The sequence below is a fragment of the Cottoperca gobio genome, chromosome 5 (genome assembly GCF_900634415.1).
Source record: "Cottoperca gobio chromosome 5, fCotGob3.1, whole genome shotgun sequence".
Taxonomy (NCBI): domain Eukaryota; kingdom Metazoa; phylum Chordata; class Actinopteri; order Perciformes; family Bovichtidae; genus Cottoperca; species Cottoperca gobio.
Window position 1 is genome coordinate 15095113 of NC_041359.1, and position 130000 is coordinate 15225112.

The 130000-nt window shown below is 39.4% G+C and overlaps 7 protein-coding genes across 9 annotated transcripts in view; 2 read left to right on the forward strand and 5 right to left on the reverse strand.

The window, feature by feature from the left end:
* gnai2b (guanine nucleotide binding protein (G protein), alpha inhibiting activity polypeptide 2b) overlaps positions 1-28384 on the reverse strand; it is a 41114-nt gene extending 12730 nt beyond the window's left edge. The window contains exons 1-3 of the mRNA XM_029430829.1: positions 27672-28384; positions 2402-2444; positions 678-819 (exon numbers count right to left, since the gene is read on the reverse strand). Coding sequence (XP_029286689.1) covers positions 678-819; positions 2402-2444; positions 27672-27789 — 303 coding nt within the window. The 5' untranslated portion in view covers positions 27790-28384. The remainder of the gene's footprint in view (positions 1-677; positions 820-2401; positions 2445-27671) is intronic.
* A 2155-nt stretch (positions 28385-30539) lies between these two features.
* slc38a3b (solute carrier family 38 member 3b) lies at positions 30540-57804 on the reverse strand. 2 transcript variants are annotated; one of them, XM_029431602.1, is made up of 17 exons: positions 57499-57804; positions 47214-47385; positions 46846-46866; positions 46599-46680; positions 46383-46498; positions 43628-43701; positions 43020-43112; positions 41957-42038; positions 38026-38108; positions 36940-36998; positions 36421-36588; positions 36192-36271; positions 35999-36099; positions 34966-35090; positions 34722-34866; positions 33517-33620; positions 30540-33426 (listed from the first exon to the last, which is right to left on the reverse strand). In XM_029431602.1, exons 2-17 carry the CDS (start codon positions 47315-47317, stop codon positions 33322-33324), a joined length of 1542 nt encoding a protein of 513 aa, XP_029287462.1. In that variant the 5' UTR covers positions 47318-47385; positions 57499-57804; the 3' UTR covers positions 30540-33321. The 2 variants fall into 2 exon arrangements, with proteins under 2 accessions (XP_029287462.1, XP_029287463.1); XM_029431603.1 differs by lacking the exon at positions 46846-46866 and having other exon boundaries at positions 57499-57801.
* A 4983-nt stretch (positions 57805-62787) lies between these two features.
* On the reverse strand, positions 62788-72532 carry rbm5 (RNA binding motif protein 5). Its single transcript, XM_029432101.1, has 25 exons — positions 72383-72532; positions 72106-72147; positions 70229-70406; positions 69959-70114; positions 69725-69794; positions 69237-69310; positions 68512-68595; positions 68149-68209; positions 67699-67764; positions 67432-67592; positions 67145-67242; positions 66860-66947; positions 66703-66771; positions 66229-66295; positions 65866-65966; positions 65644-65776; positions 65104-65192; positions 64821-64988; positions 64549-64689; positions 64350-64436; positions 64023-64208; positions 63857-63931; positions 63659-63759; positions 63407-63536; positions 62788-63304 (listed from the first exon to the last, which is right to left on the reverse strand). Exons 2-25 carry the CDS (start codon positions 72120-72122, stop codon positions 63179-63181), a joined length of 2526 nt encoding a protein of 841 aa, XP_029287961.1. The 5' UTR covers positions 72123-72147; positions 72383-72532; the 3' UTR covers positions 62788-63178.
* Positions 72533-73293: 761 nt separating this feature from the next.
* On the reverse strand, positions 73294-74687 carry brk1 (BRICK1 subunit of SCAR/WAVE actin nucleating complex). Its single transcript, XM_029431941.1, has 3 exons — positions 74446-74687; positions 73890-73972; positions 73294-73797 (listed from the first exon to the last, which is right to left on the reverse strand). The coding sequence occupies exons 1-3, from the start codon at positions 74561-74563 to the stop codon at positions 73771-73773; spliced, it is 228 nt and encodes a 75-aa protein (XP_029287801.1). The 5' UTR covers positions 74564-74687; the 3' UTR covers positions 73294-73770.
* Positions 74688-75665: 978 nt separating this feature from the next.
* LOC115008331 (glutathione peroxidase 2) lies at positions 75666-77378 on the reverse strand. Its single transcript, XM_075074123.1, has 2 exons — positions 76840-77378; positions 75666-76449 (listed from the first exon to the last, which is right to left on the reverse strand). Exons 1-2 carry the CDS (start codon positions 77179-77181, stop codon positions 76099-76101), a joined length of 693 nt encoding a protein of 230 aa, XP_074930224.1. The 5' UTR covers positions 77182-77378; the 3' UTR covers positions 75666-76098.
* On the forward strand, positions 77223-114386 carry tex264b (testis expressed 264, ER-phagy receptor b). 2 transcript variants are annotated; one of them, XM_029431878.1, is made up of 5 exons: positions 77223-77401; positions 78118-78243; positions 83492-83713; positions 105921-106086; positions 112699-114386. In XM_029431878.1, exons 1-5 carry the CDS (start codon positions 77399-77401, stop codon positions 112968-112970), a joined length of 789 nt encoding a protein of 262 aa, XP_029287738.1. In that variant the 5' UTR covers positions 77223-77398; the 3' UTR covers positions 112971-114386. The 2 variants fall into 2 exon arrangements, with proteins under 2 accessions (XP_029287738.1, XP_029287737.1); XM_029431877.1 differs by lacking the exon at positions 77223-77401 and having other exon boundaries at positions 77819-78243.
* A 3608-nt stretch (positions 114387-117994) lies between these two features.
* The window catches only part of grm2b (glutamate receptor, metabotropic 2b), a 27980-nt gene continuing 15974 nt past the window's right edge, over positions 117995-130000 (forward strand). The window contains exons 1-2 of the mRNA XM_029432359.1: positions 117995-118499; positions 122423-123050. Of these exons, the coding sequence (XP_029288219.1) occupies positions 122541-123050 (510 nt within the window). The 5' untranslated portion in view covers positions 117995-118499; positions 122423-122540. The remainder of the gene's footprint in view (positions 118500-122422; positions 123051-130000) is intronic.

A 130000-nucleotide genomic window follows, 5' to 3' on the forward strand; every position in this document is an offset into this window, starting at 1 on the left:
GCTGTGAACAGGTGAATGATGGGAATCACATGATCCAAAGTTTGGCTCGGCACAGCTTACCATTATGTTATTGACTGAACAAGAATTTCCGAGAGGAGGCATTATTTGAAAAGCAAACCCAGAGGCATCACAGCCTTGAAATAATCTTTGTTCACTGGGTTGTGCTGGAACACGGATAAGTGAGAGAGTGAAATGTTTGTTCCGGCGATAATGTGCAGTGCACGCAACAGAGTTTTTCTTTCATTATTATTTTGAGACAGAAAGAAAAGTGGGAGAGACACAGTGTGTTATAGAAACAAAAAGGCAAACTCTTGTGATTTAAATTCTGGGCAAGCATAAGTCGGACTGCACGAACTGTAAGATGCCGTTGATAAAACAGACTTTGTTTTGTTGTGGCCTGAGGGAGACCCTGATCTGTCCACGACTAGAAAGAACAACTTAATTCTGCATTCTCACACAATGATTTATTTTAATCAAGCTACTGAGTTTCAATAAATATCTCTGCTATTTGCAAAAAAAGTATGTGATTGGTCTTGTGCATGAAATTAGTCTTTCTTGCTTTTAGTCAACACATGCTTAGGCCATCTGAAAAATAATGCATATTGATGTAAAATATAGTAGATATATACAGAACTATACATAATGTTTTGGGGTGTTTGTGTGCTTGTGTGCCTTACCACTCTGCCAGGGCTGCTGTAGTCTATGCTGAGACTGGCCATAGCTTTAACAATGGCCATAATAGACTGGATGGTGTTACTATAAACCACTGCTCTGTACTGCTTGCACTCGTCTTCTGAGTATCCATCTTCATGGATGATCCTGTCAATGAAAAAATGTGCAACATTTATTAATGTATACATAAAAAGATAGGTTCGCAGCTTTTACATTTCTGTCCTGTGTGATTTAAAACACACTAAAATATTCAGTAAAGCTGGGGGAAAGTGCGGTGTTGGGTTATAATTCTCTGTGGGCTCATCACTACGAACTGCCACATCCACGTACGTGTAGTCATTTGATCCATTGTCAAAAGGAAATCATTGATTATAGCAGCTCGAGCATGGAAATTATTATTATTATTATAAGTGGGCAGCCATTTTTGCCATATTCAAATTAAGGATCATTAGTTAGCATATTTCAGCAACATTCCTCAATATAATAATAATAATTAATAATCATTAAGTCAAACATAAAAGTGGAAACTGTTAGAAATGAAGTAACATATGTAATAACATTTAGGTGTCAAAAGGAGAAAACATTTTGAAGCTAAAAAGCAGCTTTTGTGTCAGCCTACAATTACTACCTCATTTACCAAGGAACATGCACGTACACACCAGCATGCTGTGTAGGATGATGTGGAGCAGTGCGGTTAACTCTGCAGCATCCAGTTGATGCAGTATCCTGAGTTTACCTCTTGCAATGTTATTACTTAGAGTGTGAGAGAACTAAGTGTCGGTGCAACCCATCACGAGATGCAATCATCCAGACTTCATCAGGCCGCAGAGGGAAGTGCGGTGCCGAGAGAGCATACTGAGATGACCCCACATTAATTTAAAAAAGGCGTTAAGAGCTTTAAAGTGTGTTGATGTAAATGATAAATCAACAATAGTAATTTAGTAATCATAGTTGCCCAATTGTTAAGCCGTTTAATGAAAAATGGTTGCGATTTCCTAACATTCTCACTTGTAATGTCAAGTTTATACAGGATACATCCATTTTTAATGTTACATAATGGGCAAGCGTTTCTTTCGTGCAGGCGGATTTATATGAAAGTGTTAATAACCTGGCTTCAAAAAGCGACAGACTGTTCCTGCTCTAAGCTTATAAAAAATGGATTCAATGCCTGGCTAGCCCAGAGGAATGTGAATAATTAAGCCATTTAGGGCCCTGTGTATGTGTGTGTGTATGTGAGTGTGTGTGTGTTCTGATTGGTACACAGGCATTACAATATACTCCTTATTCACAAACTTTTCACACTGTGAGCAGACTAACAATGAGGCGGCTATTCTGTACCCTAGAAACAACATATTGTAACAATGATGTGGTAACTGCAAACTCTCGACCTTCTGAATTTAATATGGTCTGTGCCCGAGTGTCTGAGCCAAAGGCAGAAGATAAGATTAGTGAGGTATTGCAACTTTATCAGTGAGCAGAGGCTCCATTAGTCAGCTTGCCAAACATCAGGATTTAACTTTAACATTTATTCACACCAGAGAAAGCAAAACAGAAAGATTCATTCTTCTTCTCCCTTTAGCTTATTTTGTGATTATTATTGTATACTGTACGGTGTTGTATATTGTAAGCCTGTGGGCGGATTTGGTCAGGTTTGTATAAATGGCTCTCTCGTTTCACAGTGGAAACACACACAAAATAAGGTCAGATGAAGATTGCTTTTGTAACTTACTTCATCTGCTTCACAATGGTGCTCTTCCCAGATTCCCCGGCGCCTGTTGGAAGATTAAAAGATTAGAGTCACAAAGGATCTTGTTGCTTTTGTCTTTGTGAGTGGAATAAATTGGAACTTTTGCTACAGCCGCTTCCGCTTTGAAAACATGAGCGACCGAGAGATGACCAGCAGCCACTAACGTCACATGATGTCCTCTGGGTTGTCTGGTTTATTTATGTTTCCATTTTTGAGGACATGATTTACAGATATGCATGAAAAATTCCTCCATTTCAACGTTTGTTTTTCACTCAGATAGAAGGGTGCGGTGAAGAGGGATGGTTTATTAATAATAATAATAATAATCTTTATTTGTATAGCACCTTTCATACAAGAATTGCAGCCCAAAGTGCTTCACAGCAAAAACATAATTAGTACAAGGACAGAACAAGAGCATTTACAGTACAATAATCACAGTGTTGATATAAATGAGTCTGAAGTACCATTATAAAAATAATTAAAATAGTATGAAAATAGCCAGAATTAAAATAGTTGAACATAGATTGTTCACTATTCAGGCAGACAAAAAAATTAAGAAATTAGCGCATTAGAGCTGAAATAGCAAAGTAAAACGCTTCTGTGCCAGACAGCAGAGAAGTCATCATGCACAAAAACTGTTTATGTTGTATGTTATGTAAACCTTCCCCAATAAACCATTGTTATTTTTGTTGAAATGAATAAGCCTGTAGTCCTCGGCACTTCTCTTGTGCTGTGGGGACCTTGCCACCATGCACTGCCCCTTCACGCCACCTGACACAACGCTGCCAACAAACATTAGCCCAGCCCGGGGCTGATGGAGCAAGTGAGCCCAGCAGTGCTGTCAACACTCATATTCACACACACCCAGCACTTTTCTGAGAGAAAAGGAGGAACACAGGGGAAATGGAGGTGTGTAAAAGGAATGTCTGGGGCTGCGTTCAATGTATTATAAGCCGTCACTCGTGATTTTCTGCTAGACAGGCATGAAGGCAGAGAGGTAGCCGGACTTCCAGGTGATGACCCAACACACACATACAAAACAAGATTTAATTGAATAAAAATAACAGAATAATATATGGTTATTTTTCATTTCTGATGAAGTTTTTAGGTAAAAAATGTTTTACCCTTTCTCTTAGATGTTGCTCCCAATATATACCTGAGTGAATCCTGCGGCAGAAACGTTTTAATCTTACTTAAAGCTAATCAAGATTAAATTATGTAACTAGGCTGCTGCTTCTATTCATTTACCAACCTATCTCTTGGAACACAACTTTTTTTTTTTTTTTTTTTTTTTTTTAAAATCACATGGCTGGTTAAATCTCTTTTTCAGACGGACATCTACCTCCAAGTTTCCTTTTTGGTATAAACAAATATTATAAATACAGCATCAGATTTATAGACGTTTGTTTAAAAATTAAGTAATAAAAAGATAGGTGGTGGAAAGAGGAACATCAGTCTCTCTGTGGACACACGCATGTATGAAGGTCACCTTCCTTTCCCCAAAAATAAAACTCATCCATCCATTAATATTTCAAGCCCAAAGGGAGGTACACACTTGTGAGCAGCAGTAAAAAAGAAAAGTGGACACTCATTATTCATGCTCAGGGTGTAGGAGAAAGTGTTGTTGTGCTTCTGGGAATAACTTTTCAGTTTATGGTATCAGGTCACCTTATAGCAGCAGCCAGAGGGCAGTAAACAGCGCTATATAAACCTGTCATTTTTATTCATCTTAAGGGCGCCAGAAATCAAGATAAAAATGTAACAGTATGAATTATTGATCTTTTCTTTGTCTTATAATGAAAACACACACACACACACACACACACACACACAGGATTTTTGAAGCACATAATGCTATTTGAGAGTTTAGATAAAAACATATCAGCTAATATGTCTTTAACATAAAAACAACAAACATTTTCGATAAGGGTTGTGACTGAGCTAATACTAACATGCTTGTAATGACAATGCCAACTTGCTGATGTTTAGCAGGAATAATACTTACCATGTTGACTTATCTTAGTTTAACATGTTGGCATACTAACATCTGCTTATTAGCACCAAGCAGGTATGTGGTCATAAACCAAACTACTGGATGCATTTAAATGCTGACCTGATGACGTTGCTAGATGAAAAGTTAAAGGGGTCAACAAAGTTGCTAGAATTTATCCTGAGGGAAAAAAACACATATCCATCCATCCATCGTCTACCGCTTATCCGGGGTCGGGTCGCGGGGGCAGCAGCTCCAGTAAGGAACCCCAATCTTCCCTTCTCCGGGCCACATCCTCCAGCTCCGACTGGGGGATCCTGAGGCGTTCCCAGGCCAGTGAGGAGATATAATCTCTCCACCGAGTCCTGGGTCTTCCCCGGGGTCTCCTCCCAGAAGGGAACACCTCCCTAGGGAGGCGCCCAGGTGGCATCCTTACTAGATGCCCGAACCACCTCAACTGGCTCCTTTCAACGTAAAGGAGCAGCGGCTCTACTCCGAGTCTCTCACGGATGGCTGAGCTTCTCACCCTATCTCTAAGGGAGATGCCAGCCACCCGTCTGAGAAAACCCATTTCGGCCGCTTGTACCCGTGATCTCGTTCTTTCGGTCATGACCCAGCCTTCATGACCATAGGTGAGGGTAGGAACGAAGATCGACCGGTAGATTGAGAGCTTTGCCTTCTGGCTCAGCCCTCTTTTCGTCACAACGGTGCGGTAAAGTGACTGTAATACCGCCCCCGCTGCTCCGATTCTCCGGCCAATCTCTCGCTCCATTGTCCCCTCACTCGCGAACAAGACCCCGAGGTACTTGAACTCCTTCACTTGGGGTAATGGCTCATTCCCTACCCGGAGTAGGCAATCAACCGGTTTCCTGCTGAGAGCCATGGCCTCAGATTTGGAGGTGCTGATCCTCATCCCAACCGCTTCACACTCGGCTGCGAACCGATCCAGTGACTGTTGAAGGTCACAGACCGATGATGCCATAAGGACCACATCATCTGCAAAGAGCAGCGATGAGATCCTCAGGTCACCGAACTGCAACCCCTCTCCTCCACGACTACGCCTCAAAAAAAACATATATGCCTGTACTAAATGATATGGCAATCCAATCCAATAGTTGTTGAGATATTTCATTCTGAACTGCAAATGTAAACCTCATGTTGGTACCATGAGCATGTGTGAAAAATGATATGGCAATCCATCAAGCATTTGTTGAGATATTTCAGTCTGGACCAAAGTAGTGGACTGAACACAGCAGCCATCCCTGGAGCCACACATTACTGTGGCTGAAAACTATATTCAACCATTTGTAATGCACAGTACATTCCAGTAGTTGTGGGTGTATACAGACAAGAGATACTACAGGAGACTGTACATAACTAGCTGAGTGATGATGAGGAAATGATGCACCTATTTGTAGCCTTCTGAACACATTAGGGAAATGTGTCTTATATTGCTCTGAGAATGCAATATCTTTAAACTCAGTAAACAGTGTTTCTTATCAAATTATTCATGCTAACAAACAGACAGGATGTTAATTTTCCCAGAAGGGACATCATTAAAATAATATTTCATTATTAATTCAGGTACTGACATTTCTGACAGTCAAAACAACATTTAATAGTCAGGGGACAAAGAGCTGCTCCACATGATTAATCGACTGCCACTGTGCGGGTTATTAATACAATTGTATGTGCCAATAAAACGACCAGATGCATAATTGATTTTCAACAACTGTCTCACATGGAGCTCAAACATTTACAGGACAATATGTCAGTGAACATCTACACAGCAGACGACATCAAACAATATTGCTAAAAACGACAGAATAGTCAAAGTGAACAGATGTATCCACCGTAGATGAAGCCATGTGCTTCCACAGGGTTGGAGCCGCAACGAGAACTGATTAGTATTACAAAGACCCGTCTGTGTGCTGTGCTGGCAGGGGGGACAAGCTCTTTCTTTTTAGTATCGTTGCAGCAGACATAGAATCACTTTCTGGCAACGAGAAGACAATGCCACCCCCTCTTTCTGCTTCTTCAACCCCAACTACTCCTACTTGTTCCTGAGTTGGTTTTTCAGTGAGTGCCAGAACACACGGCATTGATAAAGACATGATTTATAACATGTAGATCACAGGCAGAAAACAGAAGCATCTATCTGAACGCATCCAATACTCTCACATCAATGACAACTTGATGTTGTTACCCACTGCTCATGACACAAAGCCTCCATTCATAGACTGATGAGATATCGCGATCTTGGCGAACACACAAACATCCACACAGAATCTCACAGCAGATAAGATGGATCACCTGTCAACCAGGACACACATGTCAATCTACATCTGAGCTTTAAACAAGAGCAGTGAATTGGGTTGGTGCTTTCCTTTGTTATAGTGCAGAAACAATTAGTTTATTAATTGATTATTTATTTATCAGGCTCTTGGAAACTGTGTTGGACATCTTTTTGTAAATTACGACAACTTATTGGCTAAATGATCAAATGAAAATGAAACATATTTTCACATAAACTTCCAAATGATAAAAGTCCATACTGAAGCATAGAAAATACAAAACATTTTACAACCTATTCCTTGGCAGCAACGATTCTTTCTTAGCTTGACGCCTCGTTCAATTTGGCAGTGTGTGAGTGGGAAGCCAGAGAGGGATCATCTATTCTAATTCTCGCTTTTTGGACAATAAGTTGTGTTGGATCTGTGGAAGTTAGCTTGAACCTTGACAAGTGTTACCCTCTCCTAGTGAGGCTACTTGTCTTCTGGTAAAAAAGAAAAAAAGAAAGTGGCAGCACGACCCCATATCATTTAGAGGAAAATAATAGTTGTCTAGGTCCTTCTGAGACCTGCAGGGAGAGTTGGCAGTGACATGGGCTGCAGTGAGAGGGTTTCTGTTCAAATTGGGAGAAAAAAAAAGGGAGGAAAGAAATTGACAAATACATGGTCAAAGAAATCAGTGAAACCCGTCTTAGATAAGACACATTATAAACTTGCTGAGAATAGCAAGAGGTGTGTACAGTGAGGAGGTACAAATTGCTCTGGTGTCGCTCACAGGTCACAGATTCCCTTTGGAAAAGCTGACACAGTAACACCATAATCCTGTAAGGTGAGGATATACTGAGCGGAGACAAACCAGCACCTCTCCGACACATGCTAAAAAGACCCTAGAAGTAATCAATTACAATTTCAAAAAGACTGAGATGGAGGACACATTTGAGTTTCCCCAAGTTTGAGAAGAAAATCACTTAAATTAAAAGGCAGTTAACGAAGAGGACAGATAGGAGGCATTGACAGAAAAGGTGGACAAGAGTGATACATGAGCACGAAATGGAGGGGGAGGATGACCATGCAGAGAAACTGGCAGCGTGCGAGCGGATTGAGTATAAAGTGCACTGGTTAAAAGAAAAAGTGGTTGGATGAGGACCAACATGAGTGCCTTGTAAATTAATGAATATGCATTAACAGGTTACCAGCCAGTTTGCACATAAATACAGTGTTCAGCAACTACAAGCAAAATGAAAAGTGAGATTGGTGACTGGAGGCCTAATATTTAGAGTGTTGGAATAAGTAACATTGAAGTTCAAGCTGACAAGCATTCAGTGAACAACAGCGGGCAATCACTTGTTTTGTTCTTGCTATTTGCGTCACTTCACTGCCAGCAAATGAGTAGTTTGGTTTACTGAAAACAAATGCCAATATGAGCAAGTCACTGGACTCCCCCATCTCAGTGCAGACTTCTCTTGAAAACCTCAAAAAGTATCTAGTTAATATATTTACTTCCCAAGAACCTTCTCTTTGGAGCACTAAAACCAGAATGAGTGCATCACGTGTATATGCTGTTGATTTACAATGGTAGGTAAGTCATGTCAGGCCTGTTGTGATCCTAAAATGTATCTCTTAGCAAAAATGTAATGCTACGAAATTGAAAGGAAGGTCCCTATAATGATTGTCTATTAGCAATGACTCATGTTAACTTCATGATTAACAAATCATTTGATGAATAATTATAGAGGGCTTTGGTTTTGGTGCAGTTGTAGGGAATGTTTATAGATTCAATTACATTCAAATCCAACCCAACCAGCACACTCAGTGTTAGAAAGCCACATCATTCTGAAGTTAAGCAGGTGTTTACCATGCTCACCATCTTAGATTAGCATATTAGCACTAAGGCGCTGGGTGACCAAAGTTATTACAATTCATCCTGAGGGGTACATAAATGGGTGTACCAAATTTCGTAAAAATTAAAAATGTCAACCTCATGGTAGCGCTAAAGGAAAAGTCATGAGATCACCAAAGTCAGGAGGATGCATCCAATGTTGACCTGCTAGTGGATTTACCAAATGCTTCATCTTCTGGGGAGCATGAATGCTTTCATTGATTTCATGGCAATCAATCAAATAGTTGTTGAGACATTTGAGTCTAAACCAATCTGTTTGGTAAAGATCTGCCAACCAAGTGGAGAAACAACTCAGCTGAGGATTTTTGAAGCGACACACAAACAGGCAATGTCATAAATCAATTCTGCAAACAATATCCCAGCATCCTTAGCCTATAATCACAAAAACTGCATCTTTGTGTCACACAGCCCGCTGCTGTGGCATTTTATTTATTCTGTGGAGACATGTAACACATCCCAGCATATGCCAGCATCATAGGCCATCTATTGTCTAAGTGACTGCAATGGGAGAACGACTCACTGGCCTGGCTGTGCCACGATTCCTCCTTCGCTCTGATTCTGGCCCGGTGCCCCCACCCATTGTCATTGGTGTCACGACTGCTCACATCCAACTAGCTTTTACAGATATTTAAAAGGTTAACCTCCTCTGGGCGTTGATGACACTGAGCAGAATACACAACAATGATGCTGTTGCTATTTAAAGCCCTGTCGCAATGTGTACCGAGGAAGCTGACTGACACAAGCAGATGTGACTAAATACATTTGTAAGCACAAGTTTCTGACCCATAATTAAATTCATCTGGTGCATACAGTGTCGGATGTATAGAGATCTGTTGAAGCAGGAAAACATTATTCCTTCTACTGTATGTGGGATGGCAGGTCAAATATGAATCCAATATTGAGTCTAATTACTTAATGACAAAAGTGAAAAATGTAAAGCTAGGGTAGGCAGTTTATTCTTGGCGTCAGTGGGCAAAAATTCTCAGCATATTGTAATTCAAGCGGTCTGAGAGAAAACTAGACTTCTGCGTCTCCTCTTGGCGGTTTCCAGGATTTAGAAAATGACATTTAGAAAATCTAATCCGTAACGGGAGAATTGGGCCAATTACAGTTCATTTTAGAAAGAGGGTATTTTTAATGGCTGTTCTACAAATGCAAATGTTCGTTAACCAGGATTTACGTTAGCAAAGAAAACAGGACGCTATATAACAATCATGATCAGGATGATGTTTGAATGACTCGTACAGGTTACTGAAGCGCATGCATATGCCTGTGCTTGTCTGGTGGGAGGGGATTAGAGAGGGGGAGAGCGGCAGGATGACGGCTGTATTATGAAATGCTGGTGTTTTTTTTTTTCCTTTTCCAGAAAACTGCTTACCCTGGTATACCACTTTAATTACAATATGCTGTAAGATCAATATGGACTTTTCCCCAATGACGGCAAAATGTCTCACCCAGCTTTAAGAATAAAGATTAGCATTGAAGAAATGTTGAATTTTGTTAGCTATTGAAACCAAACCCAAAATGTAAGTGATTATTGGAAGCTTCCAAGTATGTACATTTATTAGATTGCCAGAAATACACGCACACAAAATGAATGAAGTTTTAAGGGATTGAGTGTGTGTGTGCTCAATGTTGAACTGAATAATGCTCCTGAAATCAACCTTACAAGTCTATAGCTACTCTGTGAGGAAATAATGGTCATTATACATCAGAAAACAAAATTGTTAGATGGAAGACAAACTTAACTTTTCATAGATTATTACCACGGGTGGGGCAAAAAATGCAACATTTTGCCTAAAGGTATATAAAGGCAACATTGTGACCTAAATCTTTAAGGTAACCCGTTTAGTACCTCATTCGCACAGTTGATCAGACTCAGCTTCTGTGTATGTCTGGGGAAGTGGATGCAGGTTATGGTTATTTGTGCGTGTGTGAGACGGGACGTTATTCCAAGACACTCATTTATAAGTGGAACACACCATTACCCTCCGTCAGCAAGCTGTTATTAACAACCTCCTCTTTTTTTCACCCAGCCTGAAATCAAGCCTTTATCTATCCTGCTTTTATTAGCCTGCAGATATCAGCAGTCTGTGAATTATTTCATGCAGCTACTCAAGAGATTTAGGTAGCCAGTTTGAACAAAGACCTAGATTAGCATACTGTATCACTACATGCAGGTTTTAGTGGGTGACTGTGTACCAAATTGCATCAGTAGCACAGGTGTTTCAGGCAGCCAGATCCCGTCAACCCACCAACACACATGCAGAGTGGAAAGCGATAGGGCAATTTTACATGGCTGGATGCAGTACAGTATGTTATCGCCTGGAGTGGGAAAGTAGGTCATCAGCCTCACAGGGAGCTGTGGAGCTTCACTGCTTTGCTCTGCAGAGTAGGGGGCTTACTGCATTCTGACTGTGCAACCAATGTTAACCGTATTTAATCCAGCGTTACATGTGCTCACAAGCAGCATCAATGTGTTTATGTGACCTGGATGCTTATTATATACACCCCAAGCTTCTTGAAGCTACTGCAGTGACCAAAAAACACATCAAGCAGAACAAATGTCAGACACAAAGGAAGTGATGGTAGTTTAACAGATTGTACACAAACAGCTTTGTATATCTGGTGCATAAATCATCAGATGCACTTATGCAGCTACCAACTAAAGCTAAGCAAATGAAAAGACTTGGATTAAAGACTCTTGTCTCGTATGGGGAAAAAGAGCATCAGGGAGAAACAGTGCCAACATTGGATGTTCATTCTGATGTAACATGACATCAATCTATGCAATGCACTCAATCAGTGCTGCCTGAGAAAGAACACTAAGTTTATATGAGGATTATAGCAGACACACACTTTAGTATGGCCTTTAATAACAGAAGTAGGCATGCTTTACTGTTAAACATGTTAGACCTCAGTGCATCCTTCAACACCATCGACCATTAATGCCTGCAGTGGGTAGGTGTCACTGGCACTGCTCTTGACTGCTTCATACCTTTCCAAAACAACCTTCTCAGTCACCATTGGCAACTCATCCTCCTCCTCCTCCTCCCCCTCCTCTTCAGCAAACCACATGCTGTGCAACAAGGCGTCATTCTTTGTCCAATCCATTTCTTTCTACATGCTCGCCCATGGCCGTGTAAAATACAGGCGGAATGCATTATTTAATTGCTACGCCAGTGACGTCCAACTGTTCCAACGCTTACAAGCCAATGATCCAACCACTCTTGACATTTTAAGACTTCATGATGTCAAGTGCTGGGTGTCTCAAAACTTATTATATCTCAGCAGTATAAAGTTTGAAGGAATACTTTGCCATTTCCATCAAGAAGTCCATCTACCAACATTAGATCATTTTTAGATGTTTTTTCAGGACGAGGTTACAAATGTATCAGTGTCATAAATCTTTGGGAACATATTAAAAATAAGTAATTAATTATTAAAAATAAGTAGTTTTTTCTCAGCCAACTATTTCTTATAGTGCTAATTTTCAGCTGAATGGATAAGTGCTACCAGTTCTGCATGAAAAAAGATACATTCATATTCATTTGCATGTCCAGAAACAGGCGTTGTATTGGTCAGTTTTGATTATTACTTTCAAAAACTTTAACAACAGTCAGTTCCCTGTGATGAGCCCCAACCTTCTAATCCTTCAGGTATGACTCTGCACACACTGGAGGAAAAAAACTAAGCTACAAAAACAGCTTGATTTGGAAATAGTTGGAGGGATATCTACTTGGATAGCTTTCTGACACTGATCTGGTCATTATCTAAATCCTTGGATCAGACACACTGGCAGGGAGCAACATGTTGTGCTCACATTACCCCAGGAGTTCTTCAAATCCTCATTTTGTTCTTGTTTTTTCAAGTATTTGACACTTTCTCCTTGTAAGTGAACAATGTGTTTTGCATTTTATTATGATCCTTTCTTTAATATTGTTACAGGTTCCTTTTTGTCCTTTTCTACACACTTCATTAAATGTATTCAACTAGTGCAGGCAGTCACGGGAGGACATAATGCTAAAGATACAATTATTCTTCAAATCTTCTGCACACTTTTTAAAATCAAATGTAATTATTTTTAATTATTTTAAACACCTAGACAAAGAACATGTTTAATCATTTTGCTCTAGACCGTAGAAAAGCAACACATTTAATGGGTCAACAGGATTAATTATCAAAAAAGTGCCTCATAATTAAAAAAGGTATGATTCTTTTTTTTTTATTGATTATACGATGGCTGCCAATCTAAGCAGGGTCATGATTGACAGCTTTGAATCAAGAGGAGGATTTCTGTCTTACATTTATGATTAAGTCCACAAAATGTATGTGGATGAACTTTTCAATAACAGGATTAATATTTTGACAGAGGATCTCCCAGTGGAGCTGAATCCACAATTTGCTGTGTGCTATTTGACGGGTTGTCGGAGGTATCAGGTATCTGGGTCATTTTGAACAAATGTAATATGTACTCAGCCTTGCTAGAGTCCCTATTAATTACACAAATCAAGTGAATTGATCACAGATACTTGACATGCGGAAACCGAAGAAAAACAGTATTCCTGCACAGTTCAATGCTGTAGATTAGTAAGCAGGCAATCGAAAAGAAAGGACAGGTTTACGCAAATATAGTCAATATACCTACTTAGATCATAGACATAGATTTGCTATTCTGTAGACTGCTCGGGGACATGCTAGGGAATAAAGCATGCATGAAAAACACACTTTATAGCAAAGAGTATGAGTTTCCTACCCTCCCCTCTAATCAATGTTTCACATATCTAACCATCACAGCCTGGCAGTCATCCTGCTTACTCTCCCAGTCCTCCCTCCCTACGTTTCTGCATACCATTATGTGAGCTTATAGTCTTTGCACTCACACACAAGTCAGCAAACAGATGAGACATCAGGAGTGCCGGGCAGCTGCTGCAGTGCAAGAGGCTCCCCATAAGACCATTCTGCATTCTGTTGGCACACCAGATTGTCAGGGAGAGTGAGGGCTTTGTTCACCCAAATCAGTCGCACATGGCAAAGACTGCAGTTGTGCTCAGGCAAATGTTGATAGTTGTGGTTGCTTCATAGCTTCATCTTTGAGAGCATGGTCAGTGTTCGTTATGAACTCGCCTTTGTATACATACGTATGTGCTTCTCTGTATTTGTGTAGGGCGGGAAAAATCGGCAATACACATCAGACAGTTCATCTGTTAACTTTTTTATGGAGATAGATTTATCTCAATGTTATTTGTGTGAACAGATCAACACTCTGTGTGTAAATGTGTAATCTGCAAATGTAAAACACTGTCCACAAATGCAAAATAATATTTGTAAACTCCCTAAATCTTTTTTTGCAAATATAAAAACGGACCTGCAAAAACACAAACAAATTCCACAAATAAAACTAATCTATTTCAATACATTAAATTGATTTACAATTAAATTAAAACAATTCGGTCATTTTCGGTAAGCTCGCGTTTGTCTGTTGACGTCATTTACGCATTTCAAAGTAAGAGCATGCAGTCTACATGAGCAGGCTTTTAATAAGCAGCGACAAGGAACGTGCATAAATCAGTTTTTGCATTTGTGGACGGTGTTTTACATTTCCAGATTACACACGGATTGTTGATCTGTTCACACAAAACATATTGAGACGAATCCATCGGCATACATTTTTCATTAAATTCCCATGTGACCATGAGCTGCGTGTTAAAGCAGCTGTTTCATTACTGCTGACCTGATGGCTGATAATATTTCACCGTGAACGCATGTCTAAAACATTGGTATGTGAAGGTCGGACCCGGCAGAGCTACAGTAAAAGGGAAATGAGGGGTGGCCTTGCATGTGGATGTACTGGATGAGTTGCCATAGTTACACCACCATGCTTTGCCAAAATTAAATTACGAACATCAACAGATTTGCACGTTTGCGTGGGCCAGTAGAAAAACTATAATTCTCTTAAAGCACAGACTCATTTGGTAACAGCGTCTTCTGTGCTCCGTTTCAAATCCTCAGTTTCTTATATTTTTAAGGAACTTGAAGTAAAAAGTGAAGTGATGAAAACAGTTAATAGTGTTTGTGTTGCTGTGACCCGAATGTGAAATCCTAGTGCAGTGACTTAATATGCAGTGAAATTACATGAGTGATAAAAATCAATTACAAGAGAATAAAGAAGAAAATAGTCTGCTTCTCTTAATTTAATTCTGTTTTACTTATCCTACTTACTTAGATCAACTTATTTCTTGAAGTTAGCTGCTTTCAACACTCTATATTTGCTTTTTTTTGTTATAATTGAAATACTCATTTAAAAAGACTAATTATTATAAGATGAAATGCCAAACAAGGTCAGAGAGAACAATCTATGTGTGTCTTTGAGTGTGTAAGACTTCTGATGAGTCGTTATTCACTGTCACACAAAGCTCTATCATCTCTTCATGCTGTAACAGTCCGCTAACAAAACTGACAGCCTTGACTCCCAGTGAAATTAAATTAGCTGTAATAGTGCTTTACTACTTTGACTTAACACTTAACCTATCCATTCATCTCAAGAGAAGGGCCTCTTTGCGTGCCTCAGGCGATACTGGTAATCAATAGGCTGTTAAACGGATTCTTGAGTTGATTAGAGGAGAGCACTGGAGGATGCAAGTCACTGATTAGTCTCGAGTCTCACTTAACTCACAGCAAAATAACAAGAGACAATGACAAGCCACTGACACACCACACAATTTAAATGCATGTAGCCAGTATGTGTAATAAACTGCTTTAAGCAACACAAGCTAAGTGCCATGTAGTTTCAATGTATTCAATGGAAGGCAGACCTTTCTAGTGATGATATCTACACCACCCGGTAACTCACACCAAAAATATCTAGATTGATAAATAGCACTAAAGTTAAGGAAAATATGTATTTTTGATAATGGGGTGAACTGCCCCTTTAAGTACCCAGCTGAATCTATAGATAAACACACAGATGATAGATTTTAAAAAAGCAGAATGAATGTGTAAACAATGCTGTTAATATATAAATTATATATATATATATATATATATATATATATATATATATATATATATATATATATATATATATATCATATAAAAATAATATCTATAATATCTATATTTAAAACCTACATTTCTGTCTCTCGCCGAATGTAGTTGATGGTGCTATTTAGCCAATGCTATTTTTCAAGAGATATAATGTATTTTTATGACATTCAAATCTATTGCAGCCCGACTCACTGACAGCACTGGACAGTAACACATTACTGCCAAATTAATGGCCCATTAATTCAGGCTGGATCCAACCAAATTAGCTCTCCCACAAGAACAAACTAGTTAATTAAATATGGTGGCATTTTTTAAATATTCCACTGTGTTCAAACACACACTTACAGACAGGCACCCTGGCCATCTTTCTCAATCCTGCTCTAAACTACAAATGGCAATACTGATGTTTTCAGACACGTGATAGCACAATACCAAAATGCAGAACCTTTTATCCCCATTGGTATATTTTGATCAGATGTAAAATAGGCCATCACTAACAAGCATGAACTCTGATGTCCATGTGATGTCTGTCTCTCACCGTTATTAAAGCAACCTTGACTACCGGTGTGTTGAGAATGTTCTCATTTACTTCACAATGTTTTATGTTTCACTTCTTTTCCAGAGACAAAAAGGTAAAGTTTAAAAAGAAAGCATTCATTTATGTCTCCTGCTAAATTTAAGTCCAATATAAACTTCTCCTTTTGAGAAGCATGCATGGTCTGCATGACAACTCCACCAAGTCTCAAGGGAAATATCGAAATATCTGGCAGCTTTGCTCCTAAATGCTCCGTTATGTTCACCAGCTAGTTGCACATGTTTTGCCGTTTGGTGCTGGACAGGTACAGTGGGTTTACCGGAGATTTTTTTGCTGAAATAAACTGTCTTCAGGCTTTTTAAGACTAGTTTGGACAAGTGTCAGCTGAAACTACAGGTCCCTCATTTAGCTACTGTATATTAATAATTGAGAAAATAGTTCAAACAACCTCTAAAATCTATGAAAAGACTAAATCTGAGATTTACTCATAAGCTAATGATGCCCTGTGGTAGCAAGAAATAATGAGGTCACTATAAGATTTGTATCTTCATAAACATAAAAGAGAGTAACACGTCCACCAGCTAATAAGAGGAATTAAAACTGTAGGCTTATTGTTCTCTCAGCGATAAGACTCAACTTCTGTAACACTCTAACATTGCTTTTATGAAGAGACACCCCAGGTGACAGGCTACATATTTTAACTAATGAAACTGGATGTAAGTGCTACTAAAGTGCTCAAAACTCATTTTGAGAATATAGTTAGAGAATAGAGTATTTCTTCACTGTAAGCCTGTCAGTCAGTTTCTTTGTATTACAAGTCTCTTATGTTTAAATATGCAAATGAGGTATTATCTCGTGCTAACTTTTGGTGAACTTAAGAGAAATCTACAGACAAAAACTAGATAGGTGGAGTAAAATAAACACATGAATGTGTATGTTGGATGTTCTTTTCCACTGGTCTGAAAGAAGACATGTCATGGAAGCAAAATAGCCCAAATTGACCAGTAAATGAAAAACAATGTTTTTCCTGGGGTGTCTCGCCAACTCTGTTGGCTGTTCTTTTCAGAGTATGACAAGAAAAGAATAATACATCCTCATTGTAAGCCGTTTTGACAGAAGCCAACCTTTCCTTGGCAAAATAGCCTCATCCGTTACCTCTCCTGTGTCCACGCTTTGTCCATACAAAACATCTCTCTGGATATCTTAATCCTTTAACTAGCACTAAGTATTGACCCGTTTTACATTCAAATATGATAACTGGAAGCATTTTGGCGGCGGCTGCGTTTACAAAATGAAGAATGAAAAATGTATTAAGGGTATCATTTAGTATGAATATATAACCATGGCAACCAGGCAGAGAGGAATGAAGCCTCGTTTCATCTTCGTGGCTCCAAAATGACTCCATACACCCATGATGACACTTTCAAAAACCTTTCGGAAACACAGATTTTACATAGCAAATAATTTAGACTTTTACAGCATAAATGTAATTACGTTAACAGATTATTTGCAGTTTCTTTAATCTAAGAAAACACTAGCACAGTGCCTCTGCAGGTGCTGTCTGTTTCAGCAGATGACACCAACTAAACGCCCACACAGTCATTTTGCTGGAAATGCAATTCCAGCCTTTACATAAGTCAACATCAGTTGTCACATCCTCCATTGGCTCGTGTCTTATTCTAGTGTTGCCATCCAGGAGAATAATGTACAAGCTATGTCACAGACTCAGTAGCTCTGTAGCCCTATTGATACTTGTATATTACACTTGTTTTGCTTCTATATACCCCTCTATATACCCCACTGTAACTGTATCATTGCATCACTGACCAACATGGAACCTATTTGCCCTGGTAGGGGTTCCCTGTGATCCGGCCAGATCTTTGCTTATAATTGTTTAACCAATAGAGATAGCTGTGCCAGGAATTAACTGGGAGCCAAATCGATGAGCGACCTTGAATGTTAGCATATGGAGCTTCAACTGGATGCACTCTGCACCAGGGCCACTGATCATAAATGCTTTTGAATGTACTGAGCGTACTTTGCTGCCAAGCAGACGGTTCAAACAGCAAATGCTGTCGACTGAGCAGATTTTTCAAACCTTTCAGCAGCTAGTGATGTAGGTGATGTAAGCCAATTGCTCCTCAAAAATGTTAACGGGAAAGAGGAGAGAGGACTGGCACCTTCAACAAGCAGCAGGTGTTCTGTGATGGGGTTGCATCACTCACATTGTTCCTCACCACTGCCACAATATCCGTTTGAATCTATATAAAGATGGACATTGGTCATTGAGACATAACCCTATTGGCTGTTATTGCTCCCTCTACTTTCAGTTGTTGTGATGACACAATTTTGTCATAATGTTTTAGAAAATCCAATCTCGGCAAACTGGTCATACGTCTTTTCATAACCTTTTCCTTCAGCTCGATTGGAAATATCAAGAGGTCAAGGAAAGATGTGAAGGAGAATTTGAAAAGGAAAAGATAACCGCGGTGCTGAGAGAACTTGACTGCACGAACACTAGCAGGCTGCATAATTATGGGACGTGTCATCTCTTTTCCGTTCAGGTTCAGTGTACCCTATGCTAAAGACAGGAAGCATTGTAGCACCTTTCAAATTAGAACATTTGACCAACTTTTATGGCTTTCATGGCTGCTACTTACTTCTGGGTCATTTCACTCAGTAAGGAACCTTCCTGGGTAAGAAAGACTATTCGACTGCACACCTGGCATGTTTCACCGGTAAAAGCACAGGTGTAATTAATCAAATCAATGAAGAATCCCTTCTATGTAGGGCAGGGGTGTCCAAACATTGTTCACTGAGGGCCACATACAGAAAGATATATGAAGGGCTGGACCACTCACTCGAGGTATATTGCCTTAAAGAAATCTATCAAATGTAGGTAAATTATGCTTGATAATTGAATATGCTTAAAGGTGGGGGGGGGGGGCAGCCTCCATCACATCTTTCTATTAATGAGGTTTCATTTAATTTGTAACAATAAGGGTTTACAGCTCATTCTCAAAACCGGAGCCTCAGATTGCTTCTTAGTCAGGAGGTGATCCTCTTCACAGCCCTGTATAAAAGGGGGGGGGGGGGGGTGTAAGCTTGTTACACAAATAAGTTACTGGGCTTGTTAACACATCAACTAACGTTAGTTAGAAATGTTATCAACTTTAATTGACTGAATGTATTGAAAGATGTATCTTATTAACATGAATGCTGTGTAATATATGTTTTAACTCTCCTGTAATGGGAACAACGTTGCACTCAGTGGGAGCAGTGATGCTGCACTTTGGACTGAAGGATGCTGCAGGTCAGGAGTGAGTTTGGTGGTTGAGATACGAAGGACATCACAGAGATGCTGTCGCTCATTTAGGTTCTCAACCTGCTTTTGTTCAGAGTTAACAGATGTTTGCTCACATATGTTGAGCCGAACAGACTCATCATTCTTTGTGCGTGGCGTCTCATCAGAGGAAACTTTTCCAAGCTCCGGTAGAAGTCGGGGAGGGAGAGAAGCTGATGTTGATTCTTCAGGGAGTTATCGTATATAATTATTATATATAAGTTCTAGTTGCAGACTCTCTTAAACTTCTTCTGCATTCATCAGCTCGATTTCTTTCTCAATGATAGAAACATCTTGGAAGTGCTGACTGAATGCTGTCATGAGAGACGTGATCACAGACACATATTTCCCCTTGTTATCAGAAAGGTTGGCCTTTGGAAAAGTACATCTGATATCGGACAGCGTGGGGAAGTGCGCAACATTTAAGTTGCGTAGTTGTGTCAATGAATATAAGGATTGTTGTGGAGAAGTGCATAACAGCTGTGGCTCAGGAGGTAGAGTGGTCGTCTACCAACCAGTCCCAGCGGTCAACATGTCGAAGTGTCCTTGGGAAAGATATTGAACCCCAAATTGCACCCAATGATCGATGGTGTGTGTGTATGGCAGCCTCTGCATGAATGTGTGTATGAATGGGTGAATGCTGACGTGTTTTGTAAAAGCACTTTGAGTGGTCACTGAGACTAGAAAAGCACCTTATAAAAAAGCAGTCCAGTCCAACTAAAACCAAAACTTGAATATGAAAAGACGAGGAGGGAAAGAGATAAAAGAAGCATCCTAAATTATAAATGGGGCTAATAATGGAAATGTGATTGAAACATGAACGATGGGGAAGCATTAGGTTTGCCATCTGCACCATACAGGATGGAGAATGGACTTTGGAACAGACTATTGTTTTGCATATATATTTGTGAGCTGCAATAAATATGCAAGTTAATTAAACATAGCTCTCATCTAAAACTTTCATTATAACTTCAAAGGCTGCAGAAAACTGCTGGATAACAAATATGAGTGTATCACAAAGTCAACAGATACCTTTTCTCCTAATGCTGCAAAAGAAAATGCAGAACATGTTGTAAAAATTGTCTTCAAAATCACATAAAAGGCCTGAGGGGCTTTACTTTAATTCTCTCTCTTCCATACACACAATCCAGCACTGCGAGGACAAACAATGGATACGTTGCAATGAATAGGCAGAAAGCAGACATCTCTGCAGAAACATTTAAAAATGATTAACAGAGAGATTCTCTTTATCAGTATGTGTAAGAGGTGAAATGGACTGTTGCATGCCGGTGTTCTCAAAACAACAAAAGGAAGCTAATTATTGTAGTTAATTTGGCCAAAACCATCTGCAGTTGGAGACTCAACTGTTCTCGACAATAACTTATAACTCCAGGACCTCGTCATTACATGTTTATGTTTTCTTTCAGTATTGAAGCAATCCAGTGACAGGTGTCTGTACAACCATGGGTACATTGTGAACAGGAACTGCTAATAGCTAATTCGCCATACTTTTAATGGTGCCAATTTGCCAAAATCAACAACAAACAAACAAATGAAAAGGAAAAACAAAACGGGGCTTCTGTTGAAACGCACTGACTCCATTGCAACATCCTGTTTCCATTCAAAGCATTATGGGAACTATAGTTTCTAAATTTAGAACAAATGTATCCAAATCAATATATATCAGATATTCCTGGAACAATTAGCACTCTCTATCCATTCACATATTATGTACATTTACTGTGTGGCGAAACCACACGGAGAAAATCTGGAGCTGAACTATAAATCATAACCGTACAGTTTCTGTACTGCCGTTAAGTGTAAACCCTGCTTTAGAATAGAACATTTTTATAGTTAGTTATTGGGGGTGGGGGGGGGGGGGGGTGTCTGACATGCTTGTTTGGGGGTTCATCTGCCATCTAGTGGCTAAACATTTGAAATTTCTAAATGTACACTAAAAGCTGTGTGCGAGTTGTGCATGCGATGCATTAACACTCTTACAGGATGTCATAAACCACTATCCAGCCTCAGGAAATACTCAGAGCTCACTCCCCACTATATCAAGTAAATGCAGATGCATGTACACTCTGCCTTATAAAACACACATCATCCAATTCAAAGACCCAAAATCACACACACAAACACACACACACAAGGCGTGAAAGATGCACCGTGCCTCCTCTCATTAGTCCACTGTGACCCTAGCCAAGCCGCCTCATTAAGAAGAATCATTAAGTCCCCTCTGATATTCAGAGTAGAGGTCATTCTCTTATGCAGCTGCCGGAAATATTTGTATCAGGGGGATATATTGTACGATGTTATTTTGTGACTCTCTGTTGTGTAATCTTTAAAGATGCAAAATCTAAATCAAGGTAAAACAAATAAAATAGAAAATGCATCCTTAGTTAGGCTGCAGGGAGGATCCATGTTTTGCTAGTTCAGCACATAAATACGCATGCATTTATTGAGGACTTAGTGGTATTCAGCAGAGACATGACTAACAGTACTTAAGTATATTCTTTCAGTTTGTGGGTAGTTGTGAAGTTGTCATCTCTGGATGGCCAGTCTCACCCTGAGCCCTTCTCTCGGTCATGAGAAGTGAGTAATGTCTGTGAAGCACTATTATTATTATTATCGTCTGCCTGGGGTGAGAATTACAGAAAAGCTGCAGTGGTGGCTCAGTTGAGGGGGTTCAAAGGAAAGAAGCTGGGAAAAATAAAAGTATATCCTCAATTAACATTTCTGGGTGAAAATGTGCGACAGGGAAACTGCCCCTCAAAGAGACAGCTTTGAGCATAGCCATCGTCTTTGTTTACGTTCTTGTGGAACCGTCCTCCTGCAGTAGTCAGGTAACGTGCTTTCATGTGTTTTCGGGGAGACTGGAGAGACTTCGGAGGGAGGTGCTTAGAATGATTTCAGTTGAATACTTTCAAAATCTAGATGACTCTTGCTGGATTCTCCTAAGAGGCCTACCACATCTTTAATAACACTGCAAATTACGTAGAATTTCTCATTTATTTATTAGACAACCATTCATTTGGAAAACCAGATTTCATTTCATTACACAGAGTTGTTCCCGTTTGATTTTTTAAGTTGAAGAACCTCTGAAGTCATGTGCAAACATAAATAATTATTTTTTAAAAAGGTAACAAGGAAATACCGATGTATAAAAATTGTTCCTCAATATGTGTGTATACGTGTTTACAATGTCAAGTGTTAATGATCCGCACTTCCTGAGATGTTGCATCATAGATTTATGCTACTTGAGTTTTTGTTACTGCTTCCAGGTCTGATAAAGTCTAATCAGTCACTTACACAGACAGCTCTTAAATATGGCGCAACATGGTGAAATCAGTGTTTTGTTACATCACTGAAAGTGGTGAGAGTTTCCTCTGAACCTGTCAAGTTTTTCTTTTTAACTCTGTGCTGAAATGTGGCTTAAAGTTTCATCCCAGCCAGTTAGAGGACACATGAAAGCTCTTTATGTCTAGAAACAGCTCAACTCAATGTTCATAAAGTCGGTTCTCCTGCACATAATGTGTCTCTGACGTCCCTAGACCTAGATGACACTTACCATGAGCCGTTACATAAAAAGACACCTAGGAAATAATCTGGTCGGTTTTGCACTTTGCATCCTCCTGAACATCATCTTTGGCAAAGAACAAACTTTCTCATTCTGCAGGGCTTTTTAGCTCCCCCGAGAACTCATGGTGAAAAAATAAAACGACTTGGCCAAATGCCGTAAAGCCATTAAAGGATTTTGATGCACCACTTTCATGCTTCAGAGGCTACCATCAAGTGACTCATCATCGCTTTGCCAGAACAAGTTGGTATCTTCTCATACAGAAACAAGACAAATACAAAACAATATGTCCTCAGCTCAACCTTAAAGTAAAAAGTCAACAAGCTGCCACCTCCTACACGAGCCAGAGGGTGTTGTCATATTATTTCCATTTAGTGATTTTGTTAGTCTCTGTCCTACAGTAAGGCTCTGACATAATATAATACTGCAGACTTGAAAAAATATAGTGAGTATGTGTTATGTGTGAGAAAATGCTTGTAATTGAGATGCTTTATTCCAGTTCATTAAAGAAAGTGTTCAACATTTTAGGAAATACTCATATTCCCTTTCTTGCCAGGAGTTAGTCAGGAAGATTTGATACCACTCTCATGTAGTGTTAAATATGAAGCTATAAACAGTGACCATTTAGCTTAGCTTAGCACAAAGACTGGTAACAGGAGGAAACTGCAGGTCTGGCTCTGAACAAAGGAAACAAACTCCACCTGCCAAAACCTCACTAATCAACATGTAATATCTTATTTGTTGATTACGTACAAAAAGCGTAAAACTGACAAATTGTCAGGGATCCAGAATCGTTTCCTAGTTTTCTTGGAATTGCATGTCTCCGTGAATATCTATTCCTCTTATCGACTCTTTCCAACAGTTGCACATGCATGCGCAATGGCGTCACGGCATCATACGCCGTATCAGTTTGTTTGGGAGCATACTAATGGCGTAGCGAACAAAAGGCTCAAAAGCGCTAATAAACCTATTTGTAGCTTTTCTTCCACCTAACAATTTTTTAGGAATCGATGAGAATCAATAAAGAATGTGATCGATAAAGGAATCGGCATCGATAAAATTGTTATGGTTATGTGCAGGACTATTTCTTGGCCAGGAGCAGTGACTTCCTTAAGTCTCTGCTGGTTGCCTGCCAACTTCACAGTTACGCCACGACTCCAGGAAGTAACTGCGCCGACCCAAAAAACTGTCCCGCACTGAATTCCTCTGGACACCTTTTAAAATATTTACAGTTAGGTCCATAAATATTTGGACATTGACACAATGTTCATTATTTTGGCTCTGTACACGACCACAATGGACTTGAAATTAAACAAACAATATGTGCTTTAAGTGCAGACTTTCAGCTTTAATTTGAGGGCATTTACATCCAAATCAGACGAATGGTGGAGGAACTACAACACATTGTATACGTGGTATCCCCTTTTTAAAAGGGACCAAAAGTAATTGGACAAAGTAACATGATCATAAATTAAATTGTCACTTTTAATATTTGGTTGCAAATCCTTTGCAGTCAATGACAGCCTGAAGTCTGGAACCCATAGACGTCACCAGATGCTGGGTTTGGTCCCTGGTGATGCTCTGCCAGGCCTCTACTGCAGCTGTCTTCACTTCCTGCTTGTTCTTTGGGCAGTTTCCCTTCAGTGTTGTCTTCATGCAAGTGAAATGCTCAATTGGATTCAGGTCAGGTGACTGACTTGGCCATTGCAGAACATTCCACTTCTTTGCCTTAACAAACTCTTTGGTAGCTTTCGCAGTGTGCTTTGGGTCATTGTCCATCTGCACTGTGAAGCGCCGTCCAATGAGTTCTGAAGCATTTGGCTGAATGTGAGCAGATAATATTGTCCGAAACACTTTCAGAGTTCATCCTGCTGCAGCAGTCACATCATCAATAAATACAAGGGAACCAGTTCCATTGGCAGCCATACATGCCCACGCCATAACACGACCACCACCATGCTTCACTGATGAGGTGGTGTGCTTTGGTTCATGAGCAGTTCCTTGCCTTCTCCATACTCTTCTCTTCCATCATTCTGGTACAAGTTGATCTTTGTCTCATCTGTCCACAGGATGTTGATCCAGAACTTTACAGACTTTTTTAGATGCGTTTTAGCAAACTCTAATCTGGTCTTCCTGTTGTTGAGGCTCACCAATGGTTTACATGGTGTGGTGAACCCTCTGTATTTACTCTGGTGAAGTCTTCTCTTGATTGTTGACTTTGACACAGATACACCGACTGTACCTCCTGGAGAGTGTTCTTGATCTGGCCAACAGTTGTGAAGGGCTTTTTCTTCACCATCATCATTCTTCCGTCATCCAACACAGTCGTTTTCCGTCGTCTTCAAGATCTTTTAGGTGTTGCTGAGCTCACCAGTGCGTTCTTTCTTTTTAAGAATGTACCAAACAGTTGATTTGGCCACACCTAATGTTTTTGTTATTTCTCTGATGGGTTTGTTTTGATGTTTCAGCCTAATGATGGCTTGCTTCACTGATAGTGACAGCTCTTTAGACTTCATATTGAGAGTTGACCTCAACAAATTCCAAATGCAAATACCACACTTGAAATGAACTCTAGACCTTTTATCTGCTCCTTGTAAACGAACTAACGAGGAAACAACACACACCTGGCCATGGAACAGCTGAGCAGCCAATTGTCCAATTACTTTTGGTCCCTTAAAAAGGGGATACCACGTATACAATGTGTTGTAGTTCCTCCACCATTCATCTGATTTGGATGTAAATACCCTCAAATTAAAGCTGGAAGTCTGCACTTAAAGCACATATTGATTTCAAGTCCATTGTGGTCGTGTACGGAGCCAAAATTATGAATATTGTGTCAATGTCCAAATATTTACGGACCTAACTGTACATTGCCTTAAAAAGCATCAGACCATGTGTGTTGCTAGCTCTCTGAAATACATCAATGTGATCAATGATTATTATCGTTTGATTTGTCGGCCAAGATGCTTGATGTTCACCTAAAAAAAAAAGCGTACTCCCCATGCGAGGAAAGATTTAATCATAATCTAAGACCTTGTTCAAGTTGCCAGATGGCATTAATGTTTTACACCTGTTAGATTTAAGATGTTGACCATGAAAACAAGTCAAGGGAGAAACATGCCCAAAGGTACTGTATATTGTGATAAGACTGAGGGAAGCAATTTAGAGTCGTCAATTAATCTAAACTGCATGTCTTCGGACTGCGGGCAGAAACCAGAGGCAACCAACACAAGCACAGGGAAACCTCCTGGTTCTAGTTCTTTAAAAATCTTTTTTTTTATGTTTTAATGTTGGAGATCTGGATGCTGTTACGTTCCTCTGTTCGCTCCCAGGAAAACAACTCCACCGCGTTGACATTATACACAATGTTTCAGAGATCCACATCTCAAAAGTGTGAAGAGGATCAAAAAGAGAGTGGCTGATATGAGACATCAAACATGGTGAAACCATTCAACTGTTTACAGTAGATTGAAAAAAAGACAAGATATTACAGGTGTAATCAACAGATGATCTTAATAAGAGAAGTTTGCATTTAAAGATAAAACATATGGCATAAAAACTAGTTACACAAGGAGGTTTTGGTCTCAGCAAACTTGATTTCCCGTCAGCTCTTTTGAGGATTTTAGGAGAATAAAAAACTCAATATTATTGATGGTAATTTTTACTAAGGCTGATAATCAATGAGCGAGTCTGTGTCCAGCCAAAACACCTCAAGTTTTCTGGAATCTGTGATGTATGAACAGCTCGTCACAGCAAGATGACTGCTCCAACACACACACACACACACACACACACACACACACACACACACACACACACACACACACACACACACACACACACACACACACCTTGGTTTAAAAAATGAGAAAGATAGAGACAAATCAGAAACGAGGTGATGTCAAACACAGACAGTTGAATCAGATAAGAGGGGAAGTGAGAATGTGAGTGGGAGGCTATGTGTTTGTTGTTTGTGTGTGTACATGGTGAAATGTAGAAGAAGGGAGGGGGAGTGCGTTTCTCCAGCTCCAGATTCTATTTAATAAAAGCTTCCTTTTCTAACTGTGGTCAACACAGGTTTCCACAGGTTTTGATATATTGAATTAAGCTTCCTGGGCAAAATGCCAACTCAAAGCCTGGAGAAGCTGTGCAGCATGTTGACATGATGATATCTGACTTATCTCCTAAATATATGGACATCTTGTGTTGACTAATTAATAACACAATTACAGGCTGTGTTTCGGTATGACTAATGGAAGCTATGAGCATTACATTTGACTCTTTTCTATGCTGATGTTTACAAGCACCTGTATTTGGGGAACTGAAGGTGGTTGATGCCATTTTTATTGCACCTACAGTTGAATTATTTTCTTTTATTCATATTTTCATGACAGGTTGAGGTGCTTGGTTAGGCTCCTCATCTTATAACGTGTAACTTAATGTATAATGAGTTTGATTTCCTGAATTGCACTCTAAAACTATGGAGATGCTTTCTTTGCAGTAACAATCATTAATTTAAGTTACTTAATATAACCCGAGAAGCAACTACCAGCGGTGACCTACCTAATAAAAGCAGTTTCACTTCTCTGGCGGCCTTCTCTCCATCCTCTCGGAGGTTTTTGTCAATCATCTTTGACCTCTCCGCGGCAGCCTTATCCTCGGCGCTCACCGTACAACCCATGGCTCCAAACGCAGGGGCGCACCGACCACTTGCGGAAAAAAAGGCTTCAATGTTGATGGTGTCAGCGTGCCAGCCGATGCCAAGAATAACGATGGAGCAGCACCTGCGTCCAGCACTGTCTGCTAGAGAGGAAAACAGCCGATTCCTGAGTTTTTACCCACGCGTAAAAAGTCAGAGACCCTGCTCTCCTGTTCAAATAGGATCTCAAAGATGAAGCAGATGCACCCAAATCATTTGGTGTATTACACCAGGCCGTTTACCACCGCTGGTTCATGTCGAAACGTTCACAGCCCTCTGTCCCGCAACCGTTCACAGGCTGAGATGCCAGGTCTCCGCTGCAGACTGTCTCACTTGTCTTGTCGGCCTGGTGAGCAGCACGTCCCTCGGTCGCGCGACTGCTGCAGTCTTTTTCGGTGCTCAATTGAGCTCCTCAGTTATCCTGAGATAACACTCTGACGATTGGAAATGGTCGACCAGTAGCATCGACGTCACTTGGACAACTTGTCGCGATAGTCCAATTAAAACAGGTGAGTTCTCCCAAAGATGTCAGTAGCATGTGTGGAACCAATTAGAGAGGAAGCCAGTGAGGCGTGATTTCAGGAGTGCGGTGTGCAGACTGCAGTGGGCGATGTGCCAGCTTCATTCCTCTGCATCTCACATGGACGCAGCCTACCAGACAAACACAACGTTATACAACAGTGTGACCTGTGAATGACTGAACTGTGCAGGGGCAGGTTGTTCTTTTGTTAGGATGCAGGACTGTTAAAATGGCTAATAGGCGTTGTATGTTAATGCAATACCACATAATCAGGATGATAGAAGAGTTGTTTGACAGCGCCTCCAAATGGACACAAATAGATATTTTCACTGGGAGCTAACAGTTGCTTGGCCACATGTTCTGTAAAGCCATAAAGACATAATGATAATGAATTATACCTGTAGGCCTCTTTATATAGCTTTCAGACAAGGAATGCAGCTCAAAGTGTTTCACAAAAAAAAATGCAGTTTGTAAGTTTCAAATTAAAGTCATATTCTAGTCTGGAGTTTTCCATTTTGTAAAAGATAATGCTGAGAAGATTTTAGATGTACTGAAATATGTGCTAAATTATTATTTTGTTTAATGTTAATTCATCTCTTCTGTACCATTAAGTGTTGCTCACTCACCGTTGCTGTGTTATTGTTCCTCGGAGACACTTATAAGTACCTTCTGTTACATTTGTTCCTATACAAGTGTTTAAATGTAGAAGGATTTATATCATAGCGCCTGAGGTGTCAGAAATGCACAGGCATGTGTGTCTTGTCTGCTATTTTGACCATAAGCACATCTAAAGGTATTAGTGTTGATGTGTTACAGTAAAATATGGTTCCTCAGGGGGCCGTCCTGGGTCCCCTCCTCTTTTCTCTGTACTCTGTCACTCACTCTCATGTCTTCTCCTACCACAGCTAAGCAGATGACACTGATTCTGTCTTTTTGCAGGTCAGAAACCCAGGTGGAGGGACAAATCTCTGCTTGTCTGGCTGACATCTCTCAGTGGATGTCGGCACACCACTTGAAGCTCAACCTCGACAAGACCGAACTGCTTCTCCTTCCGGAATCTTACTAAATCTGGGTGTGGCACTGAACGACCAACTGTCTTTCAACAGCCAGCTCCTGCATACACACTCTTCACAACATCAGGAGTATACGTCCCCTACTGACCCAGAAGACGACGCAGGTTCTGGTCCAGGCGCTTGTCATCTCACGTCTTGACTACTGCAACTCACACCTGGCTGGTCTAACTTCATGTGCCATCCGACCTCTACAGCTCATCCAGAATGCAGCAGCCCGACTGGTCTTTAACCTGCCCGAGTTCTCCCACACTACACTGCTCCTCCGCTCCCTCCAGTGGCTGCCCAAATCTGCTTCAAGACACGGTTGCTTGCCTACCGTGCTGTGAATAAATCAGGCCCTTCCTACATCCAGGCCATGGTCAAACCATACACCCCAGCTCGCTCACTTCGCTCTGCATCGGCTCGCTACTCCCTCCCTATGAGTGGGACCCAGATAGCCCTCAAATGAAACCCGCCTGTTTACTATCCTGGCTCCAAAATTGTGGAACAAGCTCCCCATTGATATGAGGTCAGCAGAAAGTCTTCACACCTTCAGTTGCAGACAGAGAACCCATCTGTTTCAACTGCACCTTGGCCAAAAATATAAAGCTAAAGATAATATTTTCTCATTGCTGTATGTAGCATTTAAAATGGTTTGGTTTATTTGAAGCTAATGTACTTGCAAGATTCTTGCTGTTCTGAGTTTGTGTCAGTTTGTACTTGCACTTATTGTAAGTCGCTTTGGACAAAAGCGTCAGCTAAATGAAAATGTAATGTAAAAACTTGCAGCATGTTGACATAACAAGGTAATAAGTGAGGGATCATGACGACCTAAAGTTCGGGATAAGTGTTTTTTTGTAAACACAGCTTAGCTTTGAAAGATATGATAAGAACAATGACCAGGTATAAATAAAATCTTCTTTTAAAGCATGTACAAAAATAAGTGCGTGTTTGGGGATGAAGATATATTCCTATAATGATTAAATGTCTAATAAAAGAATAAAAATATGTTAAATGGTGTGCAAATATATAGCAACACACATACAAACTAAATGATTGAAGTAATGCAGATTGCTTGCTTAAACACAAAACCAGAAATATGTGCTGCTTAAATAAGATTTTTTTTCAGTTAAGGGGAAATGATGACAACAGAAACAATGTAAAAACATCTACAATTATTTTATTGCCAAACTAAAACTGTCCCTGCTATTTACACTTTACAAGCTACTGTAAATATGCATCACAATATAAAAGGTTTACATTTATATACATTATTTATATAAAGCCACGTCTTATTCAACAAAATTCATATACCTTATAATTATTTTATAGTCGTGTCGTTTCCATAGATCTATGTCTTGAACAACAGCGATAATAAAATATCACAGATTTTTTTAGGTACATGAAAAATGCATATTTGATATACTGCGTGTGGTATTAAAACTGTGGTACCTGTTTAAAAGTTAAAGGCATTTCAAAGCAGTAGGTAGTCAGTTGTTATTTTGGCATGAACACTTAAAGTGAAGAAAACTCTGTTCACTAAACATGACCTAACTAAACCTTCATTTACCCCACAACAACCACTGCAAATACTCGTGGAAAAGCAAGGGACGGAGGTTGATACGTGCATATTTCCTCGGCTGTTGTTAATAATTTATCTGCAAAAATAAAAATGGCTAAACAAATAGTCATTAATATATAAATAAAAAGGAGAGAAGTGATTATTCACGGAGGAATTTCTCTGAAGCCTTAGAGTTATGATACAATATAAGATCATCTTTGGGTATGAGCAGCAAAAATTTGTTAAAACATTTTGTGAGTTATTTTTCCAGGTTTAAACCTTCATGTGTAGTTTGTAATGAAATGCTCCTGTAATCTGTAAAATTGATATGCAGATTGTTGTGCTTTTGTGAGATTCAAAGTTCACCTGAAGAATTACTGAAAGTATTCATCCACATCCCTAAATTAAGCTCACAATTAAAGTGTCAACACTGACAGAACATCACAACAGTAATGTTTGAAACATTGTTCTATGTAGCATCTTTTAAAAAGGGCTTCATAATACTAATATAACATAGCACAGGATGGGACTTCAATGCACTTGAATTTAAGATGCTAAATGTACAGTATTACAATAACATCTATGCATTACAGTGTCAGAAAGAAAATGTCTGTGTTCACTAAAACCAACTACAGGACGGACTGGACATAACAACATGCACAACATTAACCTCAAGTCTAAATAGTCAACAAGGGTGAAAGCAGATCAAAATACTACAAACCAGTACAGCAAAGACGTTACGACAGAATCACAAAAGCATAACACATCTTTAAATTAATACAAATTAACTTGTTAAACTCTGCCAGACCCACCAGTGGGTTCATCTTTACAAATCCATGTTGCTTGGCCAGGCATTGTTCGAACCAAACCAAATTCAGGTGGGTTCACCCAAATGATATATATAAAAAAAAAAAAGAATGTTTGACCCTCAGTGACATTGTTCTCAGACTACATTGAAATGACAACAATGCTGATTCTGATATGTAGTCTACATTTCTTTGGTGTCCACATTCATGTTCTTATCTTAAAACCTGCATGGTTAAATTCTGCATGGCTGGATATTTCACTAGAGGTAATTAACTTCCTGATATTAAGTGTTATTTAGTGAGCTTTAGATGTGCTGGTAGGCTTTTAGCCTTAGGACAGAGCCAGGCTAGCTGTCCCCCCCCCCGCCCCTCTCTTCTCATCTAACTCTCTGCAAGAACGTGAATGAGTGAAGGGAATTTCCCCAAACTATTCCTTTCATTCAAGTTTGGATTTTCACTGGATGTGGGCATCATAAAACAGTTTGAACGTGCAGATACAGAATCTGTGATACTATCATTCAGAGAAATTTAAAGGGCGTAAGGAGAATTTAAGCGATTAATTAACTGTTGAGATCAAACTTGAGCTGTACTTGGTTTATATTTAAGGTCACAGTTTGGCATTTGAACTAAAAGTTCTATATAGGGAGGTATGAAATTCTTTGTATTTTATCAAACATTAAAAATATCTTCGGTCGTAACTCCTTTCATCATTTATATACTGTCAGCTAAAACAGAAAAACTGATATCATACATGATATATTTGGATTATTGTATTTATCATATACAGTAGTTAAATATAGTTCATTTGAAATTAAAAACAAAGATATAGTAGCTAAATAAATATACACTCCTGTGTTTGCTGTGTGTTTGTGTGCCGTTCCAAAGGCTTAAAAGGCACCAGAGTTTCTGAAAGGAGTTCAAAACCAAAAGCTTTGCAGGACACACTACATAACAACTCGACAGGTCGTGAAATGAAATGTCACCTGCACTCTAAAGCCTTAAAGCACTATTTTGTTTTGTTTTATATAACATAGTGATGGACAGTTCAGAGTGCAGCTGGTTCAGGATGAGATCATTGACTATTCTCTTTGTGTGTGTCTCGTGGAAAATAATTCATATCTTTGTAAAAAAATAACTTATGAGTTATTTCTCATGCATATCTTGATGCCTTCCCGTCTTCAGCCTAACAGACATCATGCCTTCTTTCAATACAGTACCAGCTGCAGTTCTTTGTGTGTAAATAAAGAGGAAGTACCAGGAAAGGACCGTTTCACCATCATGGATGGACTTAGTCGAACTAACAGATGGTAATAAAAAAAATGACCCTGTGTAGTCCTGATTAATCCAAAGAAATTGCATTACCATTGCACTATGTTAAATTGAATTATAGAACGTCATTATGCAAGGATTTTGTTCACATGTGTGTTAAGTTACAGTCAAAAAGTTAATTTAACTCGAGCAGTTGTGATTCCAACCAACAAACTGTTAGTGTGTTCTCACTGAGGTGACAGAGCTCCCTTTACATGGACCAGATATTTTCCACCTTTCCAGAGCTCACATACACAGAAGCAGCATCTAGTGGCCTCCTGCTGCAAGGCCGCCCCCTGTTGTCCAGTCGATGAGTATGAAGCTCAGACTCATTACCATGAAGACAATACCCAAAGCAGCAAAACAGACAGCCTAAGAGGCGGGAGAAAAGAGCACATCAGTCAGATAATCACCAAACTAGCATAATGAATGACTGAAGAGAGAACGATTTCAAGGCCTCACCACTATTTTAGGAACAGAGTTCATGGGCTCATCTTCTTTGGGAACGATGCGGATGTAAAAGACAGCAGGGAAGATGAAAATGAGACAGGGAGCCGACGTGGCACCTGCAAGGAGAAAGAAAAAGTGCTGGTAAACAAACAAAGCATACAGCACTGCTTGGACACAAACAAGAAACATACATAGTCTATGTAAGTATGTATAATTTTCAGTTTGTATTTGTTTTCTCTGTTTTGTGCAGATATGTACTGTGTTAAACTTGCTACAAGAAAAGTTTACCAATGGTAAATATCAGCCAAAATAATGTGACAATGTAACGCCCATTTATCTTTCTTTTTTTTACTTTAACTAACCAAAATATGTTATGAGGAAGACATCATTATATGATACAGGTGATACGGTGATAAAAAGTAAGGGAGAAAATATAAAGAAAACACAAAGAGCTACTTTAAGCATTCCCCTGTGAATACTACAATTCCCAGATTGTGAATACACAAAACAGCTCCACGAATTGCTTCATCTGCATGTCCATGTTTATCAAAGCAGAATTTGAGGCTTTGAAGATGCCTTTGGCAGTCCTTTGACTGAAATGTTTTCAACTTTGACCTCTAACCTGTGAAACATGAGGACAGAGCGTGACAATAATATTGACTCAGGTCGTCGGTTTGTCCAGGACCACGGTCACGGTCACGTTTTATAGTTTTGCTTTTAATGTTTTTTTGTTTGTCGGGAACTTAAAAAGCTTGAAACACAACCAACACTGCCATGTCAAACAGGAGGGTTCAGTCTGTAAGCAGGGACAGAATAAGTAACCCGTAATCACATCATATGTAGAATAGCACCCCAAAGTCCAGACAAGTGAATAAATAAGACCTGTGGGAAACATTAAATGCTGTTTCAATGATTTTTCTAATGTTCGATTTGTGGGTTTGTCAGAAGAATTACTAAAGAACTACTTCAACTACTATTTTCCTGACACACATGTAATAGTAATGGTATGATAGGGTGTTTGCTACTTGTCTGCAACTTTTAATGGTGATAATGTTGGACAGTCTTTCTCAAAAATATTAGTTTTAACATTAACATGACGAGCTAATGACATAAAAAGCCTCCTACAGTAAAGTTTTTTGGATTTATTGATAACTAACTAGAACATCACGATGATATTTTTGATGCATGTTCAGCTTTATGTTCAGTGCTGTACTAACCAATGATGCCAAAGATGCCCAGAATGTTGGGAGCAAATATCACCAGCAAGTTGATTAGGGTGAGCAGAACGAGAGCAATGGCAGTGTGACGCAACCAGTTGAAAGACTTGGTGGGGAATAACATGTGCTGGATGGCTCTACGTACCTGTGGACAGACACAGACAGAGGATTCAATGAGGAAATAATACCACGAATATCATGTTATTATTGAGCATCACAGGGAACAAATCAACAGCAAACTCACAGGGAACAACACGATAGGGACTGTCAGCGTCACAGCTGTGAGGACGGCCACCCTCACACACAGGATCAAAGTGTCGTAAGGATCAATCCGGTTGTAAGTGTGCAGCAGTTCAGGCTCCACCTTGTCTATAGAAGTAATAGATATATAGAGGAAAGAAAACGTATTAATAAAATAATAAAAGTGTTTTCTGATGTGAACATCACTCAGCACATTGTCACCACAAGAGGGAGCTCTACGTGTAGGAAGACAAGCAAATACAGAAACATACTAACCATCAATACTGCATCATTATTACATTATCATCATTATATCATTAAACATACAGTCATTTGAAATCATAGATTAGAATATTTGTATTTTAATGGGACTTTCTCCTCGGAAATCTTTTAATTATTAAATATTATATCTATTGGCTGCCGCTGTATTTTGCCACTTAACACATTTTAATATTTTAAAAAGCATTAGGGTAAGATAAAAAAATATATATTTTAGTATTCTGTAGAAAGCAGCATCCCCTCATCACAATGTCAGACCTTGTAGATTTCTGGAATCGGACAAAATGCTTGCATTGACAAGACTGGATGAATGTGTTGGTATTTATATGGTGATGTGTGCGCTGGAAGTTTTAGTGTATACTAGTTACCGTGACAGACTCTTGTGTTGCTTGTAAATGTATTGTTATTGGTGTCTGTTGATTGATCTGTGTGTACCTGCCCGGGGACTGCAGATGGAAATGAGATAACAGCTAAATCTGGCATACATCAACTATTCTCTTCTTGAGATGAATGTTTTTTAACATTGTCCTTGACATGGTCCTTGTTCAGACTAATGATAATAATGTTTTTTCTAATACTGTCACCAGTGGGGAAAAAAACGTTATTTTGAGAAAGCACACCATCTATATAAACCTGTCCTCACCACAATGATTGAATGTGGTGCTAGATGTTTTTTTTCAATGTATTCATAAGTGATTTCTGGATATTGCTGTGTTTAAAGCAGAACCAAAAAACAACCGAGGGATAACTGTTCTCACCATAGAAGGTCAGGTAGCCAAAGAGAGCTGCCAGAAAGTACATGCTGTACATGACGAAGATGGAGATGTTGGACACCTTCTGCATCCTCTTCTGCGTTGGACTGAAATCAGAAAGATGAAAGTGTGAATGAGAATGCCACATGTTGCAATGACATGTTGTAAAATACTTGCAGGTTACAGAGGGGTGACTGACTTGCTGAGCTCGGTGTAGATGGGGAGGACCTCAGGGTGGCAAACAAAGGCGAAAGCCAAGATGGGAATGGTGTATGCCGTCTGTGAAGAACACATTAACACGTTACTTTCGATGATAAGCATTGCAACAGAGCCTGCCAAAATGAGTGTGGGAACTCTGCACACATTGACATAAGTGTCCTCAAAAACAATCCAGATAAGCAGGCTGTGTCTGCACCTCGGGTGCCTACCTGTGAGTTAATGTTGATCATGCGTGGAGAGCAATGGGAGTCATCGTCCTCGTGAACCAGACCATTGTTGTACTCGTGGACGTAGCTTGAGACATTCAGGTGTCCAGCAGTACTGTTGGCTGAGAAGTCATCGAATGGGCAGGGAAGCTGAAACTTCTTATAGATAACCTGCATAGGGATGCAAAAAAGGTATAAAGAAAGAAAAGGCATAAGCATGAAGGGATGTTTCAGAGTCAGTAAACAAGGGCTCTAAACAATCACTGCAAAGCTGAAAAAAAGATGTTTCACGTCAGATTAGTGGGATTCAGCCTCTAAGTACTTTACTTTTTACTCTCAACCTTTGATGTGTATTAAGCAGCTGATATTCGCCTTATCAAACATAACCACATACCACTAAATATAGAGACGAGGGTGGGAAAGTGAATAACATGTGTGCCAAAATGGCATGCCAGAACAAATAAGCCTCCTTGTGAAGAGTCACTGTGATGATGTGCCACTATGTGAGCTGGACCAACTTACAGCAGAGAGAAAAAACACCATACAGCTGAGAGAAAATCCACTGGTGTAGCCGAGGTAACCTGAAAATAAATAGGAAGAGACCGTCAATGTCACAGCTCCTGATCCATTTGGGCTTCATGTGTTGTTTGGGACTACAGTAAGCTGTATTAGTTACACAAGAACTTCACAAAGCGAACTGTTTCCGACTGTTCTATAAATGAGGCTTCTGCTAAAAATGCCCCATCAGAACGACCTCACAGCACTATGAGACCAGAAAGAGCATGTTGGTTAAATGTATTAATGAATAGCTCAGTTAAAGGGTGGGATCAACTCATGGATAATGATGTCTAATTGGGAACCTGCTGTTTCCACTGCCAGCGGTGGGATAAAGACACACACTAATTGCTTGACTTTAAGGTAACTGCTCCAACAAAATGTCATGATCAAACATAATTCTAATCCACAAGTCCTAAAGATAGATGTTTTGTAAAAATAATTTGGCAAACGTAAAATATGCATTGTAGTTCAATTTAAAAAGCTTTGAAAAGAGCTTAACTACTTCAAATGAATTAATCGAAGCTTAAGGATCTAAACGTGATAACAGGCTTCACAAAAAGCTTGAGCAAAGACAGACGGAGAGGCAGAGAAGCGCAAGGTCATTATTTACTAATAGTTTACGGTTAACATTAGAAGGCAGGAACTACCAACCAGGAACATTATGGAAGCCACAAAAAGAAAGAATGGACAAAACGTGATGCGTGAGAAACATAAAAACATGTTGCTAAGTCAAAATTGTGATCTTGGAAGTCTTTGTATCTCATCGTGTTCACTTACCAAGACTATTTTGTATTTTTATCATGTCTAACTGTTCATGTTTTTTTGCGGTTGGTTTTTCTTGGCAGAACTGGACATATATTCCATATAGGTCAAAGTGTTCCAGGAAAAGTTCCTGTGGCAAAAAGAACCACAAATGTTTCCCCTGCTTGCAGCGTGAAACAAGTCAGAGGCGCTCACATCATTTGCAATAGACTAATAGTTCTTTAGAATAGATACAAATGTCTAAACTAATTTGGGAAGCAGACATCCAACTATACTAGTTCTACTCACCAAGCTGTTTCATTAAAGCCAGGGGCAAGATGATACTGGCAGAGACCATGATGACCAGGTAGTTTCCATTCAAGTACCACAGACTGTTTGGAGAGAAATAGAGTTTATTTTGGTGAGCTCAATATTTTAAACAGTGGCACAGAGACACGGTTCACAGAGAGACGGAAGGAAAAAGGGTTTACATTGGAAAAAGTGATTAATGTTAAGAAATTGTTTTACACATTTATTAAAACTACTTTTTCTAAAATCACAGTCTGGGAGCAACACGTGGTTGTTAAAAATCTACTGGTCCAAATGGTTGAAGTGCTGCATTTTCACAGACCGACAGCAACCTGCTGGGAACATCGCTGGCCCACAGATTGTGGAAAAAACGTGTGTGCTCTCGACAGAAGTACCGGAGTAGACTGTTATGTAACTGAGGATTTATGAGACTGTTCACAGTTGCGGAAAAGAAAGACATTGTGGAGCCAAAACAACACAGCACAGGGGGGTGGGGGGCTGGTTGCCTTTATTGTATAGTACAGCTGAAAAAAGAGAGAGAGAGAGAGAGAGGGAGAGAGAGAGAGAGAGAGAGAGAGAGAGAGAGAGAGAGAGAGAGAGAGAGAGAGACATAAAGGGCCGAGGGTCAGATTCGAACTAGAAACAAAATACACAACAAACTAATTTGGCTGACAGCATCATTGTTATTATTATTATATTTTTGCCACGTTAATCGTGTAGTGAAAACTTAATATCGCGACAGCCCTATCCCACATCATAACACCCGGACATAGTTTCCACCTTAAAGGCATCTGTTATAGGCATACCAACAGTTTTGGAATCAATTATAAAAAACTTGTGGGGGTAGAATAACATATCCAATCTTAGCCCTGCTTCTCCTTCAAACACATTCGGGGATCAGGCTGCTGTATCATCATCGGCTATATGTGGGTACCACACACACTTCCTCTCTATAAAACGCCTCCTGCAAATGCCCTTCATAAAACATAACTCCTTCATACGGCTCCATGTCATTCTTTGTCAATATGTCACAGTGACCTAGTCTAATAATATACTGTATATAAAATAACATTCAGTCCTAAAGTAATTATTTATAGTGCACAAATGGTAAGTGGTTCTTTATTCTGTATAGTCATGTCCTTTTTATATTCCTTGTTAACCATAATTCTGATTCTTATTTTGATTCTGATAAGGACATTAACTAAAGTACTGCACCTAAATACAAAATTGAGGTACTTGTACTTAACTTGAGTATTTCCATGTTCTGCTACTTTATACTTCGATTCCAGAAATATATTGTACTATTTATTGCACCACATTTATTGTATAGCTTTAGTTACTTTGCAGATTCAGATCATTAATACACAATATAAATACACTGGCCAAATAGAAGTTGATGCATGATTGCAACTTAAGCTACCCAGCAGTAAATAAATGAATAAAAAGTATCCCATCCGTCCACTACTGCTTGTGTGTCTCTATCAGGAAAACAAATATATTCAGTAGCGGTGCAACATCTCAGTAGCTGTAGACCTGAGATGAGCCTTAGCAACAGGAAGCTAAGCTAGACAATGATTGTCAAACCATTAACGACCACTGTCTCCTAAATCCTGTATATAGAACCGTCTTTGTGTCCTACAGCCCCCTAAGCTCCTAATCCTGTTATTCTTAACCTTCTGAATGAGGCACAACCAGTCAGATCCGATGTCTGCCATCCACACAGCATACGGTGATCTATGCTCCTATAGCTCTCTCTTTCAAATTCAAATAGCTTTATTGGCATGCCCATAACGAAATACAGTGTCAACACAATGTATGAATATACAATATACAGACATCTATTCGTATACATTTTGAACATTGTACCAAACTCCAACAGCAGATTTAACAGCTTTTCTTTTACTTCCCCCAGTATGAGTTAGTAAAATGTGTATCCCTATTTGTGAATTTCTAGAAAAATTATTCCCAGGCAGGTTTAAACTTTGGGCACTGTGTTAGGAAGTCACTCTTCTTTTGGTGGCCATGTTCTCATAACTGTTTATATAAGTATACTGTGTTCCAATAAGTGAGGTATGATTGGGTTGATATTTTTGGGTTGTGTGTGTGTGTGTGTGTGTGTGTGTGTGTGTGTGTGTGTGTGTGTGTGTGTGTGTGTGTGTGTGTGTGTGGAGTCCTTTGAAAGCCGGGGGAGTCACAAGAATCACAGGTCATGTCCTCTTTGGATATTTGGCCAGTACGTCATTTTAGATAGATCAGGCTTCACATCCAGAGCTGCTCAGGGAAGGTCAACACTCAAGTCAATTTTCGAGATAAAAGTCCAGATAAGCAAATTGCAAGTCTTGCATTTGAACATTTTGCTATGAAAGATGTGTCGATACATAGCTGAGACTGAGTGTTTGCAATGCTGGGCTTTAATAACTAAGATGTGGAGTTATGAAAGGCCTAGCACTGTGTTATTTATCTGTGTAATCCTTCAATGATATGCGGTTGTGATATTATACATATATTACAGAATCATTTTAGCAGAAATATTAAATGTCGACTGATAAGTAAGAAAATCAGAGATTACTGATTTTGTTTTAACTTATTATATTTCACCTTTATTTGTTTTTTATTATTACTTTGGCCACAATTTTTAAATAACCAAATGTAGGGGATGTTATTGTAATGTGTATTCATGTTGAAAAAATCAACACAACAACATCATCGGCCGATAAATAATCTGTCTGTTATATTAGCATCAATAGATTTTGTGTCCGTCGGGCCCAAAGTCTTTATGGAGTCAAGTCTCAACAAGATACATGTAGCTCTGTGTGAATTCCTGCTACTTCCAAATATCTGACCTTCTCCTTGTGTGACCATGCAAACCCTCAGCCCCACCCTGTTCTCCTGACGCCACAAATGTGAACAGCGAGAGGTGCACCGAGTGTAAATGAACAGCGTGTGACTCGGTTGCTGAGAGCTAGCCCTCAGCTAACCTGTCCTTATGCTCGGCCTCGGAATTTGGCAACCATGTTTTACCACCTGCTGCTGTCATTTATGTGTGTGTGTGTGTGTGTGTGTGTGTGTGTGTGTGTGTGTGTGTGTGTGTGTGTGTGTGTGTGTGTGTGTGTGTGTGTGTGTGTGTGTGTGTGTGACACAGACAGAGAGCGACAGTCATAATACTTCATTTATCGATTTCGATTTTAGCCTCTGACCTTGAAATGAATACACACAAACACAGATGTAAGTATTAGTTTATCCCACTCCGAAATGCATCAATGATAAAGGTTAATGATGTGCGCTTCAGAATGCTTAAGTCAGAGTCTTCTAAAGGGCATGACATAAAAATGGAGAAACGCACTAAACCTCAACGACAGTGAGACAACAGAGAGACAGATCAGGCCACGTGCTTAGATGGATTTCTAGTGTAGAGGTTATGTCATGTATTGCGTTGAATGTAAGAGCCCTAAGAGGGCTGTCTGGATGTTTAACTCCAATATTTAAAACACACGGTTGAGGACTGCTAAAGTTGCCGTGATCCCTTTTGAGCACATGGTTTGTTTTTAGATTCAAACAGGCAGCTGGAATCCACTTCAGTCTACCGCAACCTTATGCAGAGTGTCTGTGTTTGCGGCAGGACTCTGATATGAACACTGCTTGCTTTCAATCTGACAGCACTGAGGGTTTAGGTTGTGTGTAGACATAACCGACAGATAGTACCCAACCGCCTGCAGCTCAACCAATTACAGGCTGCCATTCTCATCACACCCCCAAGCTGACTGAATCAATGAATGGTGCAAACTGAATATATTCGCTCTACACACAGTCTGCCAGGCCCCTTGACCCAGCACACAGTGTCTAAGCTGGACAGCAGGCAGCGGGGTCACGCGCCTTTCACTAGCAGCACAGAGATGTTGGTGTTGAAAAGCACTTAAGTGATAACACTCACTCGGAGTTGGGATCTGCCTTCAGGAAAGTTTGGATGACCAGCGGTAACTCAGACTTCACAATGTACAGGTAGCTGGACATAGCTGTAACAGACGAGACAGAGAAAATGTGAAAACATGCTTACTTGCAAATACGTTAGCATACTGAGCAAACAGACATCAGCTAAACCACGTCACACTATTTGTGAGTAAGTGACAGAGCAGTAGCTACTACTGAGGGCAGATTTGATTCAGTATATTTAAATATGCAACATTTAGGCTGACAAAAAAACGACAGAGTTGTATCTCTTTAAAACATTGCTTTTCCCATGTTGGGGGGAAAACCTACAGCTGAAACGATTGTCGATTAATCGTTTAACAGAGAATGAAATAGCAATTTTACTAGTTAATCGTTTTAGTAATTTTGTCTTTCGATCAATTATCAATTATTAATCAAGTAATTCAATCGATAATGCAAATAACTGTTAGTTGCAGAATTGATACTCAATAAAAAATTAAATTGAGCAAAAAAGTTGAACATTTAACTGTGTAAATAAAATATAAATAATCAAAATGCTGCTAAAAGATTATTGAACTGCATTGGGGTGGGGCTTGACCTCAATATTTCTAAAATTCTCGCCATGGCTTTGGAAAGTGAGTTACTGGCATCAACCTTAATCCAGGTGCAGTTATTGCACGTACTTGGGGCTGAACTATCTTTTGTGAAAACCCATGCATTCAGTCTATGAGTATTACAAATTGAAGCAATGTCAACCATTCTGCTGGATTAACCTAATGACAGTCTGATGTGTATCCACAAAGCTTTCAGAAAAAACCAGCCATATGCTGTTCTGTGAACTCTTGTAATAGCCAGCAGCACCGGGGACACAGCTGTTTACCAACACTTCTCCTGATCTTTACTGTCAATACATCCTCATATAACAGTTTAAAGGGATGTACAGCCATGGAGAATGTAGTTGTGTGTGTGTTTGGGAAAGGGGGATATAAACTCTAAGTATAATTCATGTTTTCTGCTACAGGGAGTTCACTGAACACATGAATCACTAAATGACATTAGCTCCTCACCTCCAATATTCTGCAGGGTGATTGCTATACCAGCGGCCATTTTTCCAGGAGTGCCAAAGGCCCTGTACCCCAGCTCTTCATAAGCTCGAATTCCTGTAAACAGATTACAAACCATATTATTTACTCAGTTATGTTTTCTGAGACGTCCCTCTGAGCAACACAATAAAATACAATACAAAAGAAAAAGTTGTACGTCAGTGATTGGTGGGGGAAGACCATTTGTAATTTTCACAGTTTTAAATGTTTGTCATATACAATTCATTCATTCATTTGAACATTTATATCAGTCTTAGCAAAGTTAAGCGGACTGGAAAACAAATTCCTAAAATATTATATATTCCTGAACATTCTGGCATGTAAACAACAATTTAATTGTAATTGGCAAATTAAAAAATTGTCATTAAATTTAAAATCATTTGCTAACTTTGCTGACTAAATGGTCCTTTAACCAGTTATCAGATGTCTTCGTCACTTTGGTTTGTTCTGGTATCCAGAAGCAGCAGAACTGTTGGACTTTCAAGTCTGCATATCATTTTGATAACATAACTCTACACTATAATATATACACTACTTCCTTACAAAAGGATGAGATATGACACAAGGCTTACCCACAATGCCAGAGGATTTGAGCAGCAAATGAATGGAGTAAGTTGACAAAGCTGCTACTGCAGTCAGAAGAAACCTGTGACACAATGCAGAATATCAGTTATATAACTATATTATACTTCTATATATATATATATATATATATATATCAACCTAATATATTACCAAATTATGCATTCCCACTGGGATTACAATCCTGGCTTTCCTCTTCCATTCATTTCCGTTTGCTTTACAAGCAACCATTTGCATTAAGTAGTGATGTATTGCACCTGTTCGTAGACATTACCACTAATGTGACAAGGTATTGTTTGATCTGACATTGTGTACTAATGAGAGGGAAACAAATATTTTAATAAGCAAAGAAGTTGAATTTCAGTGGTGGCTGATTTTGCACAACGTCACTGTCCTGCCATTGGATGACATTTTAAAGCTGATGCTGTTCATTACTTCAAAATGCTAATTGTGCAGTTTTATAGTGACACTAAAGCAACTATTCAGCATGAAACAAAACGAGGCATTCATGAAATAGTCTTTTTGTAATAGAATATAAATGCACTCCATTGACAGAAATCAACAGTCCTGAACATGAAAATGATATTTCCCACAACCCTTTTGTCTCTAAGAGTTACAGTGGTCCTCCTACAGAGTCAAGTCAGCACAGGGTTCTCAGGTTCTTAATGGGTCAGAGATTGATCCCAAATCCACTTCCTTTTTCAGACCTTTCCCAGCATTTCTGCACACTCTGTCTTTCTTGTAGCCACAACTGTAGTGAAGTCCTCCCCCTGGCTCTTGTCTGTATTTGCAGAGGGAGGGAGGCCGAGCCCTCAGATCCCCTAAACAGTCATTAGCAGCATTTCGACGGCTGTGTAAACTGTCCAACCTCCCTCAACTCAGAAACCTCTCAACGTCAACTCAACTCACAAACAGGCATTTATCTTATAATTCTGCTTTTGGTAAATATCACATGTAGTGTGATGCCTTGTGTAAATAAGCCTTCACGACTGCTCTATCTCTGTGTCTCACTGGAAATACGCTGGCGAGGAATGAGAATGTCTGTTCGTATCTCTGTTGGTGGATCAGGGGTTCAAACATCTACAGCTAACGAGTGTATGAACAAAGACGCATGAACACACAACACAATCAAAAACACACAGACTGCCACGGCTCCGATCGCCTCAGCCGGCGGATCGTTGGTGATGGCCTGCTGGAAGCGGATCATCGCCGCTCTCCACATCAGATGGCTCTCTGATCAGGCTGCAGATTCACCTTCTTTTAACGGTACAGACCCCAGCACTTGCCTAAAAGATTCCCAGTTAGTCAGCACTGCTAATCCACATTAACAAGGTGACTGCACAATAACAAACGGACAGACAGACTTCCACCGCCTTGTAGCAGCTGAAACTATTAACAGCACAACAGACTCGATCTTCATAACCCGGCGTCATATACACGCTATGGCTTCAGATCATTTGAGAATTGGCTTTTAAACACAGCGACACCCACAGAGAGGGATACAAAGCTCCCGCTCTGCATACACGTCTTTTGTCTGATCTTATATGTGTTTGTGCACACGCAACCACGCACGCACACACACACACACACACACACACACACACACACACACACACACACACACACACACACACACGCTCTCTCGTTAATAACCAGACTTCCTCATACCAAACCCCAACAAGGACAGCATAGAAAATAAGAAGTGATATGCAAATAAACACCTAACTTATCAACATCTACCACGCTTAACAGTAACCTATAATGCATGTTGTCTATCGCGATAATAATAGATGATAATAATGATTAACTACATCCTGATGTCATGCTGTTAATCATTCTGGAGGATTATTTCTTTTCACCTACATCTGATGACTCATTCAAACCTACAGTTTTTCCATAACTCAAAAGTCAATGTTTTGTGCAACAGTCGTGATGCATTACTGTGTGATGGCCTTAGATACAAGCTGTTTAGCAATTATTTCTTATGTTTAACTTTGATATGCAAGTGCTGTTTGTTATATGTATGTTTGACATAAGATGGCATCATATGAAAGACTGTTAACCTTCAGGCCGGTTGCTTCATGTTGCTTTGAAAACTCATGTAAATGCAACTTAAATGTCTCTTGCACCTACTGCTACATAGCAATGATTCAGTTACATGAAACCAGCCACCAAGCATATACAGTTGGAATCCCATTGAACCAATTACTTTCAGCTCCCTTCATCAGAGGAGCTACTCTCTGACAGCTCTAGCATTGAACTGACTTGCTTTTTTTCTATTCCGGTCCTTCTACTTGCTCTCTGCAGCTACACAAACACAGACTACAAGACAACCTAGGTTACGGTCTGACAGCAGAAGGAAGTAAATGAGCAATCCAGATGCCTCACACAGGGTCTGGACATTCAGTTATTCCGGGCTGTAGCCTTTCTGGGGTCTGTATGTGGCAACGAGGGCGGGGATGGGAGCCTGAGAAAAAGGGTATGAGTAGAGGTGTGCATATTACAGTAAATGATATGTTACAAGATGTCATGACAGGTACTAAATCACTCCTGTAGGTAACCAGCACCACTCCTGGCCCTTAACCGCACCATCACAGCAGCCTGCTCCTCAACTGTATCCTCTCAAGAAGTACATTAGAGAGTCTCAGGGCTCCATAGTCCTTTCAGCAAATAGTTTAAGTGCATTGTACAGACTCCACCATTTTGTAAATTGTCACAAATTGATATGAATATTTATTTACTCACAAGAAAAGGAGTATGCCAGTGTTGGCCATGGCATACGCCAATCCCAAGATTCCACTGCCCATAATAGCATTACCCAGGTTGAAGACAGACATGCCAAAAGAGGTCTTTCCTTCAAACTGAGGGGGGGGGGGGGGGGAAATAGCATACAATAAATGTCCAATAAGAAAAAAAACATAATGTTCTTTCTGTTGTTTTACGTCTGTAAACTTGACTTACATCTGTGAAGTGTGGAGGTTTCTTTCCATCTGCACTGGGCAAAAATTCCTGATTCTCCAGCGCTCCATCCGGATCATCAAATCTAGGGCACAAATGTATAACATGTTAATCGATGGTCTCCCTCTCTTTACCTCTGAAAACGGTTCACATATCTGCCGAAGACAATGCTTGGTTTTTTTGTATCATCATAAGCATGGAAACAAAAATGCAGTTGAACAACTCTTCATACAAGTCTCCACAGACATACCTGACTGTTTGAGTGCCATTGCTGTTTAAGGATCCAACCGATGAGGCGAGCAAGAAACAAGGTAAACATGCATTTAAAAAACGTGAACATTATGCAGGAAGCAAGTCATACTGTATGTCGCTCAACACATTCGACAAACTGGTTATAATTAAATGGAAACTCACAAGTCTTTTTTTTTGTTAGCTCAAAAGATAGTTAGTTAACTTCAAATAATCCAGGATGTGGTTTTCACACGAGTATAACTAATACAGAAAGACAAAAGTTATAAAAAAAGTGCTCGACACATGCTGTGTTATGATGCTATTAACAGGATATAAGTGACAACAGGCAGACATTCCTCTGTGTTTCAATTCAGGGAGAATACTCACAGATCCTCTTCTAGCATCGTCTTCATTGGCACACCCACGTCACATCCGAGGTCGTGACTTTTCCCATTGGATAAGATGTTCATCTCTGACTGAGAAGGTTCCATCTTCCAAGTTGTAACAGATTGTATACAGTACGTGTACAATGAAGATGTTGACTCAATATCTTGAATATCTGGGAAAGATAAAGAAAGGACATGAATCACACACACAGTACAGGCACGTCGGGCTTGTTTGTTAAAGAATGCATTATTCCATGAACTGACTGAAAATAAATTCTCAGTCAGCTTCTAACTACGGTCGACGGGGTCCTATGTTAGTACAAAGTTTTCTGCCAAAGTTCACAGGAAACATGAAAGATTTAGTATTTATTTTATTTTATCTCTGCTCTTCTTACTGGTTTGAAGTGGATAGGACTGGGTTGGAAAAAGCTGATGTCACATATGTCCGTGAGCCAATCAGGATGTAGCAGTATAGTGTGGGGTGGACTGCTTGCGTTTCAACACCCCTGTCAATCAAATATGATCAAATCAAACCCTTACAGGCGAGTGGATACGTTTTTGAGTGTTAAACTTAACCCTTGATATCTTGCATGTTTAATAGTGATTATTTAATGTTATAAAGAAATGCTTTTTTGTTTGCCTAATTGTAATTATTTACTATTAACTTTCGGCTCCAGCAGCAGCTGTTTTAGTTTACTGACGTTACTGTAAATTCTGCGATCAAAGGTATCATGAATCCTTATATGTCTGTACAACATCTGCGTCGCGATGACTCAGATCTATTGTTGACACAGTGTCACACACTTCCAACACCTGAGACCTGGACCACATTCTCTCACTCATTCAATTTGTTCAGCGAAACTTCTGCAATGCATATCCCCACATCAATGGTACGTAGCTGTAAATGATCACCGGCTGCGATAAAAAGCTGAAAAGTATGGCAAATTTGTTGTGCTTGCAGAACTCCTGTACCGAGCAAGGCAAACAAGTCCAGACCACAGGTCAAGGTCTGTTTGAGTTTTTGGGACTTTTGTTTGCTCTTGTCTTTTGTGCAGTAAATGTCACAAGTCTACATATTCACAGTGCTACTGTTCACATCCCACACATGACGTCTTTAAGCACAATGTGATGAAACAGAATGCTAAATCACTCACAACAACGGGCTTCGAATGACCGAGAATGTGTTTTGCGAAACAATTATTACCATAGTACTATAATCACACATTTCAACAGTATCATTCCTTAAGGAGCGTGGGGTTTTCTGTAACCACGGTTAGAGGAGAAAGGAGGTGTATTTGTCAACCGATTAATCGCTGGCAAGTTATAAATGGCAAGAGAAAAGTCCTCTGTGGGAAAATTCACATCTTGAGCTGCAATGATTAGTCGAGTAATCGAAAAAGCAATTGAAATGGCACAAAATGCAGTTTTCAGCCTCTCAAATATGGAGATATCCTGCTTTTCTATGTTTTATATCATATTAAACTGAATATCTTCTTTAGCTTTTGGACTGAAACTGCAATGGACATTTCCCACTATTTTCCCAGGGACATAAATGAATCCTCTTCACTACTTCACAGTGTGAACGCTGAGAGACAATAGTGTGTTGTTAGCTGCTTCCTCTGTGACAAATGTACAGCAGCTCAATTGTGTTCACAGTGTCCTCTCAGCCTGAAGATCACTATTACTGCCATTCACACCGTAAAGTTAAAGAGGGCCATTGATATTATGTCACTGCAGCTACAAAATAAATCAGAGCCCAATAAAGCAAAGTCACACTGCACAACACTTAACACAATAACCAGCTATACAGACCTCTCGATGAATGAATAATACATTTTTTTAAGAACAAAATCTGGAAACCAATCTTATTTAAACCTAAAATAATCTTCTAACCTCAGTGAGATCTTCCAGTGCCTTATCTAGTGAGTCATTTTATTTGCCCTAAGTTAACATGTTCTGTAATGTAGTCCTAAAAGCCCCGAATGTCAATACTTTCTGTTGCAATACTAAACTTAGATAATGATCATTTCCAGAGCGACAGAGGGGAAAAAAGTGCAAGTCATTTAGAAATTAAACTCATCACATTGTTTTATGTCTTGGATCATTAGTGATTAAGAGGTTGATTTTATCATCAAATCAAGAAATTGTCTGACTCTTCCGCCCTATAAATTACAAAGAAATGTGGCTGTTGTGGCCTCCAGGAGAATACAAATGCTTTTTTTGTGCATGAACAACCAGAAAACAGCAGATGAACCTGGAGCCACTACCATTTACAGTAAATGCAGTAGGAGGCTCATTATGGAGTCTCATGATGTTGCCATTTCTTCTCCCATATGATCACTGCTTTGTGCTGTATACACTTGTCGCCTGACAATACACCTTTAGACTGTGTATTGCGTCATAGCTGGCAAGACATTTCTTTCATTACGTGATGCCAATGAAGTTAATGTTTTCAGGTGTTTTTTATACTTTCAATATCCTGAATTTTACAAGCCAACAAGAAATACCTCGGTTTTGTCAATGCAGGGGTAATTAAAGACAGAGGGAGGATGAGCTGAGCTGCGATAGATGTGTATTTAGCAGAGGAAATCAAAGAAAATCCTAAATCTATCCAAGACCCTGAAGACACTTGACTTGGATCCGTTTGAAAAGTTCAAAATAATTCTTCTTTTTGCTTATAAAACTGTATTCATGAAGTGTCTGCATTTCTATTGGAAACGGATGTTTCTGTTCGACTGATATTTTAGTTGCTTTCAGTCAAAACAGGCCAAATATTTGAATTTCAGAAATTCCCTTGCTGCAAGGATAGAGAAGGACTTCTGTGTCTCTAATGGAAACAAGAATAACAGAACAGCGCACAAACACAATTATAAAATCATCACATAAGGAGCTTCCTGCAAAGAAATATTCTATTTGGTACTCAATATATGGAACATGGAAACAATGCTCAAATGGTACTTATCATTAACTCATTCCAATTAAATGCTAACATAAGCCAGGGAGTATTTTCCATTGGAAACTATTAGGTAAATCAGACACCCATAAAATAAAGCATTTCCAGGCGTTCTCTGGGCTTTTAAGAAGTGTGATAAAGACCTGTAAGACCACATCAATCTGTTTGTATTTCTCAGTAAAAGTCCAAATGCCACAACAGGAAGTCACAGGGAATCAGCAGCATTAATACAACAGGACTGAAACTCTGCAGAAACCTCTGCACAGAAGTCTGAGATCAGGTAGCTGTACGCAAAATTAGTTATTTAAGAAGAAACGTTGCTGCTTGTATTGCTGCTCTGTAATTATATCTAAAAAAAGGCAGGCTGGACTGCTTAGCCATATGTGTGCCTATAAACCGTGTCCCTCAAGACGATCTAAGACGGCTCGTACGAGACTCGAAGGATGTGGTTGTGTTGCTAGCGATGCTGAAACTAGGAATACTGTTATCAAAGGATGAGATTATTCTATTTGTATAATGGATACATCAAAAAGAAAACAAAAGCTTGATGCAACAGTATAAATATTGATGTTTCAAACTAAATATGTGTGTAGGTATGATGCTCCATATGAGAAACTGCACAGACTATCCTCTTCTACACCAGGATCACCTTACACTCCTACGCTCTGCTACAGCCCATAGTCAGTTGTTTTATGTAATAAATGAGTCCTAAAGGAGCATAAGAGCAAAATGTCCCATTCTGAGTTACTAGACAGGTGACATTTGAAATGTTTGAACAGGTGGGAGGGTGAATAGTGATTAGATGTTACACTTGTACGTCTGCTCAACGTTAATGTGAGAGGAATGGTTATTTATAAATCATTTTACTCTTAAAAAGACCCACAACTATATTCCATTTCTTCTTGTGTGGAAATAAAACAGGGCAGGCACGGGATAAGTGGGGGGCAGTGGGTGAGCACATGTAAATGAGCAGATGACCATGTGGTGGTGTAGGAACAGGCACGAGGTTCAGCCAGCAGCGCCTGGCAGCACCAGCTCATCTCAGCCACGTGCCTTCTGGGGACAGAGGCCCACATGCTCATGTCCTGCGATATCGGCCAGCACCTGAATCACATATGTTACTCTGTGGCAAAGCAGGCTTAAGAGATTGCTTTTATTATGGTCCATTGCTCATGAACTACAACCCTTTAAATGCTCCAAATAACTTTAACTTATGGAGGTACTGATTTTCTTTCCTGTTGCTAATACATTTGCTATTTTTATGTCCTTTCTGAGGAGGAAATAAACTTGCGTAAAGCAGGAGTTGACATAACACGATTCTTATATGCAATTCATTATACAGTTCAAAATAATTCAGAAAGATAAATCAATACACTAATTAAGAAAAGAATGCTTTGATTCACAACTCAGTACAGGAACTATACCATACAAATTGAAATAACAGTATCAAATAGTTATACGTCATATATCAACCAAAATCAATCAATCTGCCTTAATATTCAGAACATAGCAAATTTACCTTGGGCCACCACAATTAATACCTTCATCATCAAATGCACAATGTTAAACAATACACACAACAAAAGATGAAAAGATGAAATTCATGCTAACAAAGACATTACCTTTTGTGCGTCACTTCCTACATCGGTATTACGTAAAGCAGTGTGACGCATGACATAACACACACACACACGTGCACACACACACACACACACACAAATGATTAAACTAGATAACAAGCCAGCTCTTGTCAAGTCACTGATGCTTTTTCAGGTGAGCAAAGGTTCCCCTGCCTTTTGAACACAAGTGTTTATCAGAAACCAAAACGTAATTTATCCTCAATCATATTTGACGTACCCGTTTGGTGAAACCTTTATGTTTCAACAGTTTGATATGTGAGAAAATGTTCTGACAGGGACAAAAGAAAAAGGTAGTCCTATACAGTATACTGCAGTATGAGTAACTGTTTGCCTTCATACAGATCTCAGCCCACTCACCTCTTCATGACTCCTTCTCACACACTGACTGAAAGACTGAATCAGAAGCAGCACTACTACACTGTAAATAGGCAGTCAAGATATTTTTTTATACATCATTTTACAAGCAGCCAACAAAATCTGCATTTATCCAAAGCTTTAGCTGAGAATATTAAACTCAGCTGTCATTTAAATGAGCCCGATAATCCTCCTATGTTATGTTAAACTAGGTAACATGCACCCTGGTGGCAGGTGGACCACTAAAATGTGTTTTTTTTTAATAAAAAACAAAAAAAGTGCATGAAATTTGTTTTATTTTCATTATAGGGAGTGAGTAATGTGTAAAAATAGCAAACTCATGCATCCATGAGCACTACGGATGCATGTATGAGGGTGACTACTGACACATCGTGTTTAGAATACAGGAGGTGGACACAGACACAGAAACACGTGTGCAATGTAGTGCAATCGAATGCAATGACCATGGAATAAATGTTGCCTTTGTGAATCATGTAATGTAAATGTTTTGAGGCTGCATCTGCAGGCTGGTAATTACACTGGACAGCATCATTTTAAAAAGGTGTTCTATGTATTTTGTTCATCCCCTGTTGAGAGTAGAAAGTAGAGAGGAAGTAGCTCTGGCCGATAATGCCATTATGTTCTGGTGTCTGCAGATTCTACAATGAAGATGAGGGGCAATGTGTTATAGCGGATGGGAATGATAGCCATAACGAGAAAGTTTACAGAAAGGTATTTTTCCATTGATTACGTATACACGTTGTCCAGCTGAAGGGCAGTTTTCTAAGAAAAACCTTGCTGGCAGCAGGAGGTCCAGGGTAATTATACTCCAGGTAGACATTTCAGGCACACTTACACTTGAGCACACGTCCACTGTATTTATAGATTTAGACTGCAGATGTTATACAAATTATACCTATTTTGATATCTAAGGGTACTAATTGCACAACAACATATGTTGTAGATTACAGTCAAGTTCTAGACTGACAAGTTTTTGTCAGCAAAGCCTCTGTATTTACGTATTTCCAAAAGAAACACATCACATGAGAGATGTTGATGGCGGTCAAGTGTGACTTTAGAACCAGTTTGCATCTACTAATAGGCCCTGTAAACCAAGCCAGTATCATAATATAGCCCATACTCATTTCTGGTGTGTTCAGATGACAGTTTTGATAATAATGTCCCCTACTCTCACTGCTCTAGCATTGTTTTGATGTCAGGAAGCAGCTGTTTTCACTGAAGAACCTCTGATAAACACACTGTATGCTACCTGCTCAGTACCATCAGCAGTCAGACAAAGTTAGCGCTAGATGGTTAACAGAGAGCATTCAGCAGGTAAAGAGCCAGGTATTTGTCTCAGGTGGAGACAGAGCTACAAGGAATAGTGAATATTGTACTTGTATTTGCCAGGTGGATACAAGCACGACTCTAAATGAACGTTGCTCTATATCTGCTGATTGTTGCAACTGTTAGCTTACAAGTTTGCCATATGAACGAACAACCATACAATATGTTAGTGTTACTGACCGAAAATATTTAAGGTGAGTTATGTATTTGTATTATTTATGTATTTTGTATTGTTCTAGGGTTTTACCAGGTCAAGAGATTTTAATACTTTAGCTTTCAATCCAAAACGGGTTAATTGGTTTTTATAAAACGGACATGTCAAATCAAGCAATCTGATTGGTTCTTAGCCGTGATATAATGAGCGTATATCACAGGTAGAATTGTAGTTACTTTTCACAACAAGTCAGTATCCCTCCGCGTCTGAGAAAAAGCTACAACCGTTACAGCTGTTAAATTACGTCCGTTAAGAAACAAACTTACAAAGCTTTACTATGTAAATAAGAACAGAGTTCCATTCGTTCGGTTGCTTTTATTATAAATAATATCAGCGTGAAATGACAATAATCAAACACGTACTATACAGGCTGAAACACAGACGTGTTTACAGTTCAATCTGGTTCCGAGTTCTGGTCGTGCATGCGCCAATACAAGGGACCGTCCATTTATGAAATCCGTATAATACAATGTTCTCTACTCTGGAGGAGTGGATTGATCAGTGCCTATCTCCAGAGAAAAAAGCCCCTAAAAGACGACATGCAGAGCTACGTGAAGAGCAGGTAGACCAAATGGGAAAAAAACGAAACGAACAGAACACCGCGCTAGCTGTTAGCGCGCTAGCTGTTAGCACGCTAGCTGTTAGCACTATGTTTTGTGCAGAAAGCAACGGAGGGACTATTTTATTTTGAACATCATTATTTAATAATAAAAACTATTTAAATTGGAGTGTGTATTTTTCTTTCATATTGCCCCACTTGGTAACCGTTTTATAAAAGCAATAGCTCACTTCAGACCGTGATATATACTCATTATATCACAGTTAAGGGGGTTGTCGGCCCGACGCGAAGACCACGCCCCTTAACTGTGATATAATGAGCATATACCACGGCCTGTCGTGAGCTATTGCTTAAACATAAGCCGGTTTGTACATATATTGGATAACTGTTGACATTGAGTCTTTAAATCATAAATAACATATGGCTCTTGGTGGATTTTTTTAACAGCATATATTGACTTGAGAGTATACATTTTGGCACCGATTGCTCCAGAGGGAACACACCCATGGGGGTGTTAGTGCCTTTTCCTACCCATTAAGCTACAGAACACCACAAAGCATGCACGACGCTCTTTGAACGGACTGAGAGCCACAAGATAAACAAATTCTAATTTGAACTTTCTCCTAAGAAGATGAACAAAACATAGGCTGTTAGGGAGATGACCAAAAAGACGATCTTTAAGATCAAAGGGGTGGTGGTTGTCTTAGTGGTTAGGCTTCCAAAAAGAACACTGGAAGGTTGAGAGTTCAATAAATGCCACCAGTGTTCCCCGGAGAACGGCACTTAATCCCAAATTGCTTCAGAGGGACTGTCCCTGTATTTAGTTCACTGTAAATCTGCTAAATGACAAATTAAATGAAAGGAAATAATTCATTGAATAAATATATGCAATGTATCCATGTCAATACACAACATTAACAAAGGACTTTCCAATGACTTAAATATAAATAGACAGCAGCATATGATATAGTCAAATTCAGATCCACAGATTACAAGCCCCATGACAAAGATAATAATAACCCCTGCAGTGTGTGACACTTAACACTTGGGCTGACTCAAATGCTGATATTCTCAGGTCTTGTCAGTGTGACAGGAGAGCACAGCTGTAAGCTTCCCGCATGGATAAAACATTGGCCTCCACATGTCGCGCACCTGTCCAGCTCCTCCTCAAACTCTCAGCCATTTTGATAACTGCACACGCTGGGGTCGCTGACCGTAGGCGAGCTTATCTACCCATTCTCCACTGTGATGAACCCGACATGAAAACCCATATAGGGTGTTGGTGTTTAGATAGGGGCCAAAGTCAGAAACATACCCCCTCACTTAGGTCACCTTAAATACACAGACAGAAAATGTTCTGTATCCCAGAATCTTTTATAAAGTTTTTTCAGTCTTAATACTGTCGGTATTTCAAAAATATTTTTCTAATTGAACTCTAACTCAAAATGCCTCACACTTGGAAAGTTACATGTCTTCACTAGAGGACCACTCATAACCTGCATTCAAGCAACTGGGGGTTAAGTGTCTTGTTTCACGCTATTTTAACAGTTGTTTCACAGGAATATACACATTTCCACACCCACCACTTTCCAAGTAGTAACCTGCACACCAAGCACGTAAGCTTTTCCAACCTTCAGCATGTTAACAGGACACATGAAGCTGTTCAGAAAATAACTGCAGCATTCACTGCCTGGTTATCTGTAACTGTAACTTAGAGTAACTTTTAATAAAATATGAAATAAAAAGAAGAAGAAACTGAAGCACCCTGAGCCCTACTAGGTCTGAAATGTCTAAACTTGAAGTATTATTGATCAATAGCCATAACAATATCCTAATCCTAAAAGTGACATCGACCAAAATTACCCAATTATTTAAAGTTGTCTATCACACAAAGAAAGTGAGGAAATCCTTAAAGTTGAAAAGCTGGCACTATGGTATGTTTGGAATTTCTGCTTGTAAAAATGACGATTAATTAATTCAAAATAGATTACAGATGTTCTGTCGATTAACTTATTGTTTCACCTCCAAAACTAAATATGCACTTCATTTCATGTTGTTATTTGAAATACTATTCGACATGAAAAACTAGACATTCAAATCACTGGCACACATTCATGATATGAACACTGCTCAAAGAAAACCACAGAAGATCTAGATCACAAATGATCTTCCTCTCCCATACTCATGAAGAGAACCCTAATTTTTCTTCTAAGCCATTGTTGACAGGCACACAATAATAACACAATTAGCTTCAGTCAGTAAAGAGTGATCAGCATTCACTTCCTTCACAGGGCGCTCTTCCTCCACATGGGTATATTTAGCAGGCAATAACAAAGGCAAATTGCTTTAAAAGGCTGCTACTGGTTGTTAAAACTACTGATGTCTATATTACTCATGTCCTGACGCAGACTGTGTGGTGGCCTATTGTCCAGAACGGCTATCAGTTTGGTTCGGATATGTGAGGAGGAAAAGGAAATAGTCTTAGTTCGTTTTACTCGATGCCATGTGGCTTGGATACCACCAACACATCATGGAGTCGGCTGAGTTAACTGCAGGAAAGGGGATTTTTTTTTTTTTTAAATGCCCGAAGACCAAATGACCATAAACTACCAAGCAACCCCCCCACGCATATCAACTGTAGTCTGAAGATTTGCGCAACACTTTCACCTAACAAAAGTAATATCTGCCTGTGAGTCACACATTGACCAAGTATCCAACTCATACAGCTGTTTGTTTTACCTGTTGCAAGGCGACCCCAACTTACAGGCTGATCCGACATCTGTGCTATTAGAGACAGATTCAAAATACAAAACGAGTGCAGAGACAATAAATGGACAATCTGTCACTAACTCCTTCGGGCACATGGTCCTGACATCTGGATTTGGGGCTCACTGCAGGAGGGCCAAACATACTATTATTTATTTTATTTACTTTACTTTACTTTCTTTACTACCCAATGGGTAACAAAGCCGTATGCCCTGTATTGTGTGCCATGTGACCATTTGCCTACCATTTGCTACACTTTCATATTATCTGTTTTCATTCTTCTTCCCCTGGGCTACACCATAGCCTATGTGTGATTGGGAGGAAGAAATACTATAGCCAATGTTTTAAAATACTACTTCAAAAGCCGTTTCTATGAAACATAAGCATCATGCCAAACACAGTGGCATCATCTCTGCAAGCGAAAAATAAATTCAGATTTTTTTTCTGTCTTACCAAATGTTCTTGTCACGAAGCCTTGAAGTTAATTCCTGTGATGAGTGAGAATAAATGGGATGGACAAAGTCTCTTTCTCTTTGCGTCTTTTTTTTGTCTTTCTTCTTCTCAGTGAAGGTGGTAGTATCTACATTCGTGGGTTTTTTAACGCACGTTTGGATCGTCGCTCTTTAAGTCAGAGGCTACAAAATGCGCTTTAAGAAATGGTCGGCATTGTAAAACCCTCGGAAGCTCAACTTGAGGGGGTCGCATTAGGTCCGCCTTCTTTGTAAATCCCCCTATAGCTGTGCTGTTCGCTGTCGGTTTTCACCACTTGGTTTCCTTGTAATCACCTACAACGATGAGAGAGCTACAGAGATACAAAGACTATCAGAGACTGGTTAGTCTTTGGCATGAAGGAATTGCGCATAAATGGCACTATAGATAGTTTGGCATTACGCACAACGCCGCGAGAATATGGTGCGTAAATCAAATCTATCATATATGGAGAGGGTGTGGGTCACACGTTTGTCTGTCGAAACAAACATTTATAAAAAATAAAAATAAATAAATACAACAAACGCATTTTCTTTCTCTGTCCCATTCTCTCACACGCCATAGTACATCAGTATATTCCCTAGAGTGATGGTGTGATATCACTATGTCCCTTTCGTGGAATCTTCAACTTCTACCCTCTCTATCTCTGTTATATCTGATCCAGCAGCTCCCAGCACGGAGCAGACTGGGATTTGGCACCTCTAAAGAGTCTGGAATGTGGAGAGTTTCCCCTGCTCACTCATGAGAGAACAAAAGCTAGGCACTTAATGCAGAGGTGAGGAGGTCATCCTTTGCCTCTGGCAGATAAATACATGAATTCACTAATTGATTTTAATTGCATAGTTTCACAGCCAGCTTAACCAAAGTCTGTATCTGTATTTTGAGAAAGATAAAGGCAGAAGACAGTTATGGCATGGGGCAGATGTGAGTCAACAAGTTGGGGATATCTACAACGGAAATGTCATCAGTATTTAACTGACCTCATGTAGACATTAGAGTAGAATAGGAATGTATTGTCCAGCAGCGTGGAAAAGTGTCTTTAGTTCACCAAAACATAAGTAACACAAGAACATGTAATAAATACATTTAAAAAATAAAATAAACTACCGTGGAGCAAGATTTGCAGTTAAGACTAGATCAGTATATAGTGTACATACACAAAACATGGACACTTCATCACTTAAAGCAGGGGTGTCAAACTCATTGTAGTTCAGGGGCCACATGCAGCACAATTTGATCTCAAGTGGGCCGGACCAGTAAAATCATGTCATAATAATCTATAAATAACGACAACTCCAAATGTTTTCCTTCGTTTATAATTCTGAAAATGTTCAAACTTAATCTTTTTACTAAACATTATGAACAACCTGAAATGTCTTAAGAACAAAAGGTGCAATTTCAACAATAGTATTAGTTTATTATTTACACATGTGTGTTACAACTTACAGATCACAGTGTATGTACAAAGGCTTTTACTTTATGATCAAAACAACTCATTTTTACCGCGGGCCGGATTGGACCCTCTGGCGGGCCGGTTTTGCATGCTTGACACGCCTGACTTAAAGTCTCCATTACAAGTTCACCAAGAAGCCACTAAGCAGAAGATCTCGTGTCTACTTTCATTAGATTGAATGAGTGGCCCTTCTAGCGCCCCCTAGAGGCCATGTTGGCTTGATAATGTTTGAGGATTCTGTTAAACAGTTTCAATTATTCTAAGCCTCCATCCACTGGGTCATGCACGCAGTGTAGTTCAGAGGGGTCTGATGTTTACAGAGAGTGACACTACTCTCGATGATACCCTCTTTATCTGACGGACAGACGGAGACACAAATGATGGCTTGACATTGGAGGCAATGTAAGAATACCAATAATAAAAGGGACAGTTCACCCCAAAATCAACACTACATATGTTTCCTCTCACCTGTAGCGATCCAGATTGTTTTCGTGGAGATGTCTGTATTTTCTGAGGAAAAATATGTATTTTTTATTTTAACTAAACTATTGAGCCTTCTAAGTCAATAACAACTCCCACCAGTTATTGAGGGGAAAGTAATACCCCATGACCCCAACTGTACCGTGATGTTTAGCCGCATGTCATCATTCCGTCGCTGGCTCTCATGGTGGTGTCCAGATAATGATGTGGGCTTCGTAGACAATTGGCGGACTTTCTGGGGAAGACCTGATCTGATTAGGAGTGACGGCATCCATCCTACTTTGGATGGAGCAGATCTCATATCCAATAATATTACAAAGTTTATTAGTGGACCTAATCCATGACAACCCAGAGTTGAGACCAGGTGAAAGAGTTGCAGTCTTACACACTTCTCTGTGCTTCTCTCCGGGCAGTAACCCACTCAAATAGTGACTGTGTCTGCCCCATGACCACTGAAACTAATCAAGTCTATGGTTAACAGAAGAGGAGTTATACATGAAAACCTAATTAAAATAAACACCACCGCTGCAAAAGTGCAATTAAATCGAAAAATTAAATGTGGGCTCTTAAACATCAGATCTTTATCAACGAAAGCTGGATCGGTAAATAATTTAATATCAGATAATAAGATTGATTTATTTTGTCTCACTGAAACCTGGCTGAGACATGAACAATATGTCAGTCTAAATTAATCCACTCCTCCTCGTCATATTAATACTCACATGCCTCGAGGCCGAGGAGGTGGAGTTGCGGCCATATTTGACTCAAACCTCTTGATCAATCCTAAGCCTAAACTAAACTATAACTCTTTTGAAAGCCTTGTTCTTACGCTCTCAAACGCAACATGGAAAACAATAAAGCCAGTTGTATTTGTTACTGTGTACCGCCCTCCTGGTCCGTATTCTGAATTTCTATCTGAATTCTCAGAATTTTATCAAATTTAGTCCTTAAAACAGATAAAGTAATTATTGTAGGTGACTTTAATATTCATGTGGATGTTGATTAAGTATTATTAGTTTCATTTGTCAATATTTAATACTTTCTATTTATTTTTCTGTTATTTGATATTTGACAAAATAATGTTAATATTTGTTTTGTGTTGTACATAAAGACCCACTTGGTCGAGGCAGTCGGTGCGGCTTGAGGTTTTTCCTCGCCACAGTCGCACTACTTGTTCATGGGGGAAGGTAATGTTGGGTCTCAGTACATTACAGAGTACGGTCTAGGCCTGCTGTTCATGAAAAGGGTCTTCTGTTATGATTTAATATAAATACATGTGGACTTGACTTGATATATGTCTATGTTGTTTGCATCAAGATACTTAGAATATATATTCAAAGGTATTCAGTGTTCTTAAACAATCTGGCTTTTCCAACCATTGCTGCTTATTTCTTTTTTCAGGAAATTGGAAGCTTAGCTCTGTGACTTGAATGTAATGGTAATTCGTGAGAGGCACAAACTGGGGCCAGAGGCAGCACAGCACTACGACACACTTTTGAATATACTATGTTCAGTTTCTTATTCTTTTTGCACGGTTGGGTTTTGAAGGTGTGGTGTTTGGCAGCCAGTCTGCAGAGAACAGATACAGAGTGTTCACAGAAGAGAACATGTTATTAAACTCGACTCTGACTCACTCTGAACCATAGGGCTTTCCTGGAGCGGTCTGATGAGATCCCATGTGGTATTGGAATAACATAACTTTTGCCTTCTGTACATTATAAATGACATTTAGTGGAATCAGTTGGTCATATCAAAATGTTGATCATGTTGCACTGAACTCCTGCCTCCCACACCTCAGCCCACATCTGCTTAAGCAATGAGCAGACCTCTTGCCTAGTTCTTTAATACATTTTACAGTATATTTAGTATAATTATGGTCTCTCTCACACACACTCACACTATCAGAATAAAGCAGAAATGCTTCATTTTTTTATAAATACGAACGCCCATCCATTGTGAGAGTGATATAGCTCATCTTTCTTAAGCTGCAATATGTTTCTGAGAAAGCAGGGTGGGAATATAACAGCAGAGTGTCTACCTCAGACCACAGGAGTTAGGCTGTATTGCTACAATATGTTTATGTAACAGAGGTAGAGGTGAGGTTCAGAACATTTCTCCCCGAGAGGTGAAAGTATCAAAGGATGAGGCACCATGAGGTCCATGAAATAACCCAAGGGATATAGTGTATTATGTTCCATTGTGTTTGTGTAAGGACTGCCAGACCGGTGAACTGACCACCTCTTTGTGTGGACCAACAATATCATTTGCAATATGATTTACAGGCACTGCTACGGATCAGTTTAACAATGGAAAGTATATGCAGTATCTAGTAAATAACAGCCTTTCATTTTCCATTTACAGGATGGTTTTCTTTTCTCCGTCTCTACGAAATAAAGACCTTGAACTCAAGAGGGCAATGATCTCTTTTAAACAAAGGATACATGGGAGCAACAAAAACGGATTGTTTTCTTCAATTTACTAAGGAGTAGTTAAGGTGGATGAGGAAATCTTCAAACTGAGACACATTAAAGATAAGTTACAGGCAAATATAAGAGTAAAAAATGACAGGGAAGGGACTGGCAGTTTAACATGGTAATCATGGAATCTGGATTTGTATTTTTGTCACTGGGGAAATATATCTTTGGTGTCCCCTTCAAAGTAAGATTAGAGTGCAAGGTTAACAACCGATTTAGAGGAGCGGGAAAACATTTGGTGTCCTGCTGAACCTCAGCAGGGTGAAGGCCAGTCGAGCACATGGCTTTAAGCCTGTGTCCTCTAGTGGAAGGACAGTCTCACTACAACACTAACATTTACTAGTTGCACAGAAGACATGCTTACAGCTAACTTTTAAATAGTTAAAAATCATGAACACTGCACTGCACATTTAACTTTACTGTCTAATCTAATAAAAATCACTAAATGCAGTTTTATTATCAGGGATATGTTCAACAAAATTCAGGACATGAAGTACTGCCAATTCTGCAGCACATCCTCACAATACAAGTAGTTCGATTAAGAACATTGTTCTCTACTTAAAGTGAAATGTTATACAGCAGTGTAACATTTAAATAAATAATAAAATATCTCTCTATCTATATCGATTGATCGATATATAGAGAAGACGGGTTGTCGATGTAGAATGCACACAATCGACTGGAGTCATTACTTATATTTTGTTTTTACAAATTATGAAAGTATATTAAAAAAATATATAAATATAAATAAATAAATGTATAAAATATATATACAATTAATATATTATATATATATATATAATATATAACAAAACACTATACTATGGGTGATAAAATACAATTAAGTCCATCATTAATCACGTGTCATTTATTTTCTGTACAGACAGAATTTTTGTAGAAACTGTACAATCTTTTTAACATGCCAAGACAAAAAAAAAAGGAAGAAATATGTAAACAGGAGAAGTAAATTTACTTTGCTTATGTACAATTTTATAAATTATATAATCCCCATCTTAAAACACCTACATTACAGATTTGTTCCATGGTAAGGTTTTTACTACTTTGACAAAAAGGCATCATACATGGGGTGAAATCATTAAAGGGAGAAGACTTCTCTTTTGCTTCCAGGATAATTCACTTGTCATTGTTGATGCAGACATGGTGGAGGTCCGCCTCAAAAAGAAGCAAATGATCTGCAGGCCGTGACGATCAATCACTTGAGATTTAGACTAACGACTCATTCCAATTCAGTGAATCGAGCAAACATGGCTTTGCGGACTGCGTCTTTGTACGTGTCTGAAGCAGAGAGGCTATAGTTGCTGCCTTTAGTGCCAAGTCCAGCTCCTTTTGTTCTCAACTGTGCCTGTGGAGGAAAAGCACAAACTTAAGCACCTTGTAGAGACATATAGTTATCGATGCTGATGGGTACTTGAGTCAGACACCACCAGGTAATCGTTGTGAATACCTCAATTGGTGTAGTGATGCCCTGCTGGTTACGACCGAGACCTTTCCCCTCCTTCCATCCCATGGCCTGCAGCATTTTGTTCCCAATATTGTCACTGTTGAGGCCGTCTTTAGTGGGCTGTTCATAGTTACTGCACAGTGGAAAAGGGACATTTTAATGATTTAAACATCAATAACAAAACTCTGGACACTGCAGGGACTGGAAAACAGTATTTTACACAAATCAGCCATTTAACAGAATGAAATTGCTTACATGACTGGTGCTGGTTGACTAAACTTCTTCTTTTTAGGCGCTGGGGGTTCAGGGATTCCATATTTTTCTCTCCTCTCAGCTGCACGGTCTCTATATTTCAGCTATTCGCCAGAAGGACAAAAAACATTCAGAAATGTAAAATGCAGTCACTTTAAGAACCACTCACGAGCAGCTGGGGGATTTTGTTTTGAGACAAACCTCTGTTTCTTTTCTCTCCAACTCTTCCAGCTCTGCTTCTGTCATTTTGGATCTTTGGAAAATCTCCATGTTTTTCTAGAAAAGATAAGATGAATACCTCAATGAACTAATGCTCTTATGGTTTTCTTGACAGACACTTAGTCCTGAAGACACTGTGTGATGTTACCTTGTGGAGGTCAGAGAGCTGCTGATGTCGAACTAGACTCTCTTTGTTGGGAAACTGTCTCCTACACAGTAGACAAGCCAACTTGGTCCAGTCTGTCATCTTGTCCTGTCCTCCTTCTCCACCATCAGGGTCTGGTAGCCCCTCCTCAGGGTCACTGTCTCCACTGTAGGCTGCCACAAGGCCACACTAACCACACCATGGAAAGACAGAAGGTGGGTGTCAATGTTATTAACATTATTAACATATGTAGTAGTAGTAGTAGTAGTAGTAGTAGTAGTAGTAGTAGTAGTAGTTGTAGTTAGTAGTAGTAGTATAGAAAACACTCACCTTGGAAGTGTTGACTGAGCTGGGTGGTGGCTCCTCCTCCGGGCCCCTAAACACCTCAGGCATTAATCTGTCTAGACTTCCTGCCTGCTACAAAAACAAAATACACATAAAATCAATAAATCTATTTATGGAAAAAAAAAAAAAAAGTCTAAATCTTAAATTGCAGAACTTTGTCAGATATTTAATCCCGCTGGATTACCTTCTTCTCAAACAGTATGAAGCCAGCATCAGCAGCTGCTGCCTCCTTCCTCTCTTCTTGACTAATGGGCTGAAAGCCACCCCTGAAGTTGTCTTTGTGCTTGTTCAGACTTTTAGCCCACCGTTCCATATCTTTAGCAATCTGAAAGAATCAATTTGAGCGTCAATGTTCAAAGTCTAAAAATGAAAAATATTGAGAAATGGCTACATAGAAGGTGAATAAGCCACATGCATAACAGACACTATGTGCTGATGCAGAATGTACATCTATACCTGCTGAGCAGTCTTGCTTTTGGGCTTTTCCTTTTTCTCCTTGCCCTCTTTCGATTCTTTGCTGCCTGACGCGTTATCATTTAGTCCAGCATTTGCGTCGGCGGGAACGTATGTTTGCTTCTCACTGTCCCAGTACAGATACTGCTGGGTCTGAGAGTTGTAGTAATACTGAAAACAGATAAACACCAATGTAAATAATCAAAACAATATGAACTCCTGGGATTCTCAACAACATGACAGAAAACCAAGTGACTCACACATGGTGTGTGTGTGCGCTACTTACATGAGTGTTTGGGTCATAGTAGAGGCCAGTTTGAGGGTCATAATAGTAGCCAGAGGACTCATCATACTGATAGGTGGACGTGTCAGGAGCTGTCAATTGTAAAACATAACATTATTAACAACTAATGTAGAAAACTGGAGAATTTGGAGAAGTTTTCATGCATTTAGAAAATAAATACCATTTAAGTTACTAATATAACTGAATTATTTCACTAGACTTCCCCACAAAGGTCACATTAAAACACCTTTTGATCTCATGAGTTTTAAGCAAATTGCAAATGAGCTTTAGTGGTAACGGAAAGTTATCTCAGGTGCTGTTGGATTGTGCACATACTAAGTCAGTCTATCAAAGACTAGTCGTGGCTGTCTGGTTTGTAAATGTAGCTCTTTGAATCAGTTTGATATTCACCAAATGTTTTATTTGGGAATGGCATCCCTCTCTTAAACTACAAATAGAACCATAATATCTGTACATGACAGTGACCTCAAGGAGTTTCTCTTCATGCACATCAACAGGACAGGATCGAGTGTGTGCTCATACCAGTGCTGGCGTCAGCCGTCTGTCCTGCTAATGTAACAGTGGCAGCAGCCACAAGGCCAACGGGCCCATACGCAGCGTCAACGCCTGAAAGACGTCCCTTGTGGGCGTTTGCCTCCAAATGCTGGGCAAATGCCTGAAATGAATATCATGGTTATTTGGAGATTGCATTTTAATTATAGTACTATAATGTCATTACAGAATTGACAACAATGTGCATGTTACCTGAACAGCTGGCTGCGAAATGATATGGGGTTGATAGACCTGTGCACCCTGTGCGATTACTACTCCAGCTGCAGTTGGAACAATCTTCACACCTGGGGCTGCTATAAATTGGAAATGCATTGTACTGTGACAACTCTTCCAACACTCAACATCACTACGCAAACAAAGTCAAATGATTAGCTTTTTCAGAGTCTGCACTTGTTGCTTCTAAATACAGGGTTTGTCTACTTGCTGTGATTTGTTGTTCCTACAACGTTCGTATGAACAAATGTTAAGATATCCTGTCATCTCAGCTGCATGTCGTCGCATTAAAGGACTGAAAGACCACATTTGAGTAAATAGCACCGTGACAGCGTCTCTTACCTCCTAGAATCCCATTTCCCTGGGAGGTGCTGGCTATTGCTCCTTGCTGGTAGTAGGCCTGGAAGTCCTATTGGAAAAAGTAAATTACTTTAAATATACAATTAATTTCAGAAATTCAGTTGTGACAAATTACCTCACCCAAGTCAGTTTTGTTTTTAAATCCAAAAGGAGGATGTAGATACTCGAGTGTAAAATGTGTTGCGATATAAAAAAGGTACAGCCTCATGTCTCATCTCTGAGGCGATGAATATAACGGTCAGTAAGCTTGACACTGATGAATCAAATCAGGACAATTATTTCTCTGAGGACGTGTGTTGTCCGTGTTGCAGTCTCCTATACCTGTCAGTAGATGTCACTACAGCTGTGTTTTACTGAATGCATCTCTAAAGCAAACTAATTGAAAGGTATGAGAATGTATCTGTTCTCAAGTTACAGTTGATCCGTTACAATCTTTGCTCCAGTCGTTCTACCAACCTGTGCCCTTGGAGTGTAGCCTTCTTGCAGGTAGCTGTACTCTGACATTCCATCTGCGCTCTGCTGTGGCTGAAACAGGTAAAGCATGGGTTACGAGCCTGTAACAATGTCACTGGGAGATGATCAATAGCAGGATGTTGACAGTAAATGGACCTACCTGACTCGAAGACCACTGGGCTGCAGCAATAGCCGTGCTGGCCACGGAGAAGGCACTGACGCGATTTCCGTCAGGTAGCAAAAGGTCCCTAAATCAAGCAGAGAGCAAAGAAATGCAAACGAGATTATTAGCATCTTTTATTTGAGTGTGGCTGAATCTCTACACTTTGTGAATCAAAACAGCAATTTGTCAAGGAAATTCAAAAAGTGAAGAACATGCATGAAGGTATATCTTTTAGTCTAATATCTTATCACAAATCAAAAAGGCAAGTACTTTTATACTCACTTTCTAGCACTCTTAGCAAAATCCACACCTATTGTTTTTCCATCCAGTTTCAGCGGCGGCTGCAGTCCCTGTAAGATTGTTAGCAGCTGAGAGGCCTCCTGTGAAAAGGATTGATATAACATTTGAAATGACACGCAGGCATCAATACGTTTCCAAGTTCGTCAAGGAGAAAACTAAAGAGTAACATTAGCTGAAAGCCAAATGGAATTGTTATAGCAGTAAATGGTGATCCTGAATTACAGTTAATTGTGACATTGTTCATATGTACATGTTAAAGAAAGCCTTACCAGAGGAGAGGACAGCTGTACAAAGGCAAAGCCTCTGTTCTGGCCCGTCTGCTTGTCCTTGATGAGGCGAATGTTGTTGGATGAAAGATTAGCATATGGTGCCAGGGATGTCAAGATGGCTTCCACGGTGGCCAGAGGAGCAACATTTCTTAGGATGATTGCTGTGTATGACAAAAGTCTATATTTAAGAACAACCTACCATGGAGATGGATATTTCTGTTTCAAACTAAAAGTAGGACATTGCATCTATAAAAGAGAAGTCCTTACTGTCGCCATAGAAATCTCCGCTGGGTTGAGATTCAGAGGCTCCAGTATTATTGCCGGTTTCACTTTCTGTTGATAGAACGACAGAAGTAAGAGGTGCGTTAACATAACGTTCAGAACTGTGTTATCAAAGAACTGGAAATGGTGTATATAGAGATAAGTGTCACTGTGCTAAAATGTCAGTATTTAAAATTTCAGATAGTCTATTTCGTAAACTCCATTATGTATCATGTTTTGATCCCCATTTTGTATTATTGTCAGGTAAGCAAGGAACAAAAATGGCATGCTGTTTCTCATCTAAGCACTTTGCCTACATCTTATGAATCCATATCATTTGGTGTACTAGGCCTCTACAACACCAAAAACACAAACTTTGCTTTGCATCCCAGCACTGTTGCCTTAGGCTGCCCGGATGTCTGCAGTCTTTGGCCTCTTGTTGATTTAACTACTTACCGGCTTTGGCTGCTCCACACCTGAAGCACTTCAGCCTCCTCCGGAAATTGTACAGGCCACACTGCAAGTAACCGTTCACATCATTTTTATTATACACCTACTAAAGCCCTGAACAGTGCTGCCTCAGAAAACAGGCAACTATATTGGTGCAGCATACCATACTTACCTGAGACACAACCTAACCGTTACCGCTTAATCAATTGTAGGTGTGCCAGAAAATACACTGACAGGACTGCATCAAATGTAACTTACGAGCCCAACATACATACTTAAAGGCATGTGCGTGTGTATGCGTGTGAAGTGTTCTGTAGTAGCATTGTTTCGATAATTTGGCCATGAAACCAAGACAGATAATTCACTTACAGTGTTGCAGAGCCAGTCTTCATACTTGTTTCTGGGGTGACTGTAGTGCATGTCCACGCTTTTGCCTTGGATGGTCAGGCGTTTCTGAAAGAGGACGACAAAAGTCACTCAAGCGTTCCTGGAGAGCAATCTCATCATTAGAGCAAGCAGTGTTGGAAGGGAGAGAAGGGGGAGAGGGACCCCCAACAGATAGCCTTTGTGTTAAAGACAAGACAGGCACATGATGTATATGTGAGCATGATGTATAGAGGGTTTAAGGTGTTTGGGACCCGAGTGCCCAGGCTGAGCTGGAGCAGAGTGTAAAATGTGACCCTAACAGACATTTCTGAAAAAGGAAAACAAATGGAGATAAAAGAAAAAAGGAAACTCCTCTTTTACTGGAGGCAATGCTTAAAAAGAATAGGCTGCGCTTACATTCAACTCTAAAATATTACTGATAATGCCTCTATCAGCAAGGTACAGGTAGTGTGTTCATGATCTTGATCCTGCCATTACATTTACTAAACAAAATACTTTCTTATATCATTCAATTGTAAATCATGTATATAACCATCTCTACTAAAAAATAGAAAATCAAATCTTTTTGCTCTGTGGCATACAATCCATGAGTTTTTCAAAAAGATCTGTAGTTTCCACACTACTTATTCAATGCACTTTGGTTGCCTTTTGGGTTATTTTTTCCATATCCCCAAGATTAAAACTAGACTTGGCGATTGTGAAGCAACCTGATTGGTCTCCATCCATCGGGTAGCATCTTGCAAGTGATAAAAGTCCACGAAGGCGAAACCACGGCTTATACCTAGAGACAGCATTCAAATATAGACGGGAGGCGTGTTAGTTAAGAGTCCATTGGCATATTATTCAAACTCTTCCACAAACTGCTTCACGACCCAGGCCCTGTATGGTACACAATAGGCCACTCCTTAGGAGCTTTACCATAGCAAGACTGCTGAATACCATTGTTTAAAACACACTCAACAACAAAGTGTGTCTGCCAATTGAGTTTATGTTAAAACTGATATTGCTGCTCTTACTTACCTTTAAAAAGATCCACAGTGAACTGAAATGATAAGTCTTAAATCAACATCTAAAATCCTTGATACTATTCTCTCCTAGCAGCTATGGGAAAATGGGTCTGAATGGAAGCAGATTTGCCCTACGGTCAAAGACTGGGGGGGGGGAGGCCAAGGTCCGTTATATATCTTGTTCTCACCTGTTTTCTTTTTCATCAGCCTGACATCCACTGGCTGCGGTCCCTCCAGTTGGTCTATGGCAAAACAAATCTGAACAACATGCAGAAGGTATGTTAATATAATGATTCAAAACCTGACACCCCACCCCCCCCTTAAAAACGCATTTCATTTTACAGAATGAGTGGTGCACACACATAAAACCAAACTAAACACTAAAGAGGTGGCATATCTGCAGAAGAACAGTGACGACTTACATCGTCTTCAGTGATATGAGGTGCCAGACCCCAGAGCATGATGGTCTTGCTCTTCTTCTCCTCCCCAGGCTCCCTTTTGTAATCCTCTGGGTAGTCGCCTTCAGAGTGATAACCGTCTTCTGATCTATCACTGTTACGTCGTTTCCTTTCTCTTTGCTTTAAAACCAACAGATCAGTGCATCGGTTTATTGTCTACACATTATGTTAACAGTCTTTTTACTAATACATTATATTAACATAAAAATAAATCACTGATATTTGAACAACTACCTCTGGACTGTCTCTTGATCCACGACGATCTCCTTCAAAGCGATCACTGCGTCTCTCTTCGCCCCAGCGGCGCATGTTGTGGTCACGCTCTTGGTCCCTCTCTCGTCTGTCACGCCATTCTGATTCATCGCGGTTTTGGTCAGAGCCATATCTGCCGCTACGTTCTGTCCGACTAATCCTATTCAGGAGCATATTGGAAGGGAAAGCAACACATAAGTACACCTACATTTTTTAGGGAAGGATTCAATCAAGTACTATGGTATCAGCAAACTCACCAACATAACTCAATTAACATAACACAAAAGTAATACGCCTGACATGTTCTCCCTGTTGTCAGGGCACTGTCTCAAGTGTGGTCAAAGATTTACACTAAAATGCTTCAATATGTACAGTGGTTGATGCAGTGCTTCGTGTGCAGCATCACATTTTAATCTGGCGACATTTTCATAAACATTCAAACAATGCTTTTGGCACTCGAAGATATTGCCAGAAAATTTTAACTTTTTTTAGCCCTTTTAATATTTCTTGGTCTCAATTCATGTGATGTGGTCAGAAAGAAGCTGAGCAACTGTGCAACAAAGCTGCCGCACAATTAGTCAGTGGTCACGGTCTCATTTCAGGAGTTGGATATATTAAACAGCCCTGACTTGCAACCTTCTCTCAAACTGGAGAGCACAATGCCTAGCTCTGCTAAACAAGCTACAATACATCAGTCATTCCATTACTATATTATGATATACATTTCAACATTTATACTTTTACTGTCACTTTAATTCAATAGAGAGAATGTTCTTAGGATTAGGCTTTAAGAGGAACAATGGTTACAATGAAATGGTGAAGTTCGTTTACACATTCACAAGTGTTGACTGAACTGACTCGGTCTTCTATGAGGGGTGAAAGTAACAAAAAGGAATTGATGAAAATGCACATGAATGGAGAAATAGGTGTAAAAATGGATGTCAAATGAATTTAAAAAAGTAGTGATAAAAGCAGATTTAATTAAAAACAGCCATGTTTTATAATTCCCCCCCACCTTACATGAATCATTCACAACACAAAATTGCCATTCGTCATTTAAGGAAAGTGGTCTCATGGGTAAAAGTAACAATAAATAATTGAAAGAATGGAAATGATGAAAATGCTTGGGGATAAATTGACATTGTGTATGGAGGAAACACACATTTCTTGCTGTAAAGTACGATAAATGTCAGTGAATGGGAGTGAATGACACATGTTAATAGTACACACAACACAGCCCAGTTGATTATGAGAACAACCTTGTTTCAAATAATTTGTCAATTAAGTTTATCAAAAACGTGTCACTCCATTTATACATTTCATCACTTCCCGTATTAATTAGTAAGCATTTTTATCACTTCCATTTTTATAATTAATTAAGGTTACTCCTACCGTTGAGGCCACTTTTCTTAAATGATAAATGGGAAGTTTCAGTTGTGGATGATGAATGAAGAATACAAGCCGGGGACAATTATGAAACATGGCCCTGTTTTCATCACGTCACGACCGTTTCATTCAAATCGGCTTTAACTTTATCAAATCACTTGATCAATTATTACTCTATTTTTCATTGCAGATTCATTTTTAATTCACATGCATGTTCATCACATCCATGCATATCTAATACTTGTATTACTTCCACCGTTTGGAGATAACGCTACATGTTAGCTATTAAACTTACTTAAGGCCAGCGTTAATGCACACGTTACAGGCAGGTGTTCTGGGTGCCATTCAACGTTGTTGTAACGCTCGCTCTCCTCAGAGAAGGTATTTGAATTAAGATTAAAATGAACACTGCCATTTTAGTTAGCCACACCTACCGTGGCGAACAGCGCTAAACGTTACTAGCAGTTACTCACCTTTTATCAGCTCCCATCTCTCCCAAATGCACACGCACGACTCTAAAATGCAAAAATGGCAAGAGTTTCAATTAATACAAACACTCTGTTGCGTGTTTGGTTTATTAGCATGTTTAAACACAGTTCCACTACAGTCGAATTAGCTGGATTACAATGACCACAACAAACTGCTTGTTAGCCATAACATGGATCCGGTCTAACTTTAGCAAACCGACATAATTTATGTGAGAAGCCATACAATTGTTTCAGTTTCCAGTCTGAATATACAATAACTCACCAGTGTAGTTTGTTAATAATGTTATCACCCACTAATAGTTTGTCAAAAATGTATCTAAAAAATCGTGGGAAATAAAATTCATCTCACGTTCAAGGACTCAACACTACTACGACACCTTCTTTGTCCCAAGATGCATTGGTGTATAACCCGTTGCATTGTGGGATGGAATATATTTTGCCCCGCATTTTCCTCACAGGCAGCACTTTGTTCTGGGTTTCAAATATACTCTGTTGGTTCTTTTTGTCCGTCCCCAATGTTAAAACAACTGGCTATAGTTAGGATTGAAATGACATATTAAGAGTTGGGCTGGGGTCACATGTTGTTACAGTTATCAGTCTGCTAATGCTATATGTGTGTAGCGTTTTAAGTGTTGCCTGAAAGCCTAATCTAAGGGCAAAAATCCAAACTATACTTTTTCGGCCATTTTACTGTGTATGTAGCTTTTTTAGCTTGCCATATTTGCAATATGTGTTTTGCAATCATATAGCGCTTTAAAACTTTACAAGACAGTCAGTAGGTTGCATTGTAAAGCAAATTGCAATAAGCTAATTTACAGAACATAATTTACTGTTGAATGATTAACTCTTTTCAGGGCAATTTTAAATCTTGTTTCTAGTCTTCAACACTGGTCACAAAACCATACCAAATCCTACTGTTAATATTTTGTTCATACTTTATTACAAATATTTAATTTTCATTCTGGCCGGTTCTGTGGGCTATTGCACTGTGTCCAGCTCTTGCTTGTACAATAGTATGTATGTAATACCTACTGTACACGTTTGTGTTTGTTTAACATAGTCTAGCTGTTTGTTGATATTTGAATATTCCTGTTAACTTGTCTAGTCTGTTTGAAAATAGCTCCTGGTCAATAACATTTCATCTGCCTAGGGTAAAGTACAAAATAAAACAAATCATTGTTTATCATTTATTACAGTATTTAAAACCTGACACATCACCAAACATTGCACTGTACAAGCAGGTCCTCAATAAAGATGACTACACAATTTAATTGTTCTTGGCACACAAGTATGTTCCCCTTTCATAAATCTCTAATGTGGTAATGACACCGCACACAACACAGATGGTCATCAAGTTGTGCTGATACCAGATCCATAATTGAGCTCAACAATATTTTTTCAGCCAATACTTATGGATCATATTTTACGTTTTGTAACATTGATGATAATCGAGTCACTGGCACCCAAGACAAGACCCATCTCTTCTTTACAAATGTACCATGACATAAAACACAAAACTCAGCCATATAATATAAAAATGGTCCACATGGTCCCAAAAGAGGAGGGTGGAATCCATCAAACTTATTCCAAAAAATCAGGGAGGGGGGTGGTCAGGTAGCTCTGGGATGCTATGAATTCCCATAATGATTTCTAGGTCAAGGTCTCTCCTTTCGTCACCTGTAATTAGACAAATAATTGCGTAATGGTTATATCATTTTGAAATGTTCACATAAAAAAGGCATTGGATTGTTGCATTGCAGTATACTTACTCTCGCCTCAATATATTCAATCCTCCTCTCCAACGCTGTCAGCTTCTCATTGAGGGTGGCCAATCGGGATCGACACGACATATCTAAAGAGGATAAATTGTATTAAGCATGTAACCGTTAATTCCAATCACTGTTACTGGTGACAACTTCTGAGAGATCATTTATTTTCAGGGTGTTCTTATGGGATGAACGTTACTGACAGCTGAGCAGACTAGCGTCTGCAGTGGCCTAACAGCCATTAACGTTAGCTGTCTCAACACTTGAATCCAGTAACGTTAGTCTTTACAATTATAGCTTTGAAATTTGCTATGCAGCTAACATAACAAGCGAAACAAAATGTAAGGTGACTCGACACCAAGCTGTCATGATACTTCAACGAGGAAACAATAACAAGCTCACAGCTAACGATCGCGCTAACTGGGAGTGGCCATTGAAAGCATCAACATCAATGCTAGCGACAGCTAAACTAACGTTAGCTGAACTAGCTAGCTATTCATCTAGATCAGCGTTAGCTGTCTACTCAGGCTATTCACATTAGTGGTCGTTAAAAGCTTACCAAATGAGTTAAGAAAGTCGGCAATTTTTTTGATACTGCTCGTTATCACTTCTATGTACTCTCGATTCGCCCAATCTTGGTGAATCTCTCTTTGCACTGGATCTTCCTGGCCAGCCATTTTGGACAAGTTGAGGTTTAGCGTAGCGTTCAATCGAGGATAGCCCTGTGCGCTCAACCAGGAAGCACAGCGTAGACTGGCAAAGTGTTGCTGCGGCTGTTTTAATATATGGGTAATAATGAATATAAAATAACGGAAACTACTTTTGAATAAAGCATTTTGCGTATGAACGTTATGCACTATAATGTAACGAGACACTCACTAGAGTTAGAGTACCAATCAGCTGTGCTGATGTAACGGTAGTACGGTACAGCCAGAGGTGGATGAAGTACATTAGGCTACTCTGTTACAAGTTAAAGTACTGCATTCAAAATGTAACTGAAGTAAAAGTACAAAAGTATTGGTATCAAAATATACTTAAAGTACCAAAAGTAAAAGTACTCATTCTGCACAACCACCCATCTCAGAATAATAGGATTTATATTATATTAATGGATTATAATTAGTTATGCATGTGTTCATCAATTTAATGACACAGCTGGTAAAGAAGTAACATGTTTTTTCCAAGTAAAATTAGCTAATTTAAGTTAGGATTAAAAAATAGCCTACAACATTTGCCTTCTGAATTGTAGGGGAGTAGAAGTAGAAAGTAGCAAGAAATGGAAATGCTGAAGTTAAGCAGGCTACTTCAAAATTGTACTTCAGTGCACTTAAGTAAATATACTTAGTTACTGTTCACCACTGGTTACAGTTGCCACCAAATTATTATTTTGCACCTTCGGGACATGAGAATTCAACTCTCACCATGTCTAGTCTAAATTGGCTAATTCTTCGTAATTGTCAAAACTATTCCTTAATTTTGTTCACATAAACAAACACTATTTCTTACATAAAGAAGTAGTCCTACATTAATACTTCCAGCCTAAATAGCTTACATTTTCCACATTCATACTGGAGTTGTATGTGTATAACTTTATTTTCATTATTGATTAATCTGCTACTTATTCTAGATAAATCGATAATCGTTTGGTCTTTCAAATGACAGAAAATATTGAAAAATGTCTGTCGCAGTTTCTCAAAGTTAAAGTTGTTTTTAAATGGCTTGTTGTGTAACTTCAGAGATATTCAGTATAATATAATATAAAACAAGAAAAGCAGAAAATCAATTTTTTCACATTTTTTTTTTAATGACAATCGACGTAACCCATTAGTCGACTAATCATTGCAGCTCAAGCATGCAGTGTACATAAATGACAATAGCACTTTATATGACATTACATTTGTATGTCTCCTCTTTGAGTTCAAATTAAGATAATTGTCATATGAGGTTTACACAGTAAGGCAGTCAGTATTTTACATGTTCATCAGAAACTCCCCACACAAGGTTTCAAAGAGTGTCATCATTAAGTAAATAGGCTGAACAACCACAGTGTACCACTCTGGGAATATCACAACTCTAGAAGTGTTTTAATTGGCTTAAACTGTGAAGGTGAAAAAACTTGACGAAATACCCAAAACAAACAGATTAATCTTTTTGGCCAGGCTGGTCATAACTGATATCCTTTACAGCCACCCAGAGCATGTTGTAGCACACTTTACTTGACCCTCTTAAGAAGCTCTTTAATATCTGCCTCGATGTCAATAGTAAGGAAATTTCTGCTGTAGCGTTTGTAAGGCTCGCCATCAGGACTGACCAGGAATTTCTCAAAGTTCCAGGAGACATCATTTCTACTGACGGGACTCCAAATGATGAACTTTGGATCAGTCATAAGAGCCATGGCATCATCACAGGGGAATGGAAGCTTTTCCTTCAGATATGCAAACAAGGCATGGGCACCCTTTCCATTCACATCCATCTTCTCGAGGAGCTGGAACTTGGGTTCAAACCCATTCCCTGGACGTACATACTTCAGAGACTTTAGGATTTCATCATTCTTGCAGTTCTCCTGTTATTAAAAAAGACAGAAACATTAATTACATAATAGATGGACTGTATGCAATATTGATGATTAAACGCATTTGTGAGAATCTTTTTTATATAACAATTCACATTTATACTCTACTATGCTGCATTGCAGAAAGAAATGTTGTACTTTGTATTCCCTATATTTATCTGATATCTAATCAGATGTAAGATTTTTACATTAAATTGGGTTGTGATAGGCTATTGCAATTTCATTCTATAGTCTGATGACCAAGAAGCACAAATATGCCTACATTTGAGCTATTTTAGAGTCCGAGTAGACACATCAGATTATATTCTAAATATGATAATAATACAATCCCATTGGTAAACAGAATAGCCTATATCAGTCATTGTTCAACTCATGGCCTACCTGATGTCCAAACTGATTACAGGGCACACCCAGAATAACGAGTCCCTTGGCGGAGTGACGACTGTTGAGCTCGTTCATCTGAGTATAGTCCCTTGTTGTTGTTCCTCATAGAGACGCCACATTCTCAATGAGAACAACTTTCCCCTTCAGTGCAGAGAAACTGAAGCTTTTTCCAGACAGCATTTTAGCTGTCACGTCGTAAAACGTTTTCACCTTCCCAACCATTCTCAAAAATTCCGGATGAATTACACAAACTCGTATTAGATAAGAAAGCAAGACGCTCAGTTTATCTCTAGTTGGGCGGTCCAGTGTTATGAAGTTCCCTGGAAGTCCAGCCCTCATGGGGCGGGACAGATAACCTTTCACACAACATTCAAGGCTGATTTAATTTTAAATGATTATTTTTTTGTTGCAGTATCTTTAAAATGAAATCACAAAAATGTTTTCAAATGTAACTGTTGCAATTCTTAAATTTACAAGGCCATCTCGCTATCAAGGAAGTCATGCATGAATGCCATGATCATGCACCGCGCAGTTTAAAATTAATTATTAACCACACATGGTAAGTCATTTAAACCAGAGTTTCTAAATGATCTACTACATTTGTTCCTGATCATACATTTGAAATTAAGTATCCGAACAAAATTGATCAGGTAAAACAGTTAGTGAGCTGCCATGTTAACAATAGTTGAACTTTGGAAACACCATGAAACATGAAACTTCCATTCAAAATAAATGACACTAAAAAGGAAACAATGGGCATCACAATAAAGTAGGTTGCCGGTTACAAATGTTGGTACTTTTCGAACATTAATCAAATGACCTATGCACATATTTACTGTACACATATACAATACCATTAAATATGAATTAAATAAATGTTTTTGAAATAGACCTGTTTAAAAAACAATAGTTTTGCAAGTTTATTTGTATCAAAACCCCCCCCTTTTGTCGGCGTAGATGGTACTTTCCAGGAAGTCCTGTGCAGTGTGTTATCTTTGGTGTTTAATTCATTGAAGGACAACATTACCAACTGAAAACGACCACACTTTTTTATTTTAAATGTTAGACGGTTACAGGAAATTGTAACAACTGTGTTAAGGGCTCAGAATAAGTTAAATAACGATATTTGCCGTTTAACAAGTTACTATGCCAGACTGGGTCAGTCTGTGTGTGCTCATTAGCCTGTTGATAAGTCTAATAACAATAGCCGGTTACATTTTGTGCTCGGGACTCCTCTCTGACATTACCATACTATCTGGCTCTCCTCCCGTAAAGAAGATTACATTCGCCTACAAATTCAAAGAAGGACCGTACAAAGACTGCAGACAACTTTTCAAGGAGTCTAACCGGATTGGACCAAAGCTTTCATGTATCGGAGTATACTATGATGACCCTAAAAAGGTAAACATCCATTAAGCATCCACAGCACTTACCTGTGATGCCAGTTTTTTGTACCGGTGTATCACTTTACTCAATATTTTAGCTTAAAAATAAGGCAGAGTTTACTATGTAAAACAAGTTGTGTAGCCTAGTCGACCGCTAGATGGCAATAACACCATTTTCTTAAACGAATGTAGTTGTCAAATAACAATTTATTACTTCTCAGATAACGGTCGCTTTGTATACATTAAATTCATCCTATTATGATAAATGATTAGTGTGTGGTGTAGTATGTGTAGTGGGATTTCATGCAGTCTTGACATCCTGTCTTCTAATTTCCCCAGCATTTTACAGACTTTTGGCACATTGGCTACTATTTTTTATGTTTCCCCTTGAGCAGTGTCATAGCCCATCTGTACAGGGTGTGGTGTGTTTTGTGAATTCGTAGATGTCACAGATGTCATAAAATATTATCTGAGTGCATTTTTGAGATGGTCATTTTAAGGTCCCGACATGTAGTCCCAAACAGAAGCTTAATTTGAGGTCTCTGTTGGACTCAAATGTACAAATCAATACTCTATGGTCACCTGCTAACAGCATTAATCACAATACATTGTTAAAAACTACTACTGAATTTTATTTCACGATATTGATCTATTTTTTCACAGTACAGTATTGATCGCAATTAGTTTTAGCTGATTTTGCAGTTGAATGAGATCTGTTGAATCGAACTGCTGGGGTAAGTTCTTGTAACGACATCCTTGTATGCTATTTAAACAGTAGCCTTATCTAGAGAGTCTCAGTCAGATTCCTCAACTGCTCATGTGATATACAGTATAGGTGTTTAATTGTTTTTGTGATGTGTTATACACATGTGGAAGGGGCACAATGCAAATGAGCCAATAGGGAGTGTAATTACAGCTGTGCAGAATAGAAGTTTATTATTAATCAAACATATTCCCTCAATCTATTAATCAAACAACTTTCCAGCCAGGGTTATGTTAAATTGGATTCACCCTCTGGCAGTCAGTCGACTAGCTTGTCTTGTTAGTTTGGGGCTTTCACAATATTTATTTAATATTGACCATTTTGGAGTTCCATAAAGAGTCAAAATGTGGAAACTTACAACACTTCTGTGAATGTGACTGAAACTCGTGTGGCTTCCTTTACCGCCACACCAATGCTGCTTCAAGTACAATTTGTAAGTTGGATCTCTCTGCAATATGTTTTCCTACATTGCCAACCGTTCCTGTGTGAACTACATTCATCCCAAAATCTCAGTGTCTATAAGCAGCAGGAAATATTATCTGCTGGATCTGTTTTCCTGATACATAATACTGCCCAATCTCTGGGGTTTCCAAAAGCATGCAGGGCTTGTTCGCACATTTTAAAGCAGGTCCAGCGTGAGTTGTTTTTTCAACAGGCTCAGCCGAAACAGAAGGAGAAGGAATGAGACAAGGAGCAGCAGCTTGACATGGTTAAGCAGCAGTAGGCTTCAGTTTGATGCACTCTGAAGGTTCAGCTAACAATGGTGGAAAACAGGGGATCTTTAGAAATCTGCTATTTAATATTAAATGGAGAACACTAGCTGGCTGTCATACCCATAGCAAACTGCAGACCTCTATATGACCCCTATGAGAGAATGCATGGGATGTATATGAGATTAAATATCATCAATATATCTAGAATATTGTAATATCATGCTAATAAGATTAAATAATAAAGGACTTGTTAGCGCTGATCAATTAAGTCATTTATAAAGCTAAAATGACTTTCTGGTTTCGGCTTTTCAAATGTGAAGTTGTTCTGCTTTATCTCATTGTAAACTGAATAGCTTCTGGACTGTTGGTCGGATAAAACGGGCAATTTGAAGATGAGTTCTACATTTTTCATAATTTATTGTAATTTTATAGACCAAATGAATAATCAGTTGGTTAAAAAAACCCAATAATTGAATCGCTAATAAAATAATTATTTGTATAGATGATTATACAGAGACGTGTTTCTGCTATGTAGCCTACCATACACCTCGATCAGTATTTAACCATGTTATTTACACTTGGTTACAAATGAGCAGCTCATGCTGAGTGTAATGATCAACCAACTAGTTTGGCCGTCATCAGTGATACTTTCTTCCCATGTTACCCTTATTTTAGAAGAAATATTGTATATGGAAGCGTCAGAACTCAAACTATCAGTATTGAGGTATTGAATCAACTATACTGTGATATTACCTTATCGCTTATCGTATCGCTCAACTCTTGATATTTGCAGTTATTCTCTGTCTCTGAAATATGCTGATATATGCCATTTTTAGAGCTGCCTTTCAACAGCATTTTCTTAAGTGGTGCTACTTAAACCTGCCACAGCCTGATGCACAACAACCTGCTGGAGTGTAACCAGAGTTCAGTGATAGACTCTTCTCAGCTCTGCTTCATAACACTCTTGTTATGCTCATCCTCTTTTTCCCAAGCCCGCAATTAGGATAGCAGTGGGTCCTATAGTTCCTCCGCACAGTCACAGCCAAGTCCTGATCTAAGTTAAAATAATTGGAGTAATGATCTCGGCTCATTAGCGTCCGAGCCTCAGGATTCCATTCAGTCCCAGCGTCCCCAGCCTCAGAGGGTGCTCACAAAAAGGAGGACTGGTATTCGTTGTCTAAATAGCGAGACACTGTCCATTGATATTTGTAGTGAGAAAGATTTTCAAAAGTGCAGCTGACAGAGGATAAGTGTCAGCGTGTCTAGTCTCATCCTCGGTTCTCTCACTTTTACCTCCTTTAATCACTTCCTCTGGAGAAACAAAAGACCTCAATGAGGACTTGAGTTGGTCCTCAGATGGTTGCCATGGATACAGGGCTGGAGCAGCTCTGTCTGTTCCTTCAAACGGCTAACACACATTCTGTGCCCCACTCCCTAAACCCTTCTCCTACACCAGCCACTTCACAGTTTCAAAGCAAGGGGGTTTCTGACCCTGTGCTCCCACTCCACCTCTACCCTGCAGCTCTCGTCTCCTCCGCTCCCCCCTCTGCGTCCAACTTTGACAAATGTCGGAGGGAGGTAACAGGGATGGATCATGTATTTTTCTGTCAAACTTGATATGCCGAGTAAGGGATCAGGGTCGGGGCTTGCGGTCCTTGAGACATAGATTGTCTAAATACAAAGCTTTGTGTGACAAGTGGAATTGGAGTGAAATGACACATGTGTCTGCACTTCTTCAGTGACCCATGTTTGGGTCAAAATATGATGAAAGCCTGTGCGCATGGCAGCTAAGGCAGGGGCCGGACATGAAATGTGTATCACTTCGAATGTTAGTCTTTGTGGTGAAATGATGAAATAGTAGAACATCTCTCTGATTCTTGCCCTTTCAGTCAGTCAGAGTAAAACATTTAAAATGAAAGCCTCTCTGAATCTGAGCGTGGATGGAAAGTACTTTGTATGCTGGTGAAGATAGTTTGCCTTTCTTACTTCGTTGCCTTTCCAGAGTCCATTCAGCCCATGTGCAACAGAGGCACATCACCCTTGTTCCTTCAGTTGGATTTCAGAAACTTTTTTGATTCAGATGAGCTGTCAGTGTATTGAAGAAACATCAAAAGACAGTACGCTTGTGTCTTGATGAGTGCAGAGAAGCAAACAAAGATTGTCGACAGAGGCTTGTGCTTTTGGCGCTGCTTCATTGTTCTGGACTCCCTACATGAAGCCCTGTGATGATTAATAAATTCACTTGGCTCGTACGCCCCACTGTGAGCCCCCAAAACATCCAAAGTTTTAATAACATACTCGAGTGTAAAGTTTTCCAAATGTACTTAAAATAAGGTCAGTAAAGCAGCAGCCATTAATTGGATATTTAAGATCAACGTAGTTTATATTTAAGTGTGCGGCACGTTCTATTTTAGTTTGGAGAGTAAGAAACTGACTCTTCTGTTGACTGTAGTGACAGTCACTATTATTGGTGCGAGGCTCAGCCTGACAAACAAGGTGTGCTTTACCTGTCATTTTTATCTTATATATAAGTTGTGAGTATGTTTGCTGCTTCATGCGTGGCAACAATGCCAACATATGGGAGGAAAAATCTATAACTTACACCACTGGCACGAGTAAACAGTGCGTGTAATATAGGCTTGGAACCTAAGGGAAGCAAGGCTCTGCAAAGTGTGGTTCATTCAGCTGAAGAGGCGGCGCTCTACCCTGCCTAGAGGGTATTTACTGTATTTACATCAGGCGCTGTAAGAATAAGGCTCGGAGAATCATTAAGGATCTCAAGGATCTCAGGATTTCTCCCTGTTGAGGTCAAGAAGAAGGTACCAGATACACGAGGTCAGCACTGAGAGGCTCAGGAAGAGTTTCTACCTTCAGGTGCGTGCGTGCGTGCGTGCGTGCGTGCGTGCGTGCGTGCGTGTAACTTTGAATGTGGGGTTGTTTGAAACAGTAGCTTAGTCTGCAGTGCACGGTGAACATCACACTTCTACCCATGACTGACCTTGCGTGTTGAGGAACAGAGGTGAAAATAGGCATTTTCAGACACACTGGCTATGCTAGAAGTGTAGCATTGATAGGTTTTATGGACAAATTGGATAATTCCAGCTTATTTATTACATTATTACGCTCAGCACAGTGGGGAGAAAGTCTTGGGTATCCCAGGAGTATTCATTTATAAAGAGTGTCTCCCTTTCCTTCTTCTTTTAATGGGCATCAGGGTGCTCAGAATGGAGAACGGAGCAATACTTGCTTTGCTGCCAAATGCTCCAATTAATTGGAGCTCTACTATTTAATAGGGATATTTTCTCCTTAAATTTGGCACCTGGCTGACATCAGAGAAGATATCTTTTCTTGATTTTGATAAAATCACATCATTTTCTTGGTGTATACTAGGAACTACTCATAAAATCACCTTGCATTACTCACTAGTGTTTATGAGTCAGTGTATATCAGTCTTCAGAGACGGGTACTGTGGAAATGTTGATGGCCCCCACTCCCCCTTTTTTTTCAGGGAGATTGACTGACAAGAGGGAAGATGATGTAGTGTGTTGTGCTCAAAAATGCTAGCAAACTCTATGAATTGTTTTACAATTGACAGAAAGCATTTCTTCCTTGAAAGCATTAATCTGTCTGTCAGCGCTGTTGTTGACGTATTGGAGGGAAAAGGTGAACTGTTGGAAAGACTACAGAGTGTGTGCATCTTTTCTATCTGATACATCAAGTCTATCTAGTTGATATGTTCTCTCTTATGACGTTTTTATAAAAAAGTTTTGTTTGATCCTTGTTTCTAGGTGCCGGGACCTCAGTGCCGCTATGCTGTCGGCAGTATTCTGAGCGAGGGAGAAAACAAGGTGGACGAGGAACTTTTAAAGAGCTATGAGACATCCGGCTTCAATGTCTTTTCCTTTCCCGAAGTCACACACGTGGTCACTACCTCTTTCCCCTACAGGACGTTTTTCTCTATCCTTCTGGGAATAAGGAGAGTTTACCCTCGACTAGAACACTACATCAAGGTATGATGCCAATAATAACCCTAAAATAAGAAGAAATAAAAGTATACTTTTACATGAACGCACTGCATAACTCTTACCCAATGCTTTGACAGATGTGTTCTCTGCATCTGTCATGTGAGAAATGCCTAGATTTGAAATGTACTTGTGAAGAAAAGCAGAATTATTCACTGTGCATCACAGGGAAACACACTGGTTCTTCACACACGCAGCATCATAAGCCTTAAGCCCATCACATACAGTACTTGTCCCTATGGGCTTTGATGTTCTCACAGAGCTGGTTGTACATTGAGTCAGCACACAACACATCATTAAAACATTCATGGAACACAGATATAGATAGTATAGTGGGTTTTCTATTTTGACTCAGTGTGAAGTATTTTACATTTAGACAATGATTAAATAACCATTATGATGCTGCCTGTATGCCAGGAAATCAGAAAAGGAAATGCGTGTGTGTGTGTGTGTGTGTGTGATAGAATGAATCATTGCTAACTCTAAGGTGGGCTGACGTCAAGCACGAAGTAAGTAAATGATCAATATCTATCTCCATGATTGTCACATGCACATCTGAGTCATACTGTGTATGTTTTCAGGCAACACAAAGTTAAAATATGTTTTGTGAAAAGCGGAGCAAGTCAAATCCTTTATTTACATCCCCTGGAGGGTTGGGAGTTGTTTGTTAGGTACAGCCGGATGAGATCTATAGTTTGAGAGAAGGTGGAGGCGTGGAGTGAACTTTAAGATGGAGGAGAAGAAAGAAAGAGAACAATTTGAGCTCCTTTTAGCACTATTTTATGAATACTCTCGCTGAGCTCTGCTTGAGGGATGCTGGGAAAGTGAGTCATTGTGATGAGCCGAGACTTTTGTGGATGTGGTTTAATTATGCAGTGTGCTGAAACAGGTGGCAACACCACAGGTTGTCTCCATCACTCTGCTTCTGCTGGAGGAAAGTGTTTGTGTGTCCTGTCTGGCCGCCTCCACCATCTGCTTAGACACTGTTTAAATTTGGCTCTGCTCCAGTGGCACTTAGCCTGTCTGAGAGGTCAGCTCATAGCCATCAAAGTGGACATTAGTCTCCGTTACCAGCAATATTATATCATCTTCTGATCACTGTTTCTACACTTGCTACATATCATTTACTGTGTTGTCTCAACTCTTACTGGCTGTAGTTAGTTGTAGCCGATATCTCCATATAATGGGAAATACTATAATAAACAAAGCCCTCTCACAAACTCTGTAACATAAATAGATATGTCTTGAATCAGATACAATAATAGCTACTACTGTTTGATGGTCTTTGATTCCCTTTCTCTACTTTTGATACATGGATTTAAATATAGGATTTTTCCAAATACTCAATTGGCAGTTTATTAGGTACATGTAGCAACAAACAAAACAAATGCAATCTAACTAATGACCACAAAGTTTAATCATCAACTCTCTAAAACAGTTTCTGTATAAACTTCATGAAGGATGACATTTGGTGCAGGCTGTTGTGTTTGGCTTCTTTAGTTTTTAGCTAGATGGTCAGAATGAACTAAATGAACAGAGGGAATATAGGTTCTATAATGTCTCATGTGGGTGGCTCACTGTCATCCATTATTATCCTTCCAGCTATTAATATTCAACTCTCATATTGACCTGTTCTGGAAGAAGGCAGGCCTAGAGGGCAGAGGATTATTATATTATATTATATTATATATTATCTGGAGACCTCTGAAATGTAAATTTATGTTCATGGAATTTCGTGGTTGGATATGCCTTGGACCAAGGCGTGAAAAAAGAAAAAAGATTGTTGTAAGAGTTCTGGATCTTGGATTTCTGCCATTAAACACATATTTTATCCTCAGCTATGAAATCCAGTGAGAAATGTCTTGTAGTTATGATGGCCCAGAAAATCTGTTTAATTTTAAATGAATGTAACATGAATGACATCTTTGGGTGTAACTCGCTGTTTGGACAGTTCTTCAGTGCAGGTGGACTTTGCAGCTGTTGGCTCTTTATTTTCGGACTCTAGTACATTTGTAAAGTGGAGTTGTACTGTGAAAAAAATAAATAAAAAAATAATAATAATATATATATATATATATATATGTATATATATATATATATATTTTTTTTTTTAAAGAAAGCCATGTAGTTATTTAAATACAGCTGTGCGAGCTTGAGTATCAGTTCAACATGGATGATGTTATCCTCCCTGCGTGGTCTCAAAGCACAATGCGCACCACTTGAGTCGAATTTGTTGTGGAAATTCACAGAGAAATTCAGTTCTCAATATTTTATTAACGTGTTACCTCCTGGAAAGTGATTCTCTTGCATCACAGCGTTCACCCAGAATGCCCCTTGACACGGATAACAAGGTCTAATCTGAGAGGCAGCATTGCCTTTTGAAGGCCTAAAATGAAATCCTCATAATATTACACTCAAGAGTGATAACCAAGAATTGAAATTGTTTGAGCATTTAAAAGAACCATATTTATTACCTGTAATTTCATGATTCGTTTACTTGGTTTAAGTCACTGCATCTTGCAACTGAACAACACGGTTGAATTTCAGCCTACGTGCACGTTTTTCGCAGCCTAACATCGTTTAAACAGAGCTGCTAATATTTATTGCGAGAGCAACAAGTTGTGTGTGTGTGTGTGTGTGTGTGTGTTAGGTAAATAAAATAGGGATCCTGATTGGGCGGGGGAAGCGGTTTATATCTGTATAAAATTAACAACAATATTTCAACTAAAACAAGGCTCACATTTAACAGAAGCAGCCTAACGACACAAACGGTTCTCAGTCAGTTTGTTTTAGTGAATAAAGCATGCTGTTGATGGCGGACACTTTGAATATCCCAAGTGGCGAGACCTTTTCAAACAAGCTCATCAGCATTTAACATGCCTGGCTTGTCATGGCAGAATGATTTCTGTCTGTCGGACACTTTGAGTCGCTGCCCCACGGTTGGGCCTGATATTTGCCTAGTCAGACCATCGATTGGCCCCAGTGTTTTTCTTCCGTGCTGTGGCTCTTTAGTGGTGGGCTACATCACAGATGCCTTGGCATCTTGAGACTTGATTTCGAGCACGGTGGCCAGGCCTTCAGACTGGATTGGGGACTTGGGTAGCAGAATATTATTGCTGACATTCACAGAGATCTAAAGGTTTGTGAAAGGCAGACGATGGAACATTTGTTCGCTTCAGGGCACTGAAGTTTCTTGCCAGCACAGAGGTTCTGGACTGAATATAAAGCAAGTTTTCTTTTGTTCCTTTAGAAATGGCCTTTTTTAGCAACTGACACACATGGTGTGACAGTGATCATAAAGTCATTCTCAGCACGATAGAGAATGAAGCCTCATTTTTGGGACATAAGGTGCTGCCTCTCCCAATTCTTATTAGTGGCGTCCACATGGGCGAAAGTGATGCAAAGCAGTGCACAGATGCTAGTCCGCAGGGCCTGTTAATCATGCAGACTTTTGGCAAAAGGTGGCGTACGTTCAGAAAGGTCAGAAAAGGTTGTGGGGTTTATATGCCTCACAAAGTAATGGGGCCAGTGTCATATGCTGGAAGATTTAGAGCCTGGCTAAATTAAAATTCTGTGGGGTGTATAACTTTTGAAATATTGTTATCAAGAAGAAAGAGGACATATTCCTTCAAACACTTTATTCCCATTGGTAGGCTTAGGCTCCATATGGAGGAGGAACTGAAATTAAATTCAAAGCCCCTTAAGGCCCTGTCACACATGAAATATCGGCAATACGTTGATATAAATTAAGGGTAAGTTGTGATCATTTGAAGGACGCAGACGATACGCCGAACACGACAAACTTTTCCACAGCGGTGTTGTAGCTGACGTATACATAATGAATTACTATACGTATGTCAAACCTATTGATAGCGTGTCACTTACTTATATAAAACGTATCAGAGCGTCTGGCTAACGGAGCTGAAAAAGTGCCATTTGGTTCACGTCATGCTGATGCTGGAGAACAGCTAGAATGTACTCTTGTCGCAGCCTCTCAGCATCCTCCATGCTCTCTGATGATGGGCTGATGTATTCATCAAGATGTGCTGTGAAGAAGTGAGGATGATTTTTGTATACGTTTTGCATTCGTTGGGCATTCGTCTGATACATTTCGTATAAGTAAGTGATGCTCTATCAATAGGTTAGACATGCGTATCTGTATACGTTCACTTTTACGATCCGATGACAAGTTGGACGTATTTGGACAAATTGTGAGCTATTTTCGTATACGTTTCCGCCATACCTTTAGGCTTAACTCATGACACTAACGAGGTTCAGGGGTCAACCCATGTGATTAGGTTGATTTTATTAGCAAAGTGTCCACTTAAATTCGAGATTAATGAAAAATGCCTTGTTTAGAACACATTCCCCATCAAATTGTCAACTTTTTTTTAACGATATAGCCTATGCCAAAGAAAAAACAATTTATTTTAAAATGTATATCAAAATCCAATCATCTTTTTTCCCCTGTAAACCAAATATGACATGCGCTCATGTAAGCTAGCACCAACCAATTTCAACCAAAAATATCATGACATCCATCAATCAATCTGCAACTTTTAGCGCCAAGGTAGGTGTGTGTGGAGCCACAGTCCTTTGTAGCTCTGTATCATTGTAAGTCCGTCCACTTTTTAGCAGCCAAATCAAAGACGAAGGATTTGATTTAAGTCTCTCTTGTAACTGTACACTCAAATATTCAGTTTAACTGGGGACATACGTCGGAGTACAGAAGCTAAAGACGCTCTAAATTCTGTTTCACTGGGACTTTGAATTTCCATCTACAAAATTACAATCTTCAATGAGCTTCTGTCACACAGGAATTTTTATAAATGTCCAACCTTTTTATATGTCTCTCATTTACAATCAGTCAAAAAACCTTTAGCTGCCATCTGCTGTGGCAACTGACCAACTTTTTCCTCATTTAAAACCTAATTAAGCATAACTTTTCCAATACATTGCACATAGACGGTGGCTTGAATAATACATTCCAATAAAAAATACAAAGTAATTATATACACAATTCAACATGCTTCAAATATGGAATGCATGTCTTCACATTTAAAGGTTCAATGTGTAATTCTGAGCCACCTGCTCCAAAGAAATAGGGGGCAGTATTTCACCTCGAAACTGGGTCCAAAAAGATGTGAAATTCGACCAAACGGCTGAAACTCTGAGAGCCGGTCAGAAAACCCTGCTGTCATATAATCTTCATGTGGGGCTTCTCCATCGGTGTTTACTGGGGCACTAATGTTAACTGGGGGCTGTAGTCCGTGTAACGTTACGTTAGTTTGTTTGTTGGACTAAATTCAAAGTGGCAGAAACTAGAAAACAACCATCAAACATGGTGGCGCCGCCAGGAGAGCAGCCCGTCGGGGGAAGAGAGAGGTCGGCAGAACCTGCACTCGGCAGCCTCCGTTAGATGGAGCCCCAGTCAGTGCAATTCCCCGGTGCTGTGGCTGAACTCGAGCTAACTGCTAACTAAAGCTGCTGGTCGTTTTATCGTTTCTGCCACTTTGAATGTAATCCAATAAATAAACTATAAAACTGACGGAACATGGCTGTAATATTTACAAGCCTGTCAGGCACAATACAGCCATGGTCAGGCAGCTATGCTTGTACCAATATACAAATGGCAGTAGAATTTACCCAATTTACTATTTGGTTTATGGTCAGTTGGGTTCGTCATATCCAAAATATCATACAATTCATTAAGATTCATCTCCCAAGAGTAAGTTCTGATAGCCTATTGGTAAAGTATGAACTGGTTGGGTATCATGCCTGTTGAAGGCGTCTCCAACACGTTTAAACGTTTTGTTCTGTTTTACTTTTTTTGATCTCCTCAATCCATCTATAATTTCTATGAAAGTTTGAGAGTATCACACCTGTTTAATATCCCAGTTGTCCTTCCTAATCTTTCTTTTTCTAATTCCCTCCTGATGTCTTTTATTAACAGGCATTGTTTGGAGTTTTATACCGGCTTGATTACTCTCTATGCAATAAAAATGAGGGTGAACGCTCAAGTTTAAGACCTCAGACATTCTATTAGCAGGTTTTATTTCTTCTTTCGATGAGAACAATTTAGTTTTAATGAAGTCAATATCTCTGGTATGTTTTATTTTTAACCAATTAATTATATTAATGAACAAAAATGTATCGGGCCTCTTTCATCAAGTATGTTGCATCACGATCCTGCAAGCTAATTCCCACGAGATGCTCTGTGGAGTTTGCCCGTCAAATGTTCAAATAGGCTTTCATCCTCAGGCAGCTGGGAATCTACTGTTGGTGTTAAATGTCACATTTACATATGATTGATCCGATTCAAACTTTATCCTCTGTTGCGCTGTCGCTCTGAATCAAGATCAGGCAGTAGGGTGTGATCACAATTTAAGAAGTGTGGTTATTTCTGGATATGGGACAAATTGTTTTGTGCCTGTGGCCATCTTATCAATCACTTAGGATGCGAAGATCGAGCAAATGCTTAAAAGATGTTCGCTGTCTACTTTGATGTTATCAGTCTGTGATTGTGAGCTGGTACATTTGTTTTCACTGGTTTGTCCTGCTGATGCAGTGACAATAATGTTAAAAATGACTGGAGTAGCCGACTAAAGAGCTTTGGTAATATATGCACTACTGGGTGGGATAATAGAATGTCCTGCATTCAAAAGCAACCTGGACATACTGTGAAGTCACCTGCTAAAGTTAAACCTGCACCTGTCGTATAAAGCAAAGTCCAAAAGTCTTTCAAAATGTTTAGTTTTTGCAATATTTGGACTCATAAAGCTCTTTCCAACTCCTGGACGGTCTGTATGTCTGTGATGTGGCTCAGCTAAAGAAGAGAAGAACGCACACGCACTCATTCTCTTATGTCGGCTAAAATATTCCAACAATTTAGTCGTGTCTTTTGTTGAGATAGACATGCAAATTAAATGACTTTGCTCCAGTGTCCTCTTGAGGGATTTTCTGAAAAGCAATCCAAGAGGCAATTTTGAACCATTCAAGTATGAGTCGGACAAGAGGGTGGGGGCACATTACTAAGGTGCAGAGGTTGGGACCTCACCAAGATAACTAAAGAAAATGGGAAAGATAAAAAGAAAAGAAGAGGCTTAAGACTTAACTGCTTTATTCAGCTCAGTGACTTTCAAACAGTCCTTGTTCATTTGTCAGGGCTGAGTAAGTCTGTGTAAAGATGGTTGTTGCTTGAGTGACACCTGGATTGTTCGTATTGGCACTCATGCCGGCAGCCCCTTTGAACAGTTTTTTCCCTTCAGGGCTTTGAAATGAAATGAAGACTATAAAGGGGCTATAGAGATACTATGTTCCATCATCCCCTCCTTTATGTGAAACATTAGGACTCTTACAAAATGTCTGAAAAGACGGTAGTACTATTGAGGAAACACTATTGTACTACCGTGTTGACACTAAAAGATAACCATGTAATGAAGCAAAACAGGCTGATTGTAAAATGCCAATTTAACACCTGGCCACGGACTACAGATTAAAACGATCCTCCTCGCTAATTCTGGCACATTTACAGTAATGCTTATTAATATGTACTTTCCCTGGGAAAGAAAACGGTATAAAAAAACCTCAAGAAAAGAAACGTAGCATTAACATGAGGGGTTTATTGGATGTGGTTGGAGAAGTGAAGCAATAGAAATGAAGGGAAAGCAAATTGCTAGGGAAAGGAAGGTCGCATGCCACTGATGGAGTGGTATCCTCCATAATCTTACAGATTACTGTCATTAGCACACGGGCTACAGGCAACAGTCAAATGTCGTCCTGAATTACATGTTCGGTGTTGCCACTGAGTGCTAGTGTTGGATTTGCAGTGCCTTGATTCACACATTTAAGTGCTTTAAAAGCAGAAGCTAAGAAAAGAGAAGTGTCAGAAAATGGAAAAAAGAATGTGACAAATTAAAAAGACAATATATCTCGAAAAAGTTTTGTATAAGAGTGCAATTTTAGTCACTGAAGTGCTCAAGTTCAAGTGTTGGCGACAGTTCAATTCCATTTTCCAGTTTCAGTTTTGCTCTGTGTTCAGAAAAACTTTCCTGTGGGATAAGATAGAACGCACGGTCTTGTGGTCATGTTATCTGTCTCTGTTCCCTGCAGCCACTGAAAGCCTGCTGTCATTATCAACCATCAGGTGAATATTACCGTTAAAGTCATTTTAACAGTTGGTAGTGTCCCTGCAGCATTTAGCTCTTAAATATGTCTCGGTTCTCAATTCTGAAAGGATGGATGTTATTTTTCTGTCGCTACATTTCTTCGTCTGCTGCAAGTATTACGCAAGAGAAATCATCAGCATACATCTTCTTCATAATCTGTGAACCCTGCGGACTGCAATCTGAACTAGATGCAATAAACAAAACGGGGACCACATGCTACTAGAGGTCAACAACTCTACAGGGAACCTTTAATGATGAAGTGTGTTTTCGCCCAGTCATAAATGTGTCCCTGACCAGATGATGAAGGCCAATCAGATACTTGGATCTCATCTTGTATGCACATGCATGAACACACCCTCAACTAATGTGTGTTAATACTCACATTATCATGGGGACATGTGGGCGTAGTGTAGCATATAAACCTTCTGAGACAAAAGAGGAGTTCTTCTGATCAGGACAAAAAAGGCCACAAAGGCAAATTAAACTTGTAATTTACCTTTTTTTAAGGACAGGTGTATCATCGTATCAATAACAATTACTATAATTGATGTTACTTTTGCTTTCACTGGCTAATCTTTGATTTATTGTCTGTTTTTTCTGGTTTCAGTTGGGGGCGCATTATGTGTCACTGATGTATTTTGTCCATTTGTGTTGTCTTTTATAATCTTGAGGGTTGAATAGAAGTGGTGGGTTAAGTACGGTGGCCCTGAAAGGTCAACACACTGCAAATTTAAGACTAGAGACCATTTTGCGATGGGATCAAGTCAGCCACAATGCCAAATTGGGACACATGCACACGCAGACCCACAAGGTGAAAACACACGCAAATAGACACAACACAAAGAAATGTGAAGAAACCTCTTCCTCAATTTTCGGCGCATCGTGTAAAAAAAAAAAAAAAAGAAAGAAAGAAGAAATCACACAACAACAACAGAAGCTGTTTCCAGGAGACACTAAAAAGTGATGCGCACAGCTGGGACATGCTTGTTGTTGCCATGGTTTGTGCCTTGTGATTTATGAAGTAATTCAAGTCGACTATCCGTAACTGTGATCGCCTGATTCAGTTATTATAAGAATAAGCAAAAGGTTAAGGCTAAGTTAACAGAAGATATCTGCAATAATATCTAAATAGTTTGATAATGATGTTAAAAAAAGTAAAAAATAAATAGATTTTAGCTCATTTTCCTACACCGCTGACAGATAGCTGATTTAAATCAGCTCATAATCCACAAACAGCAGCAACAACAGGCGCTGCGTGTCCCGGCCGGTGCATCACTTTTTAGTGACTCATGGAAACAGTTTCCATGTTTGCATTTGTCGTAGTAGTTGGTGAAGATGTTTCTTCATTTGCTTGTGTGTTGAGCTCTCAGGTCCACCGTAATTAAGAGTTGCTTTTTTTCTTGCTCTCAGGGAAATGCTAAATTGTATATATAAATTGTACATATATATATATATATATATATATATATATATATATATAGATAGATAGATAGATAGATAGATAGATAGATAGATAGATAGATAGATAGATAGATAGATAGATAGATAGATAGATAGATAGACCTAAAAACAAAAACAGCCCGGGGTTGAATCTCGCACAATGGTGGGGAGCACTTATCTGCCGCTTTTTCCCGTCAGCTGTCCCCTTCACTGCTGACAGCATGGTGTTCAGTTATGTTTTTTCCTTTCTCCTCAGGAGACATGGGGCCATTGTTGAGGCAGAAATTGTTGTTTGTATCCGTCCCAGTACTCAGAATGATCATTTGTCGGCTGTTTTTCTCTGAAACAAATCTCAGTTTTTCCCCATCTATCTCCCTGAGGGCAGCAGATCTTCACTTTCTCCATCAATTTCCACTGTCTTTATCTGATCTAGGCTGACTCTTTCTCTCTAAGATACACAGGAGGTGCAATGCCCACTGGGATTTGGTGTCACTGCGAACTTCGCTATTTTTAGACAGTCAAATGCTGGAAATGTTAATAGTTTAGTTTTATTCCCATGGCAGCTAAGCTGTTATCACTATTATCTGCAAAAGAGCAAGCGTTTGTGGCCATCTAGCCAGGTTTTTGTTTCTGCTGCTGTGGAGAAGTGATTTCATCCAGACACTTACACTTTTGTTTTTCTTTATTTCATACTTTTTTTGTAAGATTCATGTTTTTTGGGTTTTAGACTGTTAGTCGGGCAAAACAAGTTGAGCTGTGGTAGAAAGTTTTGCGCAGAAAATTGTTTTCTGACATTTAAACTATTAATTTGAATAATAAGGAAGACTTATTTATATGATTTATAATGAAGATAACTGGTGCAGGAGCTGATTGGAACACAACGCCTCTATTACACAAAGGGTTTGACATGCTGTTGATTATTCCCATTGATAATTATTTTGTATCTTCTGAATATGATATTCATTTGTGGGAGTTCCTTATCCAAGCAACCCGTTAAAGGCAGATTCATGGAGACTTGAACTGGATGTGATTCATCAAGAGCCAACTGGGAAAAGCATGTCTTCTTTCTGTATGTGTTGGGAGTTAATGGCTCCTCTAATGAACCACTGCTGGTAGTTTGTACGTGCAGTAAGCTTTTTTTTTATGTTAGGCTTGACTTTGGTGCTTCCACAGTGCCAGCACTTTTTTTTTTCCTTGTTAAAATATTTCCTCTGGTGGCTGAATTTATTCACTATATTTGTCATGCCATCCCAGAGTGCCTCTTAAATCGCGCTGGTAAAATATCTCTTCTTTGAGGCAGGGAGTGCTTTAGTGCCGTCTTCCCTACCAACTCTCCCAGCTCCACACTGGAGATAAATTTACTCTTCTTTTGTCTGTCATTAAATTGCTGCTTGTCAGGGAAATTGCAGTAAAACAGAATAGGAAACTATACACTTAGTAACATCCCTTGACAAACAGTCATAATTAGTGTGAGGGTCTTACCTAATTGTTATTATCGAAAGATATTATTCTTTGGCAATCTTCTTTGAGCTGTTGAAATACACTCTTATAATTTAATTATCACCGTTATTGCACTAATTAACAGCAAAATACATCCAGACTGTCAAAGAAGTCATGGAAACTAAACTCTAAATCATGTGAAATCTGTACTTAACCCAAGTACTGGTCTGGTCTGGTTTTATTAGGAATCTGGTAAGAGTGTGCATGTAAATATCTGGCCCATAATGTGACCAGCGCACTACCAAACTACAGCAAAAAAGATTTGAATAAAATAAATGTGTAGTTTGTAGAATTATTTCTTTATGTGCGGTGGGCCTCCATGACATTCCTGGAAAAAATAATCCATCAAGGGAAAGTGTATAGTTGTGTTGTGCCAAAGGGGGATCAGAAATATTGTTTTAGAGCTCTAAAAATACCCTGTACAGTTTAATTTATTTATCCAAGGGCAAATGTTTTTACACATTGGTCCCGTGCAGATGTTGTTCCTCAGGCTAGGAACCTGGAAAGAGGAGACAACAGCACATCCTCTTCTTCATGTAGACCATCCCTCACTAGTACCCTCGAGCAACTGCAGAGTTGCTACAAATACACAGTCAGCATGAGAAAGTGCTTGAGAGGCGATTAAAAGTGTGTGTGTGTGTGTGTGTGTGTGTGTGTGTGTGTGTGTTGTTGGTAATCCCCTACACTCAACACATTGCATTCATTTGTAATCCTTTGTTGATGCAGATTTGCCTTCACTAAGTTTCAGTATAACAAAGCACCATAATAACAAGGTTTATTTAACTGTGACATGTGAATTAGCTCGAGCTTTCTATTCCCCATTAACTAAGCTTCCGTGGTACTTTGAATGGCTCCCCATGAAACAGCTTTGACACAGGCTGATGTGTGTTTGTAATGCTTGTGAAGGGAAGTATCCGCTCCTGAAGATGCTTCTGAGAACATCTGCAGTTATCCTCCATAGTATAGTTATCCTTCCACTTTAGTGAGCAAAGTATTGAGTTTGGCCTCAGTTTCTTTTTTCTTTCTGTTTTTTTTAAACAATTTAATCAAAGTAAGGTGAGGTCATGTTCTGTTGGCCCTTGTAATTTCCCATGTCTATTCCCTTAATAATGCTACAATGTAATAATGATTTCATGCCTGAGAAACAAAATAATATCTTTGTCTGAAAATATTGCCATTTCTGTGCAGAGGAGTGGATGTGAAAAAAGAAAAGAAATAAAAAGACCTTACTATGACCCTGTTGCTCTCGACTGCCTTAAGTGTTCTCCTGGGCTCCTGAGGCCCTGATACCGTAGGAAAAGAGTATGGAGAAAATCAAACAGAAATCAATAACTACACTAACCTCAATCCCCAAACCAATTACAAAAGCCTGCCGTGCACAGTTTGTCTGGGCGATTCCACTGAGGGTCTAATTATTTGTTTATAAGACACAGAGAAACTGACCTCTCGTATAGCCCGGTTCACTGGGTTAGGTTGTTGTTTTACTCACCTAGAAGTGACTGTAAGTACAGGCTTGTGGGTGCAAAAATAATAAAATCACAGGCATTTTTTTAAATCACATTTTCCTAAATTCTAACATGATTTTTCCGAAACTCTTGTTTTCTCCGACTAACATTTAAAACCCGAAATATACGAATGTGTTTGCTCAGTTTTGCAGGTGTGAATAAGAAACGGTGTAATTCTCAAAGCAACCACAAAGGGCGAAGTGCTCCCTCTAACTGCGCTGCCAAGGAAATTGCGTCTCGGTGCTCTTTGCACATATTTAAATCAGGTAATATTTTTTACCTATTACGTATTAATATTTTCTATGCAAATTAGCCTCATAGGAAAAACAGTCCAATTAAAAAATATCAGTGCTAATGGCCACACGCAGTGCTAGTGGAATTATTAGTGTCTTCATTTATAAGGGCTGTCAGACTGGGATATTTAATCCCAAATACAGACTCTCTCTCTGTCGAGTTTAAAATCTTTTGCTCTCCATTGTCCTCCCTACTGTGTTCATTTATACGTTGCTACATGGATAATTGTAATCTAATGCAAAACAATGGGTGTGTTTGCAGTGTAATATCATGAGCTATCTTTTGTGAATCGGACCTTGAGACGGGGCAGATGGCGGTTGCAAGTGATGCACTGTTCACGGTGCTATAGCGGCCGCAATCCATTCTTTGTAAATGCACCCGTCAGCTTGCTATGACATAAGATAAAGACAAGCAGCGACTCCTTACGATGAAGAGAATGTTAGCCACTTTTGCTTGAAAACAAATCACTTAAATGATAGATTATCAAAATAGTTGCCAATTATCTATCTGTCAATCTTCTAATTGACTGATTGCTTCAGCCCTAAACTTTTATGTTACACAGAAATGCGCATTAAGTACACGTGTGTGTGTGTATATATATATATATATATATATATATATATATATATATATATATATATATATAAATAAATAAACAAATAGAAATACAGTAAAAAAATATATATAAATTAAAAAATATATAAATATATATCTGCCTTCTGTACAGGTATAGTACTGGGTTCATATTCTGGTCATATTATTAGCTAAATGTGTATTGTCTACAGTACATGCTAATAAAATACTTAAACAATGACTGGACACAACAATGTTTTTCAGGCAGTAAATAGCTGCAGCATTCATGTTGTGGTTGTTGAATGCAAATCCCTATTTCTTTGTTATTTATTCACTCATAGTTTAAGATAAATGTAAGTCTCTTAATTTAAAACAGTACCTTTTGTTATTAACTTTGTGAAAAACAAATTTAGCTTTCCTTTATTCTTCACTCACTTGTCTGGCCATCACTGTTGGTCTCAAAAAATAAGAAGTACTAACCACTCCACCTCTTGTCAAAGAGCAGTTTTACTTTTCCATTAATGAAAATAATATTTGAAACTTTAATGTGCTAATGCAGCTTCTGCCTTCTGTTTTTTTAGAAGGAATTCATTCGAGGTGGGATTATTTTTAATGGATGTTTAGTGGTTAGGCAAACAAAATAATGGAAAGAACCCATGAAACCTTGAAATAATCATTTATGAAGGCTGATGCACAGATAATGAGTTATTCAGCTTTGAGCAGAAGCAGCCTTAAAGTTTTCTAAAATAATATATACAGTATATCTCAAAAGTGAGTACACCCTTTAGATTTTTGCAAATATTCTGTTATATCCTTTCAGGGGATAACATTATCCTACTGAAACTTTGATATAACTTAAAGTAGTCAGTGTGCTGCTTGAATAACAGTATAGATTTATTGTCCTTTGAAAATTACTCAGTACACAGCTGTTAATGTCTAAACAGCTGGCAACAAAAGTGAGTACACCCCATAGTGAACATGTCTAAATTGTGCCCAAAGTGTCAATATTTTGTGTGACCACCATTGTTATCTAGCACTGCTTTAACCCTCCTGGGCATGGAATTCACCAGAGCTGCACAGGTTGCTTCTGGAATCTTCTTCCACTCCTCCACGACGACATCACGGAGCGCACGGATGTTGGACACCTTGCACTCCTCCACCTTCCTCTTGAGGATGCCCCACATGTGCTCAATTGGGTTTAGGTCTGGAGACATACTTGGCCAGTCCATCACCTTAACCTTCAGCTTCTTCAGCAAGGCCGTTGTCATCTTGGAGGTGTGTTTAGGGTCATTATCATGTTGGAAAACTGCCCTACGGCCCAGTTTCCGAAGAGAGGGGATCATGCTCTGCTGCAGGATGTCACAGTATATATTGGAATTCATGTGTCCCTCAATGAAATGCAGCTCCCCAGTGCCGGCAGCACTCATGCAGCCCCAGACCATGATGCTGCCATCACCATGCTTGACTGTAGGCAAAACACATTTGTCTTGGTACTCCTCACCAGGGTGCCGCCACACACGCCGGACACCATCTGACCCAAACAGGTTTATTTTGGTCTCATCAGACCACAGGACATGGTTCCAGTAACTCATGTTCTTGGATTCATTGTCTTCAGCAAACTGTTTGCGGGCTTTCTTATGCATCGGTTTCAGAAGGGGCTTCTGTCTGGGGCGACGGCCATACAAACCGATTTGATGCAGTGTGCGGCGTATGGTCTGGGCACTGACAGGCTGACATCCCACTTCTGCAACCTCTGCAGCAATGCTGGAAGCACTCAGCATTCAGAGAGAATTGTGCCCAAAACACCAAATTTAACAGCCCTGCTTATCATTTACACCTGAATCCTTGTAACACTAACGAGTCACATGACACCAGGGCGGGAAAACAACATCATTGGGCACAATTAGGACATGTTCACTATGGGGTGTACTCACTTTTGTTGCCAGCTGTTTAGACATTAACAGCTGTGTGCTGAGTAATTTTCAAAGGACAATAAATCTATACTGTTATTCAAGCAGCACACTGACTACTTTAAGTTATATCAAAGTTTCAGTAGGATAATGTTATCCCCTGAAAGGATATAACAGAATATTTGCAAAAATCTAAAGGGTGTACTCACTTTTGAGATATACTGTATGTATGTGTTTAGTCAAATCGGTTTACTGTGCCAAGGAAAGTAGTTTAGAAAATCATGAAAATGTAAGCTGGACTGCAATGACCAAGGGACTTGTATAAATTGTAAGAATTTAACCAATACCTTAATTATAACAACAAAAAAAGAGCATCACAGAGCAATGATGGGGCAGCCAAAGGACTTATATTCAAGTCACAATAGCACAACACCTGTGTGTCTGAGCCCTGATGAGTTGTCTTGTCCTACTTCAGGTTGTGTTAACCTTTTTGAGGAGCCAGAGGAGCTCATGACGTTTTCCACGTTTTTAACCTGACGTGTCTTTTGCCATCTTGAAGGATTCATCCGGTCCCATTATTTCTCTGCAACTTTACATAATTGTTGAGGGCTGTGGGGACATTGCAGGACCTGATGTTCCCACATTTCCATTGTAAACTAAAATTCTGTCACAATGTTTCCGATTGCCCACAATGTAAATAATAATAATGTTGCAATGATATTAGACAAAGGGCCAGGACCCCATAAACACTGCGAGGCAAATCCCAAATTGTTGTTATAAATGCCATTATAAATGTGTGGCCTCCTGAATCCTCAGACCAATACATTACAACTTCTTAACTTGTTGTAAAGCAAGCCCATTTCCACTTTCTTAATCCTTCAATGAACTCTAGTCTGTCTCTCTGCAAAGAGCCCTGGTCTGCAGTCAAAAATTAATTTTGTTTAGGGAAAGTTAGTAGCTGAATGAAATGACCCCAAAGTATTTAAGGGCACTTTCACAAGCCACAGTTCGTTTGGTTAGTCCGAATCAGAGTGAAATTGATACTTTTGGTTTGTTTTCTATTTAGTCTGGTTCAATTTCACAGTGCACAATAATTCAAATGTAAAAAACTCAATAAAGAATTCGATGAAGGTCGTGCACAAAGGAGCAGGGCCAGACATGTACTCACAAAAGTCTTTCTTAATGGTCAGAAATTTGGCAGTGGAAAATATAAACACAGAAATCAATAAGTGCAGAGAACACACTAAGCAAGTAACTTGGAGCAGAACGCGCTGCAGATACGTTTGGTGATCCTGGCAGTAATCCTGCTTTGCTTTTTCTACCAAACGCATTAGGAAAGTATTCAGAACTAGCAACTTCTGCAGAAGTCCAAATCAAATGTCTCCCACTTATGTCAACTTGTCATTCACATATTTCATTGACCTCATGACGTTTTCCATCAACGTCAAGGAAAAGTGAGGAAATGACTTTGGACGTAATTTCTTTTACTATTTCAGCCCAGGATGTGTATGTAACAGCCCCTCTCTCTCTGTAAGGTACTTCAAATGTATTTTTAGTTATGCATTATTGTCCCTTTAGGGGTAAATGCAGTGCTTTTAAAGTCCACCCTTAGCATATCATGCTTTTATGCTTGGATCTTTAAATGTGCCATTAGACTGTTGAGTCTACTCTTATGTGGTACATCTTATTCTGCAGCAATGCATTTCTTAGTTTCTCTTCAATCCTTTGTTTTGAAACTTTCAGCACAAACTAGCACATTCAAATGTCTCGTGCACTCTGTAAATTAAAGCAAGAAACGTTCTGAGAAATCCGAATTTGCCTTTGTACTGTAATATTAACGCTGAATCCCTCTATGTAGCTGTTGTACTGACAGTGTGTCTGCGCTACACTTAATTTTTAACATTTGATAACTTATTGATGGACTGAACTGCAAAATGAAACTTGCCTGTGTATGTCTGCATGCATGCGTGCGTGCACAGCAACATGCAATATGTAGCAGTAGCTGATGAGCCGAGCCAATGCGGATACACAGATGTTCCTGTAGGAAAACTGCACCAATAATTGATGCTTCTGAAATCACTGAAACTGACAACGTTGTTCGTGCAGACGACAGCGAGTGGAATGTCACTGAGTAACTGTCATAATTGGGCTGAGATGTAGATGGTGAGCGAAATGATTGGCTGGAGTTTGAAAAGAAGTCAGATGTCTCCTGTAAAGAATCTGTCTTTTGTTTGTCTGTTCAGTCTGCAAGCCTGATTATCAGATCCTTCGTGTGCGAAACTCCTGTTGTTTCACTTAACAGTAACTCACCTGTCACCATCTCACTTCGCTTGAAACGGGAACGTCAGCAACGGGCACAGGGACTCCGTACTCCCAGGATCTGACAAGAAACGATAGTAATCTGAGCCGTTTCAACTCTTGGAGAGATGTCATGAATTTGCCATTGTGTAAGAAATGATTTATGGTCGAAAGTACTTAATGTAGTTGGAGCCAGCGATGAAACACAGGGTTCGGAGATGCAGGAATAGTGCAAGGTTTGAATACAGAGGTCCTCATAACCATAATACCATGCTTCTATTCTCCCTTTAGTGCACACATGCAACACCCTCTTTTAATTGAGAATTATTTTAAACCGCACTTAATGCTGCAGTCACTGTGCCATGACTCACTCTAAATCCTTAGCTCTTGTCACCATAAGAAAAATAATATTGCTTGTGGTTTAGTGTAATGTGTGAGTATCACATCAGAAAATAATCAACAGTTTATTTATTTGATGAATTGCATCAAACGGCAACAAATCTGTTACACTTTGGCAACAACTAGCAACTAAAAGTGACATAAAGTTTAGCAAATTAAAACAAATTACATTTAAATAATTTCTCCCATTGAGATACTGCACTGTAGCCGCAATGTGTTTCTAGTATTGCTCGACATTTAGCATACGCCAAAAGGGTGAAAGTAACAGACATCGGATGTGCATGAGCGGAATAACAAAACATGGTGTATGAAAGGTTAATGAGCCCGGAGAAGTGGAATGGTCTCTGTCATGTGAGACTTCCCACTTCTGCAGGAGTTAAGCAAGTAACAGAAGAAGAACAGCAGGCAGCATGTGGAACATTCATGAACATTGCACATTAAAGGGCCTACGAAATGATAAACATGAATTTCTACGGATGATAGTAAATGCTATTTGTGGTGTAAAATGATGTGTTATTTATGACACAATGATCGCAGTATTTAATAAATCATGATTTAGTATGTCGACCACCGATGTTTACATTACCGCTACCGGAAACACCCGACGCCGTGTTCTGACGTCACAAGTATAAATAGTTCACCAGTTGAATACACAGACAGCACGGCAGACGTGGCGGTTCCAGACTCTGGCTCGGATATTTTGACAGAATCGAGTGACAGTGAGTCGTCAATAGACTCGTTGCACCTTCAAGAAGAGGAGTTTATTGAAGAGGATGCCGGTGTCGTGGATTTAGATCATGCGGGCGAGTTTAACATGGTGGAAACAGAGCAGCGCGAGACACAGTATTCAAGATGGAGACACAGACGGGAGCGGACCGGTGGATGATGGTGACGGTGATCTTGGATTTGGCGGAGATCCTGTGCGGCAACAGAACACCAGACAGGTATATACATTTGACTATAGTTCATAGAACTTATCAATATATAGTAAATACTTCATAATAAAACGTAACATTATCCTCGATCGTAAATAGATCGCAAGCTATCGATAGCTTGCTAGCGAGTCGATAGCTTGGTTTCCTTGAATTGTTATGAACCCGACTAGTTGTCCGCAAATTGCTCGATCCCTAAATATTCAATTACTTCTCTACTTGGACACATCGACGTCTGTAAAGCTTGATAACTTGATTCTTTCTCGAAGTTTCTGCGATTGAGGTTCTATCATTGTGTCTGATGTCAAACGTCATATATTACGAGGCTGTATATAAAGCATTAGCTATTAGCTAACAAACAGACCGGAGGACAGCGCTGTTTTATAAAGTATAGTCTGTATACTGACCGTCTCACCTATAGTGCTTACGAGCCTGTCGTCAAACACAGGCATATATATATAGTATGAAATTAAGATGACGTTAATATTGGCCTTTTTTCTGGATATTGCATATTGTGTACATGTCCTTACCACTCTTCTTTTGTACATTTAGGTGTACATGTGAAAACTGAACAATTATGGAAGCAATTGAAGAGCTGCTGCCAAGAAAAGGATGTCATGGAGGAACTCAATGAATATGAGGGACATGGTGCAAACATAACCTGCATAACAGATCACCCAGGATTCAAATCAAATTGTCTAGATGTTTGGGTGTTGCAGACAGCCTACCAAAGGTATTTGAAGAGGAACAGACAACAAGCAGGTGATCGGCCACGTAATGAGTAAGTTACTTGTGTGCACAAATGTGTAGAGCTCAGAAACTTTGATGTATTTATGGGGAGTCGAATGGTCACTCTGGCAAAGTTACAGAATACGTAGATAAATAAGCAAATAAGGTTGAAGTGGTTACCATTGACATGTATTATCTTGTATGTTACAGAATATATCACTATATGGCATACCGCCAGCTGGTGAGATTTTGTTGGGGAATACTTGGTAAGTATGTGCCATTCAAAAGATCTGTGTTTCCATCTGACAACTACACGTCGTTCAAGTATCAGCACTTTATTAGAGTCAATAACAAAACACAATGTCAGTTCAGTGATTGAATCTGCTTCTATACAGCACAACAGCATCCCTCTTGTTTGGTTCTTCCACCGACTGCTGAGTGGATCTGGGACTTCGAAAGGTTCCTCATCAACATTGTCTTGGCACAAAGCATTGAGTCTCGGTCAAGAGTTCAGTAACATACTCTACAAAAAATATGTTTTATAATCAAGCATTATATATAATATGTATGTATGTGTGTATATATATATATTATGATGCTGACCTTTGGAACAACCAACTTGGATTGGAACTTGCAGTCCAGCTGACCTGACACGTGGTCGCGCCTGCATGGACTTGTGGTGTGTCCGTGGAGGGGGATCCGTCTGCACAGCAATTTCTTTCTGACATGTCTGAAATGTACAAAACACAACTTTACTAATAAATCTTTCAAACCAGCATGAAATTGTATTGCATTTTTATACATGTCTGCGTAAAGAAAATATCTAATAACATTCATAATAAAAGATGTGGTTGAATTGATTGAGAGAGCAATGATATCAAATTAAACAAATATATGAATTATGTACATGCATGTGGTGATTGTATGTTTAACACGTCATGTGCAGGTCTACTGGTACTACAACTGTAATGCACAGATGACGTACAGTCTGTATACTTACTGGTGTACACACAGCTTCCTCCCAAGTGTGGATGTCCAATAGATGGTCGCTGATCATACAGGTATCCTCAGTTCTGTCAGTGGCTTCATTCACCAATGTTTCAATACCTATGTAATAATAGGGTGATCGTTAAAAGTTAAATAGACTCACGCTTTTACTCAAACTACAGAATATAATGGGGAAGCCTGTTATAAACATTGAATCTATACTTAATTAAGCTAATGAAGTGTAATTAGCTAAACTACTACTACTACAAACAATAACACAGATATTGGCTAGGGCCTGGTGTAGATGGATGGATACACAGATACTTTATTCATCCCGAGGGAAATTTAGGAAACATTTACATTACAGTTTACATTTGTATGTCAACTCGTTACATACAGTAGGCCTAGACCGATTATGACTTTATGCTTGAAACAATAAATACAGTAAACGAGTAGCACGGCTTACCTTTGCTCTCTCCCTTTTGGTGAATGCATTTCGTCGTCTCTTTGGTGGAGGACTCTGCACCGGCGGACATGTTTGAGTTGGCGTGCTGGCTTGTGCTGGCTTGTGCTGGCTTGTGCTGGCTGGGGTCTCGGCAGTATTGTAGGCACAGCATCTGCTTTCAGTTTTAAATTCTTTTTGAATCTCATTTCCTTGGCGAACATAGTTTGTTCGAAACACGATCTCTCAAAGTGCTGCCCACACATCGTCGGTTTCATCGACGCACTTGTCTTGTCCAAAAACGCGACATTTTATCATCTTTTGGCCACAGAAAGCTAGAGTTTGAGACAGCCCCACATCCCCATACAACACATCGCTTCACAATTATCCTTGACGATCAATTGTTGTCCGTTCTTTCTCGTAATAATTGACAGCAGTCTTTGCTGGACGCTTCAACGCAGACGAACAAGGCGGCGGCGGCTGTAACGCAGACGAACAAGGCGGCGGCGGCTGTAACGCAGACGAACAAGGCGGCGGCTGTAACGCAGACGAACACTGGCGGCGGCTGTATTCTACTTGCGGCGGCTGTATTATACTTGCGGCGGCTGTATTATACTTGTGGCGTCATCGCCCGAACATTGCCGAAGTGGATGCTCTCGCCGCAGCGATCGATTGTTGTTAGCGGAAGTCATTTTTATGCTGTTATGATCGTGATTTATTACGAATACATCAATATTAATATATGTAAATAAATATGTATATATAAAATATATATATGGCACATTTCACAATAGATATGCAACCTCTATCATATACCAAGGCCAATAACACTGACGAAATATAATTTGGTAGGCCCTTTAAAGGTTAAATTAGCATTGACTGAATTGTGCAGTTAAATTCCTACTAAGCACCTAAACTTTAAAGGAAGCACGTGCGTATGTTAATGCTGTGTTTAAATAATTATTTTGTAAATCATGAACCTTTTTTTATTCACACCAGCTTAAATGATCTCTTGCAGGAAAGGAGGCTGTGTGCACACCCGTTCCTGGAGATCTACCGAGAAGGTCAGATCCTGTTCATGGCCCCCTTGGCCCGGCAGGGAGATTTCTACGTACCAGAAGTCCGACCGGCAGAAAGGAAGCGGTCAGAACAAGAGGATTTGCACAGTGACTCAGATGTCTCAGGTATGTGTACTTCTTGCTGTACTGCATAAGCACATACATGTTTGTGTACTTACAGCCTTGGAATACTGGGCATCATTTAGCATCCCGAAAGGAAGTCATTTAGATTTCATGTCTGTCTGTTCCCCACTTCCGTTACAGAAATGGAACCCCTCACTCAAATATAGTACGGGGTAGTAGGCCAACAAATACCTCCTAAAATGTTACTCAGTGTTTTTCTCCATCTACATAAACCTCTTTAGAAAGGATATCTGCAGTTCAACGTTTATGATTATTAGATGAAGTCAATCCTGATAAAACAAACAACCCTATTTTCAATTATTTAATAAATCCGAAAATAATAGACCATAAAGGGTAATGTATTTGCATACAGAGTTTGGGATGTCACCTGTTGGTTTTTGTTTTGAAATTTAAATGTGGGTGTATCACCTACCCCCACCACAAGATCAGCACTGATTTGGAGTCATGTTTTTGGACATCTGACAATAAGTCCAATATTCACTCTGTTTTGCTTTCTACCAAAGCCTTAGTGAAAGATCTGGGTCTTAAGCAACTAAATGTTCCACTATGTTCCCCAGCGAGTCATTAACTGTGTCTGTGTGTGATGTTGAGCTGGTAGTGTACCGTGTTTGTTTTTTTATAGGCCTTTTGCTGCCGCTGCCAGAAATGAGGTTGATGAGAGCAGTGTGAAACAAAACATTAAAGTTTCAGGCCGTAAAACCTAACGATAAACTCAAAACTCTTAGTAGAGCGTTGGGGAACTGCAGAGTCATGTGATAGTTCTCTGTGGGTTTGTCACAATGAGTGACTCCTTTTACATTACACTTAGTCATTTTAACCATTATTGCTATAGAATCATTGATTAGTGCTGCTTTAAGCATTTTAATAGCCACCTAGACACATTTCAGAGAAGTGAAATTGGTTATTAATACCGTAAAATTGTATATAAAAAGTTATTCAGGAAGAAATTTTTCTCCCTCAGTTTTATACAGTCAGCTACGTCCTGATGACTATTAGAAAGCTGCCTGTTAAGGCACCTGTGTTTGGGCTTCAGCATTCAGCCGTGGAGTTGCCGCTTGGGTGGGACCCAGGGGAATTGGACCTTGTCGCTACTGCTGTTTTGTTTATGAGCAGCCCTGCAGAGGCAAACTGTGATTGACACCTTCCTAGGTGTTAATGAAAAGACCAGACACAGCATCTTCTGGTGGAAGTGTGTGTGCTGCCACTCACAAGATGCTGTCCACAGCTATATGGACTCCATACGGAAAACTTGCTTTCAATGATAAAGAAGCGCAAACGCTTAATTACAATTCCACTTGACATTAATTCATCCTCATGAGACGAACAAGCTTGTGAGGAGTGTTTTCAAGAGTCAACCCTGGGTGAAGTGAGATGAAGCAAGTCTAATCATGAGTTGACATGGAGTGTGAAAACAAGCCTATCTGATGATACTGTCTCATAGCACCTAATTGCTACAGCTTTGTGGCAGAGGCCATATTGTTCAATGCAGTTAAAAAAAAAAGCAGACAATAATTAATCCAAATATAGCTCAGTGGAAACTTAGTATAGACATATACATGTATAAATAAGCACATAAAACATAACAGAATACACAGACAACATTTGACTATAAACATCTTTTTTCCAAATACATAGGATATGATTGGTGCTGAAGAAATTATGAGATTAGGTAAACAGAAAATTAATCAGCGACAATTTAAATAATTAATTATTTGTTTAACTCCATCAAGTATAAATAATCTGTTGTTTCTGCCTTTCACAAGTGAGACTTTTAAACACTGCACATTGAATATGGCCGACCGCTTGGCCCTCCTTTTCAAACTCGACCTTCATTTTGATCTTAACTACATATCTGTAAAGTTTCGTGATTGCATCTTGCACGGTTACAATGCTATCTCAGTACAAGAAAGACAGACAGACAGACAGACAGACAGTTCGCAAATTATTCAAAACCTTCTCCATGTTAGTTCCTTCTACAGTAGGCGTCTCGAGGAACACATTTTTCCATGATGACACACACAGACTCACAAGCTGAAAACAATACTAGCGTTGTTTTCGCAGCTGATAATTACTGATGTTGCACTGAAATTCATGAAAAAGCAAGTGTTAAAAGAATTAGAGTAGCCTAGATATTTGTCGGACCCATCACACCTGGTGTCACATCTCCATACTTCAAAAGTCCATCTGGATCCTCCCCTCTTTGTTACAAAATGGCGTAAAACTGAGTGTTAAAATCCTCTGCTTTTCACGTGTCATGGGTGCGGTGCAGAGTGGGAATGACATGTGGGTCCATGACTGTCAATGATAATGTGACAGCCAGCCCTGCTCCTGTCACAGTGGGAACTCAACCAGGTTAGTGGAGCATTCAGTGGACACTGGAGGAATCTTTGGTCCATTGACCCCCCCAACACAACCATATGCTCCCCACTACTCCCCCATAGCGAGCCTGTCACAGTGTGCCTCCTTCCCACATGGCTCCTTACCGACAGCAGTGTCGAAATCATCATTCTCTAACATAATTTACTCTGTGGAACCACACAAGTCTGTGAGTGGATGTTGTGCAACATTTTGTTTTTAGTTGGCGATTAACATGTTTACTACAAGTCTTTGTTCGTTGTCACCGGGGCATTTTTAAAGTCCTAAGGGGCAAGCAAACGTCAAGTTTTGTCAAAGCAAGTATTAAGTGAAATCTGATTACAAGTCCGTCAGGTCTGAACAATAAAATGGATTAAAATAATATTTTAACATTTTCCTCTAGATCAGGGGTCAACGACCTGATACTGAGAGCTACTTCAAGGGTACTGAATAATACGAAGGGCTACTTGTTTGATACAAACTTCCTGAATAACATAGTTGCACGGTTCACCTTTAATTATAATATTATCATTAATAATAATAATAATCATAATAAATATTCATATATGTGAAGATCACATGTTAATGTTAATTATTCTTATAATTAATGATTTATGGTAGGAAACAGATATATTTAAACATGCAACATTATTTATTTACGTTCTCAATCTATTTCAACATTTGTACAAAGTATCACTTCTGTAAAAACAAATTTGGAAATCATCAACTGTCACATCTTCAGATCATATCCTGTTTGTACAAACACTAACTTTGTAACATCAGAGAGAGAGGAGATCACATCGAAACCTTTCTTCTCGTCTTAGAACAGTGTTTTCAATAACCATCATTGAACCTTTCAACACCTCTCCGTCCGAAAAGGCTTTCTTGTACTTTATTAAAAATGTACAGCTCTAAATGAAGCTTCCGCTGCTTTCTGTGACTTGTTCCCCGGCCTCGTGAGAAGAGATGCTGCTGCCCAAAGCTGCTTTAACTCACGGCTTGTTTTTAGAACATGTCCTGCGACATTTTGAGAAATACAGTTGTTGGCTTTTTTAAAATTAGATTAGAATATCATTACCAATCTGGTATCTGTCTCTTTTATAAGTATAAAGCTAAAGCCGGTAGCTATTAGCTTAGCTTAGCATAAAGACTTCTGCAGGGAGAAACCGCTAACGTGACCCAGGGGAAAGAATCATTCTCAAAGTCCCGCCCCTCTACAGCTCCCCAATTAACATGCTAAATGTTGTTTGTTTAATCTATACACAAACACAAATGATGAAATTACAGTTTTTATGGAAAGTAACGTGCTGTAAATATATTTTTGGCTTGAGGCAGTGACTTCCTAGAGTGTCCTCACCGTGTGGTTGCCGATCAACAAGCACAGCCCGACCAATTACTAATAGCATGTTAATTAGTGTGCTTTAAAAGAGCTGGTCAGCAGCTTTGTTAAACTTTGTGCACAGTCTGGCTTACTGTCTCTTCCTACTTCCAATCTTTAGGCTTTAAGCTTCTTACTTAACGGACATACATGAGAGTTCCCAAGCGTATTTCCCCAAATCTCAGACTATTCCTGAAAAGTTCTGTTAGTTAATAGTGGATTTAAGCCTTAATATAATAATTGCCTTCCTGTAAAGTAGGTTTGAGTTTGCTCATTAAATCTCAGCCTGCTCTGATTCTGCAGCATCTGTCTCCGTCTAATTCAAATAATAAAAGATCAACTGTCACTCTGCATGTAGAGGCCGATGCCTAAAGGCACCATTAAACTCCTCCAATCAAATGGAGCGACAGTTTTCTCCTTCAAAAAGAATGAAGATATCATTCCTAATGTATATCTTCCAATCCAAATGGGATTTTTTTTACTACCCATTGACTGATTACATTTTGCAACTTGCTTAAGGCGTTCAACCAGCAGAGGAAAACCAACACGAGACCAAATTCGTTGCTCTATCGGAGCTCAGTATGCATATTTTTAACGTTGTACATTTTTCTCTCGGGTCCATCAATCACATGCACATGAGGTGGTTGTAAATGAATCAGTGAGAACTTGTGGCTAGATTCAAATATGAATGCATTTTAAAAAGATAAATAGGAGTTAATTCTATGGTGTACATTGTGTCTCTCATGTTTACAACTTCTCTTGCAGAAGGTGAAGTCCGCTGTATGTAAGGTTATTGTCTGGAATACTTAATGTATCATTCAATCAGCTATGCAGTTTACATGCAACTAGTTACAATTCTCTCTAGTTCAAGCCCCTGCGTGCTCCATCCTGGCCCCAGTCTCATATTCTCTGTCAACATGAACTGATTTCCACTGCAATATCTTTTCATCTTTTCTAATATGATATGTGTGACACAACAGCGTGAGCCTTTTTTTAGGTTTTAATGTTTTTCGACAAAGTGCATTGCAGCACTACAGCAAGCATTGTGTTTGTTGTATGTCTCTCAATTTGAGCTCAGAAGCGTGACATTCAATACGTCTCTGGAGCGTATAGTTCTGTTTTCTACCTTTGAAGTTTAATGAGGAATAAAAATGTTTTGCTTCTCTGTTTGGTGTCTCAAGAGCTCTTCACAGAGTTACCGACCAAGTCAGCAGCAACTTTCATTTATCTTTTTCTTCACCTTGTTCAATCTTATGGTTTGAAATCTATGTGTGACTTTGTTCAGGTTACAGCCAGTGTTCTTCTGAATCCCCAGACAGATTTCAGAGGAAATACACGTGTTGCTTTGTAATTGGTGATTTCAAACAGTGATAAGTTGCGATACAGTCTTTCCTGTTACATTGTTCCTTAATTGAAATGCACAGCAGTTAGAAGACTTGTCAACCTGTCATTCTCTTAACTGCACAAATCTCAGCTACCTCTGGTAATTTGTTCTATTTCATATTCACCCGTAACATTAAGAAGCCTCCGTCTGGCTTCTGTCCACGACAGGCTGGCTTAGTGTAAGGAGATATTGATTTGAGAAGAGCGGTATGTGGAAACACTCACAGCCACACAAAGACAAAAGGTCAACAGAACGGCACAGGTATGAAATTGATTCTATTAATCTGAAAGGACCAAACTTGAGAACACTGAGGAGTCAAGTGATTGGGCTGTTTGTAAGAAACCTCTCCAATTAAAGAGCAGAAGACCTTTAGCTTTCAGGAGTTTCTAATTAACAACATCTCAGAGCCTATTTAGAGTTCAGGCTTCAAGTTGCAGCACAAGGTGTTGCTGCTCATCCCATAGTTCATTAACAGCCAGACAAATGTGTCACTAGCAAGATATTCTACATCTAGTACATCAAGTATTTACCAGCTTCCACATTTTTGGAGTTAAACTTTATATATATTTGCTGGTTCCTTGTTCACTAATCATCATAAACCTGAACTGAATGTGCAAGATGCAACATGTCTGCGTCAAAGCTGAAAACCTGAGAGTCACTGCAAAGGTTAGGTTCTCTTTATGTTGGTCTGTCTGTGGGAATATGTGTGATCAGTCTTTGTTTGATCAGACTAGATATCAACAACTATTTGATGGATTGCCATGAAATCTGGAAAAGATATTCGTGGTTCCCAGAGGATGAATCAGAATGACTTTGGGGATCCCCTGACTTTTCCTTCAGCGCCACCATGAGGTTGACATTTCTGCTTTTGACTGAAATATCTCAACCACTATTGGATGGATGAAATTAAATACATTTTTGCACAGATATCCATGTCTCCCTCGCGGTGAACTTTAATAACTTTGGCGATCCACTGACCTTTCATCAATTGCCAGCATCACGTCAAAACTTCAACTTACTGCCTGCATAACTAAAGAGCATTTCCATGCAGCCTCACTGTACTTTATTTTTAGAGCTCATCAGCAAATGTTTGTAATCTTACATGCTTAATTAAACATGAACATGGTAAACATAGGCATGTTAACATTGTCTTTGTGAATGTTTTTAGACTCCAAATATTTGATATACTGACATTTAATTTGAAGATACATTTATACACATATGAACACATGTTCCTCCCTGCATGATGTCCAAATAATTGATTGAGTCTGGAGTAAAATTAAGTACAATTTGTGGAAGACATAATAGTTATTCTGAACTGAAGTCACAGTGCAGCTCAAATGCAATCATGCAGATTTTGGTTAAATCCCAGCACTGGATATTTTGGGCAGCGTAGCTTTCCTCATGTGGCGTTTGTTTATAGAAGTACTCTCACCATCTGTCCATCCCCCTCCCTTTTGTTTCATCACTGCTCTAGGTGCAGACTCCAACAGTGAATACAGCTCAGGGAGTGGAGTTCTCCTGTCGGACAGCAGAGAGACGTCCCTGGCGGCTTCCTCAATCCGCTCTGTGCCTATCCAGGATCAAGGGGATAGAAACTACAGAGGGAGAAGCTCCAGGGGAACCTCTTTTAAAGAGCTGGACTGTGAGCAGACCGAGAGAGAAGAGCAGCTTCATGAAGACTCCAACCAGAAGAGCCCGGAGGCTCCCACTCAGGAGTGGTGGGGTGCTGTTGGAGGAGAAGAGTAGAAGTTGAGTGAGACATGTTAGTTGAGGATGAGAGGGGGAAAGGACTGAAATTGAAGAGGTTGGGAAGTTCAAATTATAAAGGTGTGTCTCACTATGGGTTCATGTCCAAAGGGAGAAATGTTCAAAGATAAGGCCGGGGATATTCTATAGTTTTGTTATTGTGAAGACTGAAATATTCCAAACATGTGGTAGTCCGTTTCTCAAGACTTTCAGACTTCCCTACCCTGAAAGCCCATTCTATCCGATAGAAAAATCTTTAATAATAGATCATGAATATAAAGTGTCTTTTTAAATTTTTTTAGATAAAAAGTCAAATACTTTCCTAAAACAGCTGAGCACTGTACTTTTTTAGCAAATGCTACTCAAACAGGAGTAAATTGTGCATTTTAGCCGCTTATTAATCCACATGTGGTGCTCTGGTGAGTGTTACGGCAGCAGGACGGTGTGTGCAGGACCAACTAAAGTAAGCCACAGTGCCTGTGTTCATTGTAATGAAGGAACACAGTGCACCCAGCGCACCCAGCGCACCCGTGTATATAATTAGAATGATATAGAATATAACCCGACTTATTTTTTACTCTTTTAAACTGAACGTTTTAACATCTGCTAGATTTTTCAGACAGAAAAACAATCCACTTGAAATCTGAAATATATTCAGGTAGCCTGAGATTCTTGAAACATTTTTACAGAAGTGATGATGTTTGTCAAAATGATACAAGATGACTGAACTGAGTACTTTTTTTAAAACTTGAAATGTCTTTAATTTGCTGTACTGAAGCTAACAATGACTTGCATTTCTAACAAGAGTGTTGTTTGTTGTTAGGATTGATTCACAAACCTGTGGAACTCTGTTGATTTCAAAGACGTTTTAATTGGTTTAAAGGCCTTTTGTTTCAATCGTTATTAACTGACATAAGGCACTGACGTTACTGTGAGCACATAGCAAAGTGATCTATACTTTGTTTTTTGTATTTTTATATTGTGTTAAACTGAATATTTGTGCACACAGATTGTGTGTTTGCATATCTCTGTTGGTGATGGCACATGTTCTGATATAAAAATGTACTTCATTTCCAAAGAGGAAGGTGTGAATGAATGCATAATTGCCTCCTTTGTGTAGTCCTCCTGAGCCCCTGTGAGATTATGGACATGATTATAGTGAGTGTGTAGCCTGCTGCCATGATCAGTCGAGGAGAAAGATGACAAGGCAAGTGGGCTGACCATTAATATTAATTTCATTATTGCTGAAAGCACAGACAGCTCTGTATAACTCTACCTTGTATTTACAGTCGCTCTACATCTGTAGAATCCTCACACATTTATTCCCAGGGCAAATTATTATTGTTATTATTTGTTCTCCTTTTGTTCTTTTCTCTTTCCCTCTGAAATAAATATGGCAGCTGCATCCTGAAAGACCACCTGATGACACATACGGCCTATAATGTGTGTCCAGTCATATCCATATCCTTTATCTTCCAACAAACAAGAGATCACACTGAGCTTGTTGCAGCGAGCCACGCTCACCTGGAGGGTGCAGGGAGCTCAAAGGGATGTGCATGTGCTTTACCCATAGACTGTTTATGAGAGAATAGCAATACATGACAATTTCAAGTAGCCATTGTATATTCTGAGCTAAAATATGTTAATTTAAGCTTCTCCAGATTTTCCCTTTGACAGGAATGAGTAATACCTGAAGGCTTCTGTCTGTCCTGTCCACTTAAATGTTGTGTTAGATATGACTAAAAACCACACCAATTAGGCTTTCTTTAAATATAACTGTGGCATTACATCGTCAGATAAGGCTGTGAAAGGGAAGAGAGAGTATTTCTTTACCTAAACTAAAGCTATTGTAAAATAGTGCTATTCAGAGTGGACCTACATTTACAACAATCATAAATGAATAATAATAGTGCATGAATAAATCATGCAAAATCAAGATTTTCAAGTAATATTCCAGCTTCTCTCTGACTGAGGCTCTTGGGTGCTTATCCAATCAGAGATCAAGTTACTGAGTTTTCTGGATAACTCAGTAGCATATTGTTTTTTGTTTGAATTGCATTTTTGGACATTATCTTTATCAGTGTGGTCTCTGAGGAAAATGATACTGCACTCATGGAGATCTTTAGCTGCAAAACAGTCCATCCTTAACAATCGCTTGTTAAACTACTGTATGTTCTTACAACCAGCGTGTTACAACATCGCTCATTCATTAAGTTACTCTCAATTGAAGTTGCCTCAGAGACTTAATTGGCAGAATGCTGAGCTTTTACCTGACAATTGTTCTGCAAATAAGATGATCTAGTGGGTGTTTACATTTTTAATCTAAATGCTGATTGCTCTAAAGATGGGAAATTCCCAGAGGATAAAGTTAATCGAGATGAATGAGCTTTTAGAGTACGAGTGAAGCCCTGAGATGCTTTCTGTGTGTATAATTATAAAACCTCTCGGGGAGCCGTGTTTGTACTCCTCTTTCTTACGTATACACACGGGGTAATAGCCAGCTGAGTCCATGCTGATCTGTGTATTAATTGTAGGCTGCGATGTGTATTGTGCACACAGGTGGTGCATAGGCAATCTGAACATAACTAGACTTAAATATGGCATCATTGGTGTGACACAGTAATTATCTCAGTGGGTAAATACTCAGGGCTGGTTGTGCCTTTGCACCTGGGAGGGTATTAAAGGGTTATTTCGGTTTATTAGAACTTGTTTCTTATTGTCGTGCTTTAGGATCACTCTTCCTGACGGCAATAATCACTCTGTACTCACAAGCGTATTGCTGAGATCTGGCAATACTGGGACATTACTAAAAAGGTTTAACTTTGACCTTCTGTACATGTGGAATCTGTGGACACATAGTTTTTGTGCACAATGAGGTATTATTGCCGCAATTACAAGTTGCAGCCACTTTCTGTTTTTACCTCCAAATAAAGTAGTTTCAGAGATCTGCCCAAACTCCTGGCTTGTTTACAAGGCTTGGCTTGTCTCTAATTGTCTGACTGCTAGAGTTTGTTGCTACATGTGAGCTATTTTGTTGTGTTTCCAGCAATTACTTTAATGAGTACAATGTTATCATAACCAATAGAAATAATGGCCAAAAGTATGAAAATAAGGACCAAGTTTTAATAAAACAGAATTATCCTTCAAGCAACGATGAACCCTTGGGGTGGAAAGATGAAGCTGCGACTTTCCAGTTACAGGATGGTCATTAGGCAATCGTGTTGCTTAAAGGGGCAGTTCACCCAGATGAATAGGACCAGACAATAAACGTGTTAATTAAATGTACTGTGTGCTCCTCAAACTAGAAAAAAATAAGTTAATTGGAAAAACTTTCCAGTCTGCAGTTCTTAGTATGGACGGTTTAACAAAAAGAAAAATTGAGAATTTCTTCTGTAGTTTAAAGAAAAGCTTGTTTATTTGTAACACCATAACCTATTTCCACATTTGTGAATATCAACAGAAACACCACAGAGAGACACTAAATTGTTGATTTCAGACTGATTGTTTTGTCATCATTCATTAACATCGAATTATCAGAAACCCTCAAAGAGAGCAGCATCCTGATGCGCACTGACCACCGGCAAGGAACGCTTTCTTTCAGTCCTTTATAATTTACTTAACATTAATTGGCATGTTCTTATCTAAACTCTGCATTCCACCCACATGCCCTCAACTATTGTAATCTAAACTACAATTCTATTTCAGGAGGAAATTGGTCTCTTTGTGTTAGCGGAGGGAATTATGCAACAAGCAGGACCTGCTTGTCATTTTAATTGCCACTGTACACAGAAAAAGTTCTTCTTTTTCCAACCCCTAACCACAAAGTATTGTTAGTGCTGCAAATGATGAGATGCGTTTTGTAGTGTGGGTGAGAGGAGGTTGGTGGCAAAGTGGGGAAAGGTGGTGGTGGTGGTGCTTAAGTATGTGAATGTGACAGAAAAGGTGAGCAATGAAGCTGAACACGTACGGAATGAACTTCATGTTGCTTCCAGGTTTAATTGTAACTGGTTGTGTAGTTGGTTACTGAGTTGGACACAAAAAACCCAAACTGGTGTCGCAGACCTTTGCTGCACTCCCCATTAATTATGCAACAGGAATTTTGCTGATGTAATATTGTTTTGGATGAGGAGAAAAAGTGCAGTTTGTTGCATGAAATGGTGTCTCTGCAGAATGCTTTGCTACAGAACAGTAATGGTATAGTTCACCTTAATTACCAGTGAGACTGTAAACGTTTCCACTGCTACACTTTATTATTTTGGGCTGGTGAAATAATATTAATAAAATATATTAATATTCTTTTTTAATAGTTTAGGGTTATTTGTAGCAACACATTATATCTGTTCTGTATTGATTCAACCTTGAGCTCAAGTATGCCTTCATTTTATGAACTGAACTGCAGATTAAATGAGAACTATTTTGCTTTAGAGAGTTTTGTTTGTGAGGGATTTTGCAGCCTTTACAATGAAAAACAAACTGCAAGTTGCCTCTTGAGTTTGTGAAGTGCCACTCATCTGGAGTGCTATTCAGTTTTAATGAGATGGAAGTGAAAGAGGAGCTGGACATCCTTCATGAAGGGGGGAAAAAGTTGTTCATTTATCAATTTTATTTTCTCATCTTTCTAAATTTAGCTGGAGAGCTGCAGTGCCTTATTTGTCTATTTGGAAAGATTTTCCTTTTTTAAATTTATTTTTTAGGGAGGTTTGTCATTAAAGGTTAGATTGACACCATACAAGCTCTGTCCCACAGGTGATGCAATTGATGAGTCAGTTAAAAAAAAGACCATGTGAGAAGTTAGACAAATAATTTAAGCTTTTTATCAATGCACTTTTAATGCACGTCATTATGTTTATTCTTTACTCCTGCATACAAAACAGCACACGTTTTGTATTCATTATATTTTAGTCTTTCCAATGCAAGTGCTGTAACTCGCTGCTTTGCAAGCACACGCTGTATGAAGCACAGGGAGGTTTCTGCAGCGTCTACTCGTTGCGCTCATTATAGCGGTGGAGCTGCAGAGTGTGGCTGCACGAGCGGCAGGATTCCTCAACAGCTCTTGTTTTGAAGTTGATTTGATTCACTACCCGAAGAGAAACGACTACAAATAGGAAATGTAATGCAAAAACAAAAGTGCAATCACAGATTGATTCAGATTCACTTGCCTCTCAGTCCAGTCACATAGGCTTGCAGAGGAGAATCCGTCGCGCATCATTACTATCGATGCGAGTGGACACATGAGCACTTGGGGGGTGGGCTGTATTGCTCTGGTCTGTAGGCTTGCTGTGAACACGGTGGCTGGCAGGCACTAAGTTGGAGAGCACCGAGAGGAGTTTGTCAGACTTGCCAATGTGAACACCACTTCAGAACCAAGGACAGATCCAAACCGCTGCCTGGCAAACATGTTCAAAGTGAACAACATCTGGACTCAGCTCGTCACATGAAGCGCTTCACGTGGTCTGTGTATTGTCGCACGGCTTGTGGAAAAGAGACCTGCAGATATATCCGGCCAGATACATCTTGTGCTACAATCAGGTAAGAGATGATCACTTAACAACTTTATTTATTATTATTTTTTACATAGAAGTATGTTTTTCCCACGTGTAGAAATTATGTTGTGCATTTTCCCGCACGACGTGCCTTTGAATTCTCTCAGAGGAACACGGTGATATATTGGTTATTATAGGTTACTGTAATACCACCGCCAAGTCTGCATGAATGTGATTATCATGTTATCATTAGATGGTGCCACCAACCTGTAGCCTTTCTCACTCTCATATCTGCACTTTGACGCTCAGCCTCAGTATGTGATTTCAAAACATCAAGTTTTCTTAGGACTAAACATCCAAGTGATATGAACAGGCTGACTGATTACCCTGTGCTATTTTGATGCAATGATGCACTTGATCTATGTTCAAATTTACAATCTAGCCGGCTGCTGGCCAACACAGAGGGGATCTAATTCCTTCAGCTGACAAGTCCAGGTGGAGGGATAAACTGTGTCCCCACCGGAGATGATATAATGATAGAAATCATTAGTGGAGTTATGGCGGCTGCAGTTTTTTTTTCTTTTCTGTTCTTTTGGTTTCTCATTAGCAGTAAATATAGGTATCTTGCTTTGAACAGCTCCTTCAGTTGATCATTAAAGGTCATAATGTTAAATGGCACAGGTCATTTGTCTTGTGGATCGCTGGAAAATGTGAAAATGTGTTGTTCTGAAGTGTCATATTACATGAGAAGAAAGTCATAAGGATAGGGATGACACTTTTTCCATAATCCATTTTGTGGAGTTTGTCATAATAATGAGAACAAAATATTCTACTGCCATAAATTATCATCCCATTAGTGTTAGTCACATAAATATTAGACAGCAATATTTTAGATAAATCCCATGGGACAAGTCCTTTGTTTAGGCTGTTTTTATTCAACAGGCTTAATGAATAATGTGTAGTGGATTATACTCTAAATGAAATGTCATGTCCTGTACGTTCAAGCATTCAACAAAATATATGTACCGAACAATCCTGAGGGCAAAGCCTAAATGCTTGGGGCGATGTTACTGAAATTATCATTAATGACATTATTATACATTACCATATTAAATACGAAATCAAATAGATTGATTATTGCATCATAGTGGATTTTATTAACAATAACAAACATGTGGATAGTCTTAAGGGTCTTTATCCTGCCTTCACACCCCTCAAACTAGCTCTTTAGCTATTTTTTCCAAACATCAGCTTTGTATTTCTCCACAGATACATACATGTACATAATACATGTTGTACGTGCCAATAACCGTCCTCGCTGAAAGCCACTCTGCAGTGAGTCATACCTTACACATTAGCTATATTTGGATAAGACTGGTGTTCTTAAAGCATCTTGTTGGCGAAATCCTCACTGTCTTGGGCTGGGAGCAGTATAGCATTAGCTGATAGTTCAAAGCTGAGTAAAGCACGCTGCCTTTTCTTTTTGAACTTGCCTTTCAGAGGGAGTATTGTACTCAGACATCTCTGGAGCCAGTGACTCTCTCAGTTGCTGAGTGTGACAGCCGCTTCTACATTAAAATAGTTTTAATGATGTGATCGAGGCCTTATTAGAGCCACTATGCAACTAAACAGAGCCTGATGCGAGCTGATATCACAAGTGTTTTAAATATTGCTCGGCAATATTAATAGTTGTAATTCCTGTCCGCTTCAGACTCTCCAGCCTTTATTTGCACTTCCTAAAGGTTTTAAGAGGCTCTTCTGGTCCGCCATCCTCACTTAGGACTGGTTCGCGTAATTGGCTGCTCCTTATTGCACCATTAATTCACACTGTGACCTAGTCCTGCAACCAGAAAGCCCCCATCTGCTCCAGCAGACAGCACAGAGGTGCAATTAGACTCTTAATGTTGAACTCTTCGAGTTACTTTCTCACCTTGGTTCTAATAATAGGGCAAAATGTGACGTAGCGATATCAAACACCTGCACCTACTGTCTAAGACGCAGAGCGGGAATGAGACAGATTTAACGTTTCACACATTGCGACCTGTAATCCTCTCCGCTGGATTGAGAGGGTAGTGGATTGATCATAGACCATGAGGTTTCCCACCCACAACCTGATGTAATATTTATCTGGGGGGATATTCAGCATTCGTTACACTTTTTCCTCCTTTTTCTCCAACGTGTGTTGCTTGCACTGCTCCTGGGATGTCACAGGATATTCTTAAAATGTCCCAGCAAAAGGATGTTCATACACACACACACACACACACACACACACACACACACACACACACACACACACACACACACACACACACACACACACACACACCAGATTAAGTTATCTAAGTGTAGTTGCAGAAGCTGGTGTTTTTGTAACCTATATCCCGCTGTAGGGGGGGAAACAGATCCCAGGTCACACTCTATTTGACTGAAATGATTATTAAGAGAGCTACTAATAATAGATCAGATAATACATTTGGATCTACAAGTGACAGGTTTTTATGTAATGTTACAATGTCAGAGGCAACACTGTGTGGCAGAATATGAAAAGTCACTAGAAAGCTCCCCACTGTTTGTTAATGAAGAGGGGAGTTACAGACTGCAGACAACATGTTGACCAACATCCTCTCATAGCTGAACTTGGATTTTAAAAAGTCCAAAACACACTAACGGGCAATTTCTGTTGTTTTCATTTTCCATTTGTGCATCCCTCTGACATATAATGTCTCTAATACTGATGTTATATTCCACTATTAAGAGACGTTAATAACAGTCCCGAAAAGACTGTAAGTTATGAGTCCATTAAAAGTCCAAATGCAGCCTGAATCTGTTGCATTGAAGCTGCACATGAGTGTGTGTTTGACGAATGTGATGACTGACTGTATGAGAAACAGGATTGGTTTCCTCTCTCGGAGCACTGTGATTGAAGCAGCACACCTCTCTAATCAGACATCATAACAACTCATGGCGAGGCCTAAACCTGTAACCCCCCACATGATGGGAATATTAGCATACATGTCTCACTGCCCACTTCCCTGCAGTCCAACCCTTATTTTTCACCCACCATGTTTCCATGGCAACCCCAGCCATTGAGGAGAACCTCCATCTATGTGATATCTCGGTTGTAAACTTGGAAATTACGCTTCTCTTGAGAGGTGCCTTAAATATCTATAAATGTTTGATGTGGTCACTCAGCAGAGTTTGTCTTTCAGATAAAACTGCAGTGATTATATTTCACACTGGAATCACAGAGTGCCTGGCTGAAATAATCTCTGTTTTACTTTAAAAAAAAAAAAGTAACTCATAAGATTTGTTGCCCAATTTCAGCCTCCTGACAAAACAGTATGGGGTTTATACTATCCAATAAAAGCATTATTTGTCTGTAACATTTCTATAGATCACATTACTCCAAGAAAAAACGCGAAGTTCAGGCAAAAATCAATAAGAAAAAAGTAAAGAACTACTTGCAAAGAAAGTTTGGATATAAACCGGCTGCCTTTATACTGTTTTATTTATTTGAATAACCCTGTGGGCGAAAAGCTAAAAGAGAGTAACGGCACTAATAAAAATTAATTAAAAATGAATGACAAAAAGGCAACAACAAAAAAGCTCAGCAACGCACATTTTGAGACCTAAGGTCATGTTATTATACAGTTTTAATAGCTCCGTTTCATTCCTCATTAGTTTCAATTGTATTTGCTGCCCATAAATGCTGTTAAACCTTAAGATGGATAGATGGATTGATGGATTGATGGATTGATGGATTGATGGATAGATGGATTGATGGATAGATGGATTGATGGATTGATGGATAGATGGATTGATGGATTGATGGATAGATGGATTGATGGATAGATGGATTGATGGATTGATGGATAGATGGATAGATGGATTGATGGATTGATGGATAGATGGATATGTTTGATGCTTGATTAACGAGGTAATTAGCTTTTCTTTTCATTCATTCAGGAAATATCTAACATGCTGCACCTACTGAGACAAGACTTGAAAGTGATCTGCCTCCAGACTCTGTGAACCTCTGCTCCTCTCTACTTCCACTATCTGAAACCCGCTAAGTGATCCTGCCATGCTGAGTGTAGTGCTTTGGCCCAGGTCGTTGACCAATGTTGTGCATTACTGGCCTCTCCACATGCTCCTGCTGGAGGTGCTGATACCGGGAGTCCTGCCCAACATCTCCCGATTACCACCTGCGGCCAAACGTGAGATCATCCTGGACGGGGACTTGGTGATCGGTGGCCTGTTCCCAGTTCACCAAAAAGGTGATGGGATTGAGGACTGTGGTAAGATCAACGAAGCGAGAGGGATCCAGAGACTGGAAGCCATGCTGCTGGCACTTGATGAGATTAACTCCAGCAATCGCATCCTTCCCGGACTCCAGCTGGGGGCCCACATCCTTGACACCTGCTCGAAAGACACATATGCTCTGGAGCAGTCTCTCGATTTCGTCAGGGCCTCCCTCACCAAAGTGCATGATCCAGGCTTCATCTGCCCAGACGGCTCCAGACCCGTCCAAAACGAGGTTCCACTGGCCATCTCTGGTGTCATTGGAGGATCCTACAGTGACGTTTCCATTCAGGTAAAAAAGGAAATTCATTTATCTCACAAGCCATAACCACAACCTTTCTTTCATTTTAATCATAGTTGCGACGCATAGATTTAGCAGAAAGTAAAGGTATGATATGTAACATTTCCACAATAAAAGGTAAAACTCTTCTCTTCCAATCTCTTTTTCTTTTTTTATTATCCCTGAAACTTGGTTGAGTGTAGGGGATTTTACTCTATTGATACAGTTACTGTCTTATCTGAACCATAGTAATATTTTTGAAAATGTTCAGTCAGGTTTAAGGGCACTAAATAGCACAAAACAGCAAATAAGCTTATCCTCACAGCAGATGCCAGAGAATGCTTAGTCTGAATAGCTTCTTGACCTAAATTCTGCTTTTGAGACTGTAGTAGATCATGCAATTTTAATTGAGCGCCTTGAACAGTGGGTAGAGATAAGGTAAATCCTATTTATCTGTTAGGACATTCTCTGTTACAATAGGCAAGTAATTGTCATACACAGCAGATATCACCTGTGGGGTACCGCAGGGCTCAATTCTTGGCCTCATACTCTTCTCTCTCTACATGCATCCACTAGGTCATAATTCGTAAGCATAATGTTTTATGTCAAGGATATGCTGACGACACACAGTTATATCTATCCTTAATACAAAATGATTCCAACTGCTTTAACTATCTCAGAAACTGTTTTAAGGACATTAAGTGTTGGATGTCACAAAACTTTCTTCATTTAAATGGAAGCAAAACAAGAAGTCTTGTTCGCGCAGCCCCGATAAATCTTTACATTATCTAGGAGACTTATCATCTAATATAAAGCCTGTGACCAGAAACTTAGGAGTGATTTTTGAAGTTGACCTGACTTCGACATCGAGGAACAGCTATAAGGAGAGTCATGCAGTCCTGCTTTCTTCAGCTCAGAAATATTAAAAAAAACTTGATATCTCCAGATTTCCAGGCTTTTGTGTGAATCACTCATTATGCACTCTAAGTCTTGATCTGTTTATTGGTGTGTTTATTTATTTATTTTTATTTAATGTTTACCTATATTACCATTTTTATTGTTAAAAAGTGCTCTACAAATAAAGGTTGTTATTATTATTTATATCCTACTCACCAAATCAAAGTTCTAATGTATCAGCCGCATATTTACTCCTATCGTTAAATTGCATTTCATCATCATGTTTCAAAGATTCTGCAATTTTAAGTATTAAATACTAACTTGAAAAACGTTTATACCTCTCAGAAAACCAACACTAAATTAATCATTCCTTCATCCAGTGCTTCATTCTGATACTTTGAAATTGATAAGCTTGTATACATAAATCTGCATGAACACGCTCAACTTTTACCAAGCCAGAGGACTGAGCTTTGGCTAAAAGAAGAATCCACCTGAGATAATTCTGTTTGAACCATCAACATTCATAGAGACATCCGTCACTTTGTCAGTGACTTAATTTCTGCGATGCAAAGAAAACTGACACACACACACACACACACACACACACACACACACACACACACACACACACACACACACACACACACACACACGTATGAAAGGTTTCCAGAGGCGATGCATCTAAGCATAATGAATTAATTCTGATTGCCCTCATACACCATAATTACCATGATGCACTTAGTGTTGGCGAGACTTTCACAACACATTCATTATACAAATATTTACACACACACACACACACACACACACACACACACACACACAGATACACACACACACAGATACAGATTAATCACTATCTTTAAAATCTTGTTTTTATTAGCAGTGGAGCATTTGGCTGCTCTTGATGCTGCAGTCACATAGACATATTTCATGCTTCCACCTGCAGCGATTGGTTGACTAGTTGTTTACTTACTTACAGCTAATGGAAATTCACTTATACAAAACATATAACATCTTAACTGAAAAGGTTTTAAGCTGATGCTGATTTACTAGATCTTGCAAAAACACCATTGTTATTCTCCCTGATATCTGAATAAAACAAAGTACTATATTGTTTTTGGTATTTTAGTATACTAGTCTTATTTTGTGACAAATTGGTATGGTTTGGTATAAATTGTTTTTTACTACACAATATTGTACAATGGTGACATTCTAATAAAACCACTATTGTGGATGGTAATGTCACTGGCACGGCTTCCTAACTTATTGTGACATCACACCGAGGGTCTCTTCAGAGTGGCTTGTTCAAATGGTAAAATTTCATTACATTCAAAAGTTAGTTAAACAACGAGGATTACCAGCTACATGCTGCTCGCACCCCTTAAGGCAATATTCACCCCACATCCAGGCAATCCTTTTCTTCCACAAAACCCAAACACAGAGGATATCAAGTTGTTTGTTTTGGCAATATGCTGTAATGGTTAACACGTCCCTGAAATGCGGTCAATTGAAAAGGTCACAGCGGATAAAAACATGTGCTGCGTGCGAAGCGATTACTCATACAGGATGACTAATGTTGGGAGTTTTCTCACATGACATATATTAAGCATTACATGAATATTTTATATTACACCTGGAACTCCTGATGACTGAATCACTGCTTATGAATATGTAGCAATGTTTATGCAGTGTACACACTACTATGTGAAGATGGCATTGTAAGTATATGTTCAACTAATGAAGGCATTTCAGTCGCTCAATTTTAGATGTTGGGTCATCAGGGTTGATTGTAAAGATATAATGATGCTAATGAATGAATTCCAGTGTTTTCCAACAGAGAGTCGAGAGTGAGTATTTTGACCCGCTAAGCCCACAGAGAGGGGTGGACCTTTGGGTGAGAAATGTTTTTTAGTCCATAAATAACACTTGAAACGATAAAAGAACATAACAGAGCAGTTAAAACCAATTTACCCAAATAGAAAACAATACGACACATATTAAAAAAAACACAAATGCATAGGCTGAAGCCACAGCTCATTATTTCTATGCACAATCCCCTCAGGCAATAAAAGTCCTGTTAAGTCCTTGTGTCGCACTAATGCTGAGATGCAACTTTTTTTTTTTCAGACCGTTTATAATTGATAAAAAAAAAAGGTTTTAAGTTGCAGTGTGCAACACATTTTTAATTCCTCACTACTGCAATTCCACACTCATGTTTCTGTGTTAAATATGAAGCTACAGCCACTTAGCTTAGCATGAAGACTGGAATAACTGGGAAACATCCAATCCCTGTACGCCCAAAGCGCCAAGATCTTTGTTCCTACCCTCACCTATGGTCATGAAGGCTGGGTCATGACCGAAAGAACGAGATCACAAGGTACAAGCGGCCGAAATGGGTTTTCTCAGACGGGTGGCTGGCGTCTCCCTTAGAGATAGGGTGAGAAGCTCAGCCATCCGTGAGAGACTCGGAGTAGAGCCGCTGCTCCTTTGCGTTGAAAGGAGCCAGTTGAGGTGGTTCGGGCATCTAGTAAGGATGCTACCTGGGCGCCTCCCTAGGGAGGTGTTCCAGGCACGTCCAGCTGGGAGGAGACCCCGGGGAAGACCCAGGACTCGGTGGAGAGATTATATCTCCTCACTGGCCTGGGAACGCCTCGGGATCCCCCAGTCGGAGCTGGAGGATGTGGCCCGGAGAAGGGAAGTTTGGGGTTCCCTACTGGAGCTGCTGCCCCTGCGACCCGATCCCGGATAAGCGGTAGACGATGGAGAAATGTAAACGATGGAAAATTTGTCGGAGTCTAAATACGTCCAACTTTTCATCGGATCGGATCGGATCGGAAAAGTGAACATATACAGATACGCATGTCTAACCTATTGATAGAGCATCACTTCCTAATACAAAATGTATCAGACGAATGCCCAACGAATGCATAAGATATACAAAAATATGGCGTATACAAAATATCGGCAACACGCTGGTGTACGTTGATATAAGGTAAGGTATAAGTAGTATTCGTTAAGAGCTCACTGTGTTAAGCTGGGGTGCGTTGTTGAACACTGATGTTTTGAGCATGTTCAAAATTACCGGACGTACCCGACGTGTGCTTCATAAGTTATGCAGACGTTACGTTACGTTAGACATACGTGAATACGGCATACGTAGGTGAATACTTACCTACGTGAATACCTACGTGACTACGTTAGAGGAACGTTAGATATAGGCTACGTCGGTGAATCCTACAGCCAATGTATTGATAACGAGTGGATAACCTATTCCTACCCTATGTTAAGATGATGCCTGACGACGGAGTAACTTATTAAACGTGTTTCTACAGTACAGCTAGCGTTCAGCATGTTAGCCGTTCTCCAGCATCAGCATGACGTGAACCAGATGGCACTTTTCCAGCTCCGTTGGCCAGACGCTCTGATACGTTTTAAATAGATAAGTGATAAGCTATCAATGTTTGACATACGTATAATAATTTGTTATGTATTCGTTATGTATACGTCAGCTACAACACCTCTGTGGAAAAGTTGGACGTATTTGGACTGACACATTTTGAGCTACTTTTCATATACGCCGGCATGTGTCAGCCATACGGAACTGTGTATGTCTGCCGTGTTCGGCGTATCGTCTGCGTCCTTCAAACGATCACAACTTACCCTTAATTTATATCAACCTATTGCCGATATTTCGTATGCGCCGGCATACGTTTCTGTCATACAGATATGTGTGACAGGGTCTTTAAATGTATGTAGGGACTTCATAACCAAATACTCCTTTTGGAGTATGAAAATTGGATCTGTATTTGATTTGTAATGCTCCATATCTCCTCAGTAAGAAAACAATGGGAAGCACTATGTTTCAACAAGTTAAATGCTGCAGCCTTTTCCCCTGTGAACGCCTTTTTTACGTCTCATAAAACCACGTCAGAATATGATCCAGCCTTAGAGAAGTCTGCAGTGATGAATGCTTCATGTCAGCATGCTGAGGCTGAAAGGAGAGTACATTCTTAGACAAAACCGTCCGACAAACTGGGCAAAGGATGTCCACGTTAACCTGTTGGAATAACTTAAAGCATCTTTACGTTGAAAATAAGTGGATATTATAAATCCTCTCGTCTCGTAACGTTGATGCTGCTTTGACAAAAAAACAGCATGTTTTTAAAAAGCATGAAAAGGACAGTGTGTGTGTCTCCCTTTGAATGAGTCTTCAGCGACCACACAAAGACAAAAAGAAACTCACTGCTTTTGAGTGTTTTTGTATGGATTTGAATACATACCTCTACTGTCACTACGCTCAACAGTCTCTTTGTTGGCGGCTTTCACTTCCTGGGCATTATAATGAATCGAGCCGTGAGAGCGCCGAGAAGCCCGTGGTGGGATTCTTTTGAGAGGTCACTGATTTACACAGTCCCTATTTATCCCAGAGAAGCACTTTGTGGGGATGAAGAGTGTTATAAAACTGAGCAGGACAAGTGCCAGGGATGTTCCCGGGGAACTTGCTGCTTTTCCCATCTGTGTGGTACATCTCCATTGGTTGGCAAAGACGTGTCCACCTGCGTGTGAAGAGGAGGCTGATGCTGCCTGTGACACGGGCCAAGGACGAGATGTGGGAAAGATGGTGGGAGACGAGCCAGTTTCTCCTCGGCCTCGAAAGGATTCTTTTATAATTAGCCCAGCAGCAATATTTAGGAGGCTTTCATCATCTTCTTGCTCATCCTGGTGTATGGTGTCCTTCCTGTAGTCTTCTCATTGTTTCATTTTTCGAAAACAGACTTTAATGCAATCTGGGATGCTGGCTGTATAGAATCGACCATGAACAGCCGACACGGTATTAATTTAAGTTAGGCACATAGAGCCGTAATGAAAGAAGAACAGTGAAATCCTTCTGAACAATTCCCACACTTTTTCCTGCAAAAATAACATTAACAAACAATTGTAACTTCAAATTCAAACTGAAATATGCTTAGAGGCATAATAACAACTTTGTCTTTGTCTTTGTGGAGTTTATGCAAATAACTTTTGGTACCAATCCACACTGAAAGTGTTGCACACGTCCTTAAATAATTTAAAACAAATGAACACAATGAAGAAAAATCAAGTATATACCAAAGAACTATGAAATTGTGGCAAGACAGTTGGACAGCCTATCTCCATGTAATATGGCACTACTATATGAGCCGTTCTCTCTTCAGATGATAGTTATCGAGACTCCACAAAATGTAATATCCTAAAATGTATTCTCCAAAAATTCTGTAAGACCATTACACAAACTCTGTAAAAACCACTGCTGAAGCTGCAGGGAAGGCCCTCAACAATTTGAGGTTGTAAGAGTTCATATCTGTCCTGCCATATTTTGATGTTATATATCTTTGGTTTGCGGTGGTTTATTAAGTCTGTTTATGTGTCGTGCAGAGGAACCAGAGAGGGCTCTATCTTTATTGTATTTCCGTCTTCACAGTGTGCGTCGGGTGAAAAAAAAATCCAGCTTTGGTGTTAACTTCAAAAGGGTCTTGTTTATCATGTGATATTATAGCTGACTCCCTCTCCAACTCCCCCTCCCCAACCCCCCCTCCCTTCCTCCTCTCCTCTCTGAGAGACTGTTGTTTTTGAACTGGAAATTTTTGCACATTCGGAGAACACATCTCAGCTCCCTAATTAGCACATCAGAATGTCATTCAAAGTGAAGGAAAAGATTGTAATCACTGGACGGTTGTTCAGATTCAGACCCACACGGTCAATGATATTGCAAGCTTATTGATTTCCAGATGCACTTCCCTTCATCTTGTCTGTCTTAGAGCTGTTGTTGTTTTTTCACATGGTATCACAGGAATAAATTATCCATCTTAGCTCAGAACCTGTGGCTATTATTTAGAACAGTGTGTGACAAGAGTGCTGCACTCCAGTCTTAATAACGGTGGAAAATGACTGGACTTATCAAGTTTATTTCACAAGTGCTAGAGGCCAGAAGTGATATTTCAAAGTTCCAAGCTAGGCAGATGATAAAGAGGAAACATTTTCTCAGATGTATCCTTGTACTTGAGAGTGGTTCAAAAAGGTTG

What these genes read in the sequence shown, in the direction of transcription:
- slc38a3b (XM_029431602.1), bottom strand. Translation starts at nt 47,317, where the DNA reads ATGGAACCTTCTCAGTCAGAGATGAACATCTTATCCAATGGGAAAAGT. An exon ending in ATCTACACCGAGCTCAGCAA is followed by an intron (nt 36,100 to 36,191) that starts GTCAGTCACCCC and finishes TTCTGATTTCAG; the next exon opens with TCCAACGCAGAAGAGGATGC. An exon ending in ACTCTGTTCCTAAAATAGTG is followed by an intron (nt 33,427 to 33,516) that starts GTGAGGCCTTGA and finishes CCCGCCTCTTAG; the next exon opens with GCTGTCTGTTTTGCTGCTTT.
- brk1 (XM_029431941.1), bottom strand. Translation starts at nt 74,563, where the DNA reads ATGGCTGGCCAGGAAGATCCAGTGCAAAGAGAGATTCACCAAGATTGG. An exon ending in CGACTTTCTTAACTCATTTG is followed by an intron (nt 73,973 to 74,445) that starts GTAAGCTTTTAA and finishes TATCCTCTTTAG; the next exon opens with ATATGTCGTGTCGATCCCGA. An exon ending in TTGAATATATTGAGGCGAGA is followed by an intron (nt 73,798 to 73,889) that starts GTAAGTATACTG and finishes GTCTAATTACAG; the next exon opens with GTGACGAAAGGAGAGACCTT.
- rbm5 (XM_029432101.1), bottom strand. An exon ending in GTGTGGAGCAGCCAAAGCCG is followed by an intron (nt 67,765 to 68,148) that starts GTAAGTAGTTAA and finishes TTCTATCAACAG; the next exon opens with AAAGTGAAACCGGCAATAAT. An exon ending in TCATACTGTTTGAGAAGAAG is followed by an intron (nt 64,437 to 64,548) that starts GTAATCCAGCGG and finishes TTGTTTTTGTAG; the next exon opens with CAGGCAGGAAGTCTAGACAG.
- tex264b (XM_029431877.1), top strand. Translation starts at nt 77,989, where the DNA reads ATGCCAGACTGGGTCAGTCTGTGTGTGCTCATTAGCCTGTTGATAAGT. An exon ending in ACTATGATGACCCTAAAAAG is followed by an intron (nt 78,244 to 83,491) that starts GTAAACATCCAT and finishes CCTTGTTTCTAG; the next exon opens with GTGCCGGGACCTCAGTGCCG. An exon ending in GACTAGAACACTACATCAAG is followed by an intron (nt 83,714 to 105,920) that starts GTATGATGCCAA and finishes GATCTCTTGCAG; the next exon opens with GAAAGGAGGCTGTGTGCACA.